Genomic DNA, 144179 nt, shown 5'->3' with positions numbered 1-144179 from the left:
CAGATGCTTTGGGGAAGAGCGTGGCTCTCATCCTCTCACTTGGGAGGTAGGGCCCCGTGGCGTTCTTTTGGAACCCGCGCACCCACTTGCGCAGGGTCTCTCGGGCCTTGTCCCTAACCTCCGTGGATGGAGGGTTATCGAATGCCTCATCCAGCAATTTCTTGCACACGGTGCAGACCTGCGGGTCCCAATAGCGAAGGTCCCCTTTTAAGGCTGAACAGCCGGCGTGGGATCGGCATGCCCGGTGACCGTAAAAGTCTAGGCGACGAACGCTGCAGAAGGCGCTCTCACACTTCATCAGCTCCTCCTGTAAAAGAAAGAGGCTATGAGTACATGAAGTCAATACAAAACTGACTTAATTTAATCTTAGATTAGAACTAAGTTTAATTATTTATAATATAAGATTCCATGTATAAGCTTAGGATAGATAAGCTAGAAAGGAAGGTAGGGAAGACACATACTCGTGCATCCCGCCCAGTCCATTGCCGTGACCTCTCATCGTAACTAATTCCCGAGGGCTGAGTATATCCCGGGAGGAAGGAGAACATCCGTGGAGGATGAGCTAAGCTTAGTCTCCCTACAGAGAATCAGGGACGATGGGAGGGGTTCGATAGGATAGGCCACAGCAAAGGACCGCACATGGATGCACAGAATATGCTGGAAAATTAATTACTGTACAACTATACATAATAGTTTTTTAGTTAAGGGTATCTCAATACCATAAGAGTACTGGCTATTATCCACAGCTGCACAATAATCCCTGCCAGCATCGGGCCGGCACGGGTAAGGAGTGACTGTCCACTATAATGTACCTGAGTGTCGACGGCAGCCCGGCGGCATGGCGGGGCCCGACCGGCGCCGGCAGATCTCCATCAGAAAGGAACCCTTCTAAGCCAGCAGTCTAAGTGGCAAGGAGAGAGGGTGACGCTATAGGGTGATGGCAGATCGCCGGCGTGCCGGCGGCTCCGACAGGCGGCAGGCAACTGGCAGCGGCATAGAATACTGACGAGACAATGGTACTGTTAGTGGGTGGGCGCCGGCGAGCCGGCGGCCTTCCCTCCACCCCCGGCGGAAAGTCGGCAGTCATATACACACTGTCTATATTCGATGAGACAGGTAGGAAGTCGGGGTTACTGCCGGCAGGCGCCGGGAGAGGGGGCGGCAGTGGAACGGCACTGACAGAGAGAGAGAAAGATAGGAGGTGGAAGGGGGAAGAAAGGGATAACTCAGTACCCAAACCCTTCTGCCTCCGGAAGGAGTGTTCAAATGAAAGGAGGGAATGAGGTCTTTCATCCGGCGGCAAGGAGGCCGCCGGCGGCACGTTGCCGGCGGTGGATAGGTTGCCTGCGGCGGCCCAAGAGAGGGCCGAGGAACACTCAAGAAGGCGAGGCCGAAGAATGAGACATGATGCACAAATTATGCAAAACTGGGAAAAACACAACTGTAAGGAAAGCGCTACAGAAGTGGAATGGAGTTGACGCGGGCGGATGTGACGTCGGCCAGTATGGCGGCCGTTTGTTTACATCGCTAGGTACCATAACAGTAGCGTAGGAAGAGAGTTTTTAGAACGGCTCCTCCCATAATTGCCACTATACCCCCTCGGAGTGCAAACGCTAGATGGGGTGCAGATAGCCATGTGGCGTGTCAATACCAACGTTCCCTGTTGATATACGATATCCAAAGGGAAACCTTATGGGTACTCGCGCCGGAAGTTAGAATTCTGTGAAACCTTTAGTTTAATTCTCTGGGAATATCTACTGTAGTCAAATATACCCTTAGGAAGCTACTGAAGAGACCTTCCATCAGCACGTCATGGCTTGAGCCCAAAAATCCAATCGTAAAATCGGTGTCGGTTGACTTCATGCATCTCTTCTTGCTACGATATTTATTGAAAGCATCTTCCTACACTAAAACTTACCTTCTCTAAATTGTCCTTCATTCATCGTGCCATCCAACCCCCATCTTGACTTAAAAGCTTCCATCCAACCCTTCTTTACGTTCTCCTCCTCACCCATCCTTACTACATGCCCATACCATCTTAATCTTGACACACTTCCTATACAGTACCAGTAATTTTACAACCTTAGGGCATCTCCATTTGTCTGCCTGTCATGCAAGGAGATCAACAAAATCCACCTTATTATTCTCATTTCTGTTTGCTCCAACTTCTCTTCCTCCTTCCTTCTTAATACTTGTGTTTCTGAACCCTGTATCAGCTGTTGTATTCTGATTAAATTGCAATGTATCTTGACACTCAGTTCATATGGCATTTTTTTTTTTGCCTCACATTATCCCTACCATATCTTCATTTCCTCCAAGCTGCTTATAATGTATTTTCAACTGCAGTTTCCCACCTCTTTTTGGCATGAAGTAAATCAGATCCTGTTGTGTTTGTAATGAGAAGACAAGATCTACATCAATGTTTATTGCAAGATAATAGAGCCGACTGATTACCACAACGGGAACCGGTTATCACCCAATATCAATCAGCCTCACGATCATAACATATTGTACATCTCCCATCCTCAAGATTATACATGGTAATAATTAAAATGGCTGATCATGCATTGGTTTGCAAAATAGAAGGCAAAATTGAATAACTAGTTTTAAAAACAGTGACATGCAATGAACATAATGCTTGGAAGACATATACTGTACAAGTAAAATATATAGAGAAAAAGCAGAAAAGGGATTTTGACGAAGGAAAAATCTATTTCTGGGCGAGAGACCTGTGCCGCCCAGTGAAATGCTCCTTTTACATCATTTCTAAGGTAAAAACTGCTATGAATTTACCAGAGAAAAAAGTTGCATAGGAATGCCAGGTTGAACCCAGCTCGCTCGCCTAATAAGGTGTCGGTATAATAATACTGGGGCGTGATAAATCACAACCAGAGGTCTCGCACCATTTAGATATCTCCTCTTCAATATACCTGTTACAGCGAGGTGCCGTTCAACACCCACCTCCGAACTCCAATACCAACAACTCAACCCATGCCAGTGACGTCACTCCTCATAGCACCCAAGTTTGGGGGCCATGATGGGAGGGAAGTCAGGGAGGGTTCACTGGGCGGCACAGGTCTCTCGCCCAGAAATAGATTTTTCCTTCGTCAAAATCCTTTTTCTGGGCGCTACCTGTGCCGCTCCGTGAAATTGTACCAGAGAAAAGGTCCCAAAACTTGGAACAATACCTGAGGGGAAAGTAAATTAAAGACAAAATAATACCAAAACATTGTTTAATTCAAAGAAATAGGACAAACAAGGTATCCAGTGAATAATTACTCTCTAGCATAAAGGAGGGATGGTAAATACAATGTAGCAAAAATCCCAAACTAAGGGATGACAAGACAAGCAAGGTAAAATAATGATGCAAGATCAAAAATAATTTACAACCCCAAGGGTAAAATAACAAAAATCAACTCGTGTGAGAGTAAGACCATTAACAGGTATGAAAAATAACATTACACCATAAGGGCGTAGCTCAGGTAAAACAAAAACCAAAAACTAAAGTAGGAACAATAAGTAAGGCAGGTAGGAGGAAGGAGGATAGAGCAAGACGTTGTGATTAAGACTCATTACCTTTAGGAGGAACCACATTCCCTGATGCCACTGTAGCAAATTTTAGAGCTTCCAAAGGTTTTAAATAGTGGCGTTTAAAAACTTTAGGGGACTTCCAGCCTGTATATTTCGTAAGTTCATCAAAGTTCATGTGGTGAAAGTAATTAACTGAAGTAGCTACAGCTTGTATATCATGGACGTGAGGGAATGACTCAGGGTTAGCCTGTTTAATAAAATAAAGAATCTGTTGTCTGATTCCTTTCAGGGTAATGGCTCCTCCATTTTCCCTAATGAATAAGGGCCCTGAGGACTTCATGGAAGTTCTATTTAAGTAGGCTTTCAGAGTGTTAATTGGACATAATGATGGATCCTGAGGAAGTGGAACAATCTTCCAGGAGGACAATCTGTTCTGGGGGTCCTCATTTTTAGCCAAGAAAACTTTTTCAGGAGAGAGAAGGACTTCCCCTGACGAGAGAAATTCAATATGACCTGGATCTCTAGTCAAAGCTGAAAGTTCTGAAATTCTGGCGCCAGAAGCTAGGCTCATTAGGAACAAGGTTTTCCTTAATAATGGTATGTAATTGCAAGATTCGTTAAGAGTGTCAGAGGCCAGCTTAAGGACATCATTCAGAAACCAGGAAACTGAGCTAGGGCGAGTCGATGGTTTCAATCTGGCGCAGGCTCTCGGGATTGATGAGAAGTATGAATCCGTAAGGTCAATATTAAAACCAATATGGAAAATCTTTTTCAAGGCTGATTTAATTGTAGTAATTGTATTGGCCGCTAGGCCTGATTCAAATAGAGTTCTGAAGAAGGTTACTGTCAGATTCATAGTCATCATCTCAACCTTTGAGTCCCTTAAAAACTTTGCAAGTTTTTTAACAGCTGAATCATATTGTCGAAGGGTGGATTCCTTTTTATCTGATTCCAAAAACAGGGTATTTTGGGGATCAATATCTGCACCTCTTTGGGCTGCAAATTTCATGAAGTCCACAAAGTTAGGGCACTCTGAATTTTTGAGGAAGTTAACACATTGCGAGTTTGTACTTCTTGTGTTAGTATTGGATTGGGTATCTGCCGAGGGTGGAGACCCAGTTCCACCAGCAGGGGAAACCAATTGCTCTTGGGCCAGTTGGGGGCTACTAGAGCCACTTGGCCTCTGAAAGTCCTGAGTTTGTCCAACACTTTCATCAACAGATTTATCGGAGGGAATAAGTAAATCTTCTTCCAAGTGTTCCAATCTAACGACATTGCGTCTGTGGCATAAGCCTGAGGGTCCAGGTTGGGGGCTACGTAACACTCTAGTTTGTGGTTGGACTCTGTTGCAAACAGGTCTACCTGGAGACCCGGGACCTGAGATAAGATCCATTTGAATGATTGTAGATCCAGTGACCATTCCGACTCCACCGGAGTTGTCCTTGAAAGTGCGTCCGCCACTACATTCCGCACCCCCGCTAGATGGACTGCCGACAGATGCCACTGGTTCGATGCTGCCATGGAAAATATTGCTAACATGACATGATTTATGTGGGCTGACTTGGAGCCTCCTCTGTTTATGCAGTGGACTATGACTGCGCTGTCTAGAACTAGTCTTGATATGTTGGTTCTTGGCTGGGGTCAGTCGTTTTAGAGTAAGGAATACCGCCATGGCCTCTAGGACATTGATATGGAGTTGCCGGAATACAGTCGACCATAGTCCCTGGACCTTCCTGTGCTGGGAGTATCCCCCCCAGCCTGTTAAGGAGGCATCTGTGTGAATGACGAGTCTTGGGGCCGGATATTGTAAGGGAACTGACTTTGCCAGACTTTTGACCTTTGTCCATGGCCGAAGTCTCTTTCTTAGAATTGGTGGAAGTCGAGCTCTTTTGTCTCGATACTTCCCGGTTGCCCTGGAGCGCCATACTCGGTTTATGTCTTTCAGTTTGGCCTTCAGAACAATATCTGTCACAGAGGCGAACTGCAAGGAGCCCAGGATTCTCTCTTGATTTCTCCTGGACGTCAATTTGTCCTTGAGAAAACTTTTCGTGTTCTTTGCTATTTCCGCCCTCTTGGCCTTGGGGAGACATAGCTTATGAGAATGTAGATCCCATTGTAATCCCAGCCATTGAAACTTGGTCTCCGGGACCAGGTGGGATTTTTCGAAGTTGACCTGGAACCCCAACTGTTAAAGGAATTTTATCACTTTGTTTGTGGCCGTGAGGCAGTTCTCGACGTTGTCTGACCAGATGAGCCAGTTGTCTAGGTAAGCTACTATTTGAATTCCCTGGGTTCGTAGTTCTTGGATTACTGTCTCTGCTAGTTTGGTGAAGATCCTGGGTGCTATGTTGAGCCCGAATGGCATTACTTTGAATGCGTAGGCTTGGCTGCCTAGTTTGAAGCCTAGGAAAGGACGAAAATACCTTGCTATCGGAACATGATAGTAGGCATCTGTAAGATCTATAGAGGTGGTGACGGCCCCACGGGGAAGTAAGGTCCGCACCTGAGAGACGGTTAACATGTGGAACTTGTCGCATCGAATATAAGAATTCAGACGGGACAGGTCCAGGATTACTCTTCGCTTGGCACGCTGAATAAGCGACCTTGAAATTTTAAGTGATGAACCCTTTTGATTGCGTTCTTTTGCAATAAATCGTCTGCATATAAGGCTAGCTCCTTCGTTGGAAGTTGATGGAAACTGGTTGGTGGAGGGGGCCCTTCTATCCAACTCCACCCCAGACCTTTGGAAATTATGCTGAAAGCCCAATTGCTGAACTTCCAACGATTCCGAAAGACGTAGAGTCTTCCCCCTACCTGAGGGTCTTCAATGTGTCGTTGACGATTTGCCTCCTCAGCCTCCGCGGAACCCTTTGCCTCGGGGGAAAGCCCCTCCGCTACCCCTGTTACGAAAGGCACCTCTGGCACCTGAGCCTCTGGCGCATTGGTAATCCTGGAAGGCACCTTGGGTTTCATAGGCGGGGTTAAAGGCAGGGGAGGTAGCATACGAGGTCGTTGCTACCTGAGCCTGAGGGACCAACACATATTGCTGTTGAGGATGTCCCTTCGAAGTAGAAGGCTGGCTACCTTGCGACACCGGAATGGTTTGAACCAACTGAAGTGGTTGCCGATTTTGAGAGGATTGGAAGGGCCTCAACCTCTTCCTGCCTCGAGCAGGGGTGCCAGCTGGCTCAAACTTTCGCTTGGGGACTAGGCCCCACCTAACCTTGAGGCTTTGGTTTACCCTGGCAGCCTCGCTGAGGATGTTGTTAACCAGGTCCTCTGGGAACAAGTCAGGACCCCAGACCGGGGCTTTAATGAGCCTGTTAGGCTCATGTCTGATGGTAGCCTCAGACAAGACGTGTCTCCGGTAACGAAGTCTGGCTGCGAGGAAGTCATATGCATCGGCCAGCAGAGTCTGAAGCAGAGATTTGGTTAAAACTTTAAAGAGGGGTTCCTCCTCGTACATTAGGGAGGTCATCTCAGCCATTGTAGCTGAATTAATAGACCTGCTGAGCCTGGTCCGGGCTTCGAATTCGAGGCAGATCAAAGAGTCCGGAAGCCTGGGAAGACGCTCGCTGAACTGTGTGGAGGCACAGTCAGCGCTCAGTTTGCCCGTCGTGAAGGTGGCTGGGGCGTTATGCCAACACTCGTGGTCTCCTGGGAACAGGAGGGAGGTCAGGTCCGTTTCCCGCAGCTGTGGTAACGGTTTATCCTCCTTGATGGCCTGATGGGCTACTTCCATCATCTTGGTGACGCACGGAGTGGGGGTTTGCTCATCTACCATGAACATTGTGTCGGAGCTTTTGTGGGGTGTGAGCATGGTGTTCACACATTCCCACTCATTCAGTGTTCGAACCCAGATAGACTGGGCCTGCTCCTTCGGGTAGATTACCGTCTCCTTGGGAACTTTATTCAGCCGAACGAGAGCTTCCTCGGTCAAACGAGCAAAACCGGGGAAGGGGAATTGGAGGCCCGGCGGGTAGAACTCGAAGTCCTCGATGGGCCGGGTGCCACATCCCTCGATGGTCAGCATGCCATCTTTGAAAGGAGAGTGCAGAGCCATTCTCCATGGGTTGTTCTTCGTAAACTCCGGGAGCTTGGAGGCGTCCGGGATGGCGTACTGCTGCTGTTGCGGCAGTCCCGAATGCATGAGGCTCTCCACTAGACTCTCATTGTTCTGCATCCTCTCAGTGAGGGACGTCATCATGGACCCGATCTGAGTTAATAGCTTGTTAGAAAAAGCGTCCGGGTCAAAGGGAGCCACCGGGGTGGTTGTGGAGGCTGTCTTCGTTCTCGACCCATGAGAAGACGAAGATGCGACAGCTGAGTCTTTGGGGACTCTAGAAGAAGAAGTCTTGACAGACTTCGGGGGATTTGGAAGACTTACGGGTCTTCAGCAAAGGCCTGCGTTGAGCCTTAACCTTCGGGGTAACCGGACGAGGCCTGCTATCAGCCCCGCGTTTCCCCGGGAAGCCCTGAAAAGAAGAATGAGTAGATGAAGAAGAGAAAGACGGGCTAAGGAGAGGAATCTTAGCCCGGGACCCACCTGCCTCACTTACCACCCTACCTAGCTCCGGTTCGTCGAGAGCCATAGGCTCTATGTCGAGGTTAATAGCCGCGACGTCCTCCACTATGGCTTCACTCATCACCACCTGGTCTTCAGATAAGAGCAAGACTTCCGTGATTTTGGCTATGATGGGGTCCGCCACATCCTTAGGGACCGCAGCCGAGGTCTTAGCGTTGGGGTATACCAGGTTGGCCTTAACGTTGCGAGCAAACCCGCCAACCCAGACCTTAAGGGTCGCCAGGGCCGAGGTCTTAGAAGACTGGGAGCTCTGAAAGAGAATAGACCGTTACTAGTGGCAAGTGACTTCGACGGGGGAAGTGTAAACATGTAGGTCGTGATAAACAGGGTCATTCGATCAGAGGATACAGTGGAAATAACAGGAAATGCCAAAGATTAAAACTAAGTAAATCTAGATAGTAACGGCAGTTTCACCTACCGAGTCCGAGGTGAGCGTTGAGACCAGTTTGTAGCAGACTTCACAGTTGTCCGGGTGCCAGACGGTCAAGTCGTCCACTAGGACAGCACAGTGGGCGTGCGACCTGCACACGTCGTGGCCGCACGCTTGTTGAAGGACGGCCGCACAGGCTGTTATCTTACAGTGGACCACCTGTAAAATAAAGATACGTAAGTCTCCCATAGTAGGTAAGGATCCCAAGGGAGCCCGGGGGCTCCGGGTACTAAAAATAAACTGGCATCAGCCGGGATAGGACTAAGAATAACATTCCAAACCGTAATGTAATCGGTAGAAAACACTTAGCAAAGGTAAAATGCAATAATTCAAATCCGTATAGCTATGATCATTCAAAAAGAGCATCGTCGAGTATAGAATACAATAATATAATAATATGGGCAATGGTTATACCGTTGGCTCCGGGGAGACAACTGAGGTAGACCCAGGGGTCACCGCTAGCCTACCGGGGTAGGCGGGTCAAAAGGGGGAGGGGGGAGGAGGGGGAAAGTCAGAGATTCACAGCCGGTCACAAGGACCTTAACAAAAGTTAAAACCAAAACTCGACAAAACTCGAAATCTAAAAACTCACAGAATTCCTCGCTAAGAAAAAAGGGGCTAACATCGTGTGGGTTCCGTGGGGTGCGGAACGTCACGGGGGGAATCCTATTGACTGGGTCCCGTGGGGTGCGGAACGTAACGGGGGGAATCACGCTGGAAAAACCCAAAGCATAGCTGAAATCTCCCCAGCCGAATGATGGCCAATCAGAGCGGCGGGGAAAAAACGGCTACGAAAGGGTAGGGAGTGAGCGTATAGATACAAAGCCTCGCTAGTGTTCTCAGCTCCAACTGGGGGAAGGGAGTCAGTAGGTACCCCGGGAGGGGGGGAGGGGGTAACTGGGGAATGAGAGGACTCGACCCGTAAGGCAAAACAGCTGACTCCAAAGTCTCAGAGAGACGAGAGGTATCCCTGGAGTGGGGATGGGGTAGGCGGGGGGTGGGACCATACCCCGAGAGGTGGAGAGGGAGGATGTAGCGAGAACAAGCCAATGAGGGAGCAGGAGGCGATCATGTGGGACGGAGGGAGGCCAGGCGTACCAACCTGGCCGACGAACCACGAAAATAACAACGGAATGATCATAAACGGATAAATGAATAAAGTAAAATACTGTAATGTGATACAATGAACTAGGTAAGGCATGCAGCTAAAATAAGATAGTAAGAGAGGGACGCAGGGGAAAGAGGCAGGAGAATAACAAGCCGAGCCCTCCAGGGAAGGTACAGTGAGCCCTCGCTACTTCGCGGTTCGACTTTCGCGGATTCACCACTTCGCGGATTTTTTTCATAACGCATATATATACACATCGCAGATTTTCCGGAAATTTCGAAAATACCGCGATATATGAAGACCCCAGATACGTACTGTATTTCGTTAATTCCATTAATACTGTAATTAGTAATATCTGCTCTTACTGATGGTACATTGCATTACATATGACATATAATTCGGTACAGAAAGAAATAAAACACGAAAAGAGAATGTGATCATACGATAATTCAGTATACAGTACGTAGTAAAATTAAATCGAACATGAAACGCAAATCAGATGCAGTCATACCGTATTTGAATGGTGTAAGGCTGCTGATGGCTACTACTACAAATGTAATGGATGTGCATCTTTTCCATGAATCTTTTGTATGTATACGTACGTAGTACTGCATCCAATAATATTCTTTGTTGCAAAAATCACATCTCGAATAAGCGTAAATATCCTACAACAAAACAAGCGTAAAATAGCATACGTAAAGCTGTATACGTAGTACCTTGTATTTGAATTGGTAACTACTATGTAGCATGTAAGACAGACTGTGATTGGTTCAAGTGCTGATAGATGACGAATCAGATCCCAGGTTTTGAAATCTAGCCTGTGATTGGTGTTTTGACCGCTTCTCCAACCCGCAGCATCTTTTCGCGGCCACTTCGTTCGCCGCTCTCTCGCCGGGTAGATGCTGCTACGTTATTGTGAACTTTAATCTGTGCTGTGCGTGACGGTTTTAAGTTGAACTTTTTGTCGAACTTTCTGTTTAACCCCTACTGTACAATGGCTCCCAAGCGTTCTGCTTTTGCTAAGGCTGGTAGTGATCCTAAACGCCACTGAAAGATGATGATGATTGCTGAGAAGGTGACGCTTCTCGATATGTTAAAAGAAGGCAGAAGTTACGTGGCCGCAGCCCGCCATTTTGGAGTGAACAAATCCACCATTCGCTACATCAAGAAGGAGGAGGCGAACATTAGAAAGACGGCTGCCATCACCTTTAGCAGATCAGCGAAGCGAGTCGTTACCACGTGTAATAAAACGATCGTACGTATGGAAGGTGCTTTAGCAGTGTGGATTGCCGACTGCCGGAAGAAGAACATAGCCTTGGATACGAACACCATCCGAACTAAGGCTTTGGGCTTGTATGAGAATTTTGCGGCAAAGGAACCTCAAGACGACGATGGCGACCATGCTGAAGAAGATGATGATGTAGATGAACCTCAACCAGGGACATCCACTGATTCCCAGCCTCAGAAACGTTTTTCCGCCAGCAAAGGATGGTTCGCGAAGTTTCAGAAACGCTTCGGCCTGAAAAGCGTTTCTCTGCATGGCGAGGCTGCTTCCGCTGACACTACCGCTGCTGAAACTTACGCGAACGAGACGTTCAAGAACATTATCGCTGAAGGTGGATACAAGCCGGAACAAGTGTTTAATATGGATGAAACCGGCTTGTTTTGGAAGAGAATGCCGTCGCGAACTTTCCTGTTCAAAGAAGAAGCCAAAGCCTCTGGCTTTAAAGCATTCAGAGATCGTGTTACCCTCGTGATGTGTGGCAATGCTGCTGGATTTTTGCTAAAGCCGGGGCTTATTTACAAGTCGAAAAATCCTCGCGCTTTGAAAAATAAAAATAAGAATCTCCTTCCCGTGTACTGGATGCATAATCAAAAAGCATGGATTACGAAGATGCTGACCTCCAACTGGTTCCACCAGTGTTTTATCCCGCAAGTCAGCAAATATCTCGTAGAGAAGGGCTTGCCATTTAAGATCCTTCTCCTTATGGATAACGCTGGTGGACACGCAACTGATCTGTCGCATGGGGGCATTCAGGTTGAGTTCCTGCCACCCAACACTACGTCATTAATTCAACCGATGGACCAGGGGGTTATCAGGGTGTTCAATGCCCTCTACACGCAGAATACCTTGGCGGACCTCGTTGCGTGTGTGGATGCTGCCCAAGAAGATGAAGATGAAACTTTCAATTTGAAGGCGTACTGGCGGCAGTACACAATAGCCACGTGCCTGCAGAACATCCAGAAGGCACTGCAAGAAATGAAACCTGCTACTGTCAATGCGAGCTGGAAGAAGCTGTGGCCCCAGATTGTTTACGATGACGAGGGATTTACACCGGCTGAAATTCAACACTCTGCAATACGCTAATCTGTGCAGTTGGCTGCGATAATTGGAGGTGACGGGTTTGGCGACATGACGACTGAAGACGTCGACGAGTTGTTGGACTGCCATTCCCAGCCGCTAACTGACGCAGACCTAGAAGACCTAACGAAATCGGCCAGTGAAGAAGACAGTGAAACACAGGAAGAGACCCAAGAAAATGTCGAAGAAACAGGCTTAACATTAAAACGGCTTGCCAAGTTCTGCAACCATGTGAAGGAGGTGAAAGAAATGTCGCAAGAGTGGGACGAGGATATGGTTCGTTCTATGCAATTCTGCAACAAGATCGATGACATCATGACTCCCTACAGGATGCTCTTCGAGCGAAAAAAGAAGCAGCGGCAGCAACTTCCGATCACAATGTTCTTCCAGCCTCGCAATAAAGAGCCAGTTCCTCCTGCTAGTACGCCTTCGGAAGAAATTGAAGAAGTGTCCCAGGAAGAAGTTGAAGAGGTGTCCCAGGAAAAGACACCTCCGTCTGAAGAGACGTAAAATACTATCATTGGCTGCACAGTAGAAGACATCATCAGCTTCATCATCATCATTTCTACTGTGCAGCAAATTCATCGCCATCATCATTCAAGATTTTCTTCAACTTCTTTCGTGGTGAGTACAGTAACAATCTTTATTTTTTTTATACATGTTTTACTTTAATATTCTAACATTTTAATATTTGTGCCTGTTTTAGTTTAGTATGCATTAAGTTAAAGGGAAGGTTTTAAAAGTCTGAATATACATGTTATAACCTATCATATTTTTTTGTTTAAAATTTACATTTACGTACGTAAAACAACACTCTCTCTCTCTCTCTCTCTCTCTCTCTCTCTCTCTCTCTCTCTCTCTCTCTCTCTCTCTCTCTCTCTCTCTCTCTCGTAAATTGTTTTCCTGCTTTGCTACGTATGGACTGTATGATTTTATATAGATACGGTAAATAATATTTGTAATACAGTAACATATTTTCTAAAAGCTTTTACTGTAATATCATTATTTATCACTTTCATCATGCGCGTTAAATGCCTTCGTTTGTTTATTACGATCGAAGATGGAGCGTATTATAAAGAAAAACATTTCATTTGGAAGTCCTAAGAAAAATTAAGTAAAACATTGGTAATAACAAAATCAACATACTGTATAATCAATATAATCGATGCAAAACTAACCTATACAGTACACAGATGTGTAAATGCGTTTGTTTCTTCATTATGATCAGAGATAAACGTAAACAAAACATTGGTTGCCATTTTTTATCGTGCTTTTTGGCGTGTTTAGGAAACACATGATATAAAATCGCCTTTAATATTTGTGCCTGTTTTAGTTTAGGGTACTGTATTACTGTACATGCATTAAGTGTTCTCTACATTAAAGGGTAGTTTGTTAACAGTACTACGTACAAGGGAAGGTTTTAAAAGTCTGAATATACATGTTAAATAAATACGTAAATATGGTGTCACTACTTCGCAGATTTTCATCTATTGCGGTCGGGTCTGGAACCTATCTACCGCGATAAACGAGGGCTCACTAGTACCGAGCCGGACAGGGGGGCCAACATAATACTATATCGGTTAGATGCCGATCGGTAGGATAACACAAATAATTAAAACTAAAACTGCCTCGTGAGAGTCCCACTCAAACTAAAGCAAAATAACTAGGTGGTAAAGATAAAAAACGCTGGGTAAAAACGCTATAATGCGAAGTAAACCAAATAGGAAGTGCCTGAAGGCGAGCAGGCATGCCAACCCAAGTTCAAAACTATGATACGTAGCATAATATCATAATAACATAATATAATAATATAATAATATAAAACTGGGTGTGATCGGTGATAATACCCAGCAAAAAGGTTCGAAACGAAAAACAATCAGTATAGAAGACTAATTGTAAGGCGTTAAGAACGAGTGAAAGGAGGTAGCCAGCCAACATGGCGGCCGCGAAGCGGGGCCGATGAAAGGTGAATAACAACAAACTGTGATAGAAATAAAAATAAGGGCAAGGCTACCTCCAAAGACTCAAAACTCATAGATCTGGTACTTAACTTAGATGGGGAGACAGTAGAATCCGACATCGTGTACAAAATCCTGAGGTAAACACCGAAAACACCGCAGTGAAAAACACAAGTGTGAACAAGCAAGTGCTATGAAAAAGGAGTGACGTCACTGGCGTGGGTTGGGTTGTTGGTAATGGAGTTCGGAGGTGGGTGTTGAACGGCACCTCGCTGTAACAGGGATATTGAAGAGGAGATATCTAAATGGTGCGAGACCTCTGATTGTGATTTATCACGCCCCAGTATTATTATACCGACACCTTATTAGGTGAGCGAGCTGGGTTCAACCTGGCATTCCTATGCAACTTTTTGGGCTCAAGCCATGACGTCCTAATGGAAGGTTCCTTTAGTAGCTTCCGAAGGGTATATATGACTACAGAATTCTAACTTCTGGCGCAAGTACCTTTAAGATTACTCTCAAGGGTATCGTATATCATCAGGGGACGTATTCTTGACACGCCACATGGCAATCTGCACCCCGAATAGCCTTTACGCCTCGAGGGGGAATACGTGGCAGAATAGAAGGGTAACCGCAACAAAGATTACCCTGGTTCCCCTACTACAATCGTATCGACAACCGCGCCAACTCCCTCTGGCGGTCATTCCTTTATCTGTAGCGACTCGCTACGGTGGTGTTCCCTGTCGATCTGACATTTTCGATCGATTTCTGGGAATCTTTATGCTTCTACGGCTTCTTTCTCCATCCAGAAAGTTGAGTATTGATTCTTTACAATATGTAATTTAGTTCCAGCCTCACAATGAATTTGTGTATTTATTGTGTGCGGATCATAGCCGATCGCCGGTGTCGCCATGGCGCTGTCGTTCTTTTTACATGTGCTATTTAGTTAGCAGAATGACATTCCGGTGTAAATAGCTTAATCATTGTTATGAAAGCTATTTAGGCATTATATATTGTAAAGGTATCTATAAGCATATTTTTTCCCTTTTCCGTGGCGATCGTATATGTCAGAGTTTTGGTGATTTAGGTAACCGAAATCTCGTCTTGTCTGGGTAACATAACCTAGACAACATATACTTTCGTCATTTTCCCCGGTTACCCTTGTATATTGGTTATCATTCCTGGAGATCGATATCTCCTGGAATTATATTAACCGTTATTAATCTCACTAGAGATTTATGGGTAATCGATTTCTCTTCCCTCTGAGAGTAGCCCTAGGCTACAACTCTCTGCATCGGCCTTGAATTTCGAATTCAGGCATGACTAGCCTAGAGTTTTCTGTCTCATCCCTTAATGGCCGTCGGCAAGTTTTGGGATTCGATCAGAACCTCAGAGTATTTAGTCTTTGTCGGCAGTCGGTCGGCGGGGTGATTGTATTCCCCTGCCGACATAGGAGGCTAGCCCTCCCTAGACTACACCTGAAGTGGTCGAATGTTGCCGCCACCTTCTCCCTGTGGTCTAGCACACTAGTCCTATGCTCGCCGAACCTAGGCTATAGAGTCTTATACTCTTGTGGCCTAGGATGGCGCCGGCATTGGAACTCTGTTTCTCCCTTGTTGAGAGGAACGGCATGAGCTGCCATCCCCTTAACTATATTAGCACCTCCTAAGCTGGAGAATAAATGATTCTCCAGCCGCATGTGGTCGTGCCGGTACTGAAACAGAGTTTCTTCCAGGTGTGTAGATCCGGCAACATTGCCGGTCCCTCCTATACCTCATATAGGACCCTTTCCCCTCCCCTCTCTGTTCTTTTATGATGGCCGAACCATTGTCTTTCCTGTGCTGGAGTCCTGCAACCTTACCATTGCCTGTGGGTTGCTGGAGCCACCCAGACCCCCTCTCCTCAGCTGTCAGCTGTCGGCGACTGCCGACTGCCGGCTTCCAGCAGCTGTGGATGGGAGATCCCTTTTGTCACCAAGGTTCTCCAGTTCTCCCTTGAACTGCTAGCCACAGTTTCTGTTGTCGGCGTTTTGTTCTGGCCGGCAGTAGACCGGCACAGATAGATACTGACTCAGTAGGTAGCATGCCGACTGTACTCGTGCTGCCGGAGTCTGGCCTACAGTAGTAAGCCGACGATAGTACTGTGGCTAAATGGAAGTGAACCTTCTTTTTGGAGAAAGGCAGTAAAATTAGACTTTTACATCTTTTATTACTGTATACATATACAGTAATAGATAGCCTTCACTCCATGCTTTCTCTCTCTCTCTCTTTTCTAGCTTGCTAGATGTTCAGGCAATAGCTAGCTAATCCGGCAATATGCCGGCTGAACTACAGTATATGTCTATACAGGTAATCAGTATAATTGCAGTATAGTATATACGGCAGATGAATAACTATCGTATAAGTTATACTAGTAGTTATTTCCAATATATCTTGGGTATCCCTGCCCAGATATTTGCTGAACCCAATTCTATATTGATGGAATAATATTTCATCAATATTCTGATTTGAATTCCGTTTCTATTTACCCTGCAATATTGAATTTCGTAAAGGGCTGGTGGTGTGACACCTCTAACCCCTATAGGGGAAAGCCCTTATCCCTGAGTTTCCCTGATCAGGAAACTCCCTGATTTAATATTGTAAGGGAGGTCACAGCAAATAGATTGGTTGGGATGCATAAGTATACTGTATGTCTTTTATTTTCTGCCGGCTGAACTGTGGTATAGGTCTATACAGGTAGTCAGTATATTTGCGATATAGTAAATACGTCAGATGGATAACTAACGTATAGATTATACTAGTAGTTATTTCCGATATATATTTGGTGTCCCTGTCTAGATATTTGCTGAACCCAATTCTATATTGATGGAATAATATTTCATCAATATTCTGATTTGAAATCAGTTTCTATTTACCCTGCAATATTAAATTTCGTAAAGGGCTGGTGCTGTGACGCCTCTAACCCCTAAAGGGGAGAGCCCTTATCCCTGAGTTTCCCTGTTCAGGAAACTTCTGGATTTAATATTGTAAGGGAGGGTACAGCAAATAGATGGGTTGGGATACACAAATATATGTCTTTTAATCTCTAATCAACATATCTTGGATGCGAGCTTCTGCTGTTACCGCTCCTATTTCGAAAGAATGACATTCCTTCGATACTCTGATTGTGTATCAATCCTCCTTACCTCACAGCGTTAAGCATAGAAGGGGACAGTGCATGTACACTTCCTTACACCTAGGTGTTCGAACCCCTTTTCTTCCGGGAATTCCCCGGCTGGAGGAATTTCCTTATCTTAAGACTGAGGAGAAGTATCAACATTGGCTCACAGGGGATACACGGGTATGTGTCTCCCACTATTTCTTTTAGCTTTCTGTCCTAAGCTATTTTGTCAAAAGACGATTTTGCAAATTGTTTATTGATGCGATAATCAATTGAATACTCATTTCTGTTCTCCCTTCCTTACAGGAGGGACACCAGATGATGCATTGCAGTCTTCTGTAGTTATAAAGATGAGTATTTTCACGGAAATAATATATGCAGGTCCACCCCCCCAGCAATATTATTTCCAAAATCCCCAACCTACAAGACGGCAGTCTAGAGCTGTCGAACTGTGGTTGGTTTCGTTTCGAAAGTTATCTCATAAAATGGATTTTGAGCGAAGCGAAAAATCTATTTTTGGGCGAGATAGCCATGACGTCCTAATGGAAGGTTCCTTTAGTAGCTTCCGAAGGGTATATATGACTACAGTGATATTCCCAGACAATCAAACCAAAGGTTTCACAGAATTCTAACTTCTGGCGCGAGTACCTTTAAGATTACTCTCAAGGGTGTCGTATATCATCAGGGGACGTGTTCTTGACACGCCACATGGCAATCTGCACCCCGAATAGCCTTTACGCCTCTAGGCTCTAGGGGGAAAACGTGGCAGAATAGAAGGGTAACCGCAACAAAGATTACCCTGGTTCCCCTACTACAATCGTATCAAAACCGCGCCAACTCCCTCTGGCGGTCATTCCTTGTAGCATTGAGCAAGGTGCTACAGATACAGTAGATCAGGGGGGGAAACCATGAAGATCTTTTCATTGAAAAGAAGGGTGGGTCCATTAGGACGTCATGGCCATCTCACCCAAAAATAGATTTTTCGCTTCGCTCAAAATCCGTTTTTTGGGCTCAAGCCATGACGTCCTAATGGAAGCATACCAGAGAATTAGTGTATCTGTGGTTTTGTGTTAGTGCCTAAACCTTGGGGCAATATTTCCATGGCCAAAAGGGCCAATTGAGACAAAGAACGTTACCGTTATCCGTCATCATCACTAAACAAAACAATGTTAGTGCTTCCTGCCCCCTGCAGGGAAGAGTCATTTTTAGACGTAGGAAAAGGGCCTCAAGGTAGCATATATTGTATGAACAAACATAGGTATACACTGAGAATACAAACAGTCTCAAGGATTGTATATATTGCGGAACCAATATCAGTGTCCCCATCCATTGATTGTAAGCATACAATAATATGAGAAATACTTACATGAGTAAGTTAAGGAACTCTGGTATTTAAAAACATGCAATTGTTGGGCGAATTAGGACGCAACTGCATTTTAATAGACATTTATTCCTAATAAATGACTACATGCTAAATGAATGTACAGTAGCATGATAAGGAAATTATACGAGAGACATACACAGAAATTAATGTTCCCCTTTTTGAAAGGGGGAAATGATGAGTGCCACTCTCAAACTGAAGAAAAGCCCTTTTAACAAGACTTTTCTTTATAATTTCTGTACATAAAATAGTCTAACAACACTGTGTACTATGTACACACGGCACTAGTGGTATCCGTATAATTTCACACCTGAGATTCTGAACAGATTTAATGTTACCTTGGCAACACTTATTCAAAGGGAGGTCACACGAAAATTGCTGACCCTTTCTCCTTTTAATTGATAGTCCCAATCAATTTACTGTTCATCGCAGAGCTAGACGACAGGGTCCAAATAGCACCTGCCGCCACCACATAATGCTTCAATCCATAGATTTTCTTAGTATAGTGTCTGTAAGACGCATTGGACAACCTCCGATCAGTAGGTGAACGAAGAGGCTGAAGTCCACACACTGAAAGGTTCAGTGATGAAGCAACTTTCCTCGGATCTTTTATCTGCAAGAGTACTGTCAGGATCCGCTCCGCGAAAAAGGTAGGTGAGCTTCGCCCTCAGTTGTAGGGATAGTTTGATCCAAAGTTTTCTCCTGTAAAGAGCTGTTCCTCCTAAAGTCTGACGTTCTATGAAGATAGACCTTAGACGCTCTAACAGACCTAGAGAGACATCTTCCTTCAGAGGGCAGATTCTCCAGGAGCCCCACCTCTTAGTAGGTAGGACGTCTTTAATAAGAAAGGTTAGATCAGAAAGAGATGCAGATCTCCCACTTAATGTGGCCCTCAGGATAGGGCCACTATTTCACTAACTCTAGTCCCAGAGGCTATAGCGAACCGAAAAAATAACCTTTTAGGTTAGATGGTTGAGGGAACAATCCTCATTGTTCACAGGTGAGGCATAATGTAGGACCTTGTCCAAAGACCATTAGACGGGCTTTAGTGGCGTTGCGGGCCTAAGCCTGCACATGTTATCGGAAATTTATTAAAGATTCCAATCGTTAGATCCATTTAAAGGGCATAGAGAAGAGGTCTATTTGGGGCTGACATGCACAGAGATAATGGTCCATGGATCCAAAGATACCATTAAGTGACCTCTCTTGCAAAGTCGGCTATACCCTTGGTGCTTACTCAAGGGTTTATATGGAGACAAGGCCGAAGAACTAGCGTTCTCATAGTATTCAAGGATACACTGCCTCCTTCCTCAAAGGCCAACGTGCTGTCGGCCGCCAGACCCTGAATATAGGGGTGGGCTGAGAAGTACAGGCAGAAGATCATGAGATTGTTTTTGGGCCCTTTTGCTTTACAAAACAATTTACTTTCCCAAGAAGACTCGTATTGTCTTCTCGTTGACTAGACTTGTATTCTTCTAGGAATTCTATTTTGCCTTTAAGATCCCAGTCTTTTTCCTAACCGTTAAGGGCAAGGAATTCGTAAAATGAAGGGATCAGGTGTACTGTGATAAATCGAAGGCAGAAAACTTCTGAACCTCCTGGATAATCCTAGGTGCATAACTAGGACTAGCCTCAGCCTCAGTTCCTTCATTACAGGGAACGGGATGTTCTTGGGCTTTCTGGGAGCCAATAGAGCCCCTCTTCCTTGGAAGGGTCTCAGCATGTAGAGGGCCTTCTGGAGGAAATTTTGATGGGCTGAATAGGAATTCTATGTCTATCACTTCTAATGTAGAGACATGATGTCTGTTACCTCCATTAGAGGGTCCTCGTATGGGACTAAATAACGAGATAGTATCTTGATAACGCTCATGATGAAGAGAACGAACTGCAGCTCGGGGACTTGTCCCTTTCTGGGAGGAAATGGGTCTGCGTCCGTGTACCATTCCAACTCTATTGGGTGGAACCCGAGAAGAGCATCCGCTGTCACCTTGCGGATCATATATAAACGAGCTGCTGACAGGCGCCATTCCCTTAGGGAAGGGATGGCTAGCATTCCCTAATGAAATGAGGCGTCCCTTATCCTCGACAGTTTCGACGCCTCATTATCGCTTCGATGCCCCAGATCAACCTGAGGAGGTCCGATCTGTGTGGAGAGAGTTTATCCACCCATTACGGGGCTAAAATGGCCTACGGGTCCGTGGCCCTTGGTCATTGTAGGGTAAGCGGAGAGGGAATGACCATCATTGGTCCTATTAGATCTCTTCGAGCATTTGATGCGTATCTTCTCCAGACTCTTAGCGCATCTTATAGTTGTGCACGTAGCACTGGGTCTGTCATCATCGTGAACTGGAGAGAGTTCGAAACTCCTCCCTGTTAGCGTTATGGAATCCTGACTGATTACCATAGTCTCTTGACAGACCTTGCAATCTCCTTTTACATCCCCATGGGAAAAGGGGGCGTTAGGGTGACTACAGGTTTCAATGGCTTTTTAAACATTGAAGCCCCTGAGCTGGAGAGAATCGAGATTCTATTATTTACATCCTCAATGTTCCAGGGCCAGATCATCTCCATGGATGCTCATAGACAGTCATTTCGGGTGCTGCCCACCCCAGCCTGTCGTCCAGGGCCATCGTTGCCTGAACTCTTTCTAGGCTTGGTTTCGCTTGACTGTGTCTGCTAATTCCGTAAGGATCCTAGGACTGAAACTAGTCCGACGAGAATCTCGTCCAGGATAAATGTTATCATCTGTAACTTGGATCCTAGGTAGGAGGGGAGGGGGTGACTGACTGGAAGTTGCTGATAGACATCTTCCAGGGCTGGCTAGATTGTCAACACCCCTTACTGAATAGGGTCCTTATGTTCAGAAGGATTATCATTCTGAACTTGCTGTTCTATTGGAACTTGTTGCGTGGCGCCAAGTCCAGAATGACTCAGAGATTTCTTGAGTCTTTCATGTGAACACTAAACTGCCTTCATTGGAAATCGATGGACTCTACTTTCCTCACCGCTAGTATGCTCTAGAGCTTTAAGGTATACTCTTCTAGGGGGAATTTGAATATAAGAAGAGTTGAGGAAAGGATGGTGGAGGTATGTCCTTTTCCATTCTAGTCTCATCTTGGTCAGGCCTTGGACTCCATTGATCGAAGGTCCGGCGATCCAGGAGGAACTTCCCTCCTACCAGAAGCGTCTGTTTGCTTCGCTTGATCCGAAGGTGTATAAATCAGACTGTCTGTGGAACAACGGTCATTGTAACTGTGGGATGCTGTTTAACATCCTAGGGAGAACTAAGAAACCCTTCCGTTCTCCTTTCAGGCCATACCTGACTGTTTGCCTATATCAGCTTTTCAGTGTTTCACTGTAATAGAAGATTCCTTTCTATTGTATAAAGCTTAGGATAAGTACGCTGGAAAAGAGGAGAGACACAGACGTGTAAATCCTTCCAGCCAACTGCTGCGGTTTTCCTAATTATTGATTCTAGGGCATCCCCTTTCAAGAAGAGGCCGATGGAAGATTCTAGTCCATAAGGCTAGAGTAGCGCCCTACATCCGGGGAATTAATAATGAGAATCAAGGGGCTGATGAAGCATCAGCATAAGGAAAAAAAAGGGGGGGGGAAGTGGATCCCCAAAATCAGGTAGGTCTCAGCAAGGGGTTGTGCTTAGAAGCACAACGTACTGGAAAACCATTCTATTGTATGGTTATGTACCAAGGATTTCTGTCTGCGATATGGTCCTAAACTGCAGGTGTAAAGGGTATTGTATACCCCTATACAACTGGCATTTTACCGTCAAGGCTAGTGCTTGGGAGTAAGTTAACTGACACAGTACTTCAGTACCGATATGGCTAGCAGGTCTTCGACATATCAGTGACTTGTCGGCTGTCAGCGGGTCGCTGACAGACATCACACCATCCTTGCCAGTATTCAATGTGACTGGGTAGTGGTGAAAACTATACGCATAGTCAGCGGATCTCTGAACCAGAGGAGACTCCTCGGGCTGTCGGCAGACCGCCGGTAATTGGCGGGCTGTCGATTGAAGGTATACCAACCCAGCTATTGACTGGGTGGTGACCAAGGGCACACACTGCCGGCTCTTGGCGGCGGAGTCAGATGTGACAGTGAAACAATGACTGCTGTCGTTGATTTCACTACAAGGTGTGGCTTGAATGTGGAGTCTCTGCCCGGTGTTTGTCAGTCGGGGGTTCGAGTCCCGCTCAGACTTACCAGTGCCGTTAGCGTCTGCAACCTCAACTTGAGAGGCAGGGTTGGGGGGTGGGGTTTAGACCTTAAAAACCTTTAAAAGGAGCACTAAATCGGCATTTTTAGTAATGAGAAAGTGAATTTTTCGGTCTAATTCCCGTAGAGTTTTCGCATTTTACGAGTTCGCAGTTGAACCGCATTTAAGAGAGAACTTTCGAAACGAAACGAACCACAGTTTGACAGCTCTAGACTGCCGTCTTGTAGATTGGGGATTTTGGAAATAATATTGCTGGGGGAACCTGCATATATTATGTCCGTGAAAATACTCATCATTATAACTGCAGAAGACTGCAATGCATCATCTGGTGTCCCTCCTGTAAGGAAGGGAGAACAGAAAGGAGTATTCAATTGATTATCGCATCGATAAGCAATTTGCAAAATTGTCTTTTGACAAAATAGCTTAGGACAGAAAGCTAAAAGAGATAGTGGGAGACACATAACCGTGTATCCCCTGCGAGCCAATGCTGTTACTTCTCCTCAGTCTTAAGGAAATTCCTCCAACCGGGGAATTCCCTGAAGAAAAGGGGGCTCGAACACCTAGGTGTAAGGAAATGTACATGCACTGTCCCCTTTTATGCTTAACGCTGTGAGGTAAGGAGGATTGATACACAATCAGAGTATCGAAGGAATGTCATTCTTTCGAAATAGGAGCGGTAACAGCAGAAGCTCGCATCCAAGATATGTTGATTAGAAATTAAAAGACATATATTTGTGTATCCCAACCCATCTATTCGCTGCAACCTCCCTTACAATATTAAATCAGGAAGTTTCCTGAACAGGGAAACTCAGGGTTAAGGGCTCTCCCCTTTAGGGGTTAAGAGGCGTCACACCACCGGCCCTTTACGAAATTTAATATTGCAGGGTAAATAGAAACTGATTTCAAATCAGAATATTGATGAAATATTTTTGGGCTCAAGCCATGGCGTCCTGATGGAAGGTTCCTTTTTGGTAGCTTCCTTGGGTAAATAACTACTAAGATATTCCCAGAGAATTTAACCACAGGTTATCACAGAATTCTAACTTCTGGAGCGAGTATCCTAAAGGTTTCCCTTTTAAGACATCGTATATCAACAGGGGACGCATGTATTAACGCGCCACATAGCTATCTACACCCCGAACAGAGTTAAGGCTTCGGTGTGTAAAGGCGGAGAATAGCTGGGAGCCGTTCCATAGCTAATCTCATCCGTGGCTACTTTTGGTACTCGAGACGTAAACAAACGGGCGCCATTGCTTGAATGACGTCACGTTCGTCTCCATCCTTCTGCTAGTAGCTTGCCTTACTTAGACGGATTTTCCCTGTGCTATCTTTATCGCCTTGCATCCTTATTATGTCGCTACCTTCGGCCTCGCCTTCTTCTGGAAAGTTGAGTATAAGGTTCCAGTATTGTTTAGTTAAGCTCTGACCGTAAAGTAAATATTACTTTTCGAGATAATTGTTGTTTTGTGGCAGAGCTGTGCCTCTACCGGACCCGCCATTTTATGGCGTCGTTGTTGTTCTGCATGCCTTATTTAGTTAGCCACAACAACGCTTCCGGCCTCATTACTAATCGATAACATTAGTTTATTTAGTCTTCATAGCTAGGAACTTTTATATCGTGTTTTGACGCTTTTTTACCGGTCATCAATTGACCCTATACCAGTTGGCTACTATAGCCCCCAGGCCAGTGCGCCTATATATCAGTGTTCATGCATGATTTATCAGTGATCCTAGGCTTATTTATGAAGATAGTGGCATTATTTTACAATACTATTGACTGTGATGCAAGTGTTTTCGCCTTCAGGGACCATATAGGGGATAGGTTAGTTAGTGTGCCTTCCTAACCTAACCTACATGTAGGACCCCTATATGCTCCCTTCATCCCCCTGCCCTTGGCATTCCCTCTGCGTAGCCTTCCTCCCCTTACCACGTAAAGGGATCAAGCTCTTACCAGAGTATTTTATCGCCTCTCAGTCCTCCCTAAGGGAATGAACCCCCCTTAGGGTTGCGCCTGAGAGTGAGGAACGGCTAATCTTTCCTCTATGACTAGGACTAGTCTACGACTGTCCTGCGATAGCGATATGTCTTCTATCCTTCCTAGTTCAGGACGCTCAGCCCTGCTCTAGGTTAGGTTTTGGAAGGGTAATTCTGTCCCTTGCTGAAACTGTACCCATGCACCGTTTCAGTCAGGCTGCCTTACCTTAGGTTAGGGAGTGTCCTCCCTTCCTTAGTGGCCGCTCTGGTACAGAACCCCTTTCATGGAAGACTCTTCTCTTCTCCCCTCCCCACCTATCTCTTGTATAGCCTAGCCTATACTTTGGTTAGTCTATACCCATCTGTCCCCTGTCCTACAACTCCTCCTTAAGGTGGAGTGATAGGGCAACCTGGAGCTTCTGCGTACAGTCCGCTCTGGTACATATACCCTTCATAGTGTCCTATGGGGTTAGCCACTGGATGTGTTCTGTATACAGGGGTCTCCCCCTCTTTGGGTGTTCCCTAGCCCTCCCTTGGGCTACCCTAGCTCCCGGTCCTCTGCGGCCCCTGCTTCTGGGTGATAGAGCCAGCCTCTATCATGGGTACACCCTCTCAGGGGGGGATGTCTGGGAGTCCATGACTGGACTCCTTACATCCCTCCCACTGTCTCTTTCACTATCCGGGTGCCGGTCCCTTGCCGCCTCCACTGTCGGTAATACCCACCTCCTACCTTGGTGACTCCCTCCATTCCCCCATGGCCGCCAGTCCTCCGTGTGCCGGGGGACTGCCGCCTGCCGCCGGCTTCCAGCCGATGGCTCTTCACCTCCCTCAAAGCTTGGCCGTCCGCCCGCCGGCCGGCCACCGGAGTGCCGGCATCCACTGCCGGAAACCCGGTTCTGCCATAACTATCCTTGATCCTGTCACCTCTCTGGCATCCTCCGGCTGCCGGAGCCGCCGCTCCCTCTGCCGGCGCGCCGCCGCTGTGCCGGCGGCCGCCACCCTGGTATTACTCTTGACTTATACTGTCTGTACTAATGCCAGAAACTCTGCTGGAGCGGCCTCCGGCGTGCCGGAGGTCTGCCGGACCCCCCGGAGGTGTCAAGACGACTTGCACCCCCTTCTACTAGCTATCACCTCATACTGATAGCCCTACACTGCAACCAGATGGCCTGTTTACGTTAGTGGATCAGTATCTTGATACTGTTCTATTAGTAATCATGCTGTCCTTTTGCATTCTTCAGATTTCCAGCATGCTGCGTGTATCTTAGCGCGGCTGGTTGCCGGGAGCAGTTACCCTCGGGGATCCTTTAGCCCCCTAATTTGGGACTGAGTGACCTCAGTCCCAAACTTATCCTTGGTAATTTCCATGGAATTCCATTACCCTATGGATTCTGCGGGAATTCTATCCTGTGCCTTCGGCCACCTCGGATTATCCAAGGATGAAGCTTACGGTAGCCAGCTGGGCGAGATGCATGGAGTATGTTTCTTTACTCTCTCAATCCTCTGTGCATCACACCCTTTATCAAGTTAAAATTAATGATTAATATTAACTTAGCTTAAGAGCCATTCTTATGACTCCCCCCATACTCATTTTCTCTTTCTTCCACAGGAGGAGCAGATGAAGTGACTTCGACTTCTGCGCTGTGAAACGCCCGCACTTCTACGGGCATACGGCTTGCAGGACTCACGCCCCTTGTGCTAACAAGAAAGGGGATTTGAAATTCTGGGACCCACTGAATTGTACGGTCTGCCAGGCTCACCTAGTTGATGCCTTCCATAACCCTCCCTCAGCGGAGGTCAGGGACACTTCTCGGGAGAAGCTACGCAAGTGGGTGCGTGGCTTCCAGAAGAATGCCACCGGACCGTACCTGGCCACTGAAGAATTGAGGTCACTTCTGTTCCCTAAGGCCTCCCCTGATTCTGTGGTACCCAAGGATTCGATCCCCACTGTCCAAATTACAGTGGAACCTGATGTAGTCATGGCCCAGTCCATGCACGAGTGCCGCCTGGATTCCGAAGATGATGAACACATGTCGGATGTCTCGGAAGACACGGAGAAGACCCTTATGGCTCAAGGGGCTGAAGATGATGAAGACCAGGTGGAGTACGCCGAGTCGGAGCAAGAGGTCGCTCCTCCTTCCATCACCGCCCCTACTCCTACACCGACGGAAGTGTCTCTCACGTCTACCTCCACTACCCCGGAACCCTTGCCATCCACCCAAGAGATGCTCCGGATGATTAAAGCCATCATGGACGACAGGCTGAAGGAGAATCAGGAGTTCATCAGGTCTATGATAGGATCCAAAGAACCGAAGAAGATCTCGGTTAAGGATCTCCCCGCTTGCTCACATGCCAACCCATGAAGGTATGCTGAGCATATGGTTATAGCGACCGGCAGGATCTTCGTCAGTGACAAGATCGGCACGGTCCCCCTGGAAGAAGTGGAGTTCTTCCCAAATTTCGAGGCCTACCCGGACTGTTACGTCCGACTTTGCTCTGAACCTGCCTCTAAAGAAGAGACCGAACCGAAAGAGGAGATAGTGTTCGATCTCGCGAAGGCCCAGGCTATGCTAGCCAACACGTTTAAAAGTAGGGGTTTTACCTGCTCTAAGCTTCCGGCCCTGAGCAAGAAGCACCCTACCTACGTTGCACCTGAGAATGCAGTCCTTCCATTCATGGAAAAGGCCTTCGCTGCGTGCCTCAAGGCTGTGGAAGAGGGAAAAGCCTGCCCTGCACTGGAGGAGTGCAGACCCTTCTCCATAGTCACTCCCCCCGACGCTCGACACTGGAAGGACATCCAGCATACTTTCGTGGTGGGAAAGCTAGATCCTGACGTCGCTGGACGTCAGTTTAATGAAGACCTCCCGAAACTCAACGATCACCTCCTTCGTCGGGAACAAGATACGAAGGAGAGGCTCGCAGCATCCATGTCCCACCAGGTCCAACTGGACATCATGGCCTGTGACACCAGAGTACCAGACCACTACATGGTACTTGCCAAATCCCACATGGCAACCCTGGTGAAGGACATGTACCACTTCATGAAGGCTCGGAGAGCCTGTCGTGAATTCGTGTTCGCAGGTGCCACTGTGAAACATGAACCCCGGAGGCTGATTTCCTCCAGCATCTGGGGCAAACACCTCTTTCCTTCTGACCTTGTGAAGGAAATCACCGACAAAGCCGCCACGGAGAATAGGAACCTTCTCCACAAGTGGGGCATGTCAAAGAAGAGGAAATCCTCTCAGGACGACGGACCTCAACCTAAGAGGAAATCTTCCAAACAGAAACCCCAGCAACGTCAACCAAGACGTCAGTTTCCGGGACCCGCTACCTCCCAAGTGGCAGCTCAGCCACAGCAGACCTTTCAGCTGGTCACCCAACCGGTCTTGTCACAGTCACCGGTTTTCACCCCTGCTTTCGAGCAACAGACGACTACCTTTCGTCCCAAAGGTAGAGGCTCAAGCAGAGGTGCAGGCAGAGACGCGTCTCGCCGTCCCTCCAGAGGCAGAGGAGGAAAGGGAGCTAGCGGCCGAGGCAGCAAGCCCTCGGGACACCAGAAGCAATGAAGTGCTTCCGGTGGGAGGAAGACTCCGCCAATTCCAGGATCGTTGGACCTTCGATCCCTGGGCACACAGCATCGTCAAGAAGGGTCTAGGCTGGAGTTGGACTCAACCACCCCCAACATTCCAGCAATTCTTCCAACAATCAACCCCCCTTCTGGAAGAATATGTCCTAGATCTCTTGAACAAGAAGGTGATAAGGAAGGTAAAGTCCACCAGGTTCCAAGGGAGACTGTTTTGTGTCCCCAAGAAAGACTCCGACAAACTCAGAGTCATTCTGGACTTATCCCCCTTCAACAAGTTCATAGCGAACGACAAGTTCAAGATGCTGACTCTTCAACAGATAAGGACCCTTCTGCCTCGAGGTTCTTACACGGTCTCCATAGACCTGGCGGATGCCTACTGGCACATTCCGATGAACCATCACGCTTCCTCCTACCTAGGATTTCGACTCCAAAGGAAAAGCTACGCCTTCAGGGCCATGCCCTTCGGCCTCAATGTGGCCCCTCGGATCTTCACAAAGCTGGCGGACGCCATAGTACAACAGCTCCGCCTCCGAGACGTCCAGGTGATGGCCTACCTCGACGATTGGCTAGTTTGGGCTCCATCACCCGAGGATTGTGTAAAATCCTGCAGCAAAGTCACCCAGTACCTAGAACACCTGGGATTCAAGATAAACGCGAAGAAATCTCGCCTCTCTCCAGCTCAGAAGTTCCAATGGTTAGGAATCCATTTGAACCTTCAGTCACACCGCCTTTCCATTCCCCAGAAGAAAAGGAAGGAAATAGCAGGGTCTGTCAAGCGACTACTGAAATCCAAGCGGATCTCAAGACGCCAGCAGGAACGAGTTCTAGGCTCTCTACAGTTCGCCTCAGTAACAAACCCAGTGCTTCGTGCACAGCTAAAGGATGCCGCGGGAGTCTGGAGACGTTCTGCATCCATCGCTCGAAGAGACCTCAAGAGACGGCTCCCAAACAGACTTCGACTTCTCCTCAAGCCGTGGTCGGAAGCAAAGGCCCTGAAAAGGTCCATTCCTCTTCAACACCCACTTCCATCACTCAACATCCACACGGACGCTTCGCTGGAGGGTTGGGGAGGTCACTCCCACCAAAAACAGGCTCAAGGCACATGGTCTCCCCTGTTCAAGACGTTCCACATCAACATCTTGGAGGCCATGGCGGTCCTTCTAACTCTGAAGAAACTCTCCCCGCCTCCCTCGATCCATATTCGTCTAACCCTAGACAACTCGGTGGTAGTTCGATGTCTCAATCGCCAAGGCTCAAGATCGCCCCAGATAAATCAGGTGCTTCTCCCAATCTTCCGTCTGGCAGAGAAGAAGAAATGGCACCTGTCTGCAGTTCACCTACAAGGATTCCGCAATGTGACAGCGGACGCTCTATCTCGGACAAACCCGATAGAGTCGGAATGGTCTCTAGACGCAAGATCATTCTCCTTCATCTCCCACCAAGTCCCAGAACTTCAGATAGATCTCTTCGCAACGAGCGACAACAATCAACTTCCTCGGTACGTGGCCCCGTACGAGGACCCCAAGGCAGAAGCAGTGGATGCCATGTCACTGGACTGGAACAGATGGTCCAAGATCTACCTGTTCCCTCCCACCAACCTTCTGCTGAAAGTCCTCTCCAAGCTGAGAACCTTCAAAGGGACAGCGGCCCTAGTGGCTCCCAAGTGGCCCCGGAGCAACTGGTATCCCCTGGTCCTGGAGCTGCAGCCCAACCTGATCCCTCTCCCGGGCCCAGTTCTCTCCCAACAAGTACAGAAGTCGACTGTCTTCGCTTCATCATCGAAAATCAAGGACCTTCATCTCATGATTTTCTCTCCCTAGCCGCAAAGAAGAGGTTTGGGATCTTGAAGAAAAGTCTAGACTTCCTCGAGGAATACAAGACCGAATCCACAAGACGGCAATACGAATCATCTTGGAGAAAATGGGTCTCTTTCGTCAAGACAAAAAATCCTAAGGAAATCACAATTGATTTCTGCATGTCCTTCTTCATTCACCTTCATGGACAGGGATTAGCAGCCAATACGATTTCAACTTGCAAATCGGCCTTGACTAGACCAATATTGTATGCCTTCCAAATTGATCTGTCCAGCGACATCTTCAATAAACTGCCGAAAGCATGCGCTCGTCTACGCCCAGCACCCCCACCGAAACCGATCTCCTGGTCATTGGACAAGGTGCTCCATTTCGCCTCCAACTTAGATAATGATTCATACCCTCTCAAGGATCTGACTCAGAAAGTTATATTTCTCTTTGCTCTTGCCTCAGGAGCCCGAGTCAGCGAAATAGTGGCATTATCAAGAGAAGAGGGTCATATCCTGTTTACTGATTCAGGAGACATTACCCTCTCCCCGGATCCGACGTTTCTCGCCAAAAATGAATTACCCACCAAAAGATGGGGCCCCTGGAGAATATGCCCCCTGAAGGAAGATGCCTCTTTATGCCCAGTAGAGAGCCTCAAGGTCTATCTTCGCAGAACTTCGAACTTTGGTGGAGGCCAACTCTTCAAAGGAGAAACATCGGGCAGCGACCTGTCACTGAAACAATTAAGAGCGAAAATCACCTACTTCATTCGCAGAGCGGATCCCGACAGTACACCCGCTGGTCACGATCCTAGAAAAGTTGCATCGTCTCTGAATTTCTTTCAGAGTATGGACTTCGAAAGCCTTAAAAGCTTCACAGGCTGGAAGTCCTCGCGTGTTTTCTTCAAACATTATGCGAAACAAGTGCACGAAGTCAAACATTTTGTGGTAGCCGCAGGTAGTGTTTTGAAACCTGCACCTAACTCTGCATAGAACAGTGAGTTACTTGGGACTCTAACTCTTCGGGTGCCTATGTTGACCCTCGAGCGATATATAGTGATGTCGAAAACACTTAGTGCTTTCTTATAACTGTTCTTATCCCAGGTGAAATGTCATAGTTGTCACACAAGTGCCGCATGCCTAGAGCATGATGTGTTTTAATTAAAGACTAACGTTCCTCGAGGACGAGTGCCTACTAATAAATTTGAAATTCCCTTTCAGATTCAAGAGCAAGTCTTTATTACTATGTACATTATAATTTCTGTAAATTATCTTTACTTATTGCTGTAATTCATTTAATTTCTGCAACTGTGAAATAAAATTTCTATTTTATTACTTGTGCGTCTCAATCCGCTCCTACTTACTATGAAATACATGCCTGTCATAGTTTTATTATCCCCTTTCCTCATGGTTCATGGAGATTTTAAGGTCCTAACCCTTATTTTATATTCACTCTTACAAAGTAATATTCCAATACGAATACTTACTCTTCATACCCTGGAGACGAAACCAACCTTCTCAGCACACAGTGTCCAACCACCACCTGTCTGCCTTCCAGAATGTTCCGATACGAATGCCAACCATTCAGTCTCGTCTCCAAGTTCTTCAGGTTCTTCTAACAAGGTGAATAGCCCTTCAATAACCACTTTGACCTCGGCATGGCCCGTGGGAACTTCACTGCCAAGGGGGGCAAGAAGATTCTTCCCTACGGTTCTTTATTAAGATTACTATGCTAATTTGTTCAAAGCCCTTGGCACTTACCAATAGGGGAAAATCTACCACGATACATTGATTCTCTGGTATTCTTCCATCAGGACGCCATGGCTTGAGCCCAAAAAAAGGATTTTGAGCGAAGCGAAAAATCTATTTTTGGGTGAGATAGCCATGGCGTCCTGATGGACCCTCCCTGCTACTTCGTCCAGTTTTTAGGTCCCACCCTGCTCTGCTGTATCATGGTGATCGGCAAGCAACTGGCTTCAGGATGAAGACGAACGTGACGTCATTCAAGCAATGGCGCCCGTTTGTTTACGTCTCGAGTACCAAAAGTAGCCACGGATGAGATTACCTATGGAACGGCTCCCAGCTATTCTCCGCCTTTACACACCGAAGCCTTAACTCTGTTCGGGGTGTAGATAGCTATGTGGCGCGTTAATACATGCGTCCCCTGTTGATATACGATGTCTTAAAAGGGAAACCTTTAGGATACTCGCTCCAGAAGTTAGAATTCTGTGATAACCTGTGGTTAAATTCTCTGGGAATATCTTAGTAGTTATTTACCCAAGGAAGCTACCAAAAAGGAACCTTCCATCAGGACGCCATGGCTATCTCACCCAAAAATAGATTTTTCGCTTCGCTCAAAATCCGTTTATTCCATCAATATAGAATTGGGTCCAGCAAATATCTAGACAGGGACACCCAATATATATTGGAAATAACTACTAGTATAATCTATACGTTAGTTATCCATCTGCCGTATTTACTATACCGCAAATATACTGACTACCTGTATAGACCTATACCGTAGTTCAGCCGGCAGAAAATAAAAGACATATACTTATGCATCCCAACCAATCTATTTGCTGTGACCTCCCGTACAATATTAAATCAGGGAGTTTCTTGATCAGGGAAACTCAGGGATAAGGGCTCTCCCCTATAGGGGTTAGAGGTGTCACACCACCTGCCCTTTACGAAATTCAATATTGCAGGGTAAATGGAAACTGATTTCAAATCAGAATATTGATGAAATATTAATCCATCAATATAAAATTGGGTTCAGCAAATATCTGGGTAGGGATACCCAAGATATATTGGAAATAACGACTAGTATAATATATACGATAGTTATTCATCTGCTGTATATACTATACTGCAATTATACTGATTACCTGTATAGACATATACTGTAGTTCAGCCGGCATATTGCCGGATTAGCTAGCTATTGTCGGAGCATCTAGCAAGCTAGAAAAGAGAGAGAGAGAGAGAGAGAGAGAGAGAGAGAGAGAGAGAGAGAGAGAGAGAGAGAGAGAGAGAGAGAGAGAGAGAGAGAGAGAAAGCATGGAGTGAAGGCTATCTATTACTGTATATGTATACAGTAATAAAAGATGTAAAAGTTTAATTTTACTGCCTTTCTCCGAAAAGAAGGTTCACTTCCATTTAGCCATAGTACTATTGCCGGCTTACTACTGTAGGCTAGCCTCTGACAGCACGAGTACAGTCGGCATGCTACCTACTGAGTCAGTATCTATCTGTGTCGGCCTACTGCCGGCCAGAACAATCCGCCGACAATAGAAACTGTGGCTAGCAGTTCAAGGGAGAACTGGAGAACCTTGGTGACAAAAGGGGCCTCCCATCCACAGCCGCCAAAGCCGCTGGAAGCCGGCAGTCGCCGACAACCGCCATGGCCGTTGGCAGTCGGCAGTCGCCGACAGCTGACGGCTGAGGATTGGGGGGGGGGGGTCTGGGCGGATCCGGCAACCCACCTGCAATGGTAAGGTTGCAGGACTCCAGCACAGGAAAGACAATGGCTCGGCCATCGTAAAAGAACAGAGAGGGGAGGGGAAAGGGTCCTATATATGAGGTATAGGAGGGACCGGCAATGTTGCCGGATCTACACACCTGGAAGAAACTCTGTTTCAGTACCGGCACGACCACAAGCGGCAGGAGAATCATTTATTCTCCAGCTTAGGAGGTGCTAATACAGTTAAGGGGACGGCAGCTCATGCCGTTCCTCTCAACAAGGGAGAAACAGAGTTCCAATGCTGGCGCCATCCTAGGCCACAAGAGTATACGACTCTACAGCCTAGGGTCGGCGAGCATAGGACTAGTCTACTAGACCACAGGGAGAAGGTGGCGGTAACATTCGACCACTTCAGGTGTAGTCTAGGGAGGGCTAGCCTCCTATGCCGGTAGTTCCGACGGCAAGGGAATGCAATCACCCCGCCGACCGACTGCCGACAAAGACTAAATACTCAGGTTCTGATCGAATCCCAAAACTTGCCGACGGCCATTAAGGGATGAGACAGAAAACTCTAGGCTAGTCATGCCTGAATTCGAAATTCAAGGCCGACGCAGAGAGTTGTAGCCTAAGGCTACTCTCAGAGGGAAGAGAGATTACCCATAAATCTCTAGTGAGATTGATGATGGTTAATATAATTCCAGGAGATATCGATCTCTAGGAATAATAACCAATACACAAGGGTAACCGGGGAAATGATGAAAGTATGTTGTCTAGGTTATGTTACCCAGACAAGACGAGATTTCGGTTACCTAAATCACCAAAACTCTGACATATACGATCGCCACGGAAAGGGAAAAATATGCTTATAGATATCTTTACAAGCGCTTTACAAGCGCTCTCCTGAGTTGCAGCCACCAGACTCGCCGCGCCAGCGCTCTCCTGCTCGTCAACGCTCGCCTGCTCGCCAGCGCTCTCCTGATCGTCAGCTCTCTCCTGCTCGCCAGCGCTCCCCTGTTAGCAGTCAGCGCCCTTCTGTTCCTGCTGCGTGCCAAGCGCGCCATCGGTCTCCTGAGCGCACACGATCTCCTGCTCGCCAGCGCGCACCTTGTTCCTGATGCGCGCCAACGCTCGCCCACGCACCCTAGATCTTTGGATCTGGACGCAGGCAAGGACCTTACTCCTCCGCCTCGCCCGCGCGCCCCTGTGCGCCCATCTTCGCCTGCGCAACAGCGCGCACGCTCCCCGGTGCGCACTTAAAGAGTTCCTGCGCGCCTTCATCTCCTGAGCCCGTCCGTGAGCGTTCGCCCTTGCGCATTTCCTCGCCACCTGATCCTGCGCCCTAGCTGTCTACGCGTCGACAACCTCCTGCGCGCCAACGGTCTCCTGAGCGCCCGCGCGATCCATCACCTGTGCGCAAGCGCTCGCCAACACGCCAGCACGCCAGCATGCCCATGACTTGGATCGCCATAGGTCCCCGACGCGCACACTCGCCAAATCGCCTGTGCACGGTGGATCGCCTGCGCGTACTATGCGCCATCGTTCTCCAACGCGCCATCGCTCGCCGACGCGCCAGCGTTCGTCAACGCGCCATTGCTCGCCGACTCGCCATCGCTTGCCCACGCGCCATAGATCTCCAGGGCGCCGTCGATCTCCTGCGCTTCACCATTCGCCTGACCGACAGCGATCTCCTCTACCATCGCGCGCTTATTCACCTGCGCGCCCCCTCGCCCGCGCGCGTTTATCCCCGCGCGACTGCGCGCCCGTGCTTCAGCAGCCACCCGCGCGCGATTCCTTGAATGCTTCATCGCGCGACCCCCGGCGCGACCCCCGGCGCGACCCCCGTTCTCGCCGGGTTCCGCAGCTCGTGCCTGCGACAGGGACGCGTACTTCCAGATCGCCATCAGGATCGCCACCGCGCAAGCGCAGGTCTCTCACCCATGACCAGGAAGAGTCGTCGGAGAGGTCTAGGCAACATTCTTCCCTTTCTTCTTTACAGGTAGGCCCCGTTGCGTCCACTCCGAAGGATCAGGCGATCCCCTTTCCTCAAGCGGGGATTACGGACACTGCGTCCGTCACCCGTCAGTCTTGGTTTGGTCACCTGATGAAAGCGGTGGTGCAGGCTGTGAAGCCAGCCCTCGCTGATTTGGGACTCAAGCCAAGGACAGACTCGCCCCCGCTGAAGAGAAGGAGAGGAGTAGACTTCGTGGTGACTTCTCCCAGGGAGAAGTTGGCTCCTAAGAGGTCCGCCAGGAAGGCTCCATCCCCTTTGCGGTCGTTTTCTCCTTCTCCTGTGGACGAAGCCTTTCCGTCCTCAGGAGAGTCCAGCGAGGCGAGGGCCTCTCCCACGGCACCAATGGGAGAAACCCCACCTCGAGGAAGAGAAACGTCTCGCGTGGAAGGTTCCTTCCAGACCTCTTTGCTGGAGTCCTGTATCCCGCCCAGGAGGGAACCCAAGGACTAAGACGATTCCTAAGTCGTCTTCGCGGATTCGTCCAGAGCCAACCAGACCCCGGGAGAACGTCCACGTGTCTCCCCAAGAAGAGCCTCTGGGGACGGGAGACTTAGCTGCCAGTCCACAGGGAGGAGAGCAGCATGAGTCTGAGCATGCCTTCTGGCAGGTTTGAATCTGATGAGGCAATTCAACAGGTTCAAGGACCCGGAGATCGCCCCTCGTGAAGGCAAGGATACGGTCCTAGACCAAGTCTATGGTACCCAGAAACCCCCAAGGGCCAGCGCGGCTTTGCCTTGGTCCCAGGGGGTGAAGAGTGCCAGAGACAAGGTCAAAGTTCAGCTCTCGGATCTCGCCTCCTCCAGCCGTTCCTCTGCCGGGAACAAACTCCTCCCACCTCCTCGTTTACAGCAAAGGAGGTATTTTCAGATCATGGGGGAGTCCAGCCTAGCTCTTCCCCTCCACCACTCGGTGGAAGAGCTCACAAGGGGAACTCCGCTTGAGAAGCTCTCCTCCCGGCAGGTGACATTCTCGGCTTCGGAGTTCCTGAGCCAGAAGAAGGTCGTGAAGTGTGCCATGCAGGCCACTTCATGGCTGGACGTCTGGCTGGGTTCTCTGGGCATCCTATTGCGCTCTGAGGACTTGTCTAAGGAGAGCAATAGGAAGGCCCTGGAGACCTTCCTCCTCTCGGGCACTCGCTCCATCGAGTTCCTGGCCCACCAGGTTACCAACCTGTGGGTCAACTCGATCTTGAAGCGTCGTGATGCGGTGACCGAGAAGTTCCATCCGAAGGTCCCCGCCGTGGATGTCTGCAGGCTCAGACACTCCTCCATCCTTGGAGGAAGCTTGTTTGAGCCCAAGGACGTGGAACGCACAGCTGAGAGGTGGAGGAAGTCGAACCAGGATTCGCTCCTCCAAAGGGCCCTCACATCTCGGCCCTACAAGCCTCCAGCTCTGCAACAACATCAACAGCAGCCTCGCAGGACACCGAAGCAGGCTCTGGCAGCTAAGACGAAGGTGTCTAAGCCTCAGCCCTTTCCTGTCAAGGACAAGAGGGGTGGTAAGTCCTCCAGGGGAGGCAAAACTCTTAGAGGGAGCGGCCGTGGCCGTAAACGCTAGGAGTGGCAGTCCCCCCGCGTGTCCACCTGTGGGGGGATGCCTACAAAGTTGCGTGCACAGGTGGCAGCAACATGGGGCCGATTCTTGGACGGTCTCTGTGATTGGCCAAGGTTATCGCGTCCCATTCACAGCGTCTCAACCTCTCCTGACAGCGAATCCAGTGTCGTTAAGCTCCTATGCCATGGGATCGGCAAAGGGGCTAGCCCTTCGGGCGGAAGTCGAGACCATGCTCAAGAAGGATGCTCTCCAAGAGGTCGTCAACGGCTCCCCAGGCTTCTTCAGTCGACTCTTTCTTGTAAAGAAGGCGTCTGGAGGCTGGAGACCCGTCATCGATCTCTCAGCTCTGAACAAGTTTGTCAAGCAAACTTCTTTCAGCATGGAGACTTCATGTGCACACTGGACCTGAAGGACGCGTACTTCCAGATCCCAATCCATCCGTCTTCCAGGAAGTACTTAAGATTCAGCCTAGACAGCAAGATCTACCAGTTCAAGGTACTGTGCTTCGGTCTCTCCACAGCACCTCAGGTGTTCACCAGAGTGTTCACCCTGATTTCGTCATGGGCGCACAGGAACGGCATCCGTCTCCTCTGATATCTGGACGACTGGCTGATCCTGGCAGACTTCGAGTCGACCCTTCTTCGACACCGAGACAGGCTTCTGGGACTTTGCCAAGATCTGGGGATCATGGTAAATCTTGAGAAGTCCTCTCTGCAGCCGTCCCAGCGACTGGTTTATCTAGGCATGTTATTAGACACCAATCTCCACAAAGCCTTTCCATCAGACGACAGGATAGCAAGGCTAAGGAGGGTGGCAGAGCCCTTCCTCAGGCGGGAAGAGCTTCCAGCCCAATCATGGTTACGTCTTTTAGGTCACCTAGCCTCCCTGGCCCGTCTGGTCCCGAAAGGGCGTCTCAGGATGAGATCCCTGCAATGGCGTCTCAAGTCCCGGTGGAGTCAGGGCTCCGATTCCCCGGACTCTCTGGTCCCTATAGGACCCACGGAACAGGCGGACCTGCGGTGGTGGCTGATCGACGGAAACCTACGAAATGGAGTGGATCTTCTCGTCCTTCCCCCGAATTTGACGCTGTTTTCGGACGCGTCAAAAGAAGGGTGGGGGGCTCACATTCTGAACCAGAGGGTCTCAGGCCTTTGGTCAGAATCAGAAAAGTACCTATACATCAACCTGCTAGAAATGAAGGCCGTGTATCTGGCTCTTCAACAGTTCCAACGGACTCTGGCGGGGCACTCCGGGGTGGTGATGAACAACAACACCACAGTAGTGGCTTATATCAACAAGCAGGGAGGTACCTTTTCACAACAGCTATCCCATCTTGCAGTAGAGATTCTGAGGTGGTCCGAAGTCCACTCGATAACACTATCAGCTCGCTTCATTCCTGGCAAGAGGAATGTGCTCGCAGACAGTCTGAGCAGAGCTTCGCAGATAGTGAGTACCGAGTGGTCTTTGGATCCTCAGTTAGCCAACAAAGTCCTGACTTTGTGGGGTTCCCCGACGGTGGACCTGTTCGCGACGGCCTTGAATTTCAAGCTGCCTCTGTACTGCTCCCCAGTCCCAGACCCCAAGGCTCTCTGGCAAGATACCTTCCAACAACGGTGGGACAACATTGACGTGTACGCCTTCCCACCGTTCTGTCTGATGAGAAGGGTGCTCAACAGGACCAGACTATCGGTCAACCTGTCTATGACCCTGATAGCTCCGCTATGGCATCACGCGGAATGGTTCCCGGACCTTCTGCAACTCCTGTCGGAGCTTCCGAGAGAACTTCCCCCACGACACGAGCTACTCAGACAGCCACATTGCAACATCTTCCACAAAGCCGTAGCCTCGCTTCGGCTTCACGCCTGGAGACTATCCAGCGTCTCCTCACGGAGAGAGGCTTTTCGCGACAGGTTCCGGAAAGAATGTCTCGTCACCTTCGAAAATCCTCCGCGGGAGTCTACCAGGCGAAGTGGAGAGTCTTCTGTGGTTGGTGTCGTGGGAGGGGTATCTCTCCACTCGATGCCACTATTCCAGCAATAGCGGAGTTCCTCGTGTATTTGCGGGAAGAAATGCGCCTTTCGGTCTCGGCGGTGAAAGGCTATCGCTAAGCCTTAAGTCTGGCCTTTAGGCTGAAAGGAGTGGACATTTCTTCCTCGCTAGAACTCTCTTTACTCATACATAGCTATGAGCTTACCTGCCCTAAGTCGGAAGTGAGACCTCCTCCATGGAACGTGGTTCGGGTTCTCAGGGCTCTGAAGAGACCTCCCTTCGAACCATTACGCCAGGCCTCTGATCGCCACCTGACTTGGAAGACGGCTTTCCTACTCGCGTTGGCCTCTGCCAAACGAGTTAGTGAACTTCATGGTCTCTCATACGACATCGCCCATTCAAGGGGATGGGGGGAGGTAACGTTCAGGTTCGTCCCTGAGTTTGTTGCCAAGACTCAGAACCCTAGAGTGCCGGACCCACGGTTCGACTCCTTCAGGGTCACGAGTCTCCGTTCTGTAACAAGTGACCCAGACCATCTGCTATTATGCCCAGTGAGGAGTCTGAGGCGTTACTTGAAGAGGACAGCTACAGTTAGTCCTCGCGTGCAAGCGTTGTTTGTAAGCACAGGAAGGACTAAGAGGAAGGTCACCAGGAACACCATCTCGGCTTGGATTCGAAGGGTCATCCATCACGCCTTGAACCCTGACCCTCCTCCATCACGTCGCCCTAGGGCACACGACGTCAGGGGCATCGCTACGTTCCGGGCCTTTAAAAGAAACTTCTCTGTGACGCAGGTGCTACAAGCTGGGGTCTGGAAGCGTCAAACGACCTTCACAGCCCACTACCTGCAAGACGTGACCCACAGGAGCCTCGATACCTTTTCTATCGGCCCCGTGGTGGCTGCACAACAACTGGTCTAACCTCAGGCTCCTTAATGGACAGGTAGCAGAAGGTTGAGGGCATTGTTACCCGGTCTTAGTCTGCGTGAATGAAAGAGTATTCCTGGCCCTTACTTCTTTCTTCATCCCCAACTCTCTTGGGGAAAGCAGCATCCTGGTCTCTGCATAGCTGACCTCAACCTCTGCAGGTAAACCATGCTCCCTTGTGTTCCTAGTATTAAGTTAATACTGTCGCGTCCCCCATACCCTGACGAGGTGGTATTGGGAACGTCCTAGCCTAGGATTCCATCTAAAGGACTCCAGGTCAACTTCCTAGGACGAGTCACACTCTTCCTCCAAACACAAACTTATGTAGGCCACACGTTCCTTGCGAAGCAAGGAACTTGTGAGGTGCAGGGACTCCTTTTCTCGAGTGCTACTCACTCGGATTCTGAGTCTCGGGTAAAGCCAAAGCCAGTAAGGGTGGGGACTTTCCACCCTTCCTAAGGGGTAAGTCACCCTATGTAAATAGCGTGGTTTGTATTTCGGTTACGGTACAAATGACAAATTCGGAGATAATTTATATTTTTCCTAACCATACAAACCTTAGCTATTTACACATATTTGCCCGCCAGCCCTGTCCCCCAAGACAAGTCCTACCTCTAAGTGAAGTGAGACAATTCACCGGTGTGTGGGGGGGGAGGGGTAGCAAGCTACCCCTTCCCCTACCCCCTTGCTAACTAGCGCGGGGGTAGTTAACCCTTGTTAAAAATCTATTGGCTCGTCATTTTCAGCCACGCCGAAAGTAAACCCTATGTAAATAGCTAAGGTTTGTATGGTTAGGAAAAATACAAATTATCTCCGAATTTGTCATATTACTTAAAATTTGTGATTTGTTCCAACATGGAGTACTTACCTCGAACTACTTTCTTAGGAGACTTACACTTTAGGAGGCGGGGGTGGACTTACAAGCCGGACGACCCGCCATACCGGTACGTGATACGGGACCTAGATAGGAGGCTAGATCCAGGGTAGGAGAGTCGGGGGCGGCACACAAAAGCCTACTTGATTGAAGTCACCTTTATGCATAATCTGGACATGGTCTTCTACAACATCCATCTCTCACATGGGAGGAGGGAAAGGAAAAGGGGGCAAAAAGGGTAGTAAGGAAAAGTGTGGGAGGGGGGAGTAAGGCAGAAACTTGTGTCGCTTGCAATTACTCCCCTCGATTTACCCCGGGGCTTTAGCCTTAAACTTTTGAAGGGCGGAAATGACTGGTCCGATGGGGAAGGAGTCCAGGGACTTCCTCGTAGAGTCTTTCAGGTAGTGGGCCGTAAAGGTGGACTGCCTGGACCATGTGCCCGCCCTCATGATTTGACCTACTTTCATGTTCTTGTCAAATTCCAAGGAGGTGCTAAGCCCCCTAATGTCATGGGGTCGTGTCTTGCCAGGGACTACCGACCCCTCGCTGTCATAAGCCCTTTTATGATTTGTCGAAGCCAGAAGGAGACCGTGTACTTGGACACTGCTTTCTACACCGGGTCTGAGGAAACAAACAGACTTTTGATGTCCAGCCGAAGTCTGGCCGTCCTGTTAAGGTACTTCCTGATAGTTCTCGCTGGGCACAGGAACAAGTCTTCTGGATTGTCCGAGTGAGGGAACGCCGGGATCGAGAATCCTTCAAACCTTGGGTCTACGATGGCTGGGTTCTGTGTTTTGGCCACCAAAACAGGCAGAAACTAAAAGGTCAGTGTCCTTCCACCCTTTCGAGTGTGAAACCTCAAACGACAAGTCGTGGAGCTCATTCACCCTCTTGGTCGAGGCCAGAGCTAGCAAGAACACTGCCTTGCGGGTGAGGTCTTTATCCAGGATAACTTTGAGAGGTTCGAAGGGTGGCCTAGACCAAACCTTGAGAACCTTAGCCACGTCCCACTGCGGTACCCGAGAGGCGCGGGGGGAACAAGATTGCTCGACACTCCTGATGAGCATGGAAAACGGATGAGAGGCCCTCCTGGTCAATGCCTCTGAGTGGAAATACTTGTCCTAGTGCTGCTCGGCACCTTTGATGGCTGGAATGGAAAACCCCTAGGTAGTCCCTTAGGTAGACCAGAAAGCCTGCAATCCTGTGGACCGATGCATCCAGGGGCCTCGGGTTCTGAGCCGCATACCACTTCACATATGTGGCCCACTTGGCCTGGTAAACCCTGACTGAGGATTTCCTAAGATAACCGGACATCCTCAAGGCTGTCCTCTTCGAGTATCCTTCCTTCCTTAGTAGACGCCCGATAACCTCCACGAGTGTAGCTGAAGGCACTGGGGGTTTTCATGAAACCCTTGGAAGTGGGGCTGGTGTAGCCGATCTTCTCTTACCGGCAGAGGTCACGGAGGAAGGATAGCCAGGTCTTGTAGGTCCGCGAACCACTCTCTCTCCGGCCACCAGAGCGCTACCAAAATCAACCTTGTATCTCTTGGCTGCCTGATCCTGTTGAGAACCTGCCTGAGAATCCCGAAGGGAGGAAAGGCATATACAGTGATACCTCTACATACGATCTTAATTCGTTCCAGAAACTGCTTCGTATGTTAAAACGATCGTATGTTGGAGCAAATATTCCCATAAGAATACATGGTAATTTATTTAATTCGTTCCTCAGCCTAAAAACCCATAATAAATCCTTAATAAATGGCTACACATAATTACACATGACATTGATACAATACCTGTATAATAAATACATATTACAAACCAAAAAAAAGAATAATAATAATGAAATAATAAATAAAAAATGGGTTGTAATATAACACTTTACCTTAGCGACAGGCCAGCGCAGGTGTAGGGACTTCTACGCAGGAGGAGACGGAAGATCAGTGAGGAGGTAGGGACGGCGACTTTGTACGATAACTTACACTAACTTACACTACTACGTGAACTTTAACTTAACTTAGCTTATTTTTTTTTTTTTCATTTTTATAATTTTATATTTTTTTTTACATTTTTTCTTTTCTTATTTTTAATTTTCATCACTTTCACTCGATTCGGTCTTCCTTTTCTTTGCTTCACTTTCTTTCTTTTCATCATGATCACTAGACCGTTTTAAAGATTTTTTAAAGAAACTATCGAGTGAAAGTTGCTTTGTACGGCATTTGAGGATTTTTCTAAAATGCGTTGAACAAACATCATCGAACTGCGCAACAACACGGAAACCTGAAGTTTCTGTGAGTGATGCTTGTCGATGAAATCAACCATGTGTTGATGATATGCCAACATCTGTTTTATTTCCGCCGTACCTAAGATTTCGCCTACCTCTTCGATCTCCTCCGACTCACTCAACTGCGCTTGGAACTCATCATGCTGCATGGCTTGCAGCTCCTTGAGTTCCTCGGTGGTGAGCTCTTCGTGATGCTCATCGACGAGTTCGGTGATGTCATCTTCATCCACCTCCAGACCCATGGACTTGCCAAGGGATACAATCTCTTCGACGTCTTCCTCGGCGGCAAGCACAGGTTCATTCTCGGGGCCAAAACCTTCGAAATCCCTGGGAGCAACAGCATCAGGCCAAAGCTGCTTCCAAGTGGAATTCAGGGTCCGACGAGTTACTCCTTCCCAAGCCTGATCAATGATCTTTAAGCAGTGCACGATATTAAAGTGGCTCCTCCAAAATTCACGCAAAGTTAAGTTGGTGCTTTGCGTGACATTAAAGCACTGCTTAAATAAGTTCTTGGTGTAGAGCTTTTTGAAAGTAGAGATGACTTGCTGGTCCATGGGCTGGAGGATAGGGGTGGTATTCGGTGGAAGATACAACACCTTGATGAATTTGTATTTGTCGATGATATCATCTTCGAGTCCGGGGGGGCGGGGGGGCGGTGAGCGGGTGCATTGTCCAAACAAAGCAAGCACTTCAAAGGCAAATTCCTCTCCTGAAGATACTTCTTGACAGCAGGGCCGAAAACTACGTTTACCCATTCCACAAAGATATGTCTAGTAACCCAACCCTTAGAATTAGAACGCCATAGAACATGTAGCAGGTCTTTATTAATTCTGTGTGCTTTAAATGACCTAGGGTTTTCGGAATGGTTAACCAATAACGGCTTTATTTTGCGGTCCCCGCTGGCGTTGGCACAAAGCGCAAGAGTCAACCAATCCTTCATTGGCTTATGTCCAGGCATTTTCTTCTCTTTGGCGGTAATGTACGTTCAACTAGGCATCTTTTTCCTAAACAGACCGGTTTCATCACAGTTGAACACCTGCTGCTCTACGTAACCTTCCTCCGCCACGATGCTTTCGAACTTTTTAACAAAGTCTTTAGCAGCCTTGGTGTCCGAACTCGAAGCTTCTCCATGACGAACAACTGAATGAATCCCGGTCCGTTTCCTAAATTTCTCGAACCAACCTCGAGACGCCTTGAATTCCTCCGTTGTAGGATCGGCTGAACTCTCCCCCACGTCACCCCGAGAGCGCGCCGCCTTTAAGTCACTGTAGATAGCGCTGGCCTTCTCACAAATGATCGTTTCCGTGATCATATCGCCAACAATCTCCTTGTCCTTTATCTAGATCAACAAAAGGCGTTCCATCTCTTACAGAGTAGGGCTACGACGTTTAGAAATAATCGTGATCCCCTTTGAAGGTTTCACTTCTTTAATTGCTGACTTCTGTTTTATGATCGTCGAGATCGTAGACATATTCCGGCCATATTGTTTAGCCAGATCGCTAACACGTACACCTCGCTCATGCTTTTCTATTATTTCCTGCTTTAATTCTAATGAAAGCATAGACTTCCTCTTTTTCTCACCACTACTACTACTTCCTGAACCGAAACTAAGCTTTTTAGGACCCATGATTACGGAACACAACAACACGTGAAAAGGCAAGATAAAAAACTGTTAAAACTGAGCGAATAGAGGACAACCACACGATGCGCACGAGATGAGAGGACTGATCAAGGTGACGCTCGATTGGCGTCCCTCCGATGTGCTGCCGTCTAGCTGCGTCAACAACAAACGACGCTGGACGCTTTCGAGAAAATTCGACGGGTAAGCATATTGTTTACTTCGTATGTTGGAGCAACACTTTGTATGTCGAGACAGAAATTTGGTCGAATTTTACTTTGTATGTTGGAAAATTCGTATGTTAGGACAATCGTATGTAGAGGTTCCACTGTACGTCGAATCCGTCCCACGAGCGTTGGGAGTCGTCTTCGAACTCTGCTGCTGGGTCTGGCACCGGGGAACAGAACACGGGGAACTGTGCGTTGACCCCCGTGGCGGAAAGGTCTATCACCGGTGAGCTCCACCTCTGGAGGACCTTCTGTGCTACCTGTGGGTGTAGGGACCACTCCGACCCCACTACTTGCCCTGTCCTGCCGAGGCCGTCGGCTAGAACGTTCCTTTTCCCGGAATGAACCTGGCTGTGAGGCTGATGTGTTCCTTTTCGGCCCATTCCAGTATTTGAGACGTGAGGTTGCACAACCCCCTTGATCTCAATCCTCCTTGCTCCTTTATGTATGCCGCCACGGTGGCGTTGTCGCACCTGAGAGCTACCGTATTTCCCCGGAGACGATGGCGAACCTTGCGAGGGCCTTTTGGCCTGCTAGTAGCTAGGGTCTTCTCCTCCGGGGACCTCTTCCTCTCTGCTGTTTCCCGAGCAGATGGGCTACCCACCCCTCCTTTGATACGTCTGTGAAGAGCAACACCTCTGGAGGAACGGATGCGAATGGTAACCCCTCAAGGGCGTTCGCCCTGTTGTATCACCAGAGGAACATGTTCCTGGAGTCCGGAGACATCTTGACTAGTTCTTGAGGGGCTCCCGGTGGCCAACGGTCCTTCAGTTTCCATTGGACTGGTCTCAGCTTGAGCCTCCCCTGAGGAACCAACTTCTCCCCCGAGACCAGGTGGCCCATGAGCCTCTGCCAGTCCTTGGCTCTCATTAGCGCACCTGTCAGGAATGGTCGAATAACTTGATCCAGGTTGCTCAGCCTCTCTTGAGATGGGAATGCCCTCCTAATTGGGAGTCCAGGACGATCCCTAGGTACGTTATCCTGGTGGTGGGGTCTAACTGGGACTTTCCCAAGTTGATGGTGATCCCTAGTTCCCTGCAGAACTGCAATAGCTTCGCTCCTTGCTCCTTTAAGACCGTCTCTGAGGCTGAAAGCAGCAACCAGTCGTCTAGGTACTGGATCAGCCTGATGCCCTGCTTGTGGGCCTAGGCTGATACTATGGTGACCACCCTCGTGAACACCTGAGGAGCCGTGCACAGTCTGAAGCAGAGAGTCCTGAACTACAGAGACTGGAATCCCCACTTCACTCTGAGGAACTTCCTGCTGGAGGGATGCACGGGGATCTGAAAAGGTCGTCCTTGATGATCCAGGGACATCATGAAATTCCCTTCCCTCAAGGTTGCTAGCACTCCTTGAGCCGGCGTATTTTGCCTAAAGGAGGACTGGGCTGGGGCACCGCTCCTGCGGGAGGACCGCGGGGATGCTGCCAGGAAGTGGTGCTGTAGGTCGGTTGGCCACATCCGCTGATGGTCCCTATGGGGAGGACGTCTTGCCACTGACAGCCTGGGCTCCAGAGTCCTTAATTTATCCCACTCTCTCCATAGTTTCCGCTACTGCCTGCAGGGGAACACGGTCTCGCCCCACACCGGCGCATTCCTCCGAAACTTTGTTTCCCGTTCGGGAAGTCTACAGATCCTGAAAGGACCTTGTCTCTCCTCCTTAACACCCAGTTTGCCGACTGGGTCAGGGACTGGATGGTAAGGGACTTCATCGCCTTCCCTCCTGAGCGAATGAGTTCTTGTAGAAGGGCCTGATTCCCTGGTACTGACAGGTTGAGAGATAGCTGGAAACCTTCTAGGGCGCACGCCCACTAGTCCAGCCAGGAGGTCACATTGACTATGTCTCGCGAGGTGTCCTCCATCATGGAGGCCACTGCTTGAGAGAAAACCATTGGTGCAGTGAGGGATCTGTCATCTGCACTGCCCTGGTTTAACGTTGCAAAGGCTTCTTCCAACGAGCGGGGACCTGCATGATGCCCGTCTGGAACATAGAATTTCTTCTGGGTCCTCGGTCCCGGCAGGAGCTTGAAGGACCCTTGGGCTCTTCGGGAGTTCTAATGTCCCCTCAACATATTTATCGACAAGCTCCATGCCTAGTGCCACGTCCCGCGCTAGGACCAAGGATGGTTTCCACTGGCCGGGGTTATCCACCATCTTCCCCAAACCTGAAAGCCAATCCTGCTCTGATGACGGTTTAGGCTCGTCTAATCTGTGGTGGTGACGGATCAGAGCCAGGACTTGTCTATAGGAGGATACTTCGCCGGGGGAACACTCGGCCGTGTCTAACAAGCCCTCTAACACTTGATCCTCCGTGTCGGCTGCATCTTCTAGCACGGATGGATCTGTGGGGGCGGCTGTATCCCTCACTTCTGGATGGTCCGATAGAGAGGCTTCCTCCATCACGGATGTAGCCGCTGGGACGAAGGTAGCCGTCACGGGTCTACCCCCTCCCGGGGAAATCCCTGGGGTGTAAGTAGCCTGATATGCCAGCGGCTGCCTCTGTTGCTTGGCTGGGGCTGGCGTGGCAACGGGTATGGATGCCATGCTGCCGGGCTGAGCCAGCGGCTGCCTCCGCTGGACGGATGGAGCCGGTGACTTGCCGAGCAAAGGCAAGGTAAAGATTACGTGTGCCAACGTCTGCATCCGACGGGCGGATGGAGCCGAAGAGACACTGGGCAAAGATGCGGGGGCCTCTCCAGCGGCCACTGAGGCGGGCACTGGAGCGGCAAGAGCCCTGTTCGACCCGCTAGGGGGGAAAGCCACTTTGCCTCCGTCACGGATGGAGCCGTCGGGACGGGGGTAGCCGTCATGGGTCTACCCCCTCACGGGGAAATCCGTGGGGTGTAAGTACCCTGATATGTCAGCGGCCGCCTCCGATACTTGGATGGGGCTGGCCGGGACGATGGCACGGCTGGCTCCATCATGGATGAAGCCACCATGAGGTAGCCGTCACGGGTGTGTCAGAGACCGCCTCCGATGCTTGGGTGGGGCTAGTCTGGATGATGGAGCGGCTGGCTCTATCACGGATGGAGCCACCGAGATGGAGGTAGCCGTCATGGGTCTACCCCCTCCCGGGGAAATCCGTGGGGTGTGAGTACCCTGGTATACCAGCGATTGACCACGAAGCCTGAATGGAGCTGTCATAGTACCGGGCATGGATGCCATGCTGCCGGGTCGAGCCAGTGGCTGCCTCCGCTGGACGGATGGAGCCGGTGACTTGCCTGGCAACGGCAAGGTAACTTTTATGTGTGCCAACGGCTGCATCCGATGAGCGGACGGAGCCGAAGACACACTGGGCAAGGGCGTGGGGGCGGCTCCAGTGGCCACCGGGGCCGGCACTGGAGCGGTATGAGCCCTATTTGACCCGCTAGGGGTGAAAGCCACTTTAACCCATTTCCACTTGGAGGAATTCCTCTTCTTGCTCTTCTTCCCCCTTTTAGACCTCTTCCGCTTCCTTCTCGTCTCTCGGGCGTCGAGGCCTTCCGATGAAAACGAGTCGTAGGACGATGTATCTGAGGAGGGAGAAAAGGAAGAGGATCACGATGAATCTCCTGCATCTCCTGTCAACAATGAAGGATCTTGTAGATGTGCAACCGGCGTGACGGATCAGAGCCAGGACTTGTCTATAGGAGGATACTTCGCCGGGGGAACACTCGGCCGTGTCTAACAAGCCCTCTAACACTTGATCCTCCGTGTCGGCTGCATCTTCTAGCACGGATGGATCTGTGGGGGCGGCTATATCCCTCACTTCTGGATGGTCCGATAGAGAGGCTTCTTCCATCACGGATGGAGCCGCTGGGACGAAGGTAGCCGTCACGGGTCTACCCCCTCCCGGGGAAATCCGTGTGGTGTAAGTAGCCTGATATGCCAGCGGCTGCCTCTGTTGCTTGGCTGGGGCTGGCGTGGCAACGGGTATGGATGCCATGCTGCCGGGCTGAGCCAGCGGCTGCCTCCGCTGGACGGATGGAGCCGGTGACTTGCCGGGCAAAGGCAAGGTAAAGATTACGTGTGCCAACGTCTGCATCCGACGGGCGGATGGAGCCGAAGAGACACTGGGTAAAGATGCGGGGGCCTCTCCAGCGGCCACTGAGGTGGGCACTGGAGCGGCAAGAGCCCTGTTCGACCCGCTAGGGGGGAAAGCCACTTTGCCTCCGTCACGGATGGAGCCGTCGGGACGGGGGTAGCCGTCATGGGTCTACCCCCTCACGGGGAAATCCGTGGGGTGTAAGTACCCTGATATGTCAGCGGCTGCCTCCGATACTTGGATGGGGCTGGCAGGGACGATGGCACGGCTGGCTCCATCACGGATGAAGCCACCATGAGGTAGCCGTCACAGGTGTGTCAGAGACCGCCTCCGATGCTTGGGTGGGGCTGGCCTGGATGATGGAGCGGCTGGCTCTATCACGGATGGAGCCACCGAGATGGAGGTAACCGTCATGGGTCTACCCCCTCCCGGGAAAATCCGTGGGGTGTGAGTACCCTGGTATACCAGCGGTTGACCACGAAGCCTGAATGGAGCTGTCATAGTACCGGGCATGGATGCCATGCTGCCGGGTCGAGCCAGTGGCTGCCTCCGCTGGACGGATGGAGCCGGTGACTTGCCTGGCAACGGCAAGGTAACTTTTATGTGTGCCAACGGCTGCATCCGATGAGCGGACGGAGCCGAAGACACACTGGGCAAGGGCGTGGGGGCGGCTCCAGTGGCCACCGGGGCCGGCACTGGAGCGGTAAGAGCCCTATTCGACCCGCTAGGGGTGAAAGCCACTTTAACCCATTTCCACTTGGAGGAATTCCTCTTCTTGCTCTTCTTCCTCCTTTTAGACCTCTTCCGCTTCCTTCTCGTCTCTCGGGCGTCGAGGCCTTCCGACGAAAACGAGTCGTAGGACGAAGATGTATCTGAGGAGGGAGAAGAGGAAGAGGATCACGATGAATCTCCTGCATCTCCTGTCAACAATGAAGGATCTTGTAGATGTGCAACCGGCGTGACGGGCTGCCTGAAGGGCGACGGGAGCGTAGATGAGGGTGCCGGGGGCGTGCGTAGAGCCTTCTGAGATGCGAACCAGCCCGAGAATTCCTCCTCCTGACGCATGGGTGATCTGAAGAACGTTCTCGGTGCCGTCCCTACAATGGAGTCGGGGTCTGAAGATCCTGTGGGCTGCCTCTCCTTGTCCATAACACCCCCGGGCACCGCTGAACCTGTAAGACACTGCCACAATGGAGGGGAAGGCGCCATTCCTGACTTCCCCCACACCGGGTCTTCATTCGAGACGGGTCCTGCGGGCACCAGAACCTCATCTACAGCACACACTCCCGCCCCACTAGCAGACCCCCCACATGTCTGCGTAGGCACAACACCCTAAATCATCAACATCAGACTCATGGGGAATGGCAATGGGCCATTTCCCCGCAACAGACTTACCTCGTCCCCTACTCTGGGTAGGGGAAGGGGAAGGAGAACCTCTCTCTGACAGGGCTGAAGGAGACGTCAAAGGCTTACCGGTCTTAGGCCCGGGACAACGACGCTGGGATCCCAAAAGGAAAGCACTGAAACACCAAACAACACCAGTAATACCGTGAAGGGATGTGAAAGGTAAGGCACCAAGGGATGGGGAGGAATAAAGGAAACACGTGGTAACACAAAGGCGGGTCGGACAGCATAAAGAGAGAGAGCGGCGAGATGTTAACTACGCCGCGACCAGATGCTTACTGACGAGTCAGACCTAGCAGCACACTCTCGTGAGGTGGCCCCGGGGTCGCCTCAGGGCGAGTATCCATCCACCACGGGGCGACCCAACAAGGGAAACGGAGATAGGGGGAACTACACAAAATTCTTGGTCAGATAGGGAGAAGATCCAAGATACTCCTAAGAAAGTAGTTCGAGGTAAGTACTCCGTGTTGGAACAAACTTCTTTTGGGTCCTAAGTCCCGGCAGGAGCTTGAAGGAACCCTGGGCTCTTAGCAAGTTTTTCGGGCCTGACACAAAACGATCCACATGCTCCATCCCCAGGGCAACGTCGGGCGCTAAGGGTGAAACAGAAACCATCCCTGACCCTAGTCAGGGATGGTTTCTGTTGGACAGGATTGTCAACCATCCTGCCCAGACCTGACAGCCAAGCTTGTTCAGACGAAGGCTGAGGCTCGTCCAGCCTATGGTGGTGACGAATTATGGCCAGAAGCTTCCTATACGACGAGACCTCGTCCGGGGAGCACTCGCCTGTGTCCAGCAACTCCTCTACTATCTGCACCTCCGTGTCGGAAGCATCCTCGAACACGGAGGGATCCGTGGGAGCGGAGGCATCCCTTCCCTCTTGACGGGTTGGTGGAGCGGCTGCCTCCGTCGCGGATGGAGCCGCCGGGGCGGGGGTAGCTGTCATGGGTCTACCCCCTCCCGGGGGAATACGGATGGCGCTGCTTGATGGTCGCGGCAGCGGCAGGTTCCGTAACTTGGACGGAGCCGCTGCGACGAAGTGGCTGGAGGCCGAGCCGCCGGGTCTCATCCGCGGAAGTTCCCGTCGAGCGGATGGAGCTGATGACTTGCCAGGTAGGGTGAACGGAAAGTGTGCCAACAGCTGCACCCGACGAGCAGGCGGAGCCGAAGAGACACTGGACAAGGGGATCGAAGCGGCTCCAGCGGCCACCGAGGCAGGCACTGGGGCAGCAGCCGTCTTGCTCGACCCACAATGGTGGAGAGCCACTCTAATAAACCTCTTCCTCGACGAACTCTTCTTCTTATTCTTCCTTCTCGAGGACTTCGACTTCTTTCTGGCCGGGCTGGCGTGGGAGCTAGTTCTCCTTCTTCTGGACCTCTTCCGCTTCTTCCTGGCGTCCCGGCCGCTGGAGTCTTCCGACGAGAAAGTCCTGTAGGTCGAGAGGCTGTCCGAGGAGGAAGAGCTGTCGGAATCCTCTGACTTTATCACGAGCCTTCTAGGGGCCCTTGGTCTGGATACCGGGGTCAAGGGTTCCATGAAGTCCGGCGGAAGCGTAGCCGAGGGCGTGCGGATAGCAGCTCGAGAGGCAAACCATCCCTCGAACTCCTCTTCCTGCCGCATAGGGGACCTGAGGGGCGTCCTAGGCGCTGTCCAAACAATGGAGTCGGGGTCCGAAGAACACGTGGCCCGCCTTTCTTTGTCCCGACCACCCCCGTAACCTGAAAAACACTGCCATGATGGGGGGGGGGGGTAGGCGCTATTTTGGGCTTCCCCCACATCGGATCTTCACTTGAGACGTGTCCTGCAGGCACCAGGCCTTCGTCCACTACACAAACTTCCGCCACACTAGCAGACCCACCACTCGTCTGTGTAGGCCCCTCTTGAACAGAATCCCCCACATCAGACTCATGAGGAACGGCAATGGGCCGTTTCCCCGCAACGGACTTACCTCGTCCCCTACTCTGGGTAGGGGAAGTTGAAGGAGAACCTCTCTCCGAAGGCGCTGAGGGCGACGTTAGTGGCGAGGTGAGGCCCGCCTTCTTGGGAGATCTCTTGGGAGCTTTTTTCTTCTCAGTGGCGAACAAGGACCACTGAAGTTCTGGCCAGGACTCGCACTCCGGGCAAGTGGAGGAAGGGGAGCACTTATTTCCTTGACACAAGGCGCACAGCGTGTGCGGGTCGACATCCAGCTTGGACAGCCAAGCCCCGCAAGACTTACCAGCTTTGGGCCCGGGACCACGACGCTGGGATTCCATAATAAGGAAATGCGAATACGCAAGCAACATAAGAACACGAGGGAAAGGTAAGGAACACAAAGGGAATACATGGTGAACAAGGGATGAGGAACACAAAGGAACACGTGGTAAACAAGGTGATCGGACGGGATAACAGAGAGAGCGGCGAGATGATATCTACGCCACGACCAGATGCTTACTGACGACCTAGCAGCGCTCCCTCATGCGCTGACCCCGGGGCGCCTCAGGGCGAGTATCCTTCCACCTGGAGCGCCCCGACAAGGTAACGAAGAGAGGGGGAACTACGCAAAATTCTTGGTCGGTTAACGAGATCCCAGATCCTCCTAAGAAAGTACTTCGAGATAAGTACTCCGTGTTGGTACAAATCTATTTTTGGGTGAGATAGCCATGTCGTCCTGATGGAAGTTCCTTTGGGCAGCTTCCTACTGTATAATATTTCTGTGAGTGATATTACAAGAGAATTACCGTCGGGTATCACGGGGTTCTAACCCCTGGAACGACTATCCTAAGATTCTGTGTATAATCAGGGACGTATCTGTAGATAACCATAGATATCTGCACCCCAAACAGACTTAACCCAGTCAAGGAATCTAAGGAAGAGGATAGGTAAGGAGCCGTTACATAATCATCTCCCATCATAGTCTCTCTGATAAACTCATTCCATAGCTGTGTTCCAGCTTGTGGTAATTTGTCTCCTTTGTATTCATGATGGAACAATCTAGTTTTTACACCAGCGCATACCTAACCTTCTCTAGTTCAGTAATTAAGCCTTATAACCATTTAATTATTGCACTGAACAGCCATTTACTTATGGCATTTGCTATATTCAATGTGGTCCTTTTTACCCAATTGAACAATCTTGTATCACATATATCACATTAAGGTTTAAAACTTCTGGTGATATGACATCAAACATTATTCCCAAGTATAGCAATGTTGAAAGTAATCCAAGAGTAATATATAATTCAATCCACTATATGGAGGTATTCTTCCCATATATTAAACTAATTAAATATTTGACCTTCCATACTTGCAGTAATTTTATTGCATTTCACCCTAATTCTACATACTGTTTCACCATGTACAAAGTTTTAGTCTGTACTAGAAGTATTATGGTGTTTCATAACTATTCTGGCATAGTTTACTTGCATTTTATGCACTTAGGAAATATTATATGCCGACTTAACCAATAGAACGCGTTAAACTTATAAGCGTGTATCTCTTTTCGATGTTGGCAAAATATAGAAGAGGAAACAATATCTTCAAGTAATAATTCAGATAAAACTGAAAATTGCCTTGATTGTTCATATCTGTAACAATTTAGATTCTGTATAAATGAATATCTTTGATGATTTTTTTTTTTTTTTTTTTACTAAAACTACACAATATTGCAATATACTGTATGTAATAATACCCATCAAAATTCAAAAGCCATATTCAGAAGCTGTACAGTATCCAAAATTATTACTTGAAGAAATTGTTGCATTCTACATATTTGGTTATTATGAAACAGGATGCACAATTGTAAATAAGATAAAGCTGTTGCTAAATACAAGTAATTATTTTGTAAAAATATATCATTTTAAAATGACAAGTTTTCAAACAATAACCCTACATGCCAGTAAAATTAGCAGCACCATTAGCATGATAAGTAGGAATGTACCATAAACCTAACCTAGCAAAGATGTTAATACTATGCTTAGATTTATTCCCTCCACTTAGTATAACAAGGATCAATTCAAACAGCTGCTACTGCAAAAATGAAAGGATTTATGCATTTTGTACATACATTACACAAATACAAAAAGAATGAACATTTTGTACACAATACCATTTACAAACAGAGTGGTATTAACATTTTCATCAAGAAAAAACTTACATTTAACTAGGAATATGGAGGATATTTGGGTTGGTGTCCTCCACGATAGGAGTGGGAAGGAATAAGATAGTGTACAAGAGGAGTTCAGCAAGCTATATACAATATAATAAAAATGATATAAACACAATCTTCACATGTTCATGGGAAGCATTACTGTATTAGTAGTCATTAAAGGATTTGGATAAGAAGAGTCAAAAGACAATTAGGACCAATCACTACCTAACTATTTGCATCAGCAGTATGGGAAAAATGGCTGGCACACTTTTATAAAGTCAATTATTGAAAATGTTGCTACAGTTATGTAGCAAATTAAGATTTATATGTACAAGTATAAATAAATATCTATAAAGAATGGACATGGAGCTGAAGGACCATAGCTCTAATAAATATACAAGTCAGAAATAATAAATGATTGTACACTAAGAAAATGGATATCTTGTAGATAAAATAAATTAAGTATACCAAATAAGATCTTATTTGTCAGTTATACATCATCTCATGATGGGGTTGTGTATGTATCTGGTGCATGTTTCAATTTTAACATGTGAAAACCTACAAAAGATTTTTTTTTTTTTTGTAAATATATCAATTTACTTGTCACTTTCTATCAGGTCCCATTGAAAAGTGGTTCCTTTCCATAACTAAATGGAGCAATCATAATACAGTAATATTCATCAAAATACCATCCACACATTACTCCCACATATGGAATATACAGCACTATTGATTCATATTATATTAGTGTTGGTACAATTTGGCTTATTATATTTTTGCCCTACTTGAATGTCATGATACATATTTGTGCATAATCATTTTCAAATTAAAGGTGAATGAGCTCGTGTGCCAAATGAATTCTTAACAAATGTGACCGCATGGACATAACACGAAGAATGTCAATGTTATCTTGGCTTTATCACAATATGAAATGGAAAAAAAAAAACCTTTATTGTATACACTTTTGTCCCAACAATGTAATCTTGGCTTTATTATATTATGAAATGGGAAAAAAATTCTTTATTGTATACGCTTCTGCCCCCCTCCCCCCCCAAAAAAAAAAACATTAACATCGGACTTTTGTGTTCATTACAGAGTATTATTAGAGATTTTTTACCAGATACAGGACAAGCTGTTGAAAACATGTATAGTGACATCTCATAGGTAAAATAGATTTTCTTGCACAATTCACCTGAAATTTGCAGAGTACCAGACTGGGTCACGGTGGGAAGGAATGTCACTGCAGCCGACCATTCCAAGCATTTGACTTCACCTTAATAGTTAATTTGCCAACCACAGGGCACACATGCCAAATAGTACAGGCAATTAAACATTTCTCCAGAAACTACAATACAAATAAGTTAAGGGGAAAAAAATTGGAAAAAATAAAGCCGACAAAGGCATCCTGTCATTCATTGCTGTCGCACTGTAATCGTTTGAATAGAAAATAATCACTGAGATTTTATGGTATATCTTTTATATTTTGATCCAGCTGATTTAATGTTTCACACTAGCCTATTTAATGTAGAAGTTCTTAAAACACATTTTTCTAGCTTTACAAACATTTTTACAATATCTAACAAGACTCCAAAATGAAGAAAGAAACTGGGAACTTTAAATATACTAACGTCAAAATACAATATTTACATGTTTGCGCAGGACAAGTTTTAAGAAATAGACAATGTCCACCAAAAGCGTATTAACAGGTGTTACCCACATGATGGAGTGCTAAAATTCACAAGTCACTCAACTCTGTATACTAGAGAGAGAAAGAGAGTGGGAGGGAATGGGAAGGGGGTAACTAACTACTCTAAAGAGTTGGGGTTGGCAGTTGGGAGGGAAGGAAGGATGCGCCGCACTCCACTTTTCTAGTTTTGGGTTTACACCAGTTCAATAAAAAGCAATCAGGTACAAATGATCATTGTTGTGACCTTGATGGTCTGACCTGGCAAGAAACAGTTCAGAACCACTGACCACTCCTCCAAATCAAACCATAAACACTAGCGATGAACTAGTAAAGTCAACAACTACGTGTAATTGACAACCCCTGCTTTATTTGTCAATTACATTTCCCAATTTCCTCAACTGATCATCAGTTATTTATGGATGATGAGGGAGAATATCTTCCAAGTGGTATGCAGTCCAATCAATTTAAATGGAAATGTATGGCACTAACATCCCATAAAAAAAATTGTGCTGTGAGAGCTCAATTACAAGAGCAAGTTTTCCAGTATAAAAATATTTTGAAATATTAAAAGGAACATTAAAACTATAACACTTAATGTTTACACTGTGGAAAGAGGTGACGACCATTTGAAGGGCCACAAGAGCCTATACTGAGTGGCAATGAACATCATAAGACACAATGCCAATCAAAAAGGCTCCTCACAGCTCCTTTTGTGGCAAGCTCATTCTACACCGTGGCCTAGGATACAGCTGCTGGTGCGATCTACTGCTGTGCTATTGCTTCACTGTGGATGCAGTTTACCTGTATATCTTGACAATTTAGTGCAATGCTGATGTTTCTCCTACATACCCAACACTATTCTTTAATCACAGCAAAAGATTTCCAAAATGGTCTATACTGTAATACACATACTACTTTATAGGAGCTTCCACCATTAATTAGTATTTGTTTTTAACAAATAAGTGATGATAATCCACTCTAAACTGTGCCACAACCTAATGATTTTTCATCTCTCATTTCCTACTGCATTGTACCACTGTGAGAGGCTCTGGTTGCTCTTGATGATGATCTCCTGTTAGTACTATTGCTACTTCCAGGTCCACTCTTCTTCTTTTGGTCACCTCCAACGCAACAAGAACATTTTTTCTTCTTTGCATGATCACGAGATGACGAACGCCTGGTGTTTACGCCACCTGGAGAGAAATCGTGGGTGTGTAATAAAGTTGGGCTCCCATCACGACTACTGGCACTACTCTCCCGACTCAACCGCCGCCGGCGCCTATTACTGTTGCTGCTGCTACTAATACCAGAAAGGAATTCATGTGGTCCAGGGGTAAGTGCTCTTTCCATACTATAATTACTACTGGTGTCAGAGGCACCACTAACGTGACGCCCTCGCAAAGTTCTTGATAACGTGCAGTCTTCCTCAAGATGGTTCACAAGTTCATCTTCTGTTTTCATCTCCCCCTCACCACGGCGGCCAGCCCTTGTTCCTCTTCCCCGTTTCAAGTCTGCTACTATGTCTCCTTCGGTGCGTCTCTTACTGCCTCTTGTAGTTCTGCCAAGTGTTTCTTCACAGCCTTCTTGAAGTCTTAGAACAACATCTTCACAACTTTCTTTACAGTCTTCTTCCTTCTTAATAGGTTTTTCTTCCTTCACAAAACTTTCCATCAGATCAGAATCCTCTTTTTTAACATCTTCAGATTTTGCAATCTTTGAGCGATTCCGACACGGTGTACTTTGCACATTACCAGGATAAACTACTGTTGTGCGTTGAGAGCTTCTACGCTTGATTTTAGCAACACTCATATTGCTCTCCTCGGTCTTTACTTTAGTAACATTAGTTTCCTCATGGCCATTTTTTGTTGAAACTTCATCCTCCATTATACCAGATTCATTTTGATGTGTGCCTTTCCTTCCTTCTAATAAAGAAGCTAACCTATGACTCCGTTTTTTATTTCCTTCTGAAACAGTAGAATTCCTTCTAACTTCAACATTTCTTTCAGCTTTCTTTGATATTTCTGATCTCTTACCCATATTCATAGTTTGATTTGGGATATCTGAGGCTACCTTGTCACCATCATACTGCTTCTTTAATTTTTCCTTCTTATCAGGAGGTAGCGATGATGATGAGGACTTGAATTTATCTTGCACTGTATCAGACGGTCCAGCACCATCCTCTTGTTTAACTACGGATTTTTCATCTTGTGCTCGGGGAATGTTCGGGGATTGACGAGTATTCTGACTGTCCAGTGTATTTTCAAACCTCCAGGGAGTATCTTGGGAAGTTGGACTTCCTAGAACTCTAACAGCATTACCAGTTCTTTGTCCAGACATAGCTCTCAAATTGGTAACAGGTAGCTCTAACTGTGTTGGTGACCTTGTAGAAGTGATAGTATGATCTTGCTCACTTTCCTCTGGTGTTAGGTCAATGGTTATCTCAATTGATTCCTGTCGATCTTGCTGTTGATTACTAGCCACAGTACCTAACGGACCACTAGGCATATCTTCACTAGTACTAGAAGACACACTAACACCATCACCTTCAATGGAAAACAAACCAGGGAAACCAGTAGAAGAGTCACATAATGAATCCTCACTATGATTGCCATCTAGAGGTATATTAGCTGTAAGAGCATCATTCAAAGACGGTGACTGAGCCATCATAGAATCTGCAGACCTCGGAGACCAAGTTAAGAGGGGACCCGATGACACCAAATCACTCAGAGCAGGAGAATGGGTTCTCACTTCCATACCAGCTACGAGAGGCAAGGTAGCAGCCTCCAATCCATCTAATCCTAAACTAGAACCAGATTGATGTAAGTAGATATCGCCTGATGGTGAAGTAAGAGCAGCAAGTCCAGAATCACTCTCTAAAGTAACTCCTGTCACAGACAACCCAGGTGCTGATGGCGCAGAGGAGCAGCCAGGTTGAGATAATGTAGCAGGAAAAGAGTCTTCTGAAGTTGGAGCAGCTTCCGTAAAGGGGAGGTCATGTGTAGTTCCCGGGGAAGAGTAAGATGATCCAGAATGTTGTGACTGAGACACTGATGGCGATAACGCGGCTTCTGTCATATACGCATTTTGTAACTGTTTTGTTAAGGTAGCTGGACTAGGAGGGATCTGTACCTCTTCTACACCTGTTGAAAAAGAAATTAATATTCAGCTAAATATCATTAAAACAGCAATATTCTGAAAATTTTAAAACTTAAATTTTCTGAAAGTAAAAATATCAAAATTTGTAATTACGAAATTTCCATTATCAAATATCTTGACACTTGATATGAACAAGTGCCACGAGTACTGTGGAAACATGAATACTCTTTTCATGAATGGTGAATCAATCTCCTATCCAAACTAAGCTCATACTGTCATGTCTACTTCCCTATCAAAATTACTTTTGTACTCAAGATAGAAAAATTTAAACAATGAAGAACTAAATTACAAAATCCAGTCTATTCTATGATTTAATCAAATATTAAAGTTCATACACACAATCTACTGCCCAGTTTATCAGTTCATGACAAAAAATATATATGACTACTAAACGGATTGAAAAAATAAGCCACATGCAGATGTTCATAAATATTCAATACACACAAACCAGTTAATAACTGAATTTACAACTATACCTGTATCATCCATTTCAGGCAAATAAATTCAACAGCAATGATAGTAAATGGCATCAAACACAGCAGCAGCACTGGTGAGGATAGCCTCAAATAGGTCCCTATATCTGAAGTAATTCTACTTGCCCTACCACAGAAATGCAATTCAGATTGCTTAACTTACTAAGACAAATCATGCTACTTAACAGTAAATGGCTGAACAAGCACTAAACAAATAAACAGGATTACTCATACGAACAACTGCTTAACATGATTTGTGCATAGTCTACATGCACTTATGCATACAACCCGATTGAAAGGTGGATGAACCATTGTTACCTTTTTTTCAAATGGAAAACCACACAAGAATATACGGAAGGATAAACAAATGGATAAAATTCTAAACAATTCTTACATATAAAACTATCCTGTTACAAGCATAACTACAAATATTACATATACTGTACAGCCAAGATTTACAATACACAAAATGACTGAACTTATACTTGGTGAAAGCAATAGAAATGTTTTGAAATATAAATTGAAACTAAGAAAATATTCAAGAAAAATCATAAAAATATTACAAATTACTTGTACTATACTTTACTAAGAAACTGCAAAACTTAATCAGGAATACAAACACAAGTATACCAGTACAGTACATGCTCACATACCCTATACATTACACAAAAACAGATTCTTTCCATTCAAGTAACAATGCAATTCAGGAAACACTGAAGCAGTCTTCAGAAGTTTACCTATCTCCCAAAAGTTCCTGGCAAGACATATGATATCAACCTCCAGTACCCTCTAAAATTAAATACCAGTGTAAACATAATGGGTAATTTTTAAGAGGTACTTAAAAATTGCTTTCCCAAAACACACTTTATAAAGAAGCATTTCATATAAAATGTTAACAAAAAGTTGGAAATTCTCATGAATGACAACTTTTTTTCATGGAATATTTTCACTTTCAGTATACACCATTGCCTTAACAATCTTTAATATCAAGCAAAGAAATGGCAATTAATGTACAGGTAAACACTATTTATCGCATATGTTTTCAAATTCAGACATATCCCATGAAATCAAATTATGCATTATCTAGCCTCCAAACAAATACAGTATATTATAATTTGGTTTAATTGCCTTCACCCTCATTTGAAGATTTGCATTGTTTATTTACAAGAAACTTTACACAAAAACTACTGTACAGATTTTGACCGATCTTCGTAGTCATGCTGGCGGTATGACCCAAGGATGACACTATAACACTGGATAAAGTACAATAAAGTATAAGTACACAGCAGTACTGTACTTGGAAAATAATAAAAAAATATTTACCTTAATTTTTGTTTATGAGCAATATTACGCAAAAAATACTGAATCAATTTCAATTAAATTTGATGGACTTGTGGGGTATGACCCGAAGACAAATCCACTAAGTTTTGAAGAAAATGCATTGAAGTTTAAGTACACAATGAAGTTAAGAGCATTATAAGACTGCTTGGCCCTTTTAGTTTTATATTGATAATCTATCTGAGGTTTATACAATCAATTTCATGGATTATTCAAGGTTTTGTACTGTATTAAACTTACAATGTCTCATGCACTTACAGTATACTGTACTACCATTTACTGTTACTATAAATACCTATTTTATGTATGGCACCTAAATCATAAGCCTTCCATAGAATTTAACAAGAAATTATAGCACTGAATGAAGTCAGGACAGCAATTTAAATAATGTTAAAATTGTAAAATTTAATAGAAAAAAATTGTTTTGGTAAAAATTACTTATTAGAATTTACTTTTTTTCCAAGAAATCCCCAAAAATTGTTAGAATTATTCTTTCCAATGAGGCCCACACCTAAATTCTGTTCTCTAGTCGAATTAAAAAAAAAATATATGCTATTACTGTATATTATCTGAAAATTTATATACACCAATTCTTCAATAATAAAAAAAATTCTACTGCATAAATTTAGAAGCAAATTTCACATGTAGATATTCTAACTTGTATAATAGTTTCACTATACACATTGCAGATATTACTCTTCAAATGTGCTGACAATAAAATATAAGATATACTCTTGAGTACTTCTGACATAATAGATGTACCCTACTGACTCCAGAACAAAATTTCTCTTTCTGAATATTTCAAATGATAAAATGCTGAAGAAACCATAGTAATTCTTGGCTAAAGTAAATAACTGTCAAAATTTTCTCCAGACAATGTTTTTATGAAACAAATACTGTACTCCCAATGGCTAGCTACCCTTTGTATGAAGCTCAGGGTCAAACTCCCTAACCGTGGTGTCATCCAACAGACTTCATTAGGGAAGGGTCCATGACAAACGCAGGCAATCCCATTCAATTTCATCTCCAGTTAATCGGTCTACCCTTGTAAAATGTTTGACAAATGTCCTTTCAACATTGTAAAAAGAATTATGAGACTTGAAAACATATTGATGGATGGGCTATCTCCCTTTATATACATCTGTGCATGATTGCTTAGTTTTGTACCAATTTGACAGAAATAATGTCCCCTTAGGTACGAAAAGTTACGAAGGGAAAAGTGTACAGCACATTGATAGACAAATAAACTCTGTTCATGTACATCTAATATACCTCCAAAAAATCTGAGAGTTCCATTATGCATGTAAAAATTACTTATTAGAATTTACTTTTTTTCCAAGAAATCCCCAAAATTTTTTGGAATTATTCTATCCAAGGAGGCCCACACCTAAATTCTGTTCTCTAGTTGAATTAAAAAATAATATATGCTATTACTGTATATTATCTGACAAGGTAAATGTAACACGAACAATCCTACATCTGTACCTTCGTACAAGGTTATATTGAAATTCTTTCAACCATGTAAAATAAGTTGCAATGTCAAAGCAAGCATGACTAAGAGATGATAGTCTACCTCTGTACTAATCCCTTTAAACCAGTATAAGGAATTAGTACAGTAGTAACACGTTCGCCTTCCGTTTTCTTAGCGGCAAATCAATCCCAGTTTGGGACCGAGTTTAAGCCTGTTAACTGGGGAGATTACTGATGTGGTTGGGCTTGCCTGACTGACGTTCTGGTGAAAGTCTCTTCAGATGACACTGAAACCAGACATCTTAACCTTTACAATGACATAACATTCTAACAGACAAAAGTACAAATGGGACTCGATTATATTATAGATAACAGTCCAATCTAACACTTCATCACAATACTCCAATAGCAATGCAGTAATCATTGGCAGAATGTTTTTATGCCATTTAATGAAAAAAAAAAATTAGCTCTCTTATGTTGCTATTACTTACACAATATTTGATAATGATGGTAATTACCAGTAATATAAAAAGTGCAAACTGGTAAAAAAAAAAAGTCAAGCAACAAAAACTAAGTTCTGTTTAACAACAATAAAATACAACGGTATTAGCAAATACTTATGAATAAAAATTTTCATCTACAACTTCTCTCCCCGACTGACATCCTGCCACTTTTATATCTACCACTTTCTTCAACACTCAATGCACCTTTTAGGCTAACACAGGTTCTTCACAACATATCTTTTACCTTTCACATCACACAAGTCTCTTCTTCAAAATATATGTCCAATTTCACCCCTGATCGAGTGTCAAGAAATGTCAAACAAGTGAAATTATAAAGCTGGTTAACATTAAAAAATGGACTTCCCATCTCTTTCCTCATCACATGCACAAACTAAGTTGCTGCCTGTCTAACCTCTTTGTTTACCCCTAATTTCTATATTTCACAACAGGACCTTTTAATATGAATGACCAATACATTTCAACTATAGTTAACACCTAACTTCCGAGTAGGGAATCTGTTATATTTTAATTCCACGAAGATCTGTGCTCACTTGAAAAAATATTCTACCTCATCTTTCACATTAACATTACCTCTCTTTACATAAGCTGGTCATCAATCGGCTATTTCACATACTGCATTATGCGACTCATTCACACTGTCTCGTTTGTAGCAGAAATATACAGTATCTACTTTTCAGACTGATAAGTCTTCATGGCCTTTACAGTCACCATTATCTTTTTTTGTTTACATCCCTTTTCAATCATATTACTCAAAATCCAACTTTTTTTTATCTAACCTTTCCAGACCCCTTGTCATTCTAATGTAAACACTAACAATTTTAAGCACATATGCTTCTATAAATTTTTTTATGAAGTTCATTCCAACATTACAAATACTGATGTACCACTTTCTTTACTCTAAATCTTGATAGAATAACATCTAGTTACTCAATTGGTGTACATGGCCTTCCAAATGTCGTAGAGTCAATCTTCCCAATTTGACGTATTTCTCATAACGGGAAAACTGTGGAAGTCTTCTTGCTGATGCTGTGGATGTTGAAGCTCAAGGCTGTACACAGGTGCCTAACATCTTTCTACAACAGCATACTAAATAATTTGTGGTTTTTGTTGAATTGTTAGGATTTATCGACTTTATATAAGCATTGTACTCTATATTCATATCATACAAGTCTATATCTGAAAACTTGCTATATCAATTACATACAATTATGGATTTCTTTCTTAGCTTGTTTAATGGGACCATGTGTCTATGCTATGTAATAAAACTGTAATTACTCAAAATTGTACTTACAATTATGCCTACAGGATTATTAAATATAACTTCTTTCCAGTTTCCTGATTTCAAGGACTGCCGCTAGAGCAAATTTGCCAAATTGACGAGATGACAAATTTTAGCTAATTATTACAAATCCTTTATTTCTGCTAATAAATTTGGTGCCTCTCTTTTTAATAGGCTTTCAAACTACAGATGGCACAATCACTACAAGTCTTATATTTTAAGATCGAATGTTAAGGTCTTTTGTCTAATTCACTCGCCCATATACTGTGTATGCAGAATTCATGAGATTTAGTGGATTGCATTTAATCAAAAATACAGTATAGAATCCAAAGTAACTGAAAAAACAATGGTTAGCCTTGCTCAGCTGAATGAAGGTAATATTTAATTAGGTGTTCTTATTTTGAATGTGAACTATCACCATTCACTTCTATTTACTGTATAACACTTTCAAAAATGTTTTATTTTTCCTCATCTGCTTTGCTATTCGTTTCTTCTACCAAACTATATCAATATCCTGATTCTATTTGTTACAAATCCCACTTAAAGACTTTTTACTAGTCTCTTACTTCCTTCTTAATTCTTCCTTTGGACTTCTGTACCCGCTTTCTTCTGGCTGATCTCTCTCCGCACATAAGGCTTATTTTTTCATATGCAACTGTCCTCTATACATTCAATACACCACATATCTGAGATGTAATGCCATAATTTTCTCAGATTTATTTCTTCAATCAGAAGTCTCCATCTTTCATTTTACTTTTTGGCAAACTCTTCACCTTTCTTTTTTTGTTCGTTGTAGTTTTTTTTTTTTTCTGATCTATTACATAGTATTCTATGTTATTACACATCTGGTCAAATATTACAACTTTTAGATTTATAACCAAAATGGAACATAACAGTAAGGACTACTCTTCCCCATTGTATAAAAAAGAAAAAGGGTTTCTGGGCTATTGCATTTAGCCTCTGCCATTTTCAACTATGGTAATCTTCTTTAGCTCTTCTTAACTCCAACCAAACCGATTTCTGCATATCTCTAATACTGTCTTCCCTGGAATTAGTTTGTGAAAAAGTTTATTTATGAATTCTACATTTCTAGTGCCTCTATTTTTTCGGTTTTTTTTTTACTTTCATAGTCATCTTAATCTGTCTTTGCACTCCTTTCAAATCTTTCCATAGCTCTGCATTCCAATGAACTTTTTCTTGGCTTTAAATTCCAATCAGCTCTAACCCTTGCTTTTCTAATTTCTACCATATCAAAACATTGGGACTAAATTCCTATTACTTATCTCCACATTTACTGTATATCAAATAAAACCTGACTCTACAATCCTATCAAACCTCCACATACCTTTGATATCCTATTAATTCTTCCCTGGCCTCTATTCAAATAAGGTATTTCTTGATGAGGGCCCATTAAATCATGCCATAGGTTTTAATTCTTGTCTCGTTTTCACTTGACTACATCCTCAACACTGTCCTTCTGTCCATGGATCTGCATTCCAATCATGTAACTATCCACTTCTAAAAATCTATCTTTAAACTGGGAATGTGAATGTAGCAAAGAGAGGACAAGTGATTTATAGATGCAATAATTGAACATGAGTCACAGTTACAATTACAAAGCATTTTCTATGCACATCTTTTGAAAGGTCTCAACTGACTTGTACTATTCTCTGTTAAATTATTTTTCATAAAATATCTATATCCCTCCTTCCATAAAAAATACCCTGGTGGTAAATAAAGTAAATTAAAACTAAAATACAATAAAAATGACATAAATGAGTATGAATTTGCCCATTGCCAAAAAGTACACTTTTAAAGTTGCTTATTTGCATATCTGCGACCATCAGTCTGAGTAACACAAACAAATGGCACTGTGCAGTGAACAAAAAAAAATCTGTTTTCACATAATCCGTAACAAAAAACCATTTCTCGCAATAGATATTTTTCTTGCAGTATCGAAAATAAAAACCAAGGGTTATGGTTTCATTGATTAACATAAACATGCTGCATTAGAAAAGCTACCTTTTCTGAGAAACTTCGCAACTAGGTTCTACAGAAGTTTACTTAAGTCATCAAAACATAAAAGCAAATTTAACTAAAGCTTACAATGCCTTAGCCATAACACAAAGTTAATATCTTGTAGCATTAAATTTGAAGGGTTATACATGAACTCATAATGAGGTGAAATATTTCATTTTGTACCTTCTGTCTCTCAAACAAGACCCTCATTCTTACCAATGATGGAAAAATTAACTCCATAGTTACCACTGTGCTTCTGTGCTACCTTTAAATCATGCATAAAACTTGAAGGAATAATGGAATAACTTGTCATACATTCCAGAAATCTAAGGGATACTTTCTCACAAGACCAGAAGTAATAAAAAAAAATCCTTCTATGGCAGACAAGATGCTGGTAGTTTTCTATGCATTTCGTTGAGTAACTTCAAGTCCTTACATATAAATATTTGGGAGAAAAAGTTGAGATTGATTTTTACTGTAAAAATCAGCAAAGAAGTCCTTTACATCTAATCTGGAAGAACACTATCTGATAATACTGGAAGAGTGCCTATGTTTCGTTAAGAATACAGAAATTAGATTAAGTGCTACAATGGTTAATATGCAATGAAGAAAAACTTTACTTGGCATCCCCCTCCTTCCTTTTAATTTACCAATTAGTTTATCTTTACTATTGTACAGTACCACAAAAAGTGCAATTAAGTTTTAAAAAATTGTTGCCATGCCCTTCTCATCAACAAATGTGCTAAGCCAGAAGTCTTTCAATTATTATTGTACAGTACTACTCAATATAGAGTACTTAACAAGAAGGGAGTTATTTATTTCTTTATTTCTTACTTTATAAATCCATTCTGATTTTCTTGAAGATGCGCCCATTCAATCCTTTTAAATGACCTGTTCTGTGGCCCATCTGTAAAGGAGAAGTTCTAATTTAACTTTCAAAAGATCACACTTCTAATTCAGCTCACTAAAGTGCAGGAAAAGGTTCCAACTGCATAGTTGTCAATTATTAATTACTTACTAAATGCACCTCTTCTCCATGGTAAAAAAAAATATCTACACATTGAAGCCAATCAGATACTGTATACAGTACAATACACTTGCTTAAAAAACATATGTGCCTTAATGCAACATCCATAAGCACAAATAAACTTCAGTGAATATTCAAATGAGAAGAAAAAACCTTGTGTGACTACTCTCCCGTAGCCCCCAGTTAGTTATTATAAGGACACTGTACTACATAGCAAAATTATACCAGCTCTTCATCCTCCAAGAGTATATTCTATGATGGGATAAGAACAATGCTACAATTAGGGATGAGAACGATACCAAGCTCAACTCTGACTACTCGGGTAAGTATAATTGTTATTCATCCTGGTGAAAACATTCCAAATCTCTCACACGAGCATAAACAGGTTATAAAAAAACAGAAAAATTGCTACAAAAATATTTCTATAAAATTACATATATAACAGGGTGTCCTAAACCCATCCATTGCTAACTTAAAAATGAAAATAACAATATAAAATAAAAATTTACATCAGCATTCACATCTATACCTGTCAATGTCCTCATCATTAGTGGAGAGGACCATGCTTCTAAATCATGCAATGACGCAATTATTCACATCAGGTAAACTCTGTATTTATTTTAAATTGAAGTTTGAATTCTTAAGCAATGTGCTTAAATAATTATGTATATATACAAAGGGTAGTAATGTTATTCTGCAATCCCAGGTTACCTAAACTTGCAATCACCAAATGTCTTGTACAACGACTGATATACGTTTGCTTTTAGTCACATTCTTTGGTGAATTATACGAAATATACCTCCACTCAAATTCAAGAAGTCTATGATTGTATACATACAATAGAGATCATCAGTCTGTGTTTCATTTTTATTTCTGTGAAATCTTACTCTAGATAAATAAGTTATACACTTTTCTTTACCTCCTTACATTTTTTTCTATACTCTACTTTAATCATTTTCAATCTTATACTAAAAAAATAGCATTCTTTGGTTTCAATATTTCGAAAGAATTCATACTGCAAAACTGAAAATTAACTTTTCCTAAGGTAAGACTTCAAGTTACTGGTAATGAAATTTTGCATGAGACATTTTCCTTTATAAAGAAAGGTTTCTCTTAAAAAATACAATGAATCCTCTCACTGCCAAACTTGGTAAAATATTCATGGCCATTAAACATGACTAGTAAATTCAATAAACCACCAATCATTTACCAAGCAATGGTGTTTATTCAAACTTAAAAGTATTCTGAATCTAGTATTCACCAGGTAAATATGTACAGATCCTATTTTCCACAATGCAAGGGAAACAATCAAAAGCAGCAATAATCACCAAAAATTTTAAAAACACCCCCTGCAAAGTTTAAGCAAAAACCTCTCAAGGAATCAATAATAATAAGAAAACAATCAAAACAATAACTACTGTACTATATGCGAGATACAAAACTAAATGATACAGTGACTGTGTGGGTAAGATGTGCTGCTTATAAGGTGTCATCATTTTTACATGTTAAAATAAAATAAGTTCAACACTATACTTAAGAAAAAAAATACTATAACAAAACAAAGCAACAATATCTACACTAATAAGAAAGATTGGAGTGAGTAGTTCATAGAAAGAGAAAATTTTCAGATTAAAAACTTCCTATTAACACCACACTTGGAAAATTAACCTATACTAAGATTTCATAAGACGCATGCACATACTCGTATCTGTACACAACCAGACTTAGTGATCTTTATAAGCCAGAGATGTGTTCTCTGGAATATCATGTATGTATTTCCCAATACCTCTAATAATTGTAGAAACTGTATTCAAGGCAACAAGATTTAAAGGACTAACATAAGGGGCTTGTAAAAAATTCTAGTTTTCAGGTTAGTTGCGAGTTCCATGCCCTATGTGCCTACATCAGCTGTCTTTGATTGTTACCAATGCAAGAAATGATTAAATCCCACGTTGCTCAACTTTGCTGATCGCCAATAGTAAAAGTGTTAAGTCACTTTCCCTAACAGTTGATAGCATCAGATAAAAAGGAACGGTCAAAGCAATATCTACATTCAACTCGATCTCAAGATTAGATACACCAAAGAAAGAACCTTCTTTTGACCTAATAGACACCAACTTATGTGACCAGGCTACAGTACTTCAAAATCAAACGAATTGCACCTAGAGCTTTCTCTTCAAAACTGGAAAGAGAAACTTACACCATTAGAGACCAGAATCCAAATCCAATGCATACAACATTGGCAATAACCCTGCACAGACAATCATAGCCAGCTCATGAGCATACAGATAAGTGAAGTTATTTCACACACACATACATACATACATACATACTATAGGCACTTCCCCCAATTTTTGGGGGTAGCAGACATCAACAAATGAAACAAAAACAAAAAAAGGGGACCTCTACTCTCTACGTTCCTCCCAGTCTAACAAGGGACTCAACCGAGTTCAGCTGGTATTGCTAGGGTGCCACAGCCCACCCTCCCCCGTTATCCACCACAGATGAAGCTTCATAATGCTGAATCCCCTACTGCTGCTACCTCCGCGGTCATGTAAGGCATCGGAGGAAGCAGCAGGCCATACCGGAACTGCGTCACAATCGCTCGCCATTTATTCCTATTTCTAGCACACTCTCTTGCCTCTCTCGCATCTATCCTCCTATCACCCAGAGCTTCCTTCACTCCATCCATCCACCCAAACCTTGGCCTTCCTCTTGTACTTCTCCCATCAACTCTTGCATTCATCACCTTCTTTAGCAGAGAGCCATTTTCCATTCTCTCAACATGGCCAAACCACCTCAACACACTCATATCCACTCTAGCTGCTAACTCATTTCTTACACCCGTTCTCACTCTCACCACTTCGTTCCTAACCCTATCTACTCGAGATACACCAGCCATACTCCTTAGACACTTCATACAAACAATAAAGCAGAAGTTCACGCGCAAGTAAGTGAAGAGTCATAACAGGCCAGGACATGCACATGGGAGGGAGACCCCACCATTGCAGACTGGTAAATGTTGGTGCACTTTAGAATCTGTAGCATTGGAACAGCAACCCATGACTAATGGGGTTAAAACAAACCAGTGACAGGGGGGGCTAATTTCACATCAGCCCTATGGAGTTCCCTCACCACCAGCCTCAAAATAAAAGTGTACAACTCAGAAGCCAATGGCATGCCCTCCAATGTCTGTAAGAAATAGAAGAAATTCTTCTAGCAGGAAAACTTACACGTCATCCAAGAAATCCCAAGCCACAGAACTAGAATGTACCAAATATGTGTTTGAAAAAATAGATTTATACCGCCCTTCCGTCCCGTTACACTTATTTCATAGTAATATTATTATCATTATTAACTAGGCTATAACCTTAGTTGAAAAAGCAGGGTGCTATAAGGCCTAAAGGCTCCAACAGGCAAAAATAACCCCGTGAGGAAAGGAAATAAGGAAACAAAATAAACTAAATGAGAAGTAATGAACTATTAAAAACAAATAAATTTCCAGAACAATAACATTAAAACAGATCTTTCATATATAAACTATAAAGAGAGTTATGCCGGCAGGTTCAACATACAAACATTTGCTGCAAGTTTGAACTTTTCAAGTTCCACTGATTCAACTAGCTGATTAAGATCATTCCACAACTCGGTCACTGTTGGAATAAAACTTCTAGAATAATATGTAGTATTGAGCCTCATGATGGAGAAGGCATGACTATTAGAATTCACTGCATACCTAGTTTTACGAACAGGATGGTTCTGTCCAGAAGGGTCCGAGTGTAGAGAATGGTAAGAATTGTGAAAACTCTTATGGGTGTAACATGCATAAAAAACTTGATGAATAATAGTGCTAGAGAGTAATATCTAGATCAGGAATAAGAAATTTAATGAATAAGTTTCTGTCCAACAAATTAAGATGAGAATCAGCAGCTGAAGACCAGACAGGAGAACAATACTCAAAACAACACTTCTTCAAAATAGATTGATCACCGAAAATCTTAAAAGACTCTCTATAAGCTAATGTTGTGTGCAACTGAAGAAGACACAACCCTAATGTGTCCCTCAAAAGTAAACTTATTGTCGAGAATCACACCTAAAATTTTAACCGTCACACAGAGTTAAAGAAATATTTTCCATTGAATTTTGTTAGGATTCAACTTCATGCCACATAACTTGCACCATGCATTACTTTTAGCTAGAGCTCTTTTAAAGGCTTCAGTAACCACAGATCTACGTTTAGGAGATGGAATTGATGCAAAAAGAGTAGCATCCATCATCTGCATATGCAACAAGTTTGTTTACTAGGACAAGCCACATGTCACGTGTATATAGTATGAAAAGTAATGGGGCAAGAACTGGACCCTGAGGAACACCACATATCACATTCCTAAACTAACTATGCCGCCCATCAACAACTCATTGCCATCTATTACTACAGCAAAAACAGGAGTGCTATAAAATGTCAGAAGGCAGAACTACTTGGGTATCGGTAAACAGGCTCAAACCAGCATTCACCCCAGATTTTTTTTTTGAGTAATGCACAAACCATTATCCAGCATCTCACAGAGATATTGTGGTTATCAAAACACAACCTCCCAAGGATGGCATGAAAACGGACTTACAACAAACACAATGCAACATCACTATTTAATCTTAGAAACAAATAAGGAATATTGCAAGCTTTCGATTCAGTTTGAATAGTTGTGGTCCTGTAGATAAAATATAGTACAAATATTTACCAGATGTGCAGAAACATACCAGGGTTATACTTGCGTACCTTTTAAAACATAAATATTTCCAGCAACTTTTCTGCTAGCAAGGAGTGGCTTTATGTGAGATGTGTAAACAAACTGGTTAATCCCAGCCCATGTTTTAGTCCAAAACATGACTAGCAAAACTTAAACTAAACTATCTAGTCTCCTACGCTAAAATTTTTTATTGTACTTCCATGACAATTGGGATAACGAACAATGTTTTCTAAGGATAGAAAATGGCGCTGAAGCTACAGTATTGTCTCAGTTTTCTTCTGAATTTACATAATGAAGTGGACTGAAAGAAAAGACCACACCAAACTATTTCCATGGTCATATCAACACTGATAAATAGTTGGGAAAAAACTTAACAGCTGTATACCAAGATAAGATTTAACAAAACAGCTGAATGAGAAAAAAAGTAGAGGCTGTTCAATACTTATCAGCGAAACAGACTGTCAACTGTTAGCAACACCTGATATCAACAGTCAAAAGGATAAGTAGGGTCATATTCATTAATATCACTCACTGTTAACTTCACACTGGAATAAGTGTAGAATTATTAATGTGTTGCATGAGGACTACTGAATGAAAAAGCCAACCATCTTTTGCTATTTTGTTAATTGGTCTTTAAGGGAACAAGAAGCGATTAATTAAACTATGAACGATGTTGAAGGTAACAATGTGAACTTTCCCCAAGTAGTAACAATATATAATTTTATAGAGAAACCAAATTAGAGCAATAGCAGTACTTAGTAAAAGAACTGATGATTTCCAAGTATACAGACTGGATGGGGTAGCTAATTATGTTTCTGTATCTTTTTATAGTATGATAACTTGGCCAACAAATATTGTGTCATTGGATTCTACATAAATTTTTCCAGGATCTACTTGGTTAAGAAAAAAACTCCAGTGATAAAAATATCTCTGAACATTAAAATTTAAGGTTTATTTTGTCCATGAATGTCTTTGTCCATGAATGTCTTTGATCTGCTAGATAAAACCCTGTTCCTTTATTAACTTTTCTGCTAAATCTTAGTAGGGGTGTAAGTAAAATGATGAAAGGGAATACAGGAAAAAAATATGCAACAAAAATGGTAAAGGAATTTACAAAAAAAAATGATATTTGCAAAGAAAACGAAAATACAGGAAAATGAAAAGACAGGAAAAGGTTGATGCATGATAGAGAAAAAATATTTATGAATGAAAGGAATGAATAAAGCTAGAAAAGAAAACAATAACAAATATACTATTGTGCAAATACAAAATGAAAAAAAAAATCAACATAAAATACAGTAAATTCATAACAGACTTACTAATCTATCATTATATGAGGAAGTATTAATAACATAGGCCTTTGTTTTACAAACATGCAACCTACACTATTGTATACTACACGCATCATATTAGGTGAAACTTTTAATACTGAAAAATGGTGCACAAAATCAAATATGTATAAAACCCTGATCACTACGAGAAATCATAAACCTTAAAAAAGTAAAAATCTTTCAAGAACATATTTACAACACAACTTTAGAAGAAAATCTAAGTGACTGCAAGATTTCACCGATGGAAACTCCTCAGGGTCAAATAGATTTTCATCTTTAAGAGAAATATCAACCCCAAGATTAAAGAACTTATCACAGAAATGTAAACAGCACTGACTGATATGATACCACTTCGATGATCTTATCGTATGTATGGACTAGCATCTCATAAATAAATTACAAACACAATCACACAAAATAAATAATAAGAGGACAATTCCAAGCTACGATACAACACAGGAAAACAACAAATACAGATAACGGACACCACTGTGCTCAGCTTAAGTACTGGAAGCTTAATGTACACAAGGATAAAACATACACATCTAAAGATCTTACCTGGTATCTTAAGTTCTCCCAGATTTATAAAAAAAAAAAAATTGAATAAAAAAAATCATCACATTTAGGTTTTCAAACAGGATAGCTACTTACTCAGATCACTTTTTAAGGAATCAATAGAACTGCTTCTCATGTCTTGCGGTCGAGATGCCAAACGGATGCGTGATTGTGTTGTGGCAGGTGAACTTTCCAGACTAGATGAGCCGGACATAGGAGACAAAGGGACATTGGTATCTCCTGTTCCACTACTAAGCAAAGGAGATGTGACATTATGGCTTACACTTTTTCCATTTCCTTCACCTGTGCCACCAACTAGAATTCGACCAGAGCTTCCACCTGTGCGAATGACGGATGCCGGTTTTCTTGGATGCTGATTGTGATGAAGATGAACATGTGTTTGGTTACCACGCTGTGGTTTATTTACAGGCGAGTTTATAACAGATGACACAGCCTGCGTGACAGTTGATGTAAAATTCTGTTCACTGGCAGTGGAATAGCTTTTGTCATGACCAGATTGCTGTTCTTGTTGGGATTGCTGACTCTGAGATCTTTGCTTCTGCTGTGGCTGCTGCATAATAAATGACTTCAAGGTAAAAAAGGGTGGCAGTGGTCCAGCTCCATCACCCACGCTTTGTTCACTACTATTACTCTCTTCTCCCATCTGAAAAGAAGAGGGAGTAGGAGGCTGCTCATTAGCTGGTGATAGTGTATGAGGAGATGCAGATACTGGCTGGTTAGGAGATGTAACTGGATGGGTCTGAGGCGTTAAAGGTGAGGAGGGTGGTACAGAAAGAGGAGAGGGACCCGAAGTATTTCCAGATGTGTTCATTATTACAGGAGAGTTCACTATAGTCTGAGTATTTGTAACTGCACTTGCTACACTGGTTGTAGAACTTAACACTGTTGCAGACAAAGCAGGAAGATTTACATGCAAGGAGCGAGGTGGTGTTGTCAGACCCAACAGTTCTTCACCACTAGTCAGCTGCTGGATGACCCCACATTTTTGCTGCTGTTGATGAGCTTTTGTTGGAGTGGATGGAATCTGCTGGACTGAAACTTGTTGTAAAACTTGTGAACCTGCTGATGATGGTTGCATTACAACTTGCTGAACTGTTGGATGACCAGTTGCTTGTTGCTGTATGATTTTGCTCACCACAGTTGGACTCTGTGTTATAGCTTGGGTACCCCCAGTCAAAAGAGAAGCAATATGACTTTCCATAAGGTCATTCATGTTTATACGACCTTGAATCGTGACATTTGGTGGAGGGCCAGACTGACCACTGGTTTTGATTTTGTTAAGAGGTTGACGAGTTGTAATAGCCGTGACTTTTCCTCCATGGCGAATAAGCTGCACCACTCTGCCTCCAGCTAAACTCTGAGGGAGACTTGTAGTAGTACCTGTTACACTGCCTCCTTCAACTTTCACACTTGAAACCATCATACCCTGTAATAACTGGGGACCAGTTGCTGCCACCACATCTTGACCTGTTTCAACTTTAATATTATTCTCGGTCTTTACCTTTTCTTCTGAAATTATTGTTCCTGTAGTAGTTCCTGTTCCTTGAGAGGATAAACCTTGACCAGTGTACTGGATACTCCCCACACCTGTTGAGTTCCCACTTAACCCAACAGAACTATCACTGGCAGGACCTGGTGAAGGACTAGGCGATGGGCATCCTGCAATAGATCCTTCCGATACAGCAGGACTATTCCCAGCACTTCCCTCCACTTTTTTTACTCCACTTTTCTTTTTATTTGAAGATTTTCCATCACTTTTTGGAGGGGGGCAATTTTTCCTATTTCGAGGAGCTGGCTGAGGCTGGGGTGTAATAGCCAAATCTTGCTTATACCGCTCTAGAATTACCTGTATACGTGCTTTAAGCTCGTCACTTTCTTCAACTTGTGGTTTTGCTACTGTAGGTTTTGGAGCTGGGGTTTTTGGTGGAGGAGGAGTCTTTGGCTTGGGTACAGCTGGAGGAGTTGTGGGAGGAACAACTTTTGGCTTTGGTGGTTGCTTTTTATTTTTACTTGAGGTGGAAGATGGGGACGAAGCGATTGAGGAATGGGAGGAAGTTGACGACAAAGTTGGAGATGGTGCAGAAGGAGGGTGTTGCCCTTGGACACCTCCAGCAACTGTGACTAAACCTGTGCCACCACCACTGTGATTTACAAGAATTAATGTGCTACCTGCTTGAGTTGTGCTGGGAATGGTTATGTAGGTCCCCTCAGTTAACCTAGTACTACCAGCTTCATACACACTTGCTGGAACTGAATACACATAATTGGAAGAAGTAGTGACTACAGGAGTATCATTGGCCATACTCAAAAGTTGAGCTGCTATCATAGACTCTTCTGACGATACAGTTGCACCAGAATAGCTTTCAGCACTAGCCTCTCCCTCATTTGTGTCTTTACCGGACTTGTTTGATACCTTCTCGAAAACAGACTCAAATTCTCTAAGTTGCTCTAAAGTCTCAGAGCTAACAACATTAGTTGGAGTTAGAGGCAGAGATGTTAAGCCAGCCTGCTGAGAAGATGGGGCAGGACTAGTTGAAGCTGTGCTGCTAGATTGCACACTAATTCCTTGAACTCCACCACCACCCAAGGACACAATAGCACTGCTGCCCCCACGTAAATGATTCATAGCAACTTGAGTCACACACTGGCCAGCTGAAGGTTTTACAGCAGTAGTAAGAGTCTGAGTTCCAACACTCTGAGTACTTGTAGAGCTCACAAGTGCAGTTTTCAGATAGTGACTGAGACGTTCTCCCAGGCCTTCATCTTGCGGTAATCTGGCAACCACAGTTGTGGTGGCAGTTCCCGTACTTTTATCTTCATCAACAGTTTGTTGTTGTTGCTGCTGTAACTTTGCTCCGAGTCCTTCCTCAAACGCTGATGTCTCACCTACTACTTGATTTGCTGGTGCCTGAGGACGCAAAGTACGGATGACAAGACCACCACGACCAAGAACTTTCTGTACAATTGTAGACGACGGTATCTTTGCTCTTACAGTACCACCAGCTCCTTGAGTCTGGACAATAGTAGCTTCGGTGGCTACACCGGTAGGAGACGTAGCAGTGCTTGTTCCTTGACTACTGAGAGCTACCAGTTGAGGCTTTAGGTGAGAAGCCTGATGGGATCCAAGTCCTTGAACTGCTACAGAGTGTGGAACAACCACTGTGCGTACAATTTGCCTATTTTGAACATTTTGAAGTATCTTCACATTATGTAAAACATTAACTTGTCTGCCGCCAGCTTGATTTATAACTCCCATCACTTGATGCTGCTGACTAGCTGTAGTTCTGACGGGTCCACTACTTGACTTGATGACTCTAGTACCAGCAGGAAGCCTCAGATCAAGAGAAGATGAGTGCACAATTCCGAGTCCTGTTGAGCCATCACTCGTATGTACCTGAACAAGTTGCCCAGGAACAAGAACTTGCTGGACTGCTGCACTTCCATCACCACCACCCAGAGCACTATTGCCTGCAGTTACTACACCTGTATTGCTTACAACTCCTCCACTTGCTACCACTACCCCACTGCCTGCTGCACCACCAACCATACCACTTGCTACAATAACACCACTGTTATTACTAGAGCCTCCAGCAATTACAACGCTGTTACCACTGTTGCCTGTATTAGCTAAAGCTCCCATAACTGCACTTGTTACCTGACCTTCACCTGACACAGTGATCGGAATACTGGTACCACCAACTATCGAAGTCAGAGTCTGAGGCAATGCTGCAGTTATAGTAGTTGTTGCAGTTGTAGTTGGTGACTGAAGAGGGCTGGCTGGAATGGGACGGTCCCTCAATAAAGTTTCTAACATACTTGCTGCCCGAACGTCCCCCGGAGGACTGGCCACGGTGGTGGTGCAGGTGGTTGCCCCACGGGTAGTGCTCATGTTTTGTGTCAGTGCAACTGAACATTCAGTAGGTGAGCTGTCACTAACACTGTCATCAAGAGCATTTTCCCATGGCTGCTGGCCATTACTACCACCTAGTGTTCCCATGGGGGAACTAAGACTGTTGGAATTGAGAACACTTCCTACCACCGTGGCTGAGACTAAAGGGGCCGGCATTGACATGGTTACAGATCCAATCGCCGCGGCTGATGTAACAATTGAAGAACTGACAGGTAATGATGTTGTACTATTACTTGCAGTTGCTTCCAAAGTCCCTGAACTCCCAGCTACAACTATCCCACGAGACACAGGAGTTCGTATAGTTGCAGAGCTATTTCTCACTGACATTATAGAGTTACCAGTGCGCAAAGATGCATTGCTAACAGTGATTGATGGTCGTGCAACCACAGCAGAAAATCCTCCAGGCCGAGTAATAACTGCCCTTGGACTGACTGCTCCACCACTAGGACCACCACCATTATTTAGTCCACTAGGACCTGCCCCATCAGCTTTAGGCTTTCGGACCACTGTAGTACCTTTAGGAAGGACACGACTCAAGTTAGCAGGGCTGCTTTTATCGGTTGGCATATTGGGAACATTGTTGCTGACTGGCATAGCAATAGCACGCACTGGCATTCTCTCATTGAATCGGTCCCGCATTGCTGATAAAGCATTTTCTGGAGACATTATTCTATTCAAAACATTTTTCTGAGCATTGGCTAAAGCATGGGTATTTGATCCCTTATGTGACTTAAAAGTAACGGTTGTACCTTGTTTTTCAAGATAGTCTAGACTAGCATCAAGGGTCATATTTTTCCTGACCAACGTTACACTTGACTTTTTACTTTGCAGTAAGAACTTAGTGTACGAATCCATGTAGCCAGATGTAGGCGTGTCCAAAGCTTTCTTTTCTGTATTTCCTCCCACTGGATTTGCTGGTCTTGCATTATTAAGCAGTGCTCGACTCAGTGGTGCCATACGGACCTTACCATCTTTGCTACGTAAATAACACTGCACAGAAGCAGCAGAAGAACGAGGAACAGAAATCGGAGTTACAGCCCGTGTACTATTAGCTGAGTTAGGGGGTGCCACTAACGACCCGGCATATATCCAAGATCCTCGTGACTGACTAGACGGAATACTACAAGTTGGGGCTGGCCTCTTTGATCCTGCCATGACAGTTGTGACTCCACTTTGAATTTGATCGTTTGTGGTAGATCGATCTCGCTCTGTCAGCACAACTTTAGGATGTACGTTAAGAGAACTTAGACGTGGAGCATAACAACTCGAAGATTTAGGAATTACACCTAACTTTGTATCAACTTTTGGTTCTTTATACTTTTTGTGTCTGAACAAACGTAAAGTGTTCATCAAATTTCTCTCTTGTCGAACTTTCCCACGATCCGAATCAATCCTATCACGTTTAATTTTGCCAGTTCCAGCATCAATTCTTATTCGTTTACTTCTGTCTTGACTACTAACAGCAGTCACTCTTTTACCTTCAATTCTACTTCCATCATGATCCATCTTTATCAATAATGTCTTATTCTTAGGATCAGCATCCGACTCTTCCGAGTCAGAGTACGACGCCATATATCGAGGCGAGTCTTTTAATCTTCCGTGAGAATCTGAATCAGAATCATACATCTTGTTTCTCTGTTTAGCCTTTTTGATATCTTCTTTTCTCTTCTTCTTCCTTGCAATTTCCGTCATGTCTGGATCCACGTTCCCTTTAATATCCGCCACCTGATATTCTCCCGCTGAATACTCACTCTCTGACTCATACTCAATGAAATGTTCGTAGCCTTTCTCAATTCCAGTAAATTCATTTATTTCTGCAGACGGCATGTGCTTAAATAAACTGTAATCAATGTTAAGATACTTCAACTCTTTGGTAAGGTTCTTGGCACTATCGGCATCGTGCAAATATCTGTCACAGATGCCCAGCAACTCATGGCGGTCTAACATCCAAGATAGAACCTGCCACCGCGGACTGCTAAGCACCACTGCCAAGTCATCACACAGCTCTTTTGATAAACCCAACTCCTGACTGTCAAGGACCTGGTTGGGCTGTGTCAAGATGTCATAATTTTCGCAAACCTCTCCAGAGGTCTGGGTTGGGGACTTTTTCGGAGGTTCTTCTCGCAACTGTTTGATAAAGTTTTCAGTACTTTTGTAAAATGTGTCCATAGAGTCAATGTCTTCTTTACTTTTAGTTTCTGTTGCAACTTTATCTTCACTAACACTGCCTGCGCCTGATATTTCAGATTTATCAGCCTCGCTTTCTTTGGTATAATGTAACTTAACACTTCCTGTCACCTGAGCATCACTACTCAAAATGGGAAACTGAGAATCTTGCCTATGTATAACACTAGAATTATCCTGTCCCGTATCAATGGGTATATCTACAGTGCACTGCTCCTCTGGAGGAGGATCTTTAGGTTGGCTGGTACACGGGGAATAACGGCTTACATTGTACTGATCCGAATAATCATTTACTTGCAGACCTTCTGCACTAGGAGGTTCCAAACCCTGATTTTCTTCACCTTCTTGTGCACTGAACATATCACTATCATTAAGAGAATTATCGCCATTGTTTCCCTCTTGACACGTGTCTCTTTGACTTTTCACTTGTTCAACGGATGCTTGAGTCCTGCTGTTTTCTTGATCACTGGAATCATTACAAGGAGCTGGAGTGTAAGGGTAAGGAGAGGCAGAAGGAAGGCTGCTGCTACTCATTCCATTTAAAACTTCAGAATGAGCATACATGTCAGTGGATGGCAGAGGGGAAAGCGATGTAACAGGTGACCCCATCATCATTCGCTCTCCTTGTAACTCTTCCACAGAAGGATTTTTACATACGCTCGAGTCTCCTGCATGCGTGTGAGGAGGCGACTGCGCATTCACATAACTACTGAGAAGACCTAAGCGATCTGAAGTGGGATGAAGACTGAAAGCTGTGAGAATGCATTCTCTTGCCACATTCTTATGCTGGGTAAACACTGCCCCCAAATCCATGAAACCTGTAGCCATCTGATGTTCCAAATATAACTGCTCTGCCTTTGAGCTGTCCTTATCAGCCCTCAATTTGAGAGCCTCCAAGCTGTTCATATCCGTGGTAAGAGCTCGAATAAGTAGCTCTGTGACTAGAGATGCCAAGTAGCTGCCAGACTGAAAATTAAGATGAAATTTTCAATTAGTGTAAAAAATTATAACTCTATCAAGATCTCGAAAAACAAAAAATAAGTAAGAACTGATAGCAAGACTTTAAAATATACTTGATCTTCAATTATAAACACAAAGTACAGTGAGCAATCACATTTCAAATTGATGATGGACCACCAAAGCATAATCAATCTATCTATCTATCTATCTATCTATATATATATATATATATATATATATATATATATATATATATATATATATCAATTCATATAAGATATATAATCTGAAGAGAAACTGAAACAATTTTACAAGAGAACTCAGGAGTATTACAAGACAGTTGAATATCAAAGATACCTGTATTACAAAAATCATAAATCAAAATGAAAAAACTTTTCAATTCAGTCCATATCAAATAAGATTTTTATTCCATCCATATACCAAAGGCACTTCCCCCAATTTTGGGGGGTAGCCGACATCCAAAAAAAAAAAAAAAAAAAAAAAAAAAAAAAAAAAAAAAAAAAAAAGGGGGGGGGGACCTCTACTCTCTATGTTCCTCCAGCCTAACCAGGGACTCAGCCGAGTTCAGCTGGTACTGCTAGGGTGCCACAGCCCAACCTCCCACATTTCCACCACAGATGAAGCTTCATACTGCTGAGTCCCCTACTGCTGCTACCTCCGCGGTCATCTAAGGCACCGGAGGAAGCAGCAGGGCCTACCGGAACTGCGTCACAATCGCTCGCCATTCATTCCTATTTCTAGCACGCTCTCTTGCCTCTCTCACATCTATCCTCCTATCACCCAGAGCTTTCTTTACACCATCCATCCACCCAAACCTTGGCCTTCCTCTTGTACTTCTCCCATCAACTCTTGCATTCATCACCTTCTTTAGCAGACAGCCATTCTCCATTCTCTCAACATGGCCAAACCACCTCAACACATTCATATCCACTCTAGCCGCTAACTCATTTCTTACACCCGTTCTCACCCTCACCACCTCGTTCCTGACCCTATCTACTCGAGATACACCAGCCATACTCCTCAAACACTTCATCTCAAACACATTCAATTTCTGTCTCTCCATCACTTTCATTCCCCACAACTCCGATCCATACATCACAGTTGGTACAATCACTTTCTCATATAGAACTCTCTTTACATTCATGCCCAACCCTCTATTTTTTACTACTCCCTTAACTGCCCCCAACACTTTGCAACCTTCATTCACTCTCTGACGTACATCTGCTTCCACTCCACCATTTGCTGCAACAACAGACCCCAAGTACTTAAACTGATCCACCTCCTCAAGTAACTCTCCATTCAACATGACATTCAACCTTGCACCACCTTCCCTTCTCGTACATCTCATAACCTTACTCTTACCCACATTAACTCTCAACTTCCTTCTCTCACACACCCTTCCAAATTCTGTCACTAGTCGGTCAAGCTTCTCTTCTGTGTCTGCTACCAGTACAGTATCATCCGCAAACAACAACTGATTTACCTCCCATTCATGATCATTCTCGTCTACCAGTTTTAATCCTCGTCCAAGCACTCGAGCATTCACCTCTCTCACCACTCCATCAACATACAAGTTAAACAACCACGGCGACATCACACATCCCTGTCTCAGCCCCACTCTCACCGGAAACCAATCGCTCACTTCATTTCCTATTCTAACACATGCTTTACTACCTTTGTAGAAACTTTTCACTGCTTGCAACAACCTTCCACCAACTCCATATAACCTCATCACATTCCACATTGCTTCCCTATCAACTCTATCATATGCTTTCTCCAGATCCATAAACGCAACATACACCTCCTTACCTTTTGCTAAATATTTCTCGCATATCTGCCTAACTGGAAAAATCTGATTCATACAACCCCTACCTCTTCTAAAACCCCCCTGTACTTCCCAGATTGCATTCTCTGTTTTATCCTTAATCCTATTAATCAGTACTCTACCATACACTTTTCCAACTACACTCAACAAACTAATACCTCTTGAATTACAACACTCATGCACATCTCCCTTACCCTTATATAGTGGTACAAAACATGCACAGACCCAATCTACTGGTACCATTGACAACACAAAACACACATCAAACAATCTCACCAACCATTCAATTACAGTCACACCCCCTTCCTTCAACATCTCAGCTTTCACACCATCCATACCAGATGCTTTTCCTACTCTCGTTTCATCTAGTGCTCTCCTCACTTCCTCTATTGTAATCTCTCTCTCATTCTCATCTCCCATCACTGGCACCTCAACACCTGGAACAGCAATTATCTCTGCCTCCCTATCATCCTCAACATTCAGCAAACTTTCAAAATATTCCGCCCACCTTTTCCTTGCCTCCTCTCCTTTTAACAACCTTCCATTTCCATCTTTCACTGTCTCTTCAATTCTTGTGCCGGCCTTTCTTACTCTCTTCACTTCTTTCCAAAACTTCTTCTTATTCTCTTCATATGACTGACCCAGTCCCTGACCCCACCTCAGGTCAGCTGCCCTCTTTGCCTCACGTACCTTGCGCTTTACTTCCACATTTTTCTCTCTATATTTTTCATACTTCTCTATACTATTACTCTGCAGCCATTCTTCAAAAGCCCTCTTTTTCTCTTCCACTTTTACCTTCACTCCTTCATTCCACCATTCACTGCCCTTCCTCATGCTGCCTCCAACAACCTTCTTGCCACATACATCACTTGCAATCCCAACAAAATTTTCTTTTGCTAACTTCCACTCCTCCTCTAAATTACCAGTTTCTCTTACTCTCACCTCGCCATATGCCATTTTCAACCTTTCCTGATATTTACTTTTTACCCCAGGTTTTATTAGCTCTTCAACCCTCACTAGCTCCCTTTTACATCCACCTACTCTATTCCCCCACTCTTTTGCTACCACCAATTTTCCTTCCACCAAAAAATGATCAGACATACCGTTAGCCATACCCCTAAACACGTGCACGTCTTTCAATCTTCCAAACATTCTTTTAGTTATCAACACATAATCCATTAATGCCCTTTCTACTACTCTTCCATTTGCCACTCTTACCCATGTATACTTATTTTTATCTTTCTTCTTTAAAAAGCTAGCACTTATTACCATCTCTTGTTCAACACACATATCTACCAGTCTCTCACCACTCTCATTTTCACCTGGTACGCCATACTTCCCAATGACACCTTCTACCTCTCCAGCACCCACTCTAGCATTTAAGTCACCCATAACAACTACATAATTCCTTCTACCCAGTCCTTCTACACACCTAGTTAATTCATTCCAAAACTCATTCCGCTCTTCTTCACTTTTCTCACTACCTGGCCCATACGCACTGACAAACGCCCAACATTCCCTACCCAACCTAACCCTCACCCACATTAACCTAGATGATATCTCCTTCCATTCCACTACTTTACCTGTCATCCATTCACTCAGCAATAAAGCCACACCCTCTCTCGCTCTTCCCCTTTCAATCCCAGACACTCTACCAGACATTTCACCAAACATCACTTCACCCTTTCCTTTCATCTTTGTCTCACACAAGGCCAATACATCCATCCTTCTACTTCTAAACATACTTCCAATCTCACATCTTTTACTCTCTATCGTACTACATCCACGCACATTCAAACACCCCAAAACTAGAGTGCGGGGAGCAGTCACTCTCCCCCCAACTCCATCTCTTTGTTGCTGTCTCACAGGATACTTTTACAGGAGAGGGGGTTCCCAGCCCCCTCGTCCCGTCCCTTTTAGTCGCCTCTTACGACACGCAGGGATAACGTTGGCGCTATTCTAATTGTTTTTTTCTTAACAAAAAAAAAATTCAAGTAAAATCTCACTTATCAATCTAAATTGGGAGCTTATTTCCTAATTTCAACTAATAATCTTGCCACGTTACTGAAACATATACAGTTGTAATCATGCTAAAAACTCACAAATATGAGAGATATTTTTGGGGGGCCAAAGTCTGAATCTGGACCAGCCAAACCTACATTGCCTATTAACTGATCATATTCTTTTTTACTACTTTCCTTGATGTTCTCAACAAGGTGGAATGTTAGAGAAAAGTCAATATGATTTTGGTAAATAGCTTTAGACATGCATTGTGTCCAGAATAATTTTGCTATTGATTTACATGCTAAATAAACAGGTACATGTAATCACTTTATGGAAAATAAATCACAATACTTGAATAAATCCAAAACTTGGGTAAGCACGAGTAACGATTTATCACCGGAAATACTTTTAAAATAAAAAAAACCATAATTCCCAAGAGAGAAATCAAATACAACTTCAACAATAAATGCATTTACACATATTACATAAAACTTAAAACTTTTCTAAATCAATACCAAAAAGCTACAATTAGTTTCTGACAGAAAAATCCCAAATAAAATATTTCTAAAAATCAGATGTTTCATCATATACGGCTATGTTGAATAATATAAGACAAATGCTAATCATGGTTAGTTGCAACCACAACCTATAAATATTAATTGATAAATTTCAACATGAAGCTATGATTCACATAGTGATAAATCTAAAAATCCCATACACACCTTTTCATGTAATACTCTTGACATGGCATACAGGTGCTTTGACGACTCGGAGAGCTGGATATACTTGCGTATAGTTGCTGTGATAGCTGTATCTTCAACAGACAATGCTTCCTGCACATTACACCATTCATGAAACACATGACTGAAATATAAAATCAACAGTATAACAAACTATATAATTCAAAAGAAATCTAACAAGGGAAAACAAATCATTTCTATAACGCAATTTAACAAAACCTCAAGTCACATTTCTACACATAATCCTTGCCTGCAAGTTTTTGTTTTTCAATGGCATGTAAAAGTTGGAGCAATGTAAAGTTGAAAGATTTAAAGGAAGGTCACTCATAAGTGCTCACAATATCCTCAAGACCACCAAAATGCAATCATGATTATTCAGCAAATAGAACTAACTCTAGGGTCCAACCCAACATTCCTAGCTTATAAGGTTAGCAAGGCACTAATAAAAATTATCGGGCTATGAAGGGGGCTCAACTCTGGACCCACAGATTGTGAGTCAGACACATTCATACTAAGCACACAACTATGTTGTTGAAGTCAGTAATAACACCAAATTGTATTTTTCCTAGTCATACAAATCTTAAGTCCTCCGAGCAAGATGGCTACTGAATTTCTTAATGAGGTGGTTAAAAACTCTTTACCTTTGACTTTCCCTCAGAACTAAGAGAGAGGTTGAGGTGGGAAGTTAACCTTAGCAGCATTACTGATGACCTCTGGCTTAGAATTTTGGACATTCAAAGAATTTTTATATTTGAAGTTTCAAATAGTTTCTTTAATGGAAAAAACTTGTTTTATTGCTATAAAGTCCTTTTCATATATTTATATAAGTGTGACTGGTCTCATAGGCAACCCTTTTCTGACTTTTGTACCTATTTATTTACTTTTTCTTAAAAAATTTCAAGTAAAGCTATTTATTTTAGAATCCCATATACAGTACCTCCACGATTTTCTATGATTTTCAGAGAAATAAATTATGTTTCCCTTAAATACTATGTGGTATTCATAAGTAATCGTTTGCAGTAAGTTCTTTTTGTCTGCTCATTTATATTTTTACAAATTTCATGTAAAAATTATGCCAAAAGATAAATATAATGTCAGGAGACAATAATTAAATAGGACAAAAGAGTGGAAATTTCCCCAGTAAGGCAAGACAGACAAGAGCATATTAAGATAGCCAGTTTTGCTCAATTGTGCGCATTTGGTACATATAAGGTTAAAGGTGTCGGGCTTCAGTTCTAGTTTCATCAGAATAGATGCTCATCAAAACGTCCGGCGGCCAAGACCAACAACCAACTATGGTGCCCAACCCTAGCAGTGGCCTCCCCAGTAAACAGTTTAAACTCACCGTCCCAGGCAGGGATCAATCTGCCGTCATGCGAATGTTAGGAAAACACGTTACCTCTGTAATAGCCAGGAGGCTATATTTGTGTATATGTAATATATTAGATATTACTTGTTTAAAACACATGACCTACAGGTCATTGTGGAAGTAAGAGAAGTGTGAGAACTGCCATAGTTATATTCTAAGCAGGATGCGATTGCCAAACCTCAGCAATGTAACATTTTTCATGAAGAGTAAACACAACCAAGCCCTGTGAGAAAGAAGTTGTCTGTGAGAACGGAACAAGTATCTTCCGGTATAAATGTTGTGTTTACTATAATTCCATAAATGCTGAGATACCTGTGTAAACTTTAGTATGAAATTGGATATTTGTATCAGTTCACTTTTAGATGTCATACGGAATGGTCATCCGACCAAACCATCTATACTCCTGTGATGGAGATGTTAACACTGTTCTTAAAGAATAAACTATTTTAAAGTTAACTTACTTAGACTTTACTTAACATACCAACTCTAATATATAACACATTTAAGATGACATTTGAAGAGAACCCAAATGTGTGTTAACAGCAGTAGCACACCAATATATATGGGTGTGATATTTTCAGATCTGAAGGAAGGGCCTCACCTCTGGTTAGTAAATAACCCTGAAGTAAGATGATGTCCTCACGATCTCCAGCGGTGTGGAAAAATAGCAGCTAAAAGCCCATACTTATAAATACTTGTCTATTCAAAGAATCTTCTTTATAAAGAAACTTTGAGGCTCAATTTCTCAAAACATAAAATATTTGGAGGAAAATTAGCTGCTTTTTTTTTAACTTTAACAGCTCTTTGTTACTCAGATATAAAAAGATAGGGAATTTTATAGACCACATTCCACATTTTGTACATTCACTTTTACCAAAAAAAAACTTGCAAATGAAAAATAGTGACTTTTAAAAGTAACATGTACATTGATAAAATAATGGTTTTTCAAATAAAAAAAATGGTTGAGAAACAAAAAAGGAAATACTTTGAAGAAACTCCAAAATAACATTGTTTAACAGGGGCCAGGTCATGCACCTTAATGGACCCCAGATTTGTAAAGTTAGGATAAATACAAATGACTTTTTTCATTTTTTATTTGTTCCTACGAGTATCCAAACATTTCGTTCCCTAAAACAGGGAGACTCACTAGTGGCTAGGAAGTCCCCCAAAAACCCAAACTGGCTGGGATTTTTATTCAAGTAAGCCAATCTTCCTCATCCAATGCAGGAGCAAGGGAGATGTCTCCCAACTCCTTATCTACCCACTGGGATGAGTAGGGTGATAGGGTCTGGGATGTACTTGGTATGTACCTGGTATTTGGTCAGTGAAAGATATTTGGTCAGTGAAAGAGACCTCCTTCCTCAAAAGGGAAGATGCAGTCCAAAATTAAATACTTGGTGTATGATGACAAATGGGAGGATGGAGGAAAACTTTTTTATATAGATTTCATTTAAAATAACGGAGCTCAGGAGTGTAGCTTACAAAAAAAAAAAAAAAAAATAGAGCTAGTCATTCCACCTTTCAAGCAGGCTCGCAATGACACATTACCATAGACAGGATGATTTCTGTCCCAAGGAGATGGGCTGGCTACACAACTACTTGAGTAACCACAATAAGCGCAAGAATTAGTGTTGAAAGCCTTGTATGTATAAATGTATGCTCTTTGGCACTACTAAACTCTTGCCTTCATTACCTGGCTGCCTTAAAAATTCTTCATAAAGGAAAAAATGAGAGAGGTGAATGCTCGAGTGCTTGGACGAGGATTGAAACTGGTAGACGAGAATGACCAGGAATGGGAGGTAAATCAGTTGTTGTTTGCGGATGATACTGTACTGGTTGCAGACGCGGAAGAGAAGCTTGGCCGATTAATGACAGAATTTGGAAGGGTGTGAGAGAGAAGGAAGTTGAGAGTTAATATGGGAAAGAGTAGGGTTATGAGATGTACGAGAAGGGAAGGTGGTTCGAGGTTGAATGTCATGTTGAATGGAGAGTTACTTGAGGAGGTGGATCAGTTTAAGTACTTGGGGTCTGTTGTTGCAGCAAATGGTGGAGTGGAAGAAGATGTAAGTCAGAAGGATGCAAAGTGTTGGGGGCAGTTAAGGGAGTAGTACAAAAATAGAGGGTTGGGCATGAATGTAAAGAAAGTTCTGTATGAGAAAGTGATTGTACCAACTGTGATGTATGGATCGGAGTTGTGGGGAATGAATGTGACGGAGAGACAGAAATTGAATGCGTTTGAGATGAAGTGTCTAAGGAGTATGGCTGGTGTATCTCAAGTAGATAGGGTTAGAAACGAAGTAATGAGGGTGAGAACGGGTGTAAGAAATGAGTTAGCAGCTAGAGTGGATATGAATGTGTTGAGGTGGTTTAGCCATATTTGAGAGAATGGAAAATGGCTCTCTGCTAAAGAAGGTGATGAATGCAAGAGTTGATGGGAGAAGTACAAGAGGAAGGCAAAGGTTTGGGTGGATGGATGAAGGAAGCTCTGGGTGATAGGAGGATAGATGTGAGAGAGGCAAGAGAGCGTGCTAAAAATAGGAATCAATGGCGAGCGATTGTGACGCAGTTCTGGTAGGCCCTGCTGCTTTCTCCGATGCCTTGGATGGCCGTGGAGGTAGCAGCAGTAGGGGATTCAGCATTATGAAGCTTCATCTGTGGTGGATAATGTGGGAGGGTGGGCTGTGGCACCCTAGCAGTACCAGCCGAACTCGGTTGAGTCCCTTGTCAGGCTGGGAGGAACATAGAGAGGAGACGTCCCCTTTTTTGTTTCATTTGTTTGATGCCGGCTACCCCACAAAATTGGGGGAAGTGCCTTGGTATATGTATGTACTAAAACTCTGCCTTCATTACCTAGCTGATTTAAAAATTCTTCATGAAGGAAGAGGTGGGAACTATACCATGGACTTTGCAAACTCTTGTCCGAGTTGGTACCTCAACCCTCTCAGCAGTTAGGCGTATGATCTACAGACTGTTTCACGAAGCCAAAAAGAGACAATTCTTCAACACCTCTTTCTTAGTTCTGTCAGTGCTAAAGCTGTCTTCAGTTAGCACCGCAGAGCCCCCACAGGAGTCAAAAGCACCTTCACTTGATTACCACGTAACACTTCACTAGGAGAGGGGACCGAATTGAGCTCCAACCTGCGGTCGTATCTTGACAGGTTCTGGGTTTTGGCCAGGAAATCGGACACAAAACGAAGAGGCCTCCATCCAACACTCAGCTACTCAGTCGACAACATGGCTAGAATAAGAAATCTTTTGAGTCAGATGTCTTGTCTCATGACTTTCTAAAAGGCTACAATGAGGTAAACAGAGACTTGACAACAAGGGTACGTCCCACTCCGGGAGCCTGAGGTCTTTGGGTGGGCAAGATTACTTGAAGCTCCTAATGAGCATAGATAACCCCCCTGAGGAGCAGAGATCCATGACCTTCAGTCAAAAGATTGTGCTCAAGGCTGAGCTGTAGCCTTCGACAGGCATTAATGAAAGGAATCTCTCTCAGAAAAGTTAGATGAGGAAGTTGTGCAATATGTGAGGAAGATGTTCAGGCTAGAAGTTTCCTTTTCTACAACACTAATAGCAGATGGCCCATTTTCCTTGACAGACAGCAAACAGAGGATTGTCACAGGTATCAAGACATTTGAGCAGTCCCTCGCAAAAAATCTTTCATTCAAAGGAAATGCTGAATAGTCTCCAACTGTAAAATGGAAGCAACTTCATGGACTGGTGGAGACAGCAGGGTCATCCTGAGAACTAGTGATCAACAATTGGTTGATTAGCCACTAAATCAGGCTGAATGGAGGGAAAGTGTAGGCATCCTCGAACACTATACCAATGGGTAATGAACAGGGAAACAAAACACAGGGCCCTTCCTATTAAGCCAGTGGTGAATAGGTCTATTACTACATTTCCCAGTGATCTCCAGAAAGTCAAGAAGCCTCACCAATAAGCAAGGATGTAGGGACCACTCCGATACTATGGCCTGGCAACTTGTGCTGTACTTAACAAGTGTCATATAAACTTAATCCACTTCCTATAGAAGGCAAGGGCGTTGCTCCGACAAATCTAGACTTGGGTGTCCCTCATTAGGTTGATGATGAATCTAGTCATGATACGGTAACTATTGTAATACGGATATGAAACTTGTATCTTCTGTTCATGATAAGCATGCCTAATAGGAAATCAATCCTTCCAATACACCTACAATTGCTGAAATAAAACTTTAGTTTCTATAACAAAATGCCTTCTTTTATAATACTTTCTTCTTACTCATACTGTATTGCTTTTTGATGATATTCATTTATTAATCCCTCTCCCACCAAAATTTGTTACTCTGCATGGACTCACCAAGGAAATAAAACAGGCATAACCCCATATAAAAAAGCAGAAGTGTATTTGCTACAAATCATACTTGAAAGCCAATGAAATGGTAAGAGTATGAAAACCATTCAAATGCCTTTATCTTTATACAAGTCAATTTTAGATAAATCATTGTAGGCCCTGAGGGAGCCAAAGGGCAACAGTATTTGACTCATACAATTAACTAGAAGACAGAAGAGGTGAGGGACAATACAGAATTACTAAGTGCGTTGATAATACAGCTATATTGCTTGACCAGGATAAGACCAGAGAAGATTAGAAGGGGAGTATTGAATGTGGCAACTGTAAAGTCATAGACACCTGAAAACAGTCTTGACTATGAAATCTGGAGCATACGAAACCAATCGATGACCAAATCTTGGGATGTGACATTACCAAATAAGGCAACAAACTAAGCGATATACTTGGTAGAAGTCGGAGGAAGATTTTAACATTCTTTGTCAAAAACCTGCTGCCCATACTCCATAGGTTAAACTTGTTTTATCATAGAAAAGCATCAAATAAAGGTCTGGCCTCGCAATTAAAAATAACAAAATTTTTATTAGCAATTGTGGGTATGACTATAATTTTGTGGCACAAAATTCAGCAGTCTACAGTTAATAGGGTTATGTAAGCCATATAAATATCCATGATTGCATGTTTTTAATAATATTAATTGGTGACCATATTCAAGCTTGTTCAAGTATAAAAATGGCAAGATTATTATGTAAAACAGAATAATCTGTAATTGGACATAATGAAAATATAGACCAACAATTTTTTATAGGCATATGTAGCCATATTCATCATTCACTGCTGATTGAAATTTGGGCTTCAACGCAAAATATGTAGGGCTGTTAATGTGCTACATTACCTACATACAGCAACTGGACCATGTGGGGGTCGGTAACTAGACAAAACTGCACTACATATTTAATCAACTCGATAGGTTAAAAACAACCATGCATTAGATCTTTTTGAACAGATGATCGTTTTAATCCTACTCTGGGAATAAGATACTGATTTTTATCCATTATATCATCCTATAAATACTTTGGTATTATTATGGAGATTAACTAGGTTAGAAAATAAAAATGGTAAATGTAGTAGTGAATGATAAGACACCATAAAATACATATAACTGAACTGATAATAGATAAAACAATAGGGTCTGCTAGTTGGTCAACACTTTCATTTACCTAAAGTTTAATGCAATGGTTTGGATACTAACCCAAAAGGTAAGTTAGTTGGACATGATATTCAACACAAATTAGAATAATCAACTTACTCAAAATCAGGGCTGTACTTCTTGACAATTGATGTAGCCAGAAATATCTGGATTGCCAAGTCTGCTATTTTTAGCCGATGTTTCCATACTTTGAGCTTATCTTGTTTACCAACAAGACGCCTGACAAGTTCAACTCCTTCATTGATGTCCAATTTTTTTACCTGTTAAGAAATATTCAATCATTTTTATTATTATTATTATTATTTGCTAAGCTACAACCCTAGTTGGAAAAGCAGGATGCTATAAGCCCAGTGGCTCCAACAGGAAAAATAGCTCAGTGAGGAAAGGAAACGAAGAAGAATAAAATATTTTAAGAAGAACAACATAATTAAAATAAATATCTCCTATATAAACTATAAAAACTTTAACAAAACAAGAGGAAGAGAATTAAAATAGAATAGTGTGCCCCTGTACACCCTCAAGCAAGAGAACTCCAACCCAAGACATTCCTACATTTACCAGTTGTTGTTGATAGACATTTGGGCATTTCGAAGATAAGAAACTACCCATATCAATATTAAACTTAATCAATATCAATACCTTGACTGCAGACACTGACAGCTTCTGACAAAAATTGATAAAAACTGTAGTAATAATTGATGGTAAACAATAACGTAGATGAGAAATACCTAGTTAAATGAAATGTATTTGCAATGTGGATATTACAAAGGATTAAGACTATTTAAGCAGTGAAAATTCTAGTGAAGATGTTGGTAGCGAGGCTGAGGAGAAATGTAAAAAGATAATACTGTGTCAGTTAGAGATTATGTCTGTGATATAAGCAACAGTATTAGTCTTTATAATAAAGCCACTACAGGAGAGTGTTGAGTGAGAAATAAGATCACACCACTTATTTGTGGATCTTGATGAGACATTTGGCAGAGAAAGTAAACAGAATTAACCCTTTGAGCTCCAACCCTTCATCAAATGAGGACTTTTTTGGGGACATGTTACTAAAGTCATTTTAGCACAAAATCTATACAAGATAGGACTTTACAGCATTCTCTATGACAGCTGATTAACTGTTCTTTCCACTGATATATATAGTCATATATTTTGTAAAATTTTCATATCAAAGAAAAAACCGGCAATTACAGGAAGTAAATTATGTGATATGACGTCGAAGGGACTAGTTTTCCCCCGCGTACATTACGCCTTATAGTTTTCAAAGGATTACATGGGAATTACAAAGACAGAGGATCACAGGAAGACTTATCAAAATAATGATGTGGCTCTACCATAAGAGTTTAAAATAAATTTTTGTGTCTATTAAGGATTAATTCTGAGCTCTTTTGTATTTTAGTAGTAATAGAGGAAAGCATAGCGGCGAGCAGGAGAATGGGAACCCCCAAGCTTGTTCCCGCAGATGACAATATTTTAAAATAGTAAAATATGAGGGTTTTAAACTGTAGAATCTGAAGTTTTTAGAACTGTAGAACATGAGGGAGGTGGTGGAAATAGACAAGTGGAATGGAGAGAAAAATGAAAATGAAAATAAGCAAAACAAAGCTAATAGTGCATGGAAAGTAAGAATAGGTTTGACACTCACCTCCTCTACAAACTCATTTCGTTCAAACTTATACAACAGAACAAAGTGAAGATCAACAAAATGGTTATGATCTTCTTCTGTGTAGAGTGGAACCACCATTCCTTCTGACTGTAAATGTATACATCTGTAAAAAAGGGAAAGCATGTTATTTTTCTCTAATTTTAGCCCTGAATGTTAAAAAATGTCTTCAATACATTCCCTTGTTAAAGTTGGGTGTGACATCCTAGGAGACAAGAGCACTTCAAAGAAAATCACTATGAAACGCACCTCTCTTATCTTGAGATAGCCTTTATTAGCCAGACAACTATAAGAAGGTGGAGCAAACAATTTATAGAAATGTATTCCCACATGATTTAAACCATAAAAAAATTAGAAAAATCATGAGTTATCAAAACTTACCTGAAGCACACTCTTAGCACAAGCAACGCTAACTTTTCACATCGTGACTCGACCATCGTATCCACTCTCACACGAATCACCTCCCATGTTTCGCTTGTAACATAATTTATGGCTGGAAAAAAATTGTAAACAGTGAAATAAAAATTGCAACTAAATATTTCAGATTCCAACACAAAACTTTATAAGAATGCTAATAGCAGCAAGAAGACAGCCTTGGGAGTCAGGTTTCTAATCTAAACAGTTGTCAATAAACATTTTGAAATTCTACAACACACTACTGTAACAAGAAAATATATCCCTTATATAGCTTCTCAAGACTAAGTGAATTAATCTTTTAATAAAAACAATATGTCTTTAAACCAGCAACAGTATTACCTTCTTCATCTGTGATTTCTTCCTCAGAGAGAATAGTTTTGGTCTGATGACCCCATGGATCAGAAACGAGCGGTAATAACGTTCGGCAAAGGGGCTCTAAAACTGAAACCTTCGAGCAGCGTTGTAACGTTACACCTAATCTGGTTTTTACTATCTGGGCAAGTCCTGGCCACTGTCCTTGAAGAACCAATCTTAAACTCCATCTGTAAATGCAAAAAGGTATCAGTCAAAAAACTGGAAAAACCCGAAACCTTTTAAAAGAAAATATTGTTTTTCCTGTGTCATAATACACAGTTTTTTTTATGAAAAATAATTCCAAAAATCACCCTGCATCTAACACTAAGATAAAGATGAGTAGGGGAGTTTGACAATCCTCAAACATCCCTGTAATGACATACAAACACTCACCAGACATGAAATATAAGCCTACAATTATCATTCATATATAATAAATTAATGCACTTTAATTAATGAAGGTAAAAAGATATTTGTATTTGTTTTGGTGAGCAGTTGAATACTCCTAAAGATGCTAATGCCATTTACACATAAACATACCAACTAATGTTATCCAAGCAGACAATGCTAGGTTGCATTAGTTGTTTATGCACTACTTATCTACTTTCTCAGATTTTGTTGATATTTTGTAATAAAGCAATATTTGGTAAAGACTTTCTTTCATAGATACCGAAAAAATACGGATTGTTTTTGCTGAACATAACCTTAAAAAAACATCTCACTGCAAGTTAAGTGCAATGTTACCAAGTTAGCTTTATAGTAACTAGATCTAAAGTCAAACAAACAACAGAAGATAATATTCCACCTTGTGAAATTTCTAGAGAATTCTTGGTTTCATCAATAATTAATTTTGTACGTAAATTTATACAAGGAATTTGGGAAATACCAAAATTTTACTTCTCTACCTCAATTTGATCAGGAGCCTTTGACAACACTGCTTGCATCTAAATGGTAGCAAATATCACTGGTTTTGTGGATTTTTAATGAATACATAATAAAATTGGGTTAACAAATGTACAGCTAATTAATATTTAGCAATCACATTTCACAATACACCCTATCATGTACAAATAAATAATTTTAAACAAAGGCAGAAAACAAAGTAAATGCGCAGGAAGTAGGGCAGATGTTGCCGACCTATGACTTTATCTCCCTGATACATGGGTAGTGTGGGAAGCAGTTCAAGCAGCTTTCCTCATTGTTTGGTATGTGCTACTCCAAGCATAACCCAAGCACACATGTACAGTACTGAATCTGTTTCCATGTCAACAGGTAGGCTACACTGGGGAGAGGGGACGCAGAGTGAGAACCAGTCTGGTGCGGTTACATCACCTGCCACTACTACCTTTAGGCGAGACAAGCTCTCAGGCTATGTATGGGAAATAAGACTACCCAGAGTAAGTCGGTCAAAGACCACTTACGTTCGAGTCCCACTCCTGAGTGGGCAACCCTCACTAGGCCCACCTGCCATGGTAAGCCTACCTCAACCATGGCGGACGTCGATACGCCATAAGACGTCCAACAATTTCTTTTTCTAATAATCTTAGTCACATAAATGTCGCCCCGAGTGTCCGCTCTCCCCGTGTGTAAATATTTTATTAGTTACAAGTTAATTCCATTACATACAGAAGAATTATGAGTTTCTAGCTGGCTTTTAAATGATTTCATCAATCAGATGAAATCATTTAAAAGCCAGCTAGAAACTCATAATTCTTCTGTGTGTAGTCTCAAGATTTAAAGTTCTATTTCACTAAGTTTTGAAGAAGATTTATGCTCATTTTTTATGTGAAAATTAACTTAGACAATAAATCCTCTTAGGATGTAACAATCGTCTCATTCACTGCCTCCTCGCATCATACATTATAATGTAATTATCCACGCCATGTGACGACCCAAAACATGAAAATTTACTGTGCCAGACGAAAATTCCCACAGTAGCCAACTAGGAATTGCTGCTAATGATATTGTAAAAACCTCAATTTTTTTTTTTTAATTCCTTAGCTAAATATAGGGTGCATCTTATTACTGGTAGCATTTTATGACACAAGAAATACGAAAAATTGCAGTGTCTCCAGATATACTGTACAAAAACCTTAGTCTCATAGGCAAATAGTTTTAGATATTAACAGCTCTTAAGTTTCTGCTACTATTTCAGATATAATTTTACCCCCTGTGAATACCATACATGGTCCAGTATGCAGCAAAAGTCTTGCAACCCAATTTGAGTGTTTATATTCAAAAGTCACTAATTGGCAACTCTTCTTCACACATCTAACGACACTAGTTTACAATGACGAAACATGTTGCAACTGTTCAATGAAAGATACAGTTCACTAAGCATGGTTTCAAGGTATCAATACAATAATCCTTCAACATATTGCTGTTCATCTAAGTACATCACAGATTTATAAATATAAACCTATATCACCGTTTTCTGAGGTCAAATAAGTTTTATGTTTTGCCTATTTAATTATTTTAAATTATAAAGTCATTTTTGGGACTAAAAAATTAATAAAGTAAATTACAGTACAGTAACATCGTATATATTAACTGCTAAAGTAACACTTACCATCCAGCATATTGTGCAAGTAGCAAATTTTCATTCGTAAAAAATAACTTGGTCATGTATCTCATGTATCGTGAGCTCATCCAATTTTTTGAGACCAACTCATAACAAACTAACCTCTTTATCCCAAATTCTAGTTTAATTAGTTAGAACCAAGAGAGAATTAATGATAAAAGTATCATCATTGAATGAAAAATGATATTTTTATTATAAAATAATTTTTAAATATACTTACCAGGTAGTTACATATATATAGCTTAAATCCCGCGTTTCGTTGCGCGCACGGCAGAAATTCAAATTTCGCGGCAATCGCTGCCATGACAGTAGGTGGTCATACATGAGCGCCATCTCTCATAGGTTACTAGAACTATTCCCAACATTCTTCAGAAATTCCATGCCCCTGTTTTCAGAGGGGAGGAGGGAGGGCCCTTTTATATATGTAACTACCAGGTAAGTATATTTAAAAATTAAGTTTATAATAAAAATACCATTTTTAAATATGCAACTTCCCTGGTAGTTACATACAAGGTTTCCAGACTTGCATCTAGACCGGTTCTGGAAGCCATATCTTTAAGCTGTTATGTATATATAGCTGATTGACACCATTGGTGGCGGGTAGAAAACCTCATCCCATCGGGAATTCGTATAATTATTAATAGCTACAATTAGTAGTACCAATAATCTGGTTATAACCTGATAAGGAAGCTGGCTTCATAGTTATTCTGCCTCATTTGTCTGCATTCCTTAAGAGACTCAGCAATCTACTCAGGGAGCAGTAAAAGTCTCTGCGGGGCTGCCACAAGGTCCTCGACCTTAGCGTGGCTAGACCTCCGCCCTTGCTACCCTGGCATAGCCATGGATAATGAATCTGACCACCTACTCCAAAGTTAAAAAACACACATCATAAAAAAAACTAACTTGACTTGCATCCCAGACTGTGGAAGGCTGCAACAACCTTCACAGAGAGCCTGTGAACACAAGAAAAAAAAGGCAAGGGTATATAATAAATAAAGGTTATAGGAAAGAGGCAGTAGACCCTTCTCCAACTACGACGCTGGAGGTGACAAAAGGACCCAGGGAACAACAATCTTCATACTGTGTCTGGACATCCTTGAGATAACAGTTTGTGAAGATTGATTTACTTTGCCAGAAAGTAGCCTCCAAAATTGACTTCATTGACCTATTGTGCTTGTAAGCCACAGAAGTTGCTACAGCTCTAACCTCATGTGGTCTTACCTTAAGGATAGGGAAAACTTCTAGTGAGCTTCCCTTATCAAATCCTTAATGAAAAAAGCCAGGGTATTCTTTGATAAAGGCAAAGAGGGCTTTTTTAACTGAGCATCAGAGGTTGTCTGCTTGTCCTCTCAGGTGTTTGGATGCATGCAGATAAAAATTTTAGAGCTCTACTGGACAAAGGCCTCTCTCCTTTTCCCATCCAATGAAGTGAGATAGCTCTGGGATGGTAAAAGATCTTGGCCAAGGTCGATAAGGATTCTCGTTTTTGGCGAGAAAGCCTAACTGAAGGGAGCAAACTGCATTGTCTCCATTAAAGCTCACCTTGTTGAAGGCTTGTAACTCTCCCATTCTTTTGGCTGTAGCCAATGCAATTAGGAAAAGTGTTTTCTTGGTAAGATCCTTCCAAGACGCCTTGTCCAAGGGTTCAAAGCTACTTGAGGTTAAAAAAGGCCAGGACTACATCCAGGATCCAAGAGGAGGTTGGATTGTCCTTCCTCTTAGTCATCTCAAAAGATCTAATGAAATCTGAAAGATCCTTGTTACCTGACACATCAATGTGTCGGTGATGAAAGACGGAGGCTAGCACGCTGCGGTAACCCTTGATGGTAGGCACAGTCAGCTTCTTTCTTGTACGCAGATACAACAGAAAATCTGCTATATTGGCTATAGAGGTACTGGTAGAGGAAAGTTTGTTATTCCTGCACCATACTCTAAATATGTCCTACTTGGATTGGTAAACCCTAATAGTGGTAAAGTTCTGGGGGTATCTACCAGCCACTCCATCATCTCCACAACCCAAGGTCTCATGGGCCAAAATGGAGTTATCAGGGTCATGCGGACGCTGGGCGATTCCCTGAATTTTTTCAGGACTCTGTCCAGGATCTTGAATGGAGGAAAAGCGTACAGTTTAGACCCTCCCAGTTCAGAAGAAAAGCGTCCACTGCGGCTGCTTCCTGGTCTAGGACTGGAGAGTAAAATACCGGCAATCTCTTTGTCATAAGTGTGGCGAAGAGGTCTATGGAGGGTTGACCCCACAACATCCAAAGGCTGGTGCACACCTCGTGATGCAGGGTCCACTCTGTAGTTAGAACTAGCCTTCTTCTGCTCAGCAGATACGCCCTGACGTTTTTCTCCCCTTCTATGAAGCGAGTAATCAGGTTTATGTCCCTCGCTTTTGCCCAGAGAAGCAGATCTCTCACAGCCTCGTAAAGTGAGGCCGAATGAGTGCCTCCCTGCTTTCTGATGTAAGCCAACACAGTGTGTTGTCTGTGTTGATCTGAACCAATCATCCTCGGACTTCCTTCTGAAAGTGAATGAGGGCTAGGTGAATGACCACTAGCTCTTTGATATTTATGTGCCATGTCCTCTGAGACTCTACCCACAGACCCCTGTTCGAGAATCGTATGCGTCAAACAGGGACGAAATCGAATTTTCGAATTAGTTCAGACAGATCAGACACTTGATGCGCGCCGTGTGCGCGAACTGAACCGTGTACTGATCGCTGCGAGGGATCGTCAACTGTAGTCGGGTGACCACCAGGGGAAAATTCCTGCGGAATTTCTGGCGCGCCTTGTGTGCGATCTGAACCGATTCTCATCCCCAGATAAATGATATTCTGTGAGGGTGTTAGTTGAGATTTGGCCAGGTTTACCATCAGACCTAACTGTTGCATTAAGGACATTGTCATTTGAAGAGCTTCCAGACACTTTACTTGTGATTCTGTTCTGAGTAGCCAGTCGTCCAGGCACAAAAAAATCCTTACTCCCTTTAGGTGAAGCCACCGAGCCACGTTGGACATCACCCGGGTAAAAAACGTAGGGAGCCGTGCTCAGTCCAAAATAGAGTGCTTTGAATTGATAAGTGGTCTTGAGGAACATGAAACTTAAAAATTTTCTGTGGTCCGGGTGTAACGGGATATGGAAATACGTGTCCTGCAGATCCAATGACACCATCCAGTCTCCCTGACTGGTGCCTGCAAGGACTGACACTGAAGTTTCCATGGCAAATTTTACTTTCCCGACGAACTTGTTCAATGGACTGACGTCCAGGAAAGGTCTCCATCCCCCCCGAGCTTTTCGGAACTAGGAAAAGTCTGTTGAGAAACCCCTCTGAGGTGGTGTCCTCTACCACTTCTATGGCTGATTTCGACAGCATAAGGTTCACTTGCTCTTGAAGAGCTGTTGCCTTGTTCCCTGAGTGGGTTATTGTCAACTCCAAGGGTATCGACGACATGGGAGGTACTCTCAGGAAGGGGATCTTGTATTCCTCGAGGACATTGATCGTCCAGATGTCCGCGCCCCCTTTGGCTCCACTCAAGCCAAAAGTGGGAAAGCCTGGATCCCACTAGTGTCTGGAGATTGCAGGTCTCACTTTCTTGATTTGGTTTGCTGTCTTGGGAATCTGCGAGCTTGACCTCCAGCCGCAATCCTCTGAGTTCCCCTTGAAGGGGCTCTCCCACGAAAGGGCTGACGAGTGGGGGGAGCCTCCTTTTGTTTCCTTGCTAAAAAGCTAGCTTGGAGGACTTTCTTAGCAGTCCTAGAGATAAGATCTTGCGTAGCCTGTTGAGCCAGAGCTGCCGACAAATCTTTCACTAAGTCCGGAGGGAAAAGATGATTACCCAACGGAGCAAATAAAAAATTCAGATCTGTGAACAAGGGACAAACCTGAAGATAAGAAGGAACAAAGCATAGCCCTCTTTTTAAGAACTCCTGCCGTGAAAAGGGCGGAAAGTTAGGAGGAGCCATCCCTCACGGCCTTATCCAGACAGGCAATCAGATGCATCTGCGAGAGCTCCGAGAGTCCAGTCCATAAGGCTGAAGACTTCTATAGTCCTAATAATTCCCTTCAGCAGATGGTCCATTTCAGAATTGGACCACATAATCTTTGACTTGCTCATGGCTGATCTGCGTAAGGAGTCAACAAGTCTGGAGAAGTCTCCCTGGGAGGAGGCAGGCACTCCCAAATCGAGAACTTCCCCAGTCGAATACCACATACTAGATCTGGAGGCCAGTCTAGTTGGAGGAAAGGAAAAGGAGGCCTTCCCTAGATCCTTCCTCTTGGACGTCCATTGGATGAGAGTTGAGAAAGCTCTCTTAACCGATCTAGCAAGAACCATCTTCTTGAAGGAGGATGTTTTTCGGGCTCTGCCCTTCAAAAACTGAAAGGGCGGGCTCTGAGGCATAGGTTGAGTAAAGTCCTCTGGATAGAGAGATGTTAAAACTGTCAGTAGCTTTTTAAGGTCAGCTGACAGCAGCAAATCCTGAGATTCGTCCTCTAAAACTTCGGCTAAAGGAACATCGATCTCCGGAGTCGAATGGGTAAGAGACAAAACCGCGTCATCCTGTCGGTTATTGTCTTCCATAAAGAACTCATCCTGTCCTGATGGAACATCGTAAAGGATACCATCCAATTGTGAAGAAGCATCACGTTTACATTCTGTAAGTCTAGAGGGAGAGACAGGTTCCAGTGCTTCCAGCATAAGTCCATCATGCTCTAAGGAAGCATCAACATCGTGACCCCCATGCTGCGAGGGTAAGTCCTGCTCGCGTGCGTTCAGCGTGTGTTCAGCATGCTGTATGTCAACAGCGTGACACAAGGGAGCATTAGCTGCGCGTTCAGAGAGTCGCGAAGGAGAGACAACTACTTGTCTATCATGCAGCGAGGACAAGTCCTGACTGCATGAGTCCAGCATGCGTCCAGAATGCTGCATGCGTCCAGATTACTGCAGGCATCCATGTTGCCGTGAGGTTCCAGCGTGCCGCATGCGTCCCGCATGCTGTATGTTTACAATGACGCGAAGAAGCGTTAGTATCGCGTCCAGCAAGTCGTGAAGGAGACAACTGTTTGTCTATCATGCTGTGGGGACAAATCCAGACTGCATGCTTCCAGCATACAGTAGACCCCCGGGGCGTCCCCAGCTTACGTGTTTTTCACGTTACATTTTTCCCCACCTTACGGCATCGAATTCCAAAACTCAAACTTGGCGTTTTTTACGCGTACGACTGTGCGAGTCACTAGCCTACCACCATGCTCATATGTCACTGTATACGTCACTAAGAAGCTGGTCTGCTATTGGTCGGCGTCACGGCGTCACTAAGATGCCGATACGCTACTGGCCGAAATCCCTCCCACAATGCCTGAGATGCTGCATCTCTCTCTCTTTGCTATACGCACGCTCAGTTCAGAATCTCGTGTGCGTTTCATAAAGACTTGATCTCGTGTGAGTGCTTGTGATATTGTATTTTTTGTGCATTTTAGTGCTTAATTATAACTTTAATTCGTTAGCCCTGGGTCCCAAGATTGCTGGTGATGTTAAAGGGAGAAGTAAGAAGATGATTACTATGGAAACGAAGCTGGAGATAATAAAGAAATACGAAGAAGGAATGCGCATCGTTACCCTCGCTAGTATGTATGGCCGTAACCAGTCTACGATTGGTACAATTATCAAGAACAAGGAAGCCATTAGAGCAAGTAAGTCTTCTAAGGGCATGACTGTTCTTGAAAGTGGAAGGACCTCAATCAACGACGAGATTTAGAGACTCCTTCTTCTATGGATTAAAGAGAAGGAAATCGCTGGTGATACACTCAAGCAATTGGTAATTTCGCACAAGGCGAGCGCCATCTTTGCCGATCTCGTGAAGCCCAGAGAGACGTCGGAGACGAAGGAACGTCGCAGCAAGCCCCCCAAGAGTTCAAGGCTTCTCATGGGTGGTTTGATCGTTTTAGGAAGAGGACTGGTATTCACTCAGTCGTCAGGCATGGAGAGGTGGCCAGTTCTGACAAAAAAGCAGCAGAAAAATTCCACAAGAAGTTTGAGAAAGTAATTTTCAGAAAAGGCTACATTCCTCAGCAAGTGTTTAACTGTGATGAAACTGGCCTTTTCTGGAAGAAAATGCCCCGCCGTACATATATCACAACTGAAGAAAAGAAACTTCCTGGCCATAAACCGATGAAGGGCAGACTTACGCTCCCATTTTGTGCAAATGCCAGCGGGGACTTAGAAGAAATTAAGCCCCTACTGGTATACCACTCAGAGAATCCTCGTGCCTTCAAGGCACAAAATATTACGAAGGAGAGGCTCTCGGTATTTTGGAAGTCTAATGCCAAGGCCTGGGTCACGAGGACCATATTTATTGAGTGGATAAACGTCTGCTTCGGTCCTGCTGTCAAGAACTTTTTAGAAGAGAACAATCTTCCTCTTAAATGTCTCCTGGTACTGGAAAATGCCCCTACACACCCTCCTGGCCTCGAGGACATCATTCATCCTGACTTCTCCTTCATCAAGGTTCTCTACCTGCCACCAAACACCACCCCTCTCCTCCAGCCTATGGACCAGCAAGTGATTGCCAACTTTAAGAAGCTTTACACGAAGCATCTGTTCAAAAGATACTTCGAAGTGACCGAAAGCACTCAACTCACTCTCCGTGAATTTTGGAAGGGGCATTTTGACATCGTTCAATGCCTGAAGATGATCGACAAAGCTTGGAATGAGGTTTCACGGTGCACCTTGAACTCCTCATGGAAGAAACTGTGGCCAGCTGTTGTGGCAGAACGAGACTTCGAAGGTTTCGATCCCTCAATCGAAGACGAGGCCGTTGATGATCCTGCCCCTGAGGGTGATGTTGAGGAAATAATTTCAATCGGGAGGTCCATGGGGCTTGTTGTCGATAAGGCTGACGTCCATAACCTTATCGAGGAGCACAGGGAGGAGCTTACGACTGAAGACTTGAAGGAGTTGGAGGCAATGCAGTTGACCATCATTCAAGAAGAGCACATCTCTAGTGGTGGCGAGGACGGGGGGAGACTGAAGAAACGACATCAGCAGAAATAAGGGAAGCTATCGGTTGGTATGAAAACATTAAGAGTTTCATTGGAAAAAAAAAAACACCCAGAAAAATTTCACACAGGTCGTCATATGGAGAGTGTTAATGACAAGTGTATGAGTCTTTTTAGAAATATGTTGAGGAATCATCAGAAAAAGGCTTCTTTGGATAGATATTTCTCCAAAAGAGAAGTGTCAGAAAGCAAAGATGATAATAGTGATTCTATTTATAAAAAAAAAAAAAATTTTAATTTCTAAAAAAAAAAACTAAAATAAAATTTCAAAAGACGAAAATGATAAAAAGCAGCATTTTTAATTTTAAGTGTTTAATAGTAAGAATAAATTTATTATTAAGTGTACATAACATAATTAGCATTGATACGTTTTCATATCTACCGTCTCCTCCCCCCGCTGCCTAAACCCACTACCAGCTCACGTCACATCACTCCAAAGGCAAATAAAATTTAATTTTTCCTTTACAGTACAGTATATAATTTTTATTCATCCTGTAATGTTATTTAATTATATACTGTACAGTACATGTATATTATATATAAGTATACTGTAGTACAGTGCTTACTATATTATTTTGTTACGTACTAATTTTCAACGTTTTAACCTGGGGTTTTGCATGCATTAGCTATTCTATTGCCAGCCATACGACATTTTCACCATACAATACCAACTCTGAAACGGATTAATGTCGTATAGCGGGGTCCTACTGTACGTCCAGACTGCTGCCTGTGTCCAGGTTGCTGTAAGCTTCCAGCGTGCTGCATGTGTCCAGCATGTCACGAGGGAGAACCTTGCCGCCTCCCGAAATGCGTATGGATTGCTGCAAGGGAGCGTCCATGAGCGCTGCAGCTCGCGTGCGTTCTTGCCGCGAGAGCACGCTCGGAACTAAGACGTACGAGATTCTGACACGGAGGAGCGTCCTGCTCGCATGTGTACAGTATGCGTTCAATTCGCGTGCATCCAGCATGCTGTGAGGGAGCGTCCATGAGCGCTGCAGCTCGCGTGCGTTCTTGCCCCGAGAGCGCGCTTGGAACTATGACGTTCGCGAACCTGACGCGGGGAAGCGGTCCACTCGCATACGTCCAGTAAGCGCATGCGTACCACATGCTACATACGTCCCGCATGCTGCATGCGTCCAGCATGCCGTGAGGGAGCAAGAAGGTCAATGTCGCGTCCCGAAAACACGTCCAGATTGCTGTGAGGGAGCAATCTCAACGCTCGGTCCCATGACGAGCCACTCTCTTTCCTAGCGGGACGGGAAAACGAAAAACGCCAGTCTCGCGTCAACCGACAGCAAGGATCACACTTTTACCTCGCCTTTCCAATGGCGAGGGTGAACGTACTGGGATACACCAGCATCGCTCGAGGGGACATTCATTCGCTGATCAAGGTCTGACCATCTCCCTTCGCCTTTCGACTTTCCTTCTCCCAGGGGTTGGGGAGCATGGAAGTGGTCCCGGGATAGGAGTATGACGGACACGAACGAACGCACCCTCCAATGCACTGTGTTATTTTACATGTCACTGAACACTCGCACTTTTAGCTATTTCACATTAGATCTTAATAAACCTTCCCGTTGCGAGAGATTATACTCTTTCGCCAAGGGCTAGAAAGAAAATACAAAAGGTTATATGATTAATATTAGTATTCTCAAAATCAAAATATTGAATAACGATACAAGAATTGTGAAACAAAAAAGATTGTCAAGAGTACCACGAAGCGTAATTATTGACTGTATGCTCGTGAAATCTCTATATAAATTGAAAATTAACAAAAGGAAATATACTAATAGGACAAATATAAACTTAAAAATAATATATTTCCCTACATATAAAAATTAAAATACTTATGCTTAGTAAGTTAATATTTTAAACATTTCTTGCAAGAAAAAGAAAATAATTCACATACTGTATTGCAAGTCATACTAAGAAGATTACGTCACAGGATTGTGACGTCATCGCGATGGCGGACTGTTCTTCTTCAAGGCATTTAGATCTCACTCTACTAAGAGTCTATGTTACATAAATGTGACGTCATAAAGAGTTTATGTTTAAATGTTTTACCCTTCCATTATATCTTTAAGAGTATTGTTCGTTAGTTAATAAAGTAGGGGGAAAACAAATCCTTGATCCCATCCATTTCAATTTTACGAACATAGAAAAGAAAACAAATACATACATGCCCTCTGCTACATTCTATGAGGGACTCAAGAGCAGCTTGAAAGCCGATCTAACCCTACAAACAAAGTTTAACAACAGAGGAGCAATCTTGAAAATCGAGGTAAATCAAACTGTCCAAGTTGGACCAACAAAAAACTATCTTGATCAATATCTTCGATGGTTGAAAGGCAGCGAAAGCCATTAACAATAATCAGACAAAAGGTACTTCACTAAATTGTAGAATAAAGTAATATATCAGCGAAACGAATTCCTAGGTGTTGACTCAATCAACGGCAGGGAATTTCTGAAGAATGTTGGGAATAGTTCTGGTAACCTATGAGAGATGGTGCTCATGTATGACCACCTACTGTCATGGCGGCGATTGCCGCGAAATTTGAATTTCTTCCGTGCGCGCAACGAAACGCGGGATTTAAGCTATATATATGTAACTACCAGGGAAGATACATATTTAAAAACAGCTGTTTTGTTATGAATAACCGGATTGGGTAACTACACTTGTGTTGCATTTCAATAATCATACGATAGTAAACAATTACCGGAGCTGCTACAAACAACGTTAAGCAATATAAATTTAGTGAATTCACAAGGATTTCCCCAACTTGTATCACATTAGGTAGTAGGTTGGCCAGGGCACCATCCACCCTTTAAAATATCACAAATTTTAAGCAATTTGTATTTTTCCTAACAGTATTTACCCCGAACTACTTTCTTAGGAGTATCTGGGATCTCCTCCCAACCGACCAGAATTTTGTGTAGTTTACCCTACTCCCGTTTTCTATGCGGGGTAACCTCTGGCGGAGTGATACGCGCCCAGAGACGACCCAGGGTTAGAGAGCATGCTTGCTCAGGTCTCGATCTCCAGTAAGTTTTTGACAGATAGGTTTCTACTAAGTCCTGTAAGGCACTCGGGGTAGGATGGGCGGGCCATAACCCGAAAGTAGTTCGAGGTAAGTACTGTTAGGAAAAATACAAATTACTTAAAATTTGTGATAAGAGTACTTACGTCGAACTACTTTTTTAGGAGACTTATACCTTAGGAGGTGGGAGTGTCCCACAGGACCCAGAGACCGTGATGAGGAGAGAAAAGGGAAACCTAGATAGGAGGCTAGGTTCTGCTAACCTCCCAAGAGAAAACACGAGAAATAGGGAAAACTACCCAAAAAACTATCTTAGTGTCTGAGTAACTCACCTCAGTAAAAATCCTTGGAGACGTATTCATTCACTGACGATGTATCCCATGGCAGTTAAAGGATTCTAGGGTCATATCAGGGAAGGTAATAGGGGAACAGAGGGGGTAAGGAAGGAACCTGTGTCTCTTGGACTTACTGCCCGTGGTTTCCCTGGGGCTACACCTTTAAATCTTTTGAAGCGGGGAAATGACGGGACCGAGAGAGAATCCGTCCAGGGACCTCCTCGAACACTCCTTCAAGTAGTGAGCTGTGAAGGTTGACTGACTAGCCCATGTGCCTGCCCTCAGGATTTGGCCGACTGCCATGTTCTTCTCAAAGGCCAACGAAGTACTAAGCCCTCTGATGTCGTGGGGTCTAGGCTTCCCCGGAAGAGGAACCCCTACACTACTGTAGGCTCTCATGATCACCTGCTGTAGCCAGAAGATCGTATTTTTGGAGATTGGTTTCTTTACTAATCCTGAAGAGACGAACAGACTCTTGATTTCGGGTCGAAGTCTGGCTATCCTCTCTAAGTACTTCCGTACCGCTCTGACAGGGCACAGCCGCAAGTCCCTCGGGTTGTCCGAACGGGGGATTGCCGGCACCGAGAATCCTTCAAACTTGGGGTCCCAGACTCCTGGGTTCTGGGTCTTGGCCACGAAGGATGGTACGAACCTGAAGGTAGCTTCACGCCAACCCTTCGAGTGTGACACCTAGTACGTAAGTCCATGAAGCTCCCCTACCCGTTTTGCTGATGCCAACGCTAACAGAAAAACTGTCTTGAGGGTGAGCTCTTTGTCCAAGATGTCCTTTAGGGGTTCGAAGGGAGGTTCTCACAGCATCTTCAGGACTCTAGCCACGTCCCACTGGGGTACCCTAACTGCCTGAGGGGGGCACGATTGCTTGCTCTTGATGAGCATCGAGATGTGTCTGGAGGAACCCAGGTCGATGCCCTTCAGGAGGAAGACTTGTCCTAGGGCAGCCCGGACTCCTTTAATGGCTGGGATGGACATACAGTATTTACCTCGTCCCTGAGATAGACTAGGAAGTCAGCAATCTCCGGGATGGAGACTTGCAATGGCTTGATGTTCTTCGAGACGCACCACTTCGTGAAGGTAGCCCATTTTGCCTGGTACACACCGCTGACGAACGTCTCAGGTACCCTGACATCCTTGTTGCCGTCTTCGCCGAATACCCTTCCTTCCTCAGGAGACGCTCGATAACCTCCACACGTGAAGGCAGAGGGACCGAGGGTTTTCGTGGAACCTTTGAAAGTGCGGTTGCCGGAGAAGGTCTGGTCTGTCCGGAAGGGGCCAAGGTGGAAGGCACGCCAGTTCCTTTAGATCCGCGAACCACTCTCTCTCCGGCCACCAAGGCGCTACCAAAGTCATCCACAGGTTATCCGCTCGCCTCACCCTGTTGAGGACTTGCTTGAGCATTCCGAAGGGAGGGAAGGCGTAAACGTCGAGGTTGTTCCAAGGGTGTTGGAAGGCGTCCTCGAACGCCGCCCCCGGATCTGGCACAGGAGAACAAAACACGGGGAGCTGTGCGTTCAGTCTCGTGGCGAAGAGGTCTATCACTGGCGAGCCCCACTTCTTAATGAGAGTCTTGGCCACACTTCTGGGTGCAAGGACCACTCGGACCCTACCACTTGACCCATTCTGCTGAGGCCGTCGGCCAGGACGTTTCTCTTCCCTGGGATGAATCTGGCCGAGATCTTGATCTGCTCCATTTCGGCCCATTCCAGAAACTCCAACGAGAGGTCGCACAGCTCCTTAGATTTCAGTCCTCCTTGTTTCTTTATGTAGGCCACCACCGTGGCGTTGTCGCACATCAGTGCCACGGTGTTTCCCCGGAGCCGCTGAACGAACTCTAGGCACACTCTTCGCACTGCCATAATTTCCAGTACGTTTATGTGCAGGTTCTTCTCTTCGGCTACCCACCTTCCTCTTGCTGTGCTGTCGAGGAGATGAGCATCCCAACCCTCCTTGGATGCGTCCGTGAACAGGAGCATCTCCGGAGGGTCGGCTGCGAAGGGCATCCCCTTGAGGGTGTTTGATCTGTCGTGCCACCACTCGAGGACCTCCTTCGTCTCCGGGGACATTGGGACCACCTTGTGTGGGGAGTCTCTCTGGTTCCAGGTCTCCTTCAGGTTCCATTGTACAGTATTCCCCTGAGTTTGAGTCTCCCCTGTGAGACTAGCTTCTCTAACGACACGAGGTGGCCTATCAGTCTCTGCCAGTCCCTGGCTCTCCTGGGCTGATCCGACAAGAAGGGCCGTAGGATCTGGTCCAAGTTGTCCAGTCTCTCCATGGAAGGGAAGGCTCTCGCCAACCGGGAGTCCAGGACCATCCCGAGGTATGTCATCCTGGTGGAGGGTATCAGTTGGGACTTCTCCAGGTTGATGGTGATACCCAGGACGTTGAAGAACTGAAGGAGCTTCACGCCTTGCTCCCTCAGTACTTCCCGAGGCTGAAAGCAACAACCAGTCGTCCAGGTACCGAATCAGGCGGATACCCTGTTCGTGTGCCCAGGCTGAGACTGTTGCGAAGATCCTCGGGAGGACCTGAGGGGCTGTGGACAGACCGAAGCAGAGGGTCTTGAACTGCAATGTTTGGGTAACCCATTTTACCCTCAGGTACTTCCTGCTGGAGGGGTGGACAGGGATCTGGAAGTATGCGTCCTTGAGGTCTATGGACATCATGAAGTCTCCCTCCCTTAAGGCCGCTAGGACCGACTTCGGAATGTCCATCTCGAAGTCGGTCTTGCACACGAACCTGTTGAGGGATGAGAGGTCTATGACTGGTCTCCAGCCCCCTGTCGCTTTCTCCACCAGGAAGAGTCTGCTGTAGAACCCTAGACCCGGGTTTTTGACTGGTTCTATTGCCCCTTTCGCCAGCATCGCAGAGACCTCTTCTTGTAGGGCCGTCCTTCTCAAGGGGTCTTTCGGTGCCAACCATTCCGCCTGCAGATCTGGTATCAAAGGTGGGGGGTCCGCCAGGAAGGGCAACCTGTACCCTTCTTTCAGAACTGTCACGGTCCACGGATCCAATCCGTGGTCTCGCCATGCTTGCCAAGAATGTTTGAGGCATCCCCCCAACTGAGGCTTCGGCAGGAGTAGGGGCCCTCTCTCCCTATCTCCTTCGAGAGGCGCGGCCCGATCGACCTCGTCTGGCGGCCGAAGAGGAAGGCCTGAAGGCTGACTGCTCAGCCGGTGTTCCTCTACGGGAGGGCTGCGAAGGTTGCTGCCAGGATGTAGTAGGGGCGTCTCTCCTGGGCTGGCTAGGTGAGGCGCGAGGAGGGAGAGACGTTGGAGGGTGTTCTTCTATGGACGGGTCTTCTCGCTGGAGGGGGTCTGGGTTCTCCCGCATCCTTTAGCTTCCTAACCCTCTCCACCGTCTCCTCCACCACCTTGAGGGGGATCACTGAGTCGTCCCACAGTGGCAGGCTCCTCAGGGACCTCGCTTCTCTGTCAGGGAGCCTCCTTACTAGTTTGCTGAGGACTGTGTCACTCTTCCACAGTATCCAGTTGGCGGCCTGCGCGATGGATTGATAGGATAGGAACTTCAGGGCCTTACCTCCCGAGCTAATCAGCTCCTTCAGCAAGGCCTGATTCTTCGGGATTGCGAGGTCGTGCGAGGATTGGAACCCCACCAGCGTGGAGGCCCACCAATCCAGCCACGATGACACGTGAACCAGGTCCTTGGCCAGCTCCTCTATCATGGAAGTCTCCGCAGGGGAGAAACAAACCGGGGCAGTGGTAGCCCTCTCCTCTGCCGTTCCTTGTCCCAGGATGGCGACTGCTGGCTCCACCGAACAGGGCCCCGCGCGGTGTCCTTCGGGGAGGTAGAACCGGCTCTGTGTCTTCAGGCCCTGGAGAAGTCTAGAGGCGCTCTGGCTCTTTGGAGCTTTCGCGTGGTTGGCCACGATCTTGTCAACATGCGCCATACCCAACTTCACATCCTTAGCCAAAGGGAGGGCTAGCGAGGGCCTCTGTTGCACAGGCCCATCCCCCAACCTGCTGAGGCTCGAGAGCCAGACTTCGTCAGTAGAGGGCTCAGGTTCGTCCAGCCTGTGGTGACGCCTAATGAGGCCTATCACCCTCCTGTATGCCGAACCTTCTGCCCCGTCCTCTACATTCTCCGTCGGGCACTCCAGTGCTCGTGACGGAGGACCTCCGACGGAGGGAGCCATACGGGGAGGAGGCATCTTCCTGGAGTGGTCAAGTCTCCTCGTTTCAGGGAGTAGGACGCGGATCGCCGCTGGGATGGAGGCCTCCGTCCTGGATTTTTCTCTTCTTCCGGCGGACCAGGGGTCTGCGGGCTTGCCCGTTGAGGGAAGGAGTCTCTCTCGTTCCGGACGATGCGTCGTAGATTTGGAGGCCGGGACGCGGCTGCCAGATCGAAGGGGCGACTCTCTCCGCTGGGCGGATGGAGTCGGAACCTTCGCGGACTTATGCCTGTCCCTTGGGGGCTTGAAGAGACGACTCTCTCCGTCGATCATACCTGCTGCTGGAGACAAATCCTACTGGTGAGCGGGAGCTAGGGAGCCATCCTGAGGTGCTCGGGACTGCTGAGGCCACCAGGAGTTGGCTACGGGGGATGGCGACCCGCACCCATTCTTCCTCCGGCAAGTCGCTTCTCCTATACTTCCTCCTGGGGGATCTAGAGCGCCTACTCGCGTGGCGGGATCTGGAACGGGAACGTGAGCGAGATCGCCTCCTGCGGGACCTAACTCGCCGTCTCCTATGGTCCCTCGGGGCTCCGTCTTCCGATGAGTAGGAGTAGGCCTCGACCGAGGAGCCCGAAGACCTGTAGGACCTCACTGAGGGGCCTGAGTCGCGCCTCGTTGCTGGTGGGTCCACATGGTGTTCGGTCGGCGACGAAGGCTCCAGGAAGACGGCCAGGAACGTAGCTGAAGGCGTTGGAGGGGAGCGGGGGAGCTCCTCGTTGGGGAACCAGGTCTCAAACTCCTCATCCATCCTCAGGGGCGATCTGAAGGGCGTCTTCGGAGGCGCCCACGCGAGGGGGTCTGACGGCGGCTTCTCGGCGGCACCCTCAGCTGCTGACGCACCTGAAAAACCTGACCACGAGGCGGGAGAAGAGGCTGCAGCAGTTTTACCCCACATAGGATCGTCCGACGAGACGGGACCTGCTTTCACCAAGGCTCCGTCCCCCGAACACACTCCCGTCCCTCCCTCAGGCCCCCACTTGCCTGGATCGAAGACACAATCCCACTGTCAGGTAAATCAGACTCCTGGGGAAGGGCCACAGGCCTCTTCCCCGCATCAGACTTACCTCGACCCCTACACTGGGTAGGGGAAGACGGCAGAGAGACTCTGTCCGACGAAACGCCAGGCGAAGCGAGGTGCGAAGAGACGCTGGGTTTCCTAGGTGAACGTCTAGAGGTCTTCTTCTTCTTGGTGCCGTAGCGCACCCACTGCACCTCGTTCCACGACTCGTACTCCGGACACGTGGCTGTAGGGGAACACACACTGCCCCTACACGAAGAACATAAGGAGTGCGGGTCAACTTCAGGCTTAGAGAGGAAGGCGCCACACGATTTGCCGGCCATAGGCACAGGGCAACGACGGGGATGCTCCATAACGCACTAGCAAGACACCGTGAGACACAGGAACACAGAGGGAAAAAGGATAAGGAAGAGCACAAAGGGACCACGTAGGAACCGCGTGAGACACAAAGGGTCGCACTGGGTAAGAGAGAGCGTCGGGATGTTATCCACGACGCGACCAGAAACTTACTGGAGATCGAGACCTGAGCAAGCATGCTCTCTGACCCCGGGTCGTCTCTGGGCGCGTATCACTCCATCAGAGGTTTCCCCACATAGAAAACGGGAGTAGGGTAAACTACACAAAATTCTGGTCGGTTGGGAGGAGATCCCAGATACTCTTAAGAAAGTAGTTCGAGGTAAGTACTCTGTGTTGGAACAAACTACCGTTAGAGTTATTTGGTCCTTTGAACGACCTAACAGTACTACACTGGATCCCTCTCTGGTTACGGCTTATTTTGTCTTTGCCTACACATATATCGAATAGTCTGGCCTATTCTTTACACATTCTTTTCTTTCCTCATACACCTGACAAGACTGAGATTACGAAAAAAAATTTCTAGAAGGGGGTTAACTATTTCAATGTAATTGTTCAGTGGCTACTTTCCTACTTTCTTCAGTTATAAGCAGCTCTTCTAGGAGAAGGACTCCAAAATAAAACCATCGTTCTCTGGTCTTGGGTAGTGCCATAGCCTCTGTGCCATGGTCTTCCAGTGTCTTAGATTAGAGTTCTCTTGCTTAGGGGTACACTAGGGCATGCTGTTTTACCTCACTTCCTGGTTTTTTGTTTTTTTTTTCTTTTTATGTGGATCTAATTTCATGTTGATACTGTTCTTGAAATATGACAAATTTGTATATAATTTGTATTTATCCTAACTATACAAACCTAAGCTATTTAATAGGGGTATTACTTTCGGCGTAGCTGAAATGACGAGCAATTGATTTCTAACGAGGGTTAACTACCCACACCACTAGTTAGCGGGGGGTACAGAGGGTAGCTTGCTACCGCTCCCCCTCACACACCTGTGATTGAGCTCACTTTGCTTGGAGGTAGCACTTCAAGGGTGATAGGGCTGGTGGGCAAGTTTGGTTAAATAGCTAAAGTTTGTATAGTTAGGAAAAATACAAATCTACGAATTTGTCATTTGTTCCGTAACTGGAATACAAACCACGCTATTTAATAGGGGTGACTCACCCATTAGGAAGGGTGGACGTCCCAGCCAATCTGGTTTTCTGGCTTTATCTGGGGGCTCCTTATCTGAGTGTGTTAGCATTCAAGAAATAAGGAGCCCCTGAGCCTCACTAAAACCTTGCTACGCAAGGTTCGCTGCCTACGCAAGCTGTGTGAAAGTATGTAGAAATGTCACTCGTCATAGAAAGTTGTTCCGAAGTTCTTTAGATGGAAAACTGTGCACTAGGACTTTCCCAATACCACCTCGTCAGGGTATGGGGACGCAACAGTATTTATCTTAATACTAGGTACACAAGGGAGCATGGTTTACCTGCAGTGGTTTGAGGTCAGCTATGCAGAGAACCCAGGATATTGCTTTCCCCAAGAGAGGGGAGAATGAATTAAAGAATAAGGGCCAGTCAAACCTTTCCATTCATGCAGACTAAAACCGGGTAACAATGCCCTCAACCTTCTGCTACTTGTCCAATAAGGAGCTTAAGGTTTCAAACCAGCTGTTGTGCAGCCACAACAGGACTGATAGAAAACGTATCGAGTCTCCCATGGGTCACGTCTTGCAGGTAGTGGGATGTGAACGTATTTTGATGTTTCCACACCCCAGTTTGAAGAACCTGCGTCACTGAATAATTTCTTTTGAAGGCCAGGGACGTAGCTATGCCCGACATTATGTGCTCTGGGGCAACGTGAACGAGGAGGGTCTGGATTCAGTGCAAGGTCAATGACCCTGCGAATCCATGCTGAGATGGTGTTCTTGGTGACCCTCCTCTTGGTCCTTCTTGTGCTGACAAATAGTGCCGGCACACGAGGATGGGCTGCGGCTGTTCTCTTGCAGTACAGCCTCAAACTCCTTACAGGTAATGCTCGACTTACGACCTATGCGACTTATTATGATTCGACTTTACGACGGTTTTTTCAGGGTGATGATGTTACAAGACTATTGGTAATAGGACGAATAATTCCTTGAAAATAATCTATTTCTTGTATAAAAATAAACTGATTTATCTTGGTAAATTATTATTTTCTTTTATTGTTAATATTCAGTATCTATTTTCAGTTAAAAATATATTAAGAAAAGTTTTAATAACTGTCGAGTTCATATCATATGTCTGGTGACGTCACATCACCGGCGGAAAGCGACCGGGCAATATAGTGATTTCCTTTCAATAGGCTAACGATTAATATTAGTATTCCCATTATCGAAATATTAAGTAACGATACAACGTATTTTGTGGGTCTGTATCAGTTGTCATGAGTACTACGCAGCGTAAATTTGACTTAACGCTAGTTTTATTTAATCTCTGAAAGTAGATCGATGTTTATCTACAGAAAGTATACTAATAGGACAAATATTTTCTTGAAAATAATATATTTCCTTTCACAATATAAAAATGAAATACTTTTTCTTGGTAAGTTAGTATTTTCTTTTCATTTCTTACAAAAAAAAAAATGAATTTACATATTTTGCAAGTCATTCTTCGTAGAGTTTACGTCACGTGTCTTGTGATCTTATGTATCTGGCGGAAGCGCGCTGGCAAACCGAATGATTTCCTTTCATTGTGTTACCGAGAAAACTTATTACAGCATTCCCATCATCGATACACCGAGTAACGAAATCAAGTGTTTTAGTGGTCTGTATCATTAGTTATGAGATTAGTACAACTTACCGAAAATTTAAGAAAAAAAGTCTGATGACGTCATATTTCTGGCGGAAGGCAAGAGGCAAATCAAGCGACTTCCTTCCGATACGTTACTATTCCCATAATCGAAACATCAATGGGGGAAAGTCTCTCTTCGCGTGGTTCCCTAGGTGACGAGAGATCTTCGTCCGAAAGGGATGGAGAGTTAGTCTGAGGAACAGGAGGGACTTGCCTTGATGGTCTGAGTGGAGTCAGTTTCGCCCTCGGGGAAGTGACCGCATCAGAAACTCCTCTCTTCCTCTTCAAAGGGGTAGAGGAAGCCATGGTTCCATACCCTAGATCAGACAGGATAGGCTTGAAAGCCTGGGTTACGGCTCTGATCAAGGCATTAAACCAGGCCTGCTGGTTGACAGACGCACTGTCAGAAATACCCCCTGAAGGGGAAGGGACCAAAGGTTCCCTGGGAGGAGTCACTGGAATAGGTGGGTTCCCTTAGAATGCAGCTTAGGGATTCTGAACCCCTCTGCATGTTTCCCTTCTCCCACAATGTGCGGTGGTATGCGCTTGCGGGGAGGGGAATGAGGTGATGGCGACCTTGCTGGATGACGTGCCTGTTAGAGCGCGAGGGAGGGAGAACGTGGGAGAACGTGGGCGGCGCTCGCGCGAGGGAGGGAGAACGTGGGCGGCGCTTGCGCGAGGGAGGGAGAACGTGGGCGAGAATAATGGCGCTCCCGCGAGGGAGAATAATGGCACTCGCGCAAGGGAGAATAATGGCACTCGCGCAAGGGAGAATAATGGCGCTCCCGCGAGGGAGAATAATGGCACTCGCGCAAGGGAGAATAATGGCACTCGCGCAGGGGAGAATAATAGTGCTCGCGCGCGGGAGACTGTTGGCGCGTGCAGGAGAATCATGAGTGCTCGGGCACGCGGAAGTGTTGGCGCGCGTCCGTAGGAAAAAAGAGCGCGCTCGCGCAGGAGAATATTTGCGTGCGCAGGAGAATCATGAAGGGCACGCGGGAGTGTTGGAGCGCATCTGTAGGAGTGAGAGGGCGCACGTGCGCATCTCTGTGTGTGAGCGCAGGAGAAAAATGGCGAGCAGGTGAGCGCACATGGACTTGTGAGCGCTGGCGCACAGGTAAAACTTGACGCGCAGGTGAGCGCAACAAGGTTGTTGCCTCACCTACAAACTTGCGCGCAGAAGAGTGATGGGGCGCAGGTTTTGGCTGGCGCGCAAGATGGCGCACAGGAGAGCGCAGATGCACAGGTGATGTGGGGAGCACTGGCGCGTAGGAGAAGTTTGGCGCGCAGGAGATCGTGGGCACGTGGGCGCAGGGTGCATAGGTGCAGGAGAGCGCTGGCGCACAGGAGATCGTTGGCGCACAGGAGACCGCAAGTGCGCTGTGGTGTGCTGGCGCGTAGGCGACCCTGAGCGTGTTAGCGCAGGTGATTTTGGCCACGTGTGCGCATGCCGCACAGGAGAGCGCTGAAGATCCTGATGGCGCATAAGCGCATGTTGACGCGCAAGCGCGTGAGGTTGCTGCCCTTTGTAAGGGCGAGCAGGATGCGTGGTGCGCCGAAGCGATGGTGACTGACGAGCTGCTGGTGAGCGCTGGTCATGGCTCATGGTGCGCAGGGCAAGAGTGATGGCGCGCAATAGCGCACTTTGGTGGAGCTTTATTGGGCTCATCCAAGAATGGCGATGGAAGGTTGGCAGGTCTGTTGGATGGATGGTCGACGTGTCCTCTAAAAGGATGACCATCCTCCGAAGGAGATCGCGAATGATCTGCAGAGAGGTCCAGGACCGAAGTCACAAGACTGGTGGCGGTGCAGTGATGGATGATTGGTCTAAAGGCTCCTCTGCGGGGGACTGCATTGAAGACGTTGAACCAAAGAGGCGCCTCCTCACCGCAGGTAAAGGAAGGCCTCTAAGGCAAAGGGGAAGGTGAGCCCTCCGACTGATGCGCCCTCTGGGGGCCGTTGGATCAGCGAGCTGACCGTCAGCAGTTCTCCGAAGAGGAGTCTCTATAAGTGAACTCCCCCGAGGGAGAGAAACACTAGCAGGAGAGACCGATGAAGAACTTAGTTTCCCCGTCGGAGGATGGTCAGCAGCTACAGTAGAGTTTGGAGTGGCAGAAGAGATGGGTGATGTCGCATGAGACACCTCTGACACAACGTCAACAAGTGTCAGGGGATCTACCTCTGACGGTGACGACAATTGCTTGACAGAAGCACCCATGCAGATGAAATCCAGCAATGCCTCCTTGGAGGGCGAACCCATGAGAGCCAAGGAGGACCAAATCTGAAACACGGAGGTTAGTGACAAAGCCTCCCCCGGGGGGAGAGGTGGTGGTGCTGCTTCCCTAGGGGAAGCATCCTCATCTCTAAAGACCCGGGGCTGGTCGAAATAAATTGGAGCTTCGGAGGAGGTTTGGGCGACGGAAAAAGAGGCCTTGGGTTTTTCTCCCTTCGAAGCAACCTTCGAAGAAGAAATATGGACTTCTTCTTCCGCCGTCGCGAAAACCTCTCCCACTGGGAGGAAGATCCCCCCTACACTTGTTGACACTATCAAACCGCTGACCTCTGCAAAAAGGACAAAGGGCATTAGGATCAGTCTCGACCGCTAACATGAATGTTCCACAGAGGTGGTCGGAGAGTTCAGGGCAGGTGCGCATGGTCGCAGAAGTCAACTTAACACACACAGTCTAAGAAAAAAATACAAAACAAAAAGCATTAATGGATGCCAATTGTCGGCAAGGATGAAGAACAGCAACGTCCGTTCACCATCCGAGCCGAAAGCAAAGTGAGCTCAATCACAGGTGTGTGAGGGGGACACGGTAGCAAGCTACCCTCCCTACCCCCAGCTAACTAGCGGTGTGAGTAGTTAAACCTTGTTGAAAATTAATGGCCCATCATTTCAGCTACGCCGAAAGTAATAACCCTATTAAATAGCGTGCTTTGTATTCCAGTTACGGAACAAATTCTATTTTGATTGTTTATTCTTCTCTAACAGTTTATTTATTTCCTTGTTTCCTTTCCTCACTGAGCTATTTTTCTCTGTTGGAGCCCTTGGGGTTATAGCATCTTGCTTTTCCAACTAGGGTTATAGCCTAGCTTGTAGTAGTAGTAGTAGTAGTAGTAATAACACTTAAAGTGGGTATATGGTAATGTGCAGAAATGGGTTTGTGCTGCTGAGAAATACTATACATGCATGACCTTTTCCTCATAGGATATACGTTGTTTTATCTTCTGTAGAGTCTCACAATAAGTAAATAGATAAAAAAAAATACATGTAAGAAGTAAATAGATAAAAAATACATGCAAGAACTTTACCGGTACAAGTAGGTGGCCAGGGGTTGCATCTGGCTGACATCTCCATGAACAAAGCCGGCCAGGCGCTCCCAACCAGAAAGAACGGCACTTACACGTGCCTCATAACTTACACCGGGTCTTTCAAGTTGACTTTCAATTTCCTGTAAAAGATGAAAAGCCTTGTTTCATTAAATTAAACAGTACAATCTATAAAATTAGCATAAAAAATTACAAATTTGTAAGCAATTTTATTTTTCCTAACGCACAAACCTTTAATTATTTAATAGGGATTATCCTTTTAGCGAAGCTGAAACTAACCATAAAACTTTATAGCAAGGAGAAGGGGTAGGAGGAGTAGCCAGGGTAACCGGCCACCCCTCTCACACACACACCTGTGTATTCTCATCACTTTTGATTGCAAGCAGGACGCTTAAAGATGGTGACGCAAGGTGGCCGAGAACTTGCGAGCTGCTCTTGAGGCCTGCATCACTCGTTCATTTCGCATGACCTCCAACTGCTGCACACATCTCCGAGACACCCGTGTTGTTTACATTATTTGCGTGAATTCAACGTATATTTGTAGACAATTTTCTTAATTAGTGATGGGTCCAAAGCAACAAAGTAAAAACACTGGCAGTGATAAGAAAAAGCGCATGTTGACGATAATGGTGAAGCATAAAATTATTGAAAACCACGAGTTGTGTCTATGTGAATGAGTTGGCCCGCCATTACGAGAAAGAAGATTTGAAACAAATGGAAGCACCTGAGAGTGGGGAGATTTCAATGCCAGTGGAGACGTTCAAAGTTAGTCGTGGATGGTTTGATAACTTTAAAAAGTTGTGAGGCATGAGGAAGCTTTGAGCTACAATGTGAAAGCCGTGGAGGAGTACGTTGCATATTTTGCCACACTTGTTGCTGCAGAAGGTTACATCTGCCCAACAAGGCTTCAACTTGCTACAGAGATCAATCATCACGGCTGAAGAGATGAACCTGCCAGGGCATAAACGCCTGAAAGATAGATTGACTCTAGCCTTGTGTGTTAATGCCAGCGGTGACTGCATGATCAAGCCACTGCTATTGTACCACTCCAAAAACCCACCTGCTTTCAAGAGTCACAAGATCTTGAAAGAAAAGCTTCAAGTGATGTGGCAAGCAAATTCAAAGGCATGGGCTACGATCGATTGATTGATTTGAGGTTTTCTAGCATCCTGACATCTAAGGTCCTTGAAGCCAATATTGTTTATTGTAAATAAAAAAATAAAAGAATGTTCAATTAAAACCATAAAAGCAAAGATGTCACTTTAAAAGTAAAAAATCTTTCAGAAGACCTGCTTCTGAAATAAAGCTAAAATTACCACTAGCATGGTAGGACACATCATGTCCAAAAATCTTGGCAAAGATGAACATGCCATCCTCACCTCGAGCCACAAACAGATATCTTTTTCTCTCACAACTGTATGTGGGGCATTCAGTTGACAAATGCCTCTGTCAAGGGTACCAAACAGTCGTCGCAATATGGTTAATGTTGGCCAGCCAGCAGAAACTCATGTTTCATCCGAGTGTGATCGACGCGGAGACGAAAAAGAGTAGTCTCCAACTTTTGGGGCATCCCATTATACCTCCAAGGGTATATAATATTACTAATTTCTCTCATTTTATTTTAAAGTAAACTATCATAATGCTGTTGCCAATTATTATGAATAAAATTCTTAATTTTAGGTAAAAAATCATTACTGGGAATGGGATACCTTCTTAGTAGCAGCTCGGCTACAGCACTCTTTGCAAGCGAATCCACCTTCCCATTTCCAGACACATCTACGTGTGTTGTAACCCAGCAAAATCGAACTATTATACCTTTCATGCCAATAATTAAAAGCCACTCTAAAATTTTTAAAACCAAAGGATTATTGGAATTAAAAACTTCTAACGCTTGTTGGACACTTACTGGAATTGCTAAGAATGGTAAAATTACCCTGATCTTTTAATGCTATTATTTCAATAGCGGTTAGTATGCCATATAGTTCGGCAGTAAATATAGAAGATGCTAGAGGAAGTGCAATGCATTTGTTCAAAAAATGCTTTGATGTCACAGATAACACCAATCTCACCCTTCGTGAATTTTGGATCAATATTGTGCATTGTTTAAAAATGATTGATGACGCATTGCAAGGTGTAACACGAAGTACCCCTAAATTCAACATAGAAAAAATTGTGGCCAGATTCTATAGCTGAAAGGGATTTTGAAGGGTTCGATGCGCTGCAGCCTGACCCAAAACCCATTGTGTTGGAAGAGATTGTGTCTCTCGGAAAGTCCATGAGACTGGTGGTAGATAAGGTGGATGTCAACGACTTTGTTGAGGAGCATCAAGAAAAGCTCACAATGGAGGAGTTGATCGAGCTCCAGATTAAGCAACATAAGGAGATGTTGCAAGAGCTCTGTAGCAAGGAGGTGGAACCGAAGGAGCTTCATTCTTCGAGGGAGTTGGGTAAGTGGCAGGATGTTTCTGATTTCGTTGAAAACACACACACCCTAATAAATTGTCTAGTGGTTGTGCTTCAGCTCTTTTCAACAACATTTTGAAAGGGAGATATTTTTAAAAGGCCTACAGCAAGTGAAAGTGAAAGCGAAGCAGAAAGAGCCAAGATATGTGAGGAGCGGTTAAAAAAAAAAAAAAAAATGAAAAAACACAAGATGCTGACAACCTCTGGTGTTCTAGTAGGTCACCCACCTCAGGGTTGACCAGAATTCTAGCAACTAAGTTGCTGTAGCTGTCGCGTTAGACAGCACTTAATTCAATCCTCTAAAAATTAAAGAATGAGGGGGGCCATAACCCCATGGAGTTATGTCTCCCAATGCAGGGGGAGGAACAGATTCAAGGAATCTGCCACCACAACTGCGTCCGAGATCCTATTTGCTACCGGAGACTGCTTAACTAGCGCTGTTCCTATCCATGCAAAGTCGACTCGCAGGGTAGTTCTATACCATACACGAAACAAGGGAAGAGGTAGCAAAAGCAGCAGCAACCTGGTCCTCGAGGCACATGGCACGTCAGCCATTCTGTAGTAGGAACGAAGTGTACGTGAAGAACGTACGTTCATGAGGGATGAACGTCAGCGAACGTGCCGGATTCGATGAAGAAACCTGGCTACATGAATAAGGGTTCTTCGTAGTTCACAAGAGATGTGACGATTATGAACAGGCTTAGTGACGATCACGAGCCAGCGAACAGCAAGCAAGCAAGCAAATGGCGGGCGACAAGCAAGTGAACATCAAGCTGATGAACGGTGAGCTGTCGTATGGCGAGACAGTGAACAACGAGTTGTCGAACATCGATCGGTGCAATCGTTAGGAAGCTGGAGATCGGGGAGCTGACGATCGGTAACCGGCAAATGGTTAGCTAGTGATCGACGAGCTGCAAATAGGCAAGCTGAAGGCCGAGACGAGTCTAGCTGGAGAGACGAATCTACAATTTGCCCCACAAGCAAGAAGACTGCCAAACAGTGGCTGGTGGAGGGACTCCCCTTGGAAAGGAAAGTTCCAATCAGGAGGCGAACCCCCAGGCAGCACTCTCCTTCCCTTCAATGAGTTCTATCTCAAATCGAAGGTTGACATCGAGTGTAGCCTACGAAAGAAGCCGAATCTCGTTCTCTGGGTTCCCCCGAAGAACGAATGTCAGCGCAAAGGACAGGAATGGATGAATCCAATTCCTGCCAGAGGAATCACGAGATGGGGAGACTGAAACAGGTGAAGGAAGACTCTCCTGTGGACGGGAAAGACTACAAACATCTGCTGCTGCTGTTGGAAATTCCCCCCTTAGCAGGAAGATTGCTGAACAGCGGTTAGTGGAGGGACTCTCCCTTGCAAGTTAAAGTTCTAACACCTGGAGGCAAACCTCTGGGCAGCACTCTCTGCTTCCCTTCAATGATCTCTATCTCAAATTGAAGGTCGACATAAAGTATTACTTACAAAACGAAGCTGAAGCTTATTTCTGGGTTTCCCCTGGAGGGGATACTCGAAGAATGAACATCAGCATGAAGGGCGGGGATGGATGAATCTAATTTCTGCAAGAGGAATCCCCCAAAAGCCGAAAGTGAGACCAAAACAGCTTAAGGAAGACTCTACCACAGACAGGAATGACTACCAACATCTGCTGCTGCTGTCAGCAATTCTACCCGCGAGCAAAATGATTGCCGATCAGCAGTTGGTGGAGGGACTCTCCCTCGCAAATGAAAGTTCCAACACCTGGAGGCAAACCTACGGGCAATACTCTGCTTCATTCAACAAGATCTATCTCAAATCGAAGGTTGACATAAAGTGTTGACTGAGAAACGAAGGTAAAGCTTGTTTTTGGGTTCCCCCAAAGATGTTACCTGCAGAACTTTGTGGAGTTGCCCGGGACTGAAGCAGGCCCAGGCGAAAAAGATGAAGGCTGACAGGAAAAGCTGACTTTGCCCTCTTCTGTCGGGTGTGTGTGTGTGTGTGTGTGTGTGAACCTACGGACTGGAGAAGTATTCGTGAGAGCAGTAATCCAAAGCACAGTCAGCACAGAGGAGCAAGGCGAAGTCTAACTATGAGTAGGCTTGCAAGAGGTCTTTCCTCCGAAGAACTCGCAGTAGGTTGCTATACTTGGAGAAGTGGGGGAGGACACCAGCCTACAATTGACCGACCTGACATGAAAGGGAAAGACACCGAAGAGGTTTCTCCACTCCCAAGAATGCTACACATGCCAACAATAAAAAAACGACAACATTCACAAAGTAATGAAAAGAAAAAATTTTCATATACATCTAAAAACAGTATAAAAATGTTTGAATATATATAAAAACAATAGAAAAAAAAGATCAAAAGCCAATCGAAACTGTTGGGAGGAGAGAGAAACGTCTACTCTCTCCCCGCCAAAAGAAAGAAAGTGATAAAAATGTTATTTTGATTATAAAATAAATTTTTGAATATACTTACCCAGTGATTATAATAGCTGCAACTCTGTTGCTCGACAGAAAACTCTAAGGAAAAATTCGCCAGCGATCGCTACACAGGTAGGGGGTGTACCCAACAGCGCCATCTGTCGTCCAGATACCCAGTACTCATTGTAAACGAAGAACTCAATTTTCTCCTCGGTCCACTGCGTCTCTATTGGGGAGGAAGGGAGGGTCCTTTAATTTATAATCACCGGGTAAGTATATTCAAAAATTTTTTTTATAATCAAAATAAAATTTTTCAATATTCAACTTAGCCGGTGATTATAATAGCTGATTCACACCCAGGGGGGTGGGTAGAGACCAGCAAAATATGTTTACATCATTATGAGCTAAGAATTTTTATTTCATTTTAGAAGTTATCAAAATAACAAAAACAAAATAAATAGGTACCTGGTAAGGAAGTCGACTTGAACAATTACTCTGCCTTTTTAAGTACGTCTTCCTTACGGAGCCTCGCGATCCTCTTAGGATGCTGAGCGACCCCTAGGATCTGAAGTATCAAGGGTTGCAACCCATACAACAGGACCTCATCAAAACCCTTAATCTAGGCGCTCTCAAGAAATGACTTTGACCACCCGCCAAATCAACCAGGATGCGAAAGGCTTCTTAGCCTTCCGGACAACCCAAAAACAACATTTCAAGAGAAAGATTAAAAGGTTATGGAATTAGGGAATTGTAGTGGTTGAGCCCTCACCCACTACTGCACTTGTTGCTACGAATGGTCCCAGAGTGTAGCAGTCCTCGTAAAGAGACTGGACATCCTTAAGATAAAAAGACGCGAACACTGACTTGCTTCTCCAATAGGTTGCGTCCATTATACTTCGCAGAGATCTATCTTGTTTAAAGGCCACGGAAGTAGCGACAGCTCTAACTTCGTGTGTCCTTACCTTCAGCAAAGCTTGGTCTTCCTCACTCAGATGGGAATGAGCTTCTCGTATTAACAGTCTGATAAAATAGGATAAAGCATTCTTTGACATAGGCAAAGATGGTTTCTTAACTGAACACCATAAAGCTTCAGACGGGCCTCGTAAAGGTTTAGTTCGTTTTAAATAGAACTTAAGAGCTCTTACAGGGCATAAGACTCTTTCTAGTTCATTTCCAACCATATTCGATAAGCTTGGAATATCGAACGATTTTGGCCAAGGTCGAGAAGGCAGCTCGTTTTTGGCTAGAAAACCAAGTTGTAGAGAACATGTAGCCGTTTCAGATGAGAATCCGATGTTCTTGCTGAAGGCATGAATCTCACTGACTCTTTTAGCTGTGGCTAAGCATACCAGGAAAAGAGCCTTTAAGGTGAGATCTTTCAGGGAGGCTGATTGTAGCAGCTCGAACCTGTCTGACATAAGGAATCTTAGTACCACGTCTAAATTCCAACCAGGTGTAACCAAACGACGCTCCTTCGTGGTCTCAAAAGACTTAAGGAGGTCCTGTAGATCTTTATTGTTGGAAAGATCTAAGCCTCTGTGACGGAAGACTGATGCCAACATGCTTCTGTAACCCTTGATAGTGGGAGCTGAAAGAGATCGTTCTTTCCTCAGATATAAGAGGAAGTCAGCTATTTGAGTTACAGAGGTACTGGTCGAGGATACGGATACTGACTTGCACCAGTTTCGGAAGATTTCCCACTTCGATTGGTAGACTCTAAGGGTGGATGTTCTCCTTGCTCTAGCAATCGCTCTGGCTGCCTCCTTCGAAAAGCCTCTAGCTCTCGAGAGTCTTTCGATAGTCTGAAGGCAGTCAGACGAAGAGCGTGGAGGCCTTGGTGTACCTTCTTTACGTGTGGCTGACGTAGAAGGTCCACCCTTAGGGGAAGTGTTCTGGGAACGTCTACTAGCCATCGAAGTACCTCGGTGAACCATTCTCTCGCGGGCCAGAGGGGAGCAACTAGCGTCAACCTTGTCCCTTCGTGAGAGGCGAACTTCTGCAGTACCTTGTTGACAATCTTGAACGGAGGGAATGCATATAGATCTAGATGTGACCAATCTAGGATAAAGGCATCTATATGAACTGCTGCTGGGTCCGGGATTGGTGAGCAAAATATTGGGAGCCTCTTGGTCATCGAGGTTGCGAAGAGATCTATGGTTGGCTGGCCCCAGGTGGCCCAAAGTCTCTTGCATACATCCTTGTGGAGGGTCCATTCTGTTGGAATTATTTGTCCCTTCCGACTGAGACAATCTGCCATGACATTCAAGTTGCCTTGGATGAACCTCGTTACTAGTGATATGTTTAGACCTTTTGACCAGGTGAGGAGGTCCCTTGCGATCTCGTACAACGTCAGAGAGTAGGTCCCTCCTTGCTTGGAGATGTACGCCAAAGCCGTGGTGTTGTCCTAGTTCACCTCCACCACTTTGCCTTGAAGGAGAGACCTGAAGCTTTTCAAGGCCAGATGTACTGCCAGTAGCTCCTTGCAGTTGATATGCATTGTCCTTTGACTCGAGTTCCATATTCCCGAGCATTCCCGACCGTCTAATGTCGCACCCTAGCCTACGTCCGATGCGTCCGAGAAGAGAACGTGGTTGGGAGTCTGAACAGCCAGGGGAAGACCCTCTCTTAGGTTGATATTGTCCTTTCACCAAGTCAGACAAGACTTTATCTTTTCGGAAACCGGGATCGAGACCGCTTCTAGCGTCTTGTCCTTTTTCCAGTGAAAAGCTAGATGGTATTGAAGAGGACGGAGGTGTAGTCTTCCTAGTGACACAAATTGTTCCACGGATGACAGCATCCCTACCAGACTCATCCACAGCCTGACTGAGCAGCGTTCCTTCTTCAGCATCTTCTGGATGGATAGCAGGGCTTGATCTATTCTGGGGGCTGATCGTCTTGTTGTTCAGCAACGTCCTCATCAGAGGGTTCCTCATCCGAAAACTGATGAGGAAACGGCAACGGAGTGGGCAACGTCTGGCTCGCTGAGTCCGGTCGCACTGGTGGATGCGTGACGGAGCCGGACGCAATATCAGAGAACTGCCGCACAGTCTGTGAACTGTCAACAACCATGGGTGCGCGAGGAAGCACAGCGTCAACCCGAGACTGTCAAGACCGTCTGGGTTGTGCAGTCAACACCCTACCGGGTTGCTGAGGTTGACGCACTGCGTCAAAACAAGTCACCTCTGCTGGTTGTTGAACGTCCTGAACGTCAACAACCACCTCCGAGCGTCGCTTAACGTCAACGTGCGGCTGGCAACCCACACTGGGTCGCATCGGTGGAGGAACCACCTCAACTGGCAGACGCGAGTAGGTTACCTCAGCGTCAACAGGGCGCACAACCGACCGGTTGGAAGGTTGTTGGCCAGAAGGTTCGGTAGCAACCTTCTCCGCATTAAAGTCCTCTATCAAGGACGCAAGCTTGGACTGCATGTCTTGCAGCAAAGCCCATTTAGGGTCTACAGGAGCAGGTGTGGCAACAGACGGGGTTAGCGACTGAGGCGGTACCGTTTACCATCCCTGAAAGCCTTGTTATGCGTGACATAATTGTACAGCAAAACTTCAAAGGCTCGAAAACAGCTGTGAAGTTGACCTGTAAACAACTTGGAGCGTCTCCTGGCTAGGCGCCAGGGAGAGTCTACGAGAATTGAGAAGTCTATCTGGGCAGAGGCATGAACTCCCAAGCCGAGAACTTCTCTCGTGTCATATCAGACTCTCGCTCTATAAACCAGTTTAAAAGAAGGGAAAGCAAAGGCTGTATCCCCCAAACTCCTCCTGGTGAAAAACCAGTCGCCTAGCCAACGTAACGCTCTCTAGGAGAGCGAGAGAGCACTAGCTTAAAAACAACGGCTTTGAAGTAGCTAGGCCTAGTGTAAGCTCTGACGTTTAGGCGAACGAGGAGCAGCAGTTACAAAAAGATCCGGACAAAGATCCTTAAAAAAAATCATCATGATTTAATTAAAGTCCATAGGAGGCTAAGCAGCTTTAGGCTCCTCTCCATCTGACAGAGTCCTCAAGGGAATATCAGTAGGAGGGAGAACAGCAACTTCCTCATCTACAGGAACCTTGTCCGATAAAAGCTGAGTCTCAAGTAAGGGAGAGACCTACCGTGGTGGCAATGCTTTACAAGCAGAGTCCACACGCACTGGTGCATTAGTAGCGGACCAAAACGCAACGTCATGTAACTGCTTGACAGTCTGTGAACTGTCAACAACTGAACTGTCAACCACAACAGGTACGTGAGGACGCACAGCGTCCACTCGAGACTGCTTTGACTGCCTAGACTGAGCAGTCAAAACAACTCTAGAATGCGGAGGTTGACGCACAGCGTCAAAACAAGTCAACTCCGATTGTTAGTGAACGTCTAGAACGTCAACAGGAGCATCAGCAAGTGGCCTAACGTCCAAATGCGGCTGAAAAACCACACGAGACCGCATCGAGTGTGGTTCTAAACAACCTGACTGACGTGACTAAGCTACGCCAACAGTAAGCACAAAGGAACGTTAGGTTGGCTGAAAGCCAGGATATCGATGAGATAAACGGCTAGACTCAACGGACTAATCGGTAGAATAGTCTTCCATAAGGGAGGCAAGCATATACTGCATGTCTTGCCATACAACCCATAAGGATCAACGGAAATGGTTGTGGTAAGAGACGAGGGTAACGTCTGTGACCGCAACACTTTGCCTACAAAAAAAGACTCTCGGAGTCTGTGTTACGCTTTTGTTAGGCGGCGAGCAGTTATCCGATGACTGCATAGGGTCAGAGCTGTCCTAATGGTTGTAACCAGGACGCTGGACCTGTCCTGAAAGGACTGACTTTCGCTTGAGGGCTTCGAAACCTTGTGACAGGTTTCTTATGCGAAAAGCCTTCGGATGACGAGGAGAAACAACGTCTCTCTCGTCTTATGGTAGGGGAGATCTTGGTAAGATACACCCGATACCATAGAGGGAAAAACGTCTGTTCGTTGGTCAAGGCCTCTCGAACCCATAAGTCGTTTGACATTACTTCTCCCCTGGGCTTGGGAGCATGTAAGAGGTCCCGGACTAGGTGAACGACAGGCACGAACAGACGAACCCTCGGACGCAACACTGTAACACTTTGCGCCTCGGACGCAACACTGTAACACTTTGCGCATATCACTTTATCACTTCGATTTTCTGTTTTGCACTTATTTCTACCTGAAACACGCAATTCTACCCTTCATTAAAAGGTAGTAATTGCGAAATCAGTCGTATAATGCAAGCTCATTAATACCAGCAAAAAACAGAAAACATATTTTAAGATAAAAAAATCAGTGGCTGGGAAAGAGACTAAACACTAGTTCATATAACTACGTTTTCAATCTCTCACCGCACATAGCCTGGGGACGAGAATAAAAACCTAAAAAAGTTTTATCCTTCCTCCCCGTACAGCGACTAGGGACGCGAGTAACACGAGAACAACGTTACCCGCTTGAACGGAACGTTTTCTCTCCTCTCTCTCCCTCCGTCTCTATCTCTCTCTTGATTTCGCACCTAAGAGAAGAGCCCAATTATATTTCGTCAAAAAAACATGTTATTTGACTAAAGGAAAAAACTGAAAGGTTTTTCAAATAAAAAGTTCCTTTAAATTAGAATTTAAAACATTTAAGCTAAGAAAGAATGAACAAAACGTCAGAATCGATTTACTCTTACTGCAAAGTGAAACCGTGATACGCTCTCTCTCTATCGTAACGATAGAGCGCATGTTGAATGTCCTGAACGTCAACAACTGCGTAGCATAAAAAAACTCAACGTTAGTTCATCTTTGAAAACAGTACGAAGACTATCAAAGAAATTCTTTCATAAAATATTACATTTAAAAAGTTTTAAATCCTTAGCTCTTTAAAAGCTAATTACGATATAAAGGGCTCAACGTTAATTAACTTCGGTTTCCAAGTTAGGACCGCCTACTCTCAGGAAAGGTCTATATAAACAAAACATTAAAATTTATTTTTATATGTTTATAATAAATGGAAAGTTAATCGAAGAGGCTTAATAAAGGCGGAGAGAAATAAAATATATAGAGGAAAATCTATAACGTGATAAGATAATTACTAAAAGCCTAAACACACTTCCGTCTAAGGGAAGGGTCGGCCATTTTAAAAGTGAAAGAAAGTCCATACTCTCTTTGTCACCATAATTAAATCTATCCAAAACGATTTCAAGATTTAAGATGAAGATAAAACACCTGCATAGCGAAAGCTCAAAACTAGAATAAAGTACTTCACCAATTAGTTGTGAAAAAACTCCAGTTTAGCAACAGCGAATAAGAGCGTCTTGTCGATAGCTCGACAGAGAGAAAATTGAGTTCTTTGTTTACAATGAGTACTGGGTATCTGGACGACAGATGGCGCTGTTGGGTACACCCCCTACCTGTGTAGCGATCGCTGGCGAATTTTTCCTTAGAGTTTTCTGTCGAGCAACAGAGTTGCAGCTATTATAATCACCGGCTAAGTTAAATATTGAAAAAAACACAGGTGTGTGTGTGAGAGGGATGGCTGGTTACCCTAGGCTACCCTTCCTACCCCTTACCACTATTTAGTGATAAGGTAGTTGCACCATGCTAATTTCAGCTTTGCCGAAAGGATAATCCCTATTAAATAGCATTAGGTTTGTTAGTGACGGAACAATTGAGATTTGCAGAAGACATATTTGTTTAGTGAATCATGGGAGGAATTGCAAAAGATAAGATAATTTAAATACAGAGAGCAGAAATGTAGGACTGAACATGAATATGAGTAAATCTAAGATAATGTTCAATGAAAATGCAGACACAACAAATAAGGATTACGGGCAAACCTCTAAAGATTGTTAATGAATAAACATGCTTAGGAAAGCCAGTAAGTGTTTCCCCAGGGCATGAGACTGAAATTAAAAGAAGGATAAGAATGGAATGGAGAACTTTTGGTAAACAAAATGAGATTATGAAAATTAAAATGCCACTTTCTCTAAAATGAAAAGTATTTAATCAGATGGTCCTACCAGTATTTATGTATACAGTACATCGGAAACTTTGAGCCTTACCAAAGCCATAGAACATAAGCTAGTTACAAACTCAAAGAGCTATGGAAAGAATAACGATGGGAATAACACTAAGATATAGAAAAAGAACAACATTGATACAAGAGCAAACTAAAGTAGAGGATATTCTAACATGCAAGATAAAGAAATGGACATGGGCAGGACATTTAATGAGAATGACAGATAATAGATGGACATTAAGAATAACAGAATGGGTCCCTAAAAAATGCAAAAAAAAAAAAAAAAAAAGCATGGGAAAGAAGACGAGCTAATTTGCAGCCATAGACTGGCATAGCAAAACTATAAATAGAAGTGAGTGGAAGGACATGTCTGAGGCCTTTGTCCTGCAGTGGACTAGTTACAGCTGATGATGATGACAGCCTACTAAGTATGTAATGTTCTTAAAAATTACTTGATTTTTCAATTACATTTTGGTCTAGTACCAACGACTTCATGGAATGGAGGTACCTCAAGACAAGGCTGACAAAGAAGCGTGGGTCACTGGGGTAGTTCTCTCGGGACCTCGACCAGAGGAGCCACCAGATTAGAATACTACTCAGCATGGAGCCCTCTGGGAGCTACCAGCTTCATCTTGAGTCCTGGTGTAATCTGCATAGTTCATCAAAAATGATATTTTCATAATAAAATAAATTTTTGAACATACTTAGCCGGTAGTTATTGTCCGCTTTCCTTATGAGATCCAGCGATCCACCCACGGGGCTGAAGACCTCTAGGAGCTGTCAAACCGGTCTAAAAAAATTTCTATGTGACAAGACCTCCTCCTCCAATACCCTTGTTCCGGATGCTCTCAAGAAACAAATTGACCACCTGACTAAAATCAATGATTGTGGAAGACTGTCGCAATCTCCACGAACAACCATAAAAAAACAAAAGTTCCAAGAGAAGAAAAGGATATTAGGATTATGGGAATGTAGTGGTGGAACCTTCCCCCACTACTGCACTCGCTGCTACGAATGGTCCCAGTGAAGCAGTCCTCATAAAGAGTCTGGACACGTTTCAAATAATGTGAAGCGAACACAGATTTACTCCTCCAAAAGGTTGTGTCCATAATGCTCAGCAACGATCTAATCTGCTTGAAGGCAACCGAAGTTGCTACAGCTACAGCTCTAACTTCAAGCGTCTTGACTTTTAAAAGCTTGAGGTCTGCCTCACTGCAATGTGCATGAGCCTCTCTTATTAAGAACCTGATGAAGAATGAAAGTGCATTCTTCGACCTCTGTAACGAGGGCTTCTAGACCAAGCACCAAAGAGCTTCCGACTTGCCTCGCAACTCTTTCGTTCAGTCCAGGTAGAACTTCAGGGCTCTTACTGGGCACAGGACCCTCTCCAACTCCTCGCCAGCCACATCCGAAAGGTTCGGAAACTCAAAAGTCTTGGGCCAAGGTTGAAAAGGGCGTTATTCTTGGCGAGAAAGCCAAACTGCAATGAGGCGATAGCTTTGTTATCTCGAAAAAACCAACGTTTCAACTATAAGCCTGAATCTCACCGACTCTTTTAGCTGTTGCCAGACTGACCAAAAATAGTCTTCATCATGAGGTCCTTAAATGAAGCTGAATGCAAGGGCTCAAACCTGTCACTAATAATGAACTTCAGGACTACATCCAGATTCCAGCTGGTGAATCCTGGTGCTGTTGCTTTGATGTTTCAAATGATTTGAGAAGTTCCTGTAGGTCTTTAACATTAGAAAGGTCCAAGTTTCTGTGCCTGAATACGGTTGCTAACATACTCTTGTATCCCTTGATGGTAGAGGATGAAAAAACTGCGTTTCCTTCGAAGATATAACAGGAAGTCAGCAATCTGAGTTATAGGGGTACTGGACGAGGAAACAGAGTTGACTCTGCACTACTCTCCAAAAAACCTCCCACTTGGATTGGTAAACCTTGATGGTAGAAGTCCTCCTTGCTCTTGCAATAGCCCTAGCTGCCTCCTTCGAAAAACCTCTAGCTCTTGTGAGTTTTTCGATAATCTGAAGACAGTTAGATGAAGAGCTTGGAGATGTTGATGGTATCTTTCCAAGTGGGGTTGTTTGAGTAGATCTACTCTTAATGGAAGGCTTCTTGGAGTGTCTACCATCCATTCCAGTACCTCTGTGAACCACTCTCTTGAAGGCCAAAAGTGGGCCACTAGAGTCAATCTGGTCCCTTCGTGTGACACAAACTTTTGCAACACTTTATAATGAATTTTGAACGGTGGAAATGCGTACACGTCCATGTCACGAGCTGTTTGACGCTCGACGTCGCGTCCCGCTTGACGCTCGACATCATGTCTGGCTGCTTGCCGCTTGAAGTCACGTCCTGCCGGACGCTTGACGTCACGCCTTGCTGGACACTTGACGTCACGTCCTGCTGGACGCTCGACGTCACGTTAGCTGGACGCTCGGCGCCACGCTCTGCTGGACGCTCGACGTCACGTCTGGCTGCTTGACTCCTTCGGGTTAAAGCGGCTGAAACACGACATTTAACGAGGGAGTTGTAAAGACGTTCGTCGTCAAGAACCTCTCGACTAGTAACCTTACGACGCTTGGCGTCCAGGTGTAAAGCTTCCTGATGCTCAGGGTCCAGGCATGCTACTCTCTTGTTGTCCGCAGGTTGATAAACTTGCATGAGCGAAGCGAGTTTCTGTTGCATATCTTGCAGCATATTAAAATTAGGGTCAACTTGTTGTGGTACAAGAGAAGTCACGTCTACCACAAGCTCGCTTTCTACGTCATTTAAAGAACGAGCAGAGCGTCCAGAGGAGGATAACCAGTCTGACGGTGGAGGAGTAGCATGAACCGAGGTCATGTCAAGCTCAGACAACTGTCCTGCAACTGGATGAGTTGGAAGTTTCTTGACAGTTGTCGACGTCTTTAAAGGACGTTTGGCAGGAGAGCTTTCTTCGGTAGAATGAAAGCGCTCAGGACTACTCCACAGACTACAACCAGGAGCTTGCGGTGTCACGATAGGACGCTGATTGACCGTGTCCATCTTCCTCTTCAGAGGTCTGGAAGCTTCTCGCCAGACCCGTCTGGGCGCTGCGTCATCTGAAGATGACAAAAACACTTTTACCTCACCTTTCCTATGATGAAGGAGAGCGTCCTGGGAAGCGTCAACAGGTATACTCAAGGGGACGTCTGCTCGGGAGCTAAAGTCTCTCGTTTCCTTTCGTCGTTCGACATTCCTTCTCCCAGGGGTTGAGGAGCTTGGAAGACGTCTATGGTTAGAACGTTCGACATTTCTTCTCCCAGGGGTTGGGGAGCTTGGAAGAGGTCTATGGTTAGAAGAACGACAGGTCATAGCAGACGCACCATCTATTTGAGGGGTGGTGCTTAGGCCGAAACAAAGAGCCCAAAACTGGACAACTTCCTCCTATACACGAACCTCAGGTATTGCTTGAAGATCGGATGGATGAGGATGTGGAAGTAAGCATCCTGAAGGTCTAAAGAGACCATCCAGTCATCCTTTCTTAGTGCTGCTAGAACTGATTTTGATGTCTCCATGGAGAACTTTGTCTTCTGAACGAAGGCGTTGAGAGCACTTACATCCAGGACCGGTCAATAGCCTCCTTCTCCAATAAGAGAGACATTTGATGTTGCATAGCCCATCTCTTTGGCTCCTCTCTGTATCTGGCAGAGGTCTATCAGAATTACTATTAAAGGAGGTTTCACTAGGAAAAAGATTTTGCATCCCTCCTTTAGTAATAGTACGGACCAAAGGTCTGCTCCTCTCCTCTCCCAGGCTCGCCAGAAGTTTAGTCTGGCCCCTACTGTTGTCTGTGCGGTTTAGAGAAAAAAGTAGGCAGAACCTTCCTTGCTGATTTAAGACACCAAATCCTGTGTGACCTTTAGGGCTAAAGCGGAGGAGACCTCTTTGACCAACTCTTGAGGAAGAAGAGAGGAAGAAAAAAGGGGTACGTACCTCAATTCTGACTTCTGAATGGGTGTAACCCCAATGGACAGAAAAGAACACATTTGGGGTCTTTTCTTAAAGACCTCCGCTGAGAAAATGGCTGCTAACTCATTGGAACCGTCCTTTAAGGCTTTATCCATGCCTGACATAATGATGCTGAGACTATCAGTGTCCACATCCTTCAAGGCAGAAACCTTCTTCCCCAAGGGTCCCAGAGTCCAGTCCAGGAAATTGAATACTTTGAAAGCTCTGAAGACACCTTTGAGAGGATGATCAAGCTTTGACGTTGACCAGAGTATTTTGGTCCTTCTCATGACCATCCGACGCGGAGCGTCTACTAAACTCGAAAAGTCTCCTTGGGCAAGGATAGAAACTCCCAAGATAAGAACTTCTCCCGTCTCGTACCAAACACTAGATCTGGAGGCCAATCTAGCCGAGGGAAAAGGGAAAACCAGTATTACCCTGGTTATTCTTGGATTGCATCCAGTCTCCCATCATCCTCAAAGCTCTTTTAGATGATCGAGACAGCACCATCTTTGTAAACAGAGACTCCTTCGACGCCTTCCCTAACGTAAACTCTGAAGGCGGGGAACGAGGAGCAGCAGGCACAAAATAATTCGGAAACTCTTCAGAAAAAACTTTCATGATGATCTTCTCCTACGAGAATTCCTCTAAAAGATAAGTAGGGGAAAGGAGATCGTCGATCCCTTCCTCCTACAAGACTCTAACTGAGGTAGAGACGTCTTCTTTCCTAGGAGTCAACTCCTCAAGGTCCTGAATTCTGGCCTCAATGGGTCCAAGATCATTACTTACTTTAACTTACTTTTAGGGGTTTATTTCTCGCCCTCCATCAGACACTAAGAGTCTGTTCAGGCGTGCCTTGGTGTGTGAAAACAATTTCTTTACAGTTAATATTTTTTCTCTATCTTTTTTATAGCGCCTGGCGTAACGATGTTCCAACGCTAGACGCTCGCGGTCATTACAATCGGAACTAAGACGTTCGCGATCTAGACGTTCGGCTCGACTGGTGTAATCACGACGTCCGATTCTTGATGCTCGACGTCACGTCTAACTGCTTGACGTTCGGCGTTACGTCTAACAGCTGGATGCTCGGCGTCATGCTTGACACTCGACGTCAAGTCCAACTGCTGGACGCTTGATGCCATGAAACTGCTTGACACTCGGCGTCACGTCTAACTGCTTGACACTCGACGTCAAGTCCAACTGCTGGACGCTTGACGCCATGGAAGTGCTTGACGCTCGGCGTCACGTCTAACTGCTTGACACTCGACGTCAAGTCCAACTGCTGGACGCTAGACGCCATGCAACTGCTTGACGCTTGGCGCCACGTGACTCTCGGAACAATGACGTTCGCAATTTAGATGCTCGGAACTATGCTTGACACTCGGCGTCACGTCCAACTGCTTGATGCTTGACGTCACATAACTGCTTGACACTCGGTGTCATGTCTAACTGCTTAACACTCGACGTCAAGTCCAACTGCTGGACGCTTGACGCTCGGCGCCACGTGATTCTCGGAACAATGACGCTCACGATTCAGACGCTCGGAACTATGACGTTCGCTCATCCAACAAGAGAGACAAAGAAGTTGCACTCAGTTTCATACATCGTGTCAAACTCTGACGCTCAGCGTTACGTGTCATGACTTCCAACTACTCGACGCTTGTCGTGATGTAGTCCATTCCTTAATGCTCGGCGTCCTTCTTGACGCTAGCGTTAAGGTGTAAAGAATCTAAACGCTCGGCGTCATGACAAGCAACTCTCTTCTTGTCTGACAGGAAGGGAAATACGTAAGAAGCCAGCCCTGTCTGTGAGCTGAGTCAACCGACAGCGAAGATAACACCTTTACCTCGCCTTTCCCACGGCGAGGGCGAGTCCACTGGCCTGGAAGGAAAGGAGGGGGAGGTTGATGTACACTCCTGTCCCAGCCAAATTAGCAAGGTGGCCAGGACTAGGGAAGGTGTGGCACAAAGATGAGACATAGGGTACCAGCCAAGAGACCATGTTGCCTCTTCTTCTTCATCAACTTAGAAGAGTTTAACCATTCTCCAAGTCTGAGCAACTAGCAATGACTACACTCTCCCGGGAGAAGAAACCACACAGGTTACTCCAAAAGGAGCGACAACACTGATACCAGCCCAGGAATCCCAAGCTAAAGGGTCAGGGTGGAATACACTGGAGCCAGATCGGAATAACCCTGGGAACTGGGGAAACACACACTTCTGGCCTTGGAGGCCTTCTTATGCCGAACTTCAGTACTAACACATGGTGCTGGCATGGAAGCCTTTCGGTATTGGCATCACTGGAAATACAGGGGACACTGGCCATGGGGGAAAAGTAGCCTTAACTACAAGCTCCCTCAAAACAGTCCTGGAGAGCCTACATGGAAGACCTAAGGAAGCCTAAGACTTCCTTAGGTCAAAGTCATCGTCAGCAGTTTGCACGGTAACAGGCTAAGACCTTCCAGCTTCCATAGGGGTGTGGCAAACACTATGGGTACCCCACACACCAACAGAACCTGAAAAGACCGGTGATGAAAATCCGAGGGCCTCTTGCTCTAGATGTATACTCCCCATGGAGAGAGGCAGGAGCACATGCAACACTCAGAAGATCAAAGCAGCATATCTCGTTGCTTTCCCTTCGGGGTGTACAACTGCCATTGCAAAGGAGGCTATGACATCCACTAAGCACAAGAGGATGATTGCAAACAATCATGGATCCTACAATAAGCACGGAGGGAGTGTGGATCTACAGCCGGATTATGTGAAAACCGTTGCAGCAGCCACCCATCCCCTGGCAAGTGCGAACATACTGCTTTACGTCTGAAACCACAAATCTAACATATATACACTTCCTACAATTGAAAATGAAAATTAAAAAGTTTGGTAAGGAGCAGGCAGTACATGAGTAATAAACAAAGATACACTGAAAAGCGAAGTTATTCCGGCTGGGAAAGGGGATGGGACTCCTTGCAAGCACCATTCACCAGCTGGTTTACCAAGTTTTAACAACCGTCTCCAGTCTGCACTAAATCAATATCCTTACTCAAAGGACGAGGGTTTGTCTGTTGCGTAGGAACAAGTAAAGCTTGGGATGTATTCCTTCAAGTTGCACTACCCTACATTTAGTTAAGTTAGACAGAATACGGCACCTAATCCATGCCCTAGATATAAACTTCTGGCACCATTGTTCAATTATCTCTTTGTACATGTTTCCTTCTCTTCATAATTCTGACCATCCACTACAACCAGATCTTCCATATCTTCATTCCAGCTGTGATCAAACTGTCAAATGATCTTCCCAATGAAATAGTTGAGTGTGTGGCACTAACATAGTTTAAACTGGCACAAATGTTTATCTGTTCAGTATGATAAAAACAAGTCTTATTTCATAGTTTGTGTGTTATGTAATTGTTCTAGATTGTCATTTATTTCTATAAATTCTAATGTTTCATTTTGCTATTTCACTTCTACAGTGTATTCTTTGCATCTGCCTTTTTATTCTGTACAGGGTTGCTTTCCTTATTGTGACCCTTGGCCTAGGATTTTCATGGCATTTATATTTCCAAAAGATAGGATAACTCCATGGGCACCAGCCGCCCGTTTGAGATACTGCCGCTAGAGAGTTATGGAGTCCATAGGATCCTTCTCTCTGGTTACGGTTCTTTCTCATTGCCTACACATATACCGAATAGTCTGGCATATTCTTTACAGATTCTCCTCTGTCCTCATACACCTGACAACACTTAGCTTACCAAACAATTTTCCTTCACTCAAGGGGTTAACTACTGCACTTTAATTCTTTCCTCTTGGTAAGGGTAGAAGAGACTCTTTAGCTATGGTAAGCAGCTCTTCTTGGAGAAGGACACTCCAAAATCAAATCATCGTTCTCTAGTCTTGGGTAGTGCCCATACCCTCTGTACCATGGTCTTCCACTGTCTTGGGTTAGAGTTCTCTTGCTTGAGGGCACACTAGTCTCTAATTTCTCTTCCTCTTCTTTAGTTAAAGTTTTTTTATAGTATATATATAAAAGATATATGAAAGATTTATGTTATTTTTGCTTCTGTTCTTAAAATATTTCAATTTTCCTTGTTTCCTTTCCTCAATAGGCTATTTTCCCTGTTGAGGCCCCTGGTCTTATAGCATACTGCATTTCCAACTAGGGTTGTAGCTTAGCAAGTTAATAACAATAATGTGCAATAATTTAATTCCCAAGCCTTCTTACTCCCCAACCCAAAAACCATCGTTACACATAGTGGTTCCCTATATTACTATCTTTGTAGGGTGGGGTTATGTTAAGAAAAACCGTAAACTTATCAATAAAAATTATGATTAAACGCAGCGATAATTAGAAATGATACAACGTTCTATGTAAGGTTTAAAGGAGGGCACCTTAAGTTAGGACATTTCTCTTTGACTTCGTAATACTCAAAAGCAGGAGCAAACAGACAGATAAGGTAATGGCCAAACAGACAGCATATAAAATAGAATTGAAATTCGTATTTTCTATGCATGCGCTGACTTGAATTGCTTATAACAGTTGTACAGTATTATATTTTTGACATATTCTACGAAGGTGATCCTTCGCTTGGCCTTTCCTTATTACAAAAAGAAACCTTATTTCAAATAATGACTTGTGTTGGCAGGATATTATTGAAATACCACCAATTTAAGTATTCACTGTATTACCAATTTGTTTAATTAACATGGCATTAGGAAGATTTGTAGCTCAACAGACAGAAAATTAGAATACCAATCCCACTTTCTATGCCGTCTTATTGCTCTTCCTTGGAGTTTTACATATATAAAACATGATACATACTAATATTGACTGGTCTCCCCCGACCTTACATACGACAGCAATTTCATTGCCGAGGAGGGGGGCTGAAGTAACTCCTCTACAGCACCCTGCAGGTTACCTCTACTCAAGATGCAAATACTGCATTAGCCATTGCACTTGCTTGTGCTTGCAATGAAGAGAAATAACAGGGACATGTCAAAACCCCCAAGTGCCCCAAGCTTAACTTTGTCATCAGCCCACTTTGTCAATATGAAAGATTATCTCCGACTGACTTCATTAATAGAAGTATGTTGATGATAAAAATCCAAAGTTAACTTGCCTCAGGGATATTGCCTAATGCAGTGATATTTAGACCAACTCTCTCTAAAATGGTATTTTCATTATAAAAAAAAATTTTGAACGTACTTACCCGGTAGTTATACTTATATATATAGCTGAGGTCAGGGACGTAAGCTATATATATAAGTATAACTACCGGGTAAGTCTTATGTTTAAAATATGTATCTAAATCTTCTTCTGGAAAGTCCTAAAAGAATTATACCAATTTACAAAAGCCCTACATGAATTAAACTAATTTATGACAGACCTATAAAATTAAACTAATTTACAGTATATAAGGCTTGTAAGAATTAAACTAATTATTGAAAAATCTATCAGAATTAAACTAATTTCTGAAAGCCCTATAAGAATTAAACTAATTTATGACAGACATATAGAATTAAACTAATTTATATAAGGCTTGTAAGAATTAAAGTAATCTATGAAAAGCCTAAAGAATTAAACTAATTTCTGAAAGCCCTATAAGAATTAAACTAATTTATGACAAGACATAGAATTAAACCAATTTATATAAGGCTTGTAAGAATTAAAGTAATATATGAAAAGCCTAAAGAATTAAACTAATTTCTGAAAGCCCTATAAGAATTAAACTAATTTATGACAAGACATAGAATTAAACCAATTTATATAAGGCCTGTAAGAATTAAAGTAATCTATGAAAAGCCTAAAGAATTAAACTAATTTCTGGAAGTCCTATAAGAATTAAACTAATTTATGACAGACCTATAATAATTAAACTAATCTATACAAGGCCTCTAAGAATTAAACTAATGTATGAAAAGCCTATAAGAATTAAACTACAAGGAAAAGTCGATAAAAATTAAACTAATTTATAAAAGGCCTATCAGAATTAAACTTATTTATAAAAGGCCTATCAGAATTAGAATAATTTATAAAAGGCCTATCAGAATTAAACTAATTCATGAGCCCTATCAAAATTAAACTAATTTATGAAAGGCCTATACGATATTAATTTATCAAATATATAAACTATTCTATGAAAAGCCTAAAGAATTAAAATAATTCAAGAAACAAATTAATTTATGTAAGGCCTCTAGGAAGTATACTCATAAAAACTTCTAAGAATTGAACTAAGATATGAAGGGCCTATAACAAACAAATTTATAACAAACTTAATTAAAGAAAAACTGAGAATTTGCTTTAAAAGAAAAAACCATGAAAAGAATTTAGTTGGCTATAGTTGAACAACTTAGGGTAATCTAGGTATGAAAAATTGGCCTAACCCCATTATGTAGGGTATAATATAGGCCTAGGCTAGGCCTATACTAAGAAATTTCCAAGTAAAATCCCTACTCTCGCCTCTATCTGGCAATTCAACCTCTTTTTATAATCATAATTCCCGTAAAAGGCTTTTAGTCCTACATCATGTTAGTCAGTGACACGGATTTACATAAATACAGCATGTAGGACGGGCTACAAATAATGTAAATATTAAAATTCTCCATAAAAACACGATTAACACATTCCCCAAATGCCTACCTTGTGATGTAACATAATGGCCGAGATAATGGGTAGTTAGCGCGATTATAAAATGTTGGATAATGAATTAAATGTAACCCCACTGGTCACAATTAGGCTTTCTGTAATTCCGCTACGTGACATTCATCAACCTACACTTGGCTGGTTACAGTAAACAATGCCCTCGTTTTTTCTATTTACCTCAGAGACGAATATTTTCTTCAAAAATCTATTCCTCACATTATAAACGGCAACTCGTGAATTTTACTACAGCGTGCGACCAAACACTAGATGCAATAATGTAAAGAAATCAATCTAATTTCCATCCAAAACAACAAAATGTTCAATCTGTCAACAATATTTCATCGGAGTAGAACTCTTGCAGAACTCCATGAAAGTCGATCTGGTCATTTTTGTCGAATGCGTAGACGCTCTAACTTACTTGGTGAATAGTGGAAAACTGCTTGCTTGTCTCCTGTAAGGCAGAATCGTCATTTTTATTGTCACTTTGGCTGCCTTCATCTTCCGAAGCAGCCATCTTCCTTTTTCACAGACTCACAACCAGAGCGACCTTTTGATTGGTGGAAACCAGAAACTGAAGTCCAATTGTTATAATGTTTTAAAAATAAAATAGTCATTTTATAAAAACTTCAGATACATATATTGTAATAAATATTTTAATTACAATTTTATAATTTTAATATAAATTTTTCAGTATTGATCATAAAATCTTTTCACCAAAGCATCTGTATTACTTCTCTTAGAATGAACATTATAGGAACCTTTCAACGCTGTTGTTGTTATTGTCAGCAGACGATGACAGGCTGCGGTGTTGATAGGATGTATTCGTGTTGCCCTTTATTAAATGTATTTCATGAAATATATCAAAAAATATTTATAGAATACTTTATACCTTTTTAAAGCATGAATTGAACTTGCAGGCATACAAACGAATTCAGTCATTTTGTTTAGCGTGAATACGCGAATGAAAAAACTTTAAGAATTATTTATGATGCTGACTATTGTAATAATTGTAATTTGGATCTCACGTTGATGCTGTAAAATGTCAGACATAGGAAGGAAGTGATTATATACATTATTTCATAGCATAATATCCCACTAAAGAAAGTGCAACTCGATAACGCGTAAGGTGTGCTTTTTCCATTCACTGGAATGGTAAGCGACAGGAGGCGTAACCAACTAACCATTGAGGGCTGGACTAGAGACGTAACCCACCAGAAAGTTCCATAAGTATGGTGTTACGTTGAGAATTTTAGATGAATAAAAGTTCTTTAGAGTATTTCGCATTAATATCTAAAAGTCAAAATATTACATTTCCGTTCTTTTGATTGATATTTATGACATGAAATATTTTTTTTCTTACCATTCACCTGTCATGTCCAATGGACGCTCATTATCAGTCATGTAGGTGTACGAACGTTTAATACAACGTTACGCAAGACAAACTGAAATTATTTGAAAGGACGTTTGTCCCGCTACCTAAATAGCTGTTATCACATCTTAATTGTGAAAATTATTATAGAAGAAGAAAAAAACTATTCCAAATTTCTGATTAAGGAAAAGGTGTCATTTGGTGTTAAAACATAATTGAACGTGTAGCCTAGAGGGTTAATGCGAAACGTTAAATTTGGTTTAAATAACTTGCCATTGAAATTCGTTATAAAATGGAGTCCTGGAATCATCACTTTTTAACAGCAAAAATTAAAGTTAACAGCAATGTTGATTTATTGACAGTAAAGCTGATACCCTTA

At 44.4% G+C, this 144179-nt stretch overlaps 1 protein-coding gene across 3 annotated transcripts; it reads right to left on the bottom strand.

The window, feature by feature from the left end:
* Nucleotides 1-54479: 54479 nt before the first annotated feature.
* On the bottom strand, nucleotides 54480-142986 carry LOC137658559 (serine-rich adhesin for platelets-like). 3 transcript variants are annotated; one of them, XM_068393448.1, is made up of 10 exons: nucleotides 142850-142984; nucleotides 119937-120094; nucleotides 95211-95413; nucleotides 94836-94947; nucleotides 94437-94560; nucleotides 92888-93048; nucleotides 85857-85998; nucleotides 74306-81290; nucleotides 67383-67455; nucleotides 59263-59429 (listed from the first exon to the last, which is right to left on the bottom strand). In XM_068393448.1, exons 1-10 carry the CDS (start codon nucleotides 142943-142945, stop codon nucleotides 59402-59404), a joined length of 8082 nt encoding a protein of 2693 aa, XP_068249549.1. In that variant the 5' UTR covers nucleotides 142946-142984; the 3' UTR covers nucleotides 59263-59401. The 3 variants fall into 3 exon arrangements, with proteins under 3 accessions (XP_068249547.1, XP_068249546.1, XP_068249549.1); XM_068393446.1 differs by lacking the exon at nucleotides 67383-67455 and having other exon boundaries at nucleotides 54480-59429; nucleotides 119937-120076; nucleotides 142850-142986; XM_068393445.1 differs by lacking the exon at nucleotides 67383-67455 and having other exon boundaries at nucleotides 54480-59429.
* Between the last annotated feature and the right edge of the window lie 1193 nt (nucleotides 142987-144179).

The sequence above is a fragment of the Palaemon carinicauda genome, chromosome 19, assembly GCF_036898095.1.
Source record: "Palaemon carinicauda isolate YSFRI2023 chromosome 19, ASM3689809v2, whole genome shotgun sequence".
Taxonomy (NCBI): domain Eukaryota; kingdom Metazoa; phylum Arthropoda; class Malacostraca; order Decapoda; family Palaemonidae; genus Palaemon; species Palaemon carinicauda.
Note: the sequence above shows the minus strand (reverse complement) of the source record. Positions and strands in the feature narration are given on the sequence as shown.

Bases quoted from the DNA above. Each gene is read 5' to 3' on its own strand.
- LOC137658559 (XM_068393445.1), bottom strand. From the start codon at position 142,945: ATGGCTGCTTCGGAAGATGAAGGCAGCCAAAGTGACAATAAAAATGAC. The intron at 85,999-92,887 runs GTAAGTTGATTA...TTTATATTTCAG, and splicing joins AAGTACAGCCCTGATTTTGA to TCATGTGTTTCATGAATGGT. The intron at 59,430-74,305 runs GTAAGTAGCTAT...CTTTTTCAACAG, and splicing joins TTCCTTAAAAAGTGATCTGA to GTGTAGAAGAGGTACAGATC.